Raw genomic sequence first — 107,062 nt, forward strand, 5'->3', positions numbered from 1 at the left:
CACCAGACTCGGGTTAGTGACTCAAATACTCTTAAACTGTAAAAAATCCTGACTGGGCGACTGGTTTGGACTATCACCCAAGAGTATCTAGAATGTCATTTTGAAGTTGCCTCTAAAACACTTTTACGAGTGTTACCTAGACACCAACTATCTAAAGAAAAGCTTGAAATTTTCCAGTAATAAAGCACTGATTGTTTCGTTTATCATGGAAAATGAGAGGCTGTAGCTTCTTCCTTGCTCCTTGCTCCTTGCTCCCTCGGGTTCACAAAGCTTGTGTCAAAACCTTTTTGTGTTTTTTTGTGATTTAGGAGAGTAAAGCTTAGGTATAACACAAATCCTGTCTTCAGTAGACTTCCTTGCCGCCCAGTTGCATTACATCCTTCCGGACAATTAAGTAGATTTTTTTTTCCATGTTATAAGATATTTATGTGGTTTCTTATCCATTATATTTTCAACATTTTCAGGAAAGTTCTCATATCACCAAGTGAAGCAGTTGGTCGTCGCAGGACAGCTTTGCGTTTTGTGTCTAGTAGGTTGTGCTTCAAATGGCAGTTCCATATAGATGTGATCTATATATCTTTTCACTGTATCTTTCCTTTTCCCGGCAGGTGGAAGTTTTGATCGTTTCCTTTTAATCTATGTATTGTGTCATTTGTTCGTCAGATCCTTCTCTGTCTCTCTCTCTCTTGAACAATTATGGCGCATGATCAGTAGAAATCTAGGCCTTTAAGTCGGCTTATAAAATGGTGCTGCTCGATGCTGAGCCTGCAGTTAGTTGAGGTGACATGATGTAATGAATGACTTGATTAATGCATGTGTGGACAAAACATATACTGAAACTCACAATGTCCAATCAGGATATTTTCATGTATCGGAACTATTCGTCAATGCGCATTACTCCAATGCTCCGGAATCTTGTATGATAATATTCCAGATAGAAGGTGTCACCCTAACTCCTATCATGAATGAGGAAGGGGGAGATGTTCGAAACGATGCTTCTTCTTCCTTATAAAATGAGGGGAAGACAGAGAGGGAGGGAGAAAGAAAGAGAGAGAGAGAGTTGAGTGGAATGGAGATAAAAGGGAGAGAAAGACTAGTACCCACTTCTCTATTGACGCTGATGAGAATCGAACACAGCCCTACGACCCACCCACCCCGCCCTTCCCCGGATTGCGGCAGTGCCCCCAACTTATTTTCTACTCAAGATCAACCCTCCAAGGAGAGTAATGCCCATAGGAATCGAACTCCCGCCTTAAGTAATATACACTCTTCCCCATACCTCGGTCTCGTACCTGCTTCACTTGTACTCATACCCATCTAAGTCTGATGAGAACACAAAAATGAGAGGCTTTTTTTGAGGATTATACTAAAACTGAGTACCTAATTTGAATTTCCCATATCTATTATATTGCATGTGAATGGAGTCAACTATATACTTTATATGTAACATTCAATTCGGCTCTCCAAGGATATTTCTAATGGCGGGGTCACCTTGCTTAATCGTGCATTCTTTATTAGTAAAAGTCTGATTTTGGTGGAATATCTAGGAGAACATTTTCAATTCTTTTGAGAACCCTATCAAACGGTTTACATGGCTCGAACACTTTTAATTGCTGTCATACTTAGTGATGTCAATGGATCATATTCAAATTGGATACGCCCTTACATGTATCTGTTGCCAGATACTCACGTATTTGCATTCAAACTGGGATTCAAAGACGTAGAAAGAAAAGTTATATATGAATCTAAATCCAAAATTCGATTTCACAATTTGGAACTGGTTTGAATCTGATTTTTACATTCATGTATGAATCTGAATTTTAAACCGAGACCAATTTGAATATACGACCACTAGCACATAGGGCTGCACACAAGCTGAGTCGAGCCCGAGCTTGGCTAGCACGAGCTCAACTCGGCTCAAAAAAGTTGAGCTTGAGCTCGGCTCAAGCTCCTTATAACAAGCTTGAGCTTGACTCGACTGCACAAAATCTAGCTTGAACTCAATTCGTTTAACCCATTTAACTCGTTTAGGCGTTAACTCGTTTAGCTTTGACTCGTGTAGCTCGTTTAATTCATTTAACTTGTGTAACTTGTGAAACCGGTTTTGGCAATAGTATATAGAGTACTGGCTTGCGAGTCGAGTAGAGTATAAACATGTCGAGTTTCTGAATTGAGCATGAATCGAGTTTTTTCGAGCGAGTTCAGGTCGAGCCCAAGTTCGCTCGGCTCATTGTGCAGCCCTACTAGCACATGACCATATGAGGTAGTAATGTTTCCAGACACAATGCCAAGGTTTTGACTGAATCTAGTTGTTTTTATTTCACCCTCTTTAGTTTGATTCCACAGGTGGCCTCACTCATGATCATGAAAGGGTTCCATTTGATCTTCCTCTTTATGAGTATTTGATGTCCGTTTAAGTGTCTCTTTGGAAACATTCGAAAAAATTAGAACAATACAAAGCAGATTAACAAGCACGAACGTATTTAAAGAGGAGGAATGCCCTTCTAGGTATAATCATCAATCACCTTGGAGTAGAAACGTGCATTGCACTCCCACCAAGTGGAAAATCTTGTTAATGGTTGTTGAGAAAGCCAAGGTGTTTAGTGGGCAGCATGTTTACCTCCTAGGTCGTACAAACAAATGAACTTAATAGCTGTTGATGGGGAAGTATTTACAACTGAGTCTGATAAAAATAGCGACTAATGGAGTAGCGTTCAGATAGGATTCGTGATTTACTCTGTTTGAAGTGTTTAGTGAATTCTACCTTTTTTTTTTTGTTGTTGTAAGATACAATAAGAAGTGATGGTCTGATCTTTTGACATTTAGACAAGTAATGTTTTTGCATGTTGCTATCTCAACTTTGCATTTGAACTTTGTGTTTTCTTTTTCCTACGGTTGGCCTTTATCTTTGTTTGCATATTCTTGAAAGAAAGAAAAGCTGCATTTTTTAGTGGTAACTGGTAAGATGCTAAGTTGCAAATGTTTTGCTATATTAAGTTTGGAAAAGTTATTTTCCCACTAATTGCCTTTCCTGTTTGAGGATTATATGTTTAACGCAGTGAAATAATTATAGGTTGTTGTGATAGTGAATGAAGTGTTATTATACGGAAAGAGGAAAAAGAAATTGTCCTTCGTCATTGAACAAGTGTTTTTCATTCATTGGAAGTGGTTCATATCATCCTTGTTCCCTTTTTATGCAGCAACATTGACAGTGAAGCAGGAGGAGGAAACATCCTGCACTCAATATTAGAATCAGACCAATGTTTTTAAGTTAAAATGCATATCTATGTGAGTTCATCACAATCCATGTTCCGATTTTCAGTTCAGTTATAATTGATAAACCATTTTGCCATATAATTGATAATTAGTGATTCGTTATCTATCTCTTATAATCAACAGTAACATTGGAGTTGTAATGTTTCATATGTGAGGAGAGCTTGAGAATTGCCATATATATACAAGACCTTGGCAAATCTTGAGAGTCTTATATGTTTATACCTCAAATTACCTTGTCTCCAAGTTCATGACCCTTTTCGAGAGGCAAATTAATGCAAGTTGTTAGAAGAGGTGCACTAAATTATGTTAGACAGGGTTCTCAAGTCATTATTGGGCTAGTGGTACTCCATTCTTAGCAGGCCATTTTATATATAATCTCAAAAAACATTGTGTAATCACACCAAAATTTTCCAACTTCGATATTTGGTATTTTTTGAATATTTTATGATGAATTTATAATAAATTTAAAGGATTTTAACCTCAAGCCCTTTATTTGATTATCAACTGTATTTGGGAGTTATTTGGATCTAATTATAGACTTTGGACACAAAGCTTAACCTCAATTTAGACTTATTTTATAATTCAAACCTGGATCTAGTACAAAAGCTCTTACAAAATAATGAAACAAATCTCTAGATCCAAATCCATGTTCAAATCCTAGCTTCAAGTTTAAGAAAGACCCCTGGAGCTAAATCCAGATCCAAATCCCTGCCCCATACCCAAAACAGAAACCTAGATCCAGATTTAGATCCAATTTCAGCTTTAAACCCAAAAAAGACCCCTGGATATCTAGATCAAGATCTCAGCATCATATCCAAAAGAGATACCAAAACCCAGATCCATATACAATTTACAGCTCTAGATCTAAACTGGTTGCTAGATCCAAAAGAGATCCAAATTACAGCTCTAGATCCAAAAAAGACCCCCAGATCCATATTCAGATCCAAATTCTAAATCCACATCCAAAACAGAATTTCAAATCGGATCTGGATCAAAATCTCAATTCTGGACTCATTTGATCCAACTTGGAGCCTTGGATCCAATTTCGATTTAATCCATATCCAAGATAAAAAATCCTTGTTTGGTTTCAAATTCTTAATCTAGATCCAAGTCCATGGTTCTATCTCAATCCAGATCCAAATTTGAGATTCAGATCCAAATATTTATCGTAAATCCAAATAAGTTATTTCAGATCCATTCTAAGCTTTTGATACAGATCTTGCTCCAAATCTGAGAATGGATCCATTTTCAAGTCCAAATTCATGTTTGAGGTCCAAATTTATTCTTACATCAATCTCCCCTTTAAAAATTCTAAATTTGACTTGCCTTGGTATTTGGAACTGGTTTCGATTCTAAATCCATGTTATTAATGTTTTTAGGCATATTTTAACCATTAATTAATGGCCAATGATAATGACCATAATACCCTTGAACCTCTTCAATCTACAAATACCCCTTCATTTCTACCTTGGAAGACATATTTTCAAGCCTTTGAGCATTCTCTCTCTTCTTCCAGACTTCTTCTTCCCTCTTTCAATTTCATTCTCTTCTTCTTCAGTTTTTTCTTGTTTTTCCCTCCTCATCACTTCATCATCATCAGTTATGTTGCTTTCTTCTATTTTAGTTTTTTCTTGTTTCTACTTTCCATTGCAAGCCAACGAAAGCCTAAGGATCTCTCGGATCCACGGATTTTTCTTAATGCTATGGAAGCATGACCGAGGCAAGTATAGCTTTTTAATATCTATTTTCCTATGTTTTTATCATGGTTTTATCTTTTATCTTTTTTTTTTTAAATATTGTTCTCTCTCCTCTTAATCTATCTTCTTCTTTCTCTCTTCTTATATCTATTTCTCTATTTTTCTCTCTCTACCTCTCTCTTTTAAACTTGTTTTTCTCACGTTTTAACTTCGCTCTCTCATTTTAACTTCTATTTCTCTCATTTTAACATCTCCGTTTCTATTTCTTTCACTCTTAATTTCTCATTTTATTCATCTCATTTCATTTCTCTCTCTTTTTATTTCTTTCTCTTTCATATATATATATATATACCTTCGTTTCTCTTTTAAAATATCTCTCTTTCTCTCCTTCTTCTTGTGTATTTATCTTTTCCTTTCTATTTCGGCTTTCATTCTTTCTATTTTGATGTTCGATGGCCTATGGATGTTTCTTTCTTCATTCTTCTTGTATATTAATCTTTTCCTTTCTCATTCGGCTTTTTTCTTTCTATTTTGATGTTTGATAGCTTGTGGATGTGTAGTTCGATGTGAGGGTTTGAAGTGGGACATTTTTCTATTTCTATTATTTAAGAAACACTCATTATGCTTGATGCACATATTAATTTTCATTAGGCATATCGTTTTCGATTATACAAATCACAAATTTATCATCCATTATTTCTCAATCCTTAATTTCTTTCTAGCTTCCACATGGCCTACTTATATTTGCAAGACAAACCCTTAAGTGATTTACTAGATGAGAGTTTATCTCTTGATACAGATAATTATCCAATTTGTTTTCGTTCATAAGAATGTTTTTATTTTAATATTTTCTACCCACTTTATATAGATATGCTTGAGCATGCATATGCACACACTCTCACATCACAAACATGAATGTGATTTGATGCACTTTTCATTGAATCTTAAAGAAGGTAAGACTAAACCCTATCTAGGTAGGAACCGAAATATGGTAAATTCTTAACCATTCCTTAGAATTTGATGAAAATACTTTATCAAATTATGATATTTTCCCTCTCTTTTCAAACCCTAGATCTTCAATATAAATTCCTTTTAAACCTCTGTAATATTTTAAAACTCATTTCTTTTTTTCCCTATGATGGACAAGAATGATGGTCATTGTCTCTCTAATTGAAAATATTATTTTCGAAATAAAATTTAAAAGGTTTGCTTTTACATAACATGATAAGTTGAAGTCATGTTTTGCAAAACAAGTAATTTATAAATATGTTTCCAATCATACTTCTTCAAATAAGTTGAAAACTATGATTTTCAAAACTATCTTTAAGCGTCAATTACCTTTTACAATTGAATTCTAGGGACAATATTCAGAGAGCTCAACTGATTTTAAAAGTATGTCTTCGAACAATTATTTATAAACTATTTATACATTTCAATCTTCACTTTTCAAAGTTGTAATCATTTGGGGTTCACTAAATGCCCCTAAGACCAAAGTTCTAAACCTGAGGGCCATATATTTTAAACCAAATCATTTTTAAATCTCTTCAACATTTCTATCAATTTTTGCAAAGTTTGGTCAACTTAAGCAGACATGTATATTCGTTCTTCGGACAACACTTTAAATATTAGAATGTGCAAAGCAAATGACTAGTTTTTGGTGAGTTACCATCAATAAAGGCTTTGGGAATGGCCGGACCTTATACCGATGGGCGCATCTGTTTCTTTTTCTTTTCAAAACAAAACCCCATTTTTCTGACGCACTTTGAAAACCAGAAACAATTTTTGAGATGCAAACACATTGTCGTAGAATTTGTTAACATGAACATTTCAAAATGAGACGAGATAGTTCTATTCACTATTCCCTCATTCACAATCTTTACTGCACTTCAATCTACGACATTGTTCACTTTTTGAAAGTACTCAATTTTAATATAGTTCACTTTCCTCCAAATTTCATATTTGCTTTTGTTTATGTTATGAAGCCATTCACTTGTGTAAACAACTTGCTAAGCAAATTCTCTTGTATAAACCTACTACCACTTGTGAAAATGGTCAACTAAATTTTAAATTAGTTTTTGTATTCTTATCCATAAAAAAACTAGTAAAGAATTTTCTGAAAATATTTGCTAGATCGATGTGCAATGAGTTTCACCATCTTAGTAGCGATATTGAGTAGAGCCAATGAAGGAATTTTTAGCTCCGAGGGGCCGAGCCAATAGTGAAGCAACATGGAGGTTGGTGTGGTGTAGGCAGGTCTAGTGTTGGGTTGGTGTTGTGTTCTGATGAATTGCCAGTGTAGACATTTAGAACTTGTCAACCCCATTAGACAATTGACATTCTTATTTGTTATACTAATGTCTATGACTCTAAAGTTTAATGGAGTTTACGACATGCATTAATTAATAAAGAAAAACAAGTATCTTTTTAGAACTATGACCATACCTTGATTAGGCTATCATGTGGAGGACAAGTAAATGGAGAGAGTCTAAGTTGCTTAACATAATTTCTGCATGCTTTCTGCCTTCTACTTTGCTTATCTTCATTCATTCTCCCTGTAGCTTAACTATACATAATTTTATGACTATTATAGCTGCATCAACAACTTGAAACTGAACAAATAGTCAATGCCTTGGTGCTATTTTCAGGCCCTAATAAAGGGCATCATGATTACATAACTTGAAACCACAACATTCAATTTAATGTAAAAGAATATTTTATCAAAGTAATTAATTTTTGATATTTTTTGTCATTAGTTCATCAAAATAGTCCATAACAATATTTCACATAGAAGCTAAATAATTTTCAGTAAGAGAATTCTTAAAAGACATGCCAATATCATAGAGTATTAGTTTTTGTAAAAACTAAACTATATGTATATTAAGAGGTTATAATTATGTAAACTAACTTACTCTCACTTAATGACTTTGATGTTTAATTTCAAGAATTGAAACACCTAGCAAAGGCATTGCACCACCTTTTCCCCGAGGGCATAGTGGGTGATCGGGCTAACCACTTAGGGTCCGTTTGAATGCATGAAACTTTACTATAGATCTAGAACTTTCATTCAAATTATGTGGTTTCCTGCTACAGACAAACACATAGCCTTAGCACTTGAAGTTTCAGATCCATTATGTAACTTTAGTACCAGCAATAAAATTCCACCTAAACACCTAAATTGGTAGAAATTTAATGCTAGGAGAAAATTTTTGTCTCTTTAACTTTTTTTGTGCCCAAAACAAAAGTTCCATGAAATCAAACAAATGAGGTAAAGGAAAGGTGGATAAAAAATACACAAAAAAAGTGTCCAATACTAAATGCATAGTAGGTTTAAGCCCAAGTATTTAGTTCCATGTATTCAAAAGGACTACGCGTATGTTTAACTCTCACAACGTTTTGTGTGAGGGTATTTTAGTCATTTTTTAGAAAATGAAGGGTCATTTAAAAAAAATATTTTTCTCCCCTCCCTTCTAATTATGTACTTGGATAACCTCCTTCTTAAAGCACATAAGTATTTTGATCATTTCATGGTAAGAACACACTTCCCATTGTTTTTCATTTCTTCAATGCCTTTCAAAAATAATGGTATGGTTAATACAACAGGTCATGAAAGTGGCACCAAAATTCATTTTGTATTTTAGCAATGACTTTTTTTTTTTTTTCTTACGAGTGATTGATTATTTTTCCACCACCTTGAAGAGAGACTGTCAGGCTCCTGTGCCATCACCACCAGGTTTTACGAAGCATGTTTTGTGACTTTTATGGAGCAGAGGAATAGTGCACTAGGTCATGACAACGATCACAGCCTTTACAACATTACAAGTAATGTTTCTTTGGAGGTATCCAATAAAAATTGAAATGGTACGAATAACATATATGCAACCATTTGCCCTTGGTAAAGTCCATAGATATTTTTTGAATGGCCTTTTATTTGTTTCTCTCTCAAGCCAAATAATTTTTTTATTTGTACTCTTAAAGAGAAAAAGATTTTCCATGTGCCACTGATATTTTTGTTATAGTGTAATAGATCAGAGGAGGAATTGCTTTGTTTTGATGACAATCAATTTTTCAAGTTTGTTCATTGCTTGAGTTGGGAGAGAGAGCCGAAAAATTGAGTTTAAAGTTACAAAAGATTTTCACTTCCAAAGGGAGATACCCCAAAGAGGTGGAAGCCCACTGCTCTAAGACTTGGGTTGGGACCAAGATATCAACAACTAGGCATTGTGTACCCACCATTTGCAGTTTAGAGGAGTATCACCCATAGAAATCAAACTGACAGACAAACTTTCACTGATCCACCAGTTCGACCAACACATTATAACCCTCGTTGCTCTCCAATGGGAAGTCAAAGGGGAAGAACAACCTGATCAAGCGATTGGGAGATACATAGATCACCACACAAAAGAAACATAAAAAAAACTTACAATCCCACACCAGAAAGAAAACAGCTAAGAGAACTTACAATCAACAAAAGTGCCCAGCCACCCGAACACCAAGCAACAAAAAGCATAAATCCAACGAGAGAGAGAGAGAGAGGGAAATAGAGAGGTTTTTACATGAAATGCAAGTAAAAAGCTTGTACCATTCATGAATGAAGCCCATAAAGTTTCTCCCTTGTAAGGTATGTCATAAAGAAACTAAAAGGACTTGTGTCATGGAAAAGTTCAACATTGCCATGAAGATGTTGTGTCATATGTGTTGGTTATGTACAGTTGCATTAGATTGGCATTTATTGGCGCCATTGGCATCACTCAAAAACTAGTCTCTCCTTTTCCCTTTGGCTGGACAGAAGAGTTCATTCCATTGTTGTCCAAGGGATCGGGCTGGGCTTGGCTGGGCGGGTGGATTGAGCCTAAGCCAAACTCAAGCCAGTTCTGGAAAAACTTTGAGCCGTGATTATGTACTTTTATGAACCCATGGAGATACAAGCTGGCATCATTAAGAGGGAGGGCTATTCAATTTTTTTTTTCACAAAACATGCTTAAGATTTGGTGGAATATGCTTAAGTTTTTGTTTCATCCATTTAACGATGTTTCAAAACATAAATTTGAACTCTTTTCCATAAAAAGTTCATTTAGAAACCTTTTATCTCAAAGGCCTGCTATAAAAGTTGATGTGATTGGATTTATAACAAGAACTTTTCCATTTAGCAATGCTGAAAACATGTTACAAATAATTTCAGTAACTCAATTCCAACATCATGGAGTGTGTTACTGTATATTGCATAGCCATATATTGACGCAGGTGCTCCCTGTTCTTTTAGGGGTTGCTACAGGATCAACTTGTTATAGAGCATTTGGCAACATGAAAATCGTGTTTTCTAGAATACAATGTTCTATGAATGTGAACATTATGTTCCAGAGGAGCAACATTCCTGTTGTTAATGATAAGATTCAAAGACAGCCGTTCTAGAGAGATTCAAGGAAAGAATCCCAGCAAGATCAATCAAAATTAATGATAAAAGAAAAGAAAAATCTTTTCACAAAAATCAGATTTAATTTCTCATGCTTATCGTTGCCAAGATTATAGGAATTTCACCTTTTTAAGCTCTTTCTATATTTTGTGTAATCAAGGCTCGTGATGGCCTTCCATGGTGAAAAACCATGCATGTCTAATGAAAATAATTTTTTCATTGCATTTGCTTGTTTACTTTGCTTCTTTTATATTTGTATCAGAGCATGATGCTTGATGAGAAAGAATGAAGCTCATAGATGACCTGCAGACGACCAAATGCATCGATGCCTTCTTCACCAAAGCGAGGACCGATCCTGTGAAGAAAATATTGAGGAATCAAACCTAGGATTTTTGAATCGCTGCCAAAGCATGATCTGCCTTCACAACAATTTCATGAAGCAAATTTGGGCTCACAATCAACTTTTTACAAGTTCTGTAGTAAACTTGGACTTTTAGATCCATCGTCCAGTTTGAAGGAGGATCTTAATGATAAGGTTGAAAGGCAACCATTCTAAAGAGATTAAGGAAAGAATCCCAGTAAGATCAATCAAAATTACTGATAAAGGAAAAATAAAATCTTTCCACAAAAATCAGATTTAGTTTCTCATGCTTATCGTTGCCAAGCCAAGAATATAAGAATTTCACCGATTTAACCTCTTTTCTAGGTTTTGTGTGATCAATAATGGCCTTCCATGGTGAAAAACGATGCATGTTTAATGAAAACAATATTTTCATTGTATTTACTTGTTTACTTTGCTTCTTTTGTATTTTCAACATGGTATTATCAACACCTGTTAGCAAAAATTTTTAGCATCTTGAGCCAATATGAATTGTTGTGTTTATATGTGAGAGAGAGATGCCTGATACCTAGATGAGGAAGACCTGCTTCTTCAACAAACAATAAAGCTAAACCCCATGCAGGGATTGTTTTGCTGACACATAAGAAGCCAAACGATTTTCAATAATTGGGCAAGTGAATTGCCTAAAAATCATCTCTTTTTTACTTGGAGAATTTGAGCAAGGCATGCTATTTGTTATGTCATTCGACCGTCTCAGGCAGAATGCGCAAAACAACTAATGACAAGTGGCAAGCTTGTTCATTTTACTTGCAAGATTGGAATAGCAAAACACCGAAAGAATTCTCAAATTTGAGAACATAGAAATAGACTCAAATATCACTCTCAATTTATTTTCATCTTTCGGATATTATCTTCCAAGATCTTTTTTCTTTTCCAAGTCAAATGCATTTTAATTTGTGGTTGGTGGGAGATTGGCAAATGCAAGCCCCAGTCATATTCAACTTCAACAGTGACAGATTTTTTTTTGTTTGGGTAGTTAAATGCATTTTAATTTGTGGTGGTTGGAAGTTGGCAAATCCCAATTACTTTGGTAGGTAAAAGCCAGTTGGAATACTCTTTTTTGCCTGCTCTTATTCATGCAGTTTCTCTTTTGGAAGCAAAAAAAAAAGCAAGAAATGCATGAGCTTTATGTTTCACTTTTCCTTCATTTCTAAGCATATAAATATATCATGGTGCATCATTTCATCTGCCGACATTTTTTCCTCCATGAAAAAGTTACCTAAAGTGAAAAAAAAAGGTTACTGTGAACGAAATAAAGGGACAAAGGGAAAATATGTTTTCTCATATGCACCAAAACGAAATCTTGGAAATATATTATGACTTTTTGCATTAATTGCAACTGTTTATGAATTTGAGTTTTCATTTTTAGTTCCCCCAAATTAAACTACTATCTTTATGCTTAATTCCTTTAAAAGTCATCACAAGAAGGAGTAAATGCCACTGTATAGAGTGTGGGAAGATAAAGCGGGTTCCAGACCTCATGAAGGAACATTTTGGAAGTGTTCGGTGGCAAGTCGATTGATTAATTAATTTTGCAGCTGATTTACTTAAGAATGCCGTGTGTCAATTTTAACTATTTTTAAAAATATTTTGAGATTTTTTTTTAATTTTTTGTTCTACATTTTTTCATTTGTTTTCTTAAGTGGCTCATTGTTAATATTTTTAGCTGATTCACAACTGATTCATGAATCGATTCTCCAAACTGGCAGCACTGATGGAAAGACAGATTATTCGATTTTAATTTATATCTTTTTGGTAGCGGGGAGGTTAATTTACATCTGATCGACAAGCAAAGGGACGCTCAGACATAAACATGCATGCTTGTTATTCTTATCTTTCATGAAAACAAAAGAAAATACGTTTGCTTCAAGAACTCTGTGATAGAATTCTGTTAAGAAACAAAATTGAACAATTTCTTATGCAAATCATTTTTTTCCTTTCATGAAAAGAAGCGACTAGAAAAACCACTGGTTAGAGGGGAAAATGGATACCACATTTTGAGTAGTAGTAAACGTTTGATTTCCTGGTAACTTTCTTCAGGTGGATTAATTAACCCTAAACAAAAATTCCGAATTTGGCAATGCGACTGAACATCTCGGCCTTTTGGCTAAGATCAAGTCTAGGAGAAAGGCATACTGTGCCTTGAACTAATTGGAGAACATGATATTCGGGATTAATGCATGGTTTCTAGACATACTGGTATGTAACTGTTTCATGAGTATGATTCAAAGATTGTAGCAGGTCTATCAAACACCTTAAAGAATGTTCTATAAATCTACCTCAATTTTTGTGGCAAATTCATGGAACATTACAAGCTGTCTCATTTGCCAAATGGGCCCTTCATAACTATTTAAAGTATAGACTCTTCATCTAAAGTATAGGCTCACCATGAGGATGGGAGAGAAATAGTTACCCAATTCTTGTAATTGCTCTCCCTTATGATAGTGGGAACTCTACACCGATGTGTGCGCAGGAATGCCAATAATAGTTTTCACTGACATTTTCTTCACTATCGGCTGCCTAGGATGTCGGTAAAACTTTTACCGATGTGTCACATGTTTGACTGATGTTTTTCAGTCATCGGTAAATCCTCATTACCTTTGTAGTGGAAATACCATATATAATGAAATAGTGTTTCAGACATTGCCATTTGATTCAGATATACTTTAGAATAATGGAAATACTCAAGAATTCTTTTTGACACGACAATGATAGTGAAATCCTATGGAATGATTAAGTGTTGGACTTTAGATGTATTAATTGTTCGAAATGTTGGAATAATCCAACAGTAGGAATGGATTCCATACTAGGTAATTCACCACTGTCACTGCCAAATTATGTATACGAGTGTCTGTGTGCATGGGGGAATTCAAATATGTTGGACATCGAATGTTATAAACGATTAAAAATTAAAATCTGTCACTAGAAAATAGTTACCACATGAGCTTTAGTTACATTTATAGTGCAACAACAGTTTATGATGCTTTGAGCAACAGTTTATAATACTGCTTTATGGATAACAACAGTTTATGATGCTTTTAGCAACAGTTTATAGTACTGCCTTATGGATGGATTTTTGTTTTTTGTCCATCTGACAACCTCCGACACCCGTCAGATTTAAATCCTCCTCCCCATCACCTTCTGTTCTATTGTTTGTGCTCATCAATGGCCTACGGATATCCAAGAAATTATACGTCCCACCGTTGCTGACAGCCACAGGCATTCTGTTGCAGCCTCCTCTTCAAGTACGACCCTCTTTTCCTATGTCGGTTCTCTGCATCCTCCTACATGAAGCTATTGTCTAGAATGTTCAGTCCTTTAACAACAGTAACATATCGTTATTGTCTAAGGAATCTACTCTGAAAACGTAGAGCGAATTCATGAAATACTTGTTATAGTATCCCATGAATCATGAGAAAGTAACAAAGTGTAATTGTTACAGAAAAGCTCCTTAGAAGAACGTTCTTATTGGGTCAATTGTATGTACTTCACTTGCCTTTCCTGATTTTTATGATGTGAAGGAAGTTTATTGCATTGTTATTCCCTTTCTGATTTTTCCTTTGATTCATGATTAATTTGAGACAAGCCTGTCTCAACTTTACCGATGAGAAATTCCTCATTTTGTTTTTTGTTCATTATGATAGCGAAGTTCTAACATCTAACTAAGTGGAAAGCATGGACTAGGTGGGACGAGACAGATTATTGAAGGTGCGAAGATAATAGTGACAGGAATAAGTGATTTAAGACAACCTTTTATAAATATTATCACATCAATATGAATTCTGCTTATGGTACTGCTACCTTTTTCCCCGTTGTGAAAATCGGGACTCTGCCTTTGAGATAATGAGTCAATTATGATTAAGTACTTTGGGTTTCTTTAATTTTGGTTGCTTTGGGGTCCATTTTTTTATTAAGGTGTATTATTATCCTCCCCCATTTTTTGGCTGTATATTAATGAAGGAGGGTTCCTTAACCCAGCAAGTTCTAGCATTTGAAAAAAAAAAAACAAAGAAGAGAAAAGCAGCTAATAGCTTACTATAAATTGGAAAAAAAAAACTTATTTACTGTTTCAACTTGATCAATTCTCAAATGTCAAGAAAAAAATGTGAAGGGTTCGTGCAATTAGGAGTAGTTCATTATTCACGAGACGGCCAAACACCCTTCTCTTGTTTGTGCTTAATATGGAGATCCTAATGTATGTCAGCTGGTATAATGGCCTCACCCTATCCCGATAAAGGGATTGCTCCATGCCATTCAAAACAGTGGCCGGCTACCTACAAATTATTTGCCCGACTAGAGAAATAATACTTGAGAGGTAGAAATTTAACTTAGATGACAGTAGAGAAACATGTAAAGGATTTGTGCATGGTTAGGAGGAGTATCCAACCACTAAATGACAGCCGAATGCACTTTCCTGAGTTTGTGCAATTTGCGGAGCTCATAATGCATGGAAGCCAGTACACTGGTTTTACCCTGTTCACACAAAGGGGTTGACATCCAAGTCATTGAAACCAGTGACCTGCTACCTACCAAGTACTTTTCCAATAGGCTTTGTGTAGCTGGTCGAGCTGGTAAAAATTCGGCTGTCAATTGAATTTTCATGGGTACTATTCCTTTGGACTGAAAAAGTAGGTATGCTACACCTTAGTTGTTGAATTTCCTTCTTTCCATTCAGGATCCAAAGCAGCCTTGTACCTCAGGGGCGGGAAGAGACGCTTCAACCTTTTGGAGGTACCTCTGTACATACCAGTCATTTGACCGAGCATGTGTGCTAAACCCTCTAGATGCATAATACTTGAGAGCTAGAAATTTAACTTGGAGGACAGTAAAGCTAGCAGGGCAGGATTTAATGGGTTCCCAAAACACTTGAACCTGACCCTCTCAGCAATGCCAAGAAATCTACCCCCTTGCTTCCTGAATTTTGCAAAGCTTAGCATTGCGGTTCTGAATCTTGGTGTTGGGATTGCCTTCATGACAGAAAAGCTTTTGCCTGTGATGTCTGTCCCTTGTTTCTTCCCTTAGCAGGTGTATGACTTTGAACTATTACTTTTCAATCTCCAAGGAGAAATCACATCCATTGTTAAGGCTTTTTGGCACCCTGATCTTACCTCTAACTTAACTCATCATTTCGTATCTGATTTATTGTATGTTTTACATCCATTGCTCTTGCATGTGTTTCGTTGAAATGAATTAGTTTTCGGCTCTTCTTCTCCCTCTCTCTAACATTTATGCGTTTAACTAAAGCTGCACCTAGCACTGGTGTTTTCTCTGGTTTTGATATAAAGAAGAGAACAATAAGCCAGTAGGATAGAACCACAAAGCAGTAGGACACATATTAATATCTCTCTGGCTCTATCTCTGTGTGTCTCTTGGCACGTGGGTTGTTGGATCGCAGAGGATAAATGTGTCAGGCATAGCATGAGTAGACCAGCACAGCAACACTGTTGGAACTTAAACTGATCACAGTATCATATCTTCTATGACAAGATAGCAAAAAGCATGCAAAGTTTTAAGAGTCATCATCCTCCTACATCTTCTGGATATATACATATATGAACTGGAAGATAGGAAATCAAAAAGAAAAATCAAAGAAGGTGGTCATTTTTCTACAGTCATCATCCTCCTGCTCTTTTCAAGATCAACTAAATCGGAACAGCGGAGTGGGAGAAAGAAGGGAAACAAGTTTCTTTTACTCCCTTGTGCAGAAACTCGAGGGTAATACTTCTCATAAACAGCGCAGGCAACTTGTATAAGCACCAACAGGATCATAGTTTCTGGAGTTCAAACAGATCAGAGCTCGAATCACTCTCAAATCCGTCCTCCATCTCTTCTTTAACCTTCCTTACCGCCTCCTCTTCTGAGCACTCGTCGAGCCATTTCATTTCCTTCTTCCTCTGGTCAGTCCTCTCCTCTTCACAGGCAACATTATTCCTCCGTGCTTTCTCAATATTTCCACCTTTCTTCATGAATCCATCAATGAGATCACCATCTTTACCGCCACCCTTCTCCTTCTGCAAGTACCCATCTTTGTTCTTGACCGAGTAATCGAAGTTCTCGTAAACAGCATCACTGAATAAGAATTCCTGATCTAACCAGGCAATATTTATGCACCTCCTTTCATACAAGGGCGAGGATGGAGGGAACTGACTGACAGATTTCGCCTTCGAGTTCGACAAGCAATCGACCTCCTTCCAGATCATTGGATTCAAAGAGGGAGAGTGCGGAGAGTGAAAACCATAAGCAGAAACGACGGACCTAGCAGCGCCGTCGCTTCCGCTCTGCAGGTAGCTCATGCTGCTTCTCCTCTTCAGCCTCCCATAATTCTCTTCCCCATCTTTCGCGGACGCAGTACCGCTCTGGTTCGGCTTCGGCTTCTTCTTACCGCCGGCCATTGGCGTGAAGAGGGAATTCAAGAAGGTGGCCAGCTTGCCTCCTGGAGAACCGGGATTGCTGGGCTTGCTCCTTCTGCTGCCCTTCTTATCACCTTCCTCTGTTTGACACGGAGAAGGAGGCATGGTGCTGACGGTGTCGTCCAACCTCTTGCAGCCGCCGCCGCCGCCACCGAAAGGACAGCGCTCCTCGCCCGCAATCTTCTGTGAGAGTCTGCCAGTATTGAGCGGATCAGCATGGCAGTGCATTTCCTCGCCGGAAAAGTAGCTCGTGGCGTCGAAGACATCGAGCTCGCCGGAGTCGCTTCTCCGGTGCCGTCGGTAGAGGTTTCTGTACGGCAGATCCGATTCTGCATTAAGGGTAGCCATTGCTGCAACTAGCTCGCCGGAGGAGAGTTGCCCTGAGCTCAACTCCACAGCAGCAGAAACAGAGCAAGGCTGGTGTGTAAGGAAGTAGTACTGGGGAGATCACCCAGGAAGGCATCATCTTAAATCCCTTCCAGTGGGAGGCTTAATTATAATCCAATTTGAAAAGATTAGATTAAATTCATCGTTTTCTTATTAATCTTTGTGTTCTTAGCTATTTTATTAATATTACAGCTACTGTTTTATTAATATTACTGCATTTATGTTATTACTGTAATGTTATTACCATGGTCCACGTTATCCTTGGCGACATGTTGTTAAATGAGACAAAGAAGTTCTCTTTTCAATTCCACTTTTCCTGGTTCGGCTGCCTTTTGACTTAACATGTTCAAGCTGTCAAATCTGAATGCATCACTTCCATGCCTCGTGTGAGCAAGCCCGTTTTTTTGTACTTAAAAGGCTAACATTACTTTCAATGATTAATTTCAAAACTGATTCAATCCCAGGCAATGAGAATTAAGTACATATTAAGTGCCAAAAGGTGAAAATCTATGTCCATGGTAAAATCTACGATCAAATTGTAACAACTCGACTTACTCTTGGGCTTGAGCTTATGGTTCAGCAGATCTCAACTCATTTCTTAGCAATTTTGGCTTCAATCCAAAAAAGACTAAGAATCGGACAATCATTTATTTAATAACTCTCTTTATAGGCCCTTAAAAATCTCATTACACTAATAATCATACATGAATCCTAAGATCTATACTTTAGATACTTATTTTGCTACTTTGCATGGAGAAAATATCGAATTTAAGATCAAAGGGAGAGAGAGTCTAGAGCATGATCTTCTCAAATTCTAAGAATCTCAAATCCGATGTTATCAAACACGCCCTAAAGATTTGGCATAATTGATAGTCAAATCAATGGTTGGTTGGTGGGGAGTCACTAGACAATGGGCGCCAACTACCCTATGATAGGAAGGCAATGCAACATTAAACCTTAAGGCTACTTGTCCGGCTTTACCATTCAATTACGACATTGCAGAGTAGATGCGGGCCTTCCTAAATGTGCACAGTAATTTTGATGAGGAGAGACATGTACACAAATACTCGGTTGTAGTACTTGGATCTTGTCTAGCGTCAGATGGTTTCAAAGATACGTAGGTCTGAACATTATAGCGGGTGTGGGACTAGAATATGTCATTTCATTGAGATTTTTAAATTTAACTTGCAAAAGATTGTTCTAAATGAATATAACTCAACTACATGAGTCCAAATGTTTAGGATGGCATTGTGATTGGCTTGTCATCCAAGTATAGGCCTTGTCTAATCCTGCAAATGCATGGGTAAAACATCTCTCTCTCACACCCACACAATATATATATATATATATATATATATATATATATATATATATATATATATGATTAGTCGATACCAAACCACTTAGGTAAGAGATAAAAAGCACACATCTTAAATTCGTGTTAAAAAATGTTTTAAACAAAATGTGAACCTTTATAAACACTAAGTTAATATAAATCATGTTTTAACTTAAGTCATTTTTTTATTAAAAAAAAAGATCTTTATACTATCAAAGTTTTTATTTTATAAGAACCGTTCATTTTAACTTTATTTAAGTAAGAAAATGACTAAGTTAATACATGTTTCTCACCAAACTCTCTTAAGATCATATCTATAAGGTTAAATTGCCCAAAAAAATAATAGTTTTGATAGGTTCATCTTTGTTTCTTACCAAATTTCACACACACACACACATATATAATTTGATCCTGTTTGATAAAAAGGTTCTCAAAACTGCCGTACACACACTATTTCAATTTACCATAATAAATGCTGCCAGCTCAAACATTTTTATGCATTCAATGCTTGCATTTATAGGTATATATGTGCTGCATACATAAACTCCTCTCATGACTGACCTACTCATTTACTATGGGCAAAATAACTCAAGAGTTTTATTAAATTTAATTAGTTGTGCATTGTGTGTTCATTTGTCACCAGACTTGTGCATTGCTTGTTCATTTTTCTGCAGCCCAGGATGATTCTGGTTGTATTACTACATATCAGAGACTAGAAAATGTGCTTGCGATGGATTGTTAGCATTATCTTCTCTTCTTATGTCTCAAGAAGCCTCAGTATGAAAAGCAGAAGCATATGCTTCAGTTGCTATACAAATTTAAGGCGGCCCGTATCCGCTTAGAATCAGCTAGTATACTGCCTCGCATATTTTGCCTGATCTACAAATAAAATACGATTAATTTTATCTTATTTTTTAAAAAATGCATTTAAATTGGCCGTTACGTATCGGCAAAATGCTGCATTAATTGGATCCCCTAAATATTACTCAAACCAGCGTTTGTTTACCGCGTTGATCCAAATATTAACCTAAATGGAGTTTGAATTTCATGAAGAGGCTGAAATAAAGTTTCTAAATTTTGACAGGAGCCGAACAAAATTTTGGTTTAGAACAAGTAAAATTTTCTAAAATTTACATGTAAATTTAATTTTTTTTTTAGGTAGGGCCACAGCCTATGCGGGCCCCCCTACGTCTCTAGCTCTATGGGTGTCAACTCTTTATGAAGGATAGAACATGCACAAAGAGAACATCTTCAACGGGCGTCCGACGGGCGGCTGCGCCAGCAGATCCCGCCTACTCTGTCCCCAGATCTGAGCACAAAATTCAAATCAGTTGCGGTTTGATGTTGCTGGATGGATAAATATTTAAAAGTTGTTCACCGAAAACATCATAAATCATTGTTAAAAAGATCATAAACCATTGTTAAATGTGATAAACCATTGCTAATAGATATTTTATCCTCCAAAAGCATTCGACAACCGGCTAATTTCAATTGCTCATATGTCAAATGCACATCTCTTTTAATTAAATTAACAGTTTATATGTGTTATTCTATTATTAAAAGACTTCACAGTGTGCCATTACTAAATAAACTAAACAAATTGTTACTTTTCTATAAATTTAATCCAAAAATTGCGATAGATTCATAAAACATTGTGTTATACTGTTTTATAAATCTGTCACAATTTTTCGTGTAGAGTTCGGCTAGGCAAGCTAAAGCCGACATACACCTGGACGGCAGGATATTGTCGTAGTCCACGTGTTCTTCTACGATTGGCGCACACACGAGGGCAAATCAAGTTAACGGCCATCTAAATTTGATATCTGATCTTTTCTGACTTGGGGTTTTGGTTTTGGTCCCTGCCAGTTCACCACTATCCATACTTTTAAAATTTCTCAGCCTTTGCTTGGGCCCAGCCCATTTGTATCAGCACCTTTTCTCCTTTTTTACCAAGAAAATACCAAAGAAGATGTGTACATACAGGGGCGGAGGCAAGGGTGGCCGACAAGGGCCTTGGCTACTCTTCAGATTCTGAAAAATTCAAAAATGTATATGTAATGTTTAAAAATTTTAGTTTAATGCATACAAAAAAAAAATTAAAAAATCTATTTCAACTGCTGTTAAAATTTTGAAATTATAGTTTGACTCCTACATCGAAAAAATCTCTAACTCCACCCGTGTTCATAACTTTCCCTGTTGTTTAAAGCCCTCTTTCTACCTTCCTTCAAATGTCACAGTATAAAAAAATAAATAAAAGAAAAAAAAGCGAAGCGTTGATAAAATATTCATATGGCCACACCCTGCACCCGCTTTCCCCTTCAAAAAACGACATTTTTGCCTCATGCTTCTTTGGACTAAGGAAAGCTGAAGTAAAATAATGGAAGGGTCGACAGTGTACTCCAAAGTTGGCCGCCTGTTTATACAGAAAAGAAGAAGACGAAGAGCTCAAAGTATTTAAGGCAGCAGATCGAGCTCTAAAAGTTAGTAGGGCTAGGTGCATGTGCATGGTTCAGTTCAGATCATGCCCACTGCCCACATCTGTATACATTTCTGCGAGGCCCACCAGCACATGAAAAAGTTAAAAGAAAACGCCCCCATTCTTTTTTATATCCATGCAGCAGTCAATCCACATAATGTCATTAAAGGAGTCAAGTCCTATTCCCACACGCTGCAACCAATTGTACCCACTGCTCCCTCATCATACCCATTATTGGGTCTGCAAGACGTCTCCATCTTATATATATATATTACCAATAACTTAGCCACTGCTTTTATTAAATGAATGCATCTTTTGCAACAGTTTTTAACAAAATAAAATAAAATAAACAGTCATATGGCTGTTGAAGTATCTTGCTTATATATATATATATAAGCTATTGAGAGAGAGAGTGTGTGTGTTTTGGTAAAAACCAAATCACTTGGGTAAGCAATAAAAATCAGACCCATTAATTTTTTTTTTTCGTTTTTTTGCAATCTAACTGTATAAATATAATCTTAAGAGTGATTTAGTGAGAAACATATACTAAGTTAGTTGTTTTTTAGCTTAAATAATATTTTTTCATAATAAAAAAAGTGAACAGATCTTGTAACATCAAAATTTTGATGGTAAAAAGATACCTAAACTAAAGCATGATTTATAATAAGTTAGTGTTTATAAGCACATCATAAGTCTCACATTTTGTTTAAAATACTTTTAAACATGAGGTCTGGTTTTTCTCCCTTACCCAAATGGTCTGATATTATCAATCACTTACTACAAAATAGTCGCCATATTAACAGTGGCTTATAATACAAGGTTTATTGTGCTTCTATCAATGATTAAAGTTTTTTCTTAATGTTTTTTTATTTTTAGTCATCCAATAACATCAAATTCCTATAAATTCCTATAGGCAATTATTAATATTCTCAAATGGTTGTTGTGATCATTAAATGATTGGGAGGGAGATAAAACTAAAAGTCAAGTTATTATGGATAGTTGGAATATATATATATATATATATATATACATAAAAGGCCCACGTACCCGTCTCGGTATATGGGTACGCCGACATGTGGGCACGACAGGGTATGGCTGTATTCTAAAACTTAAAATTTTATCCTTTCAAACTTAATTTTTGCGTTGATTTTTTCCTTCCCTTTTATTTTCCATCTATCTAGCTTTTGTAACTTCCTCCTGACTTTAATTTTGATTTTTTGTGAATTATTATATATATAATGTGTGTGTATACATATACACACTGCCCGTACATTCATGCCCATAATTTTCATGACATGCCTGCACCTGCACCACTGTACTTCTTGTAAATCTGTACCCATGCCCATGTGACACAGGCTAGAATGTTCTCTAGCCGACGCACTTAGTGGATGATCAATACCAAAAAAATAAAAAAATAAAACCTAATGTTGGAATTAGATTTTATTAATACCAAATTTTTGATAACTTAAAATAATATAAAATGATTTACTTAAGATTCACATAAAATTCAATTCTTGGATCGGATTTAGATATTTGATTTTACCTATATATATAACTTATTGGATTCTTTTGGTCATCTGTTCATCCAGATGTCTATATATATATATATATATATATATATATATATATATATATATATATATATATATATATATATATATATATATATATATATATATATATATATATAACTTATTAGATTCTTTTGGTCATCTGTCCATCCAAATGTCTCTCATGCTATATATATATATATATATATATATATATATTCACACGCGCAAAAACCTAGCTAACATCGTACATTGTATCCCTTTAAATACTTATTATTGGATACCAGATGAGGACATAAATAGATATAATTTTCATGCTCCGAGAATTGACAGTCTAATTTTCTGAGTTTAATTGTATGGGTCCACATGACATTTGATAGTCCTAGAACTGATATCTAAAGTGTTTTGAGATCATTGGAAATCTGCATGGATAATTGAATTATACAAGAAAGAGAGAGAGAGAGAGAGTTCTGTTCAAGTGGTTACTCCTTTTGTTCTTTGACCTGGAGAAACCACTCCGAGCATGGAGACTTCCTCTGTCACTCGGGATATAGGCAGAGATGCATAATGAGAGCTGAGCTCAAGATAAGCCAGCTCTAACTCGACTTGACTCAATATAGTTTGTGTCTCTAAATATATATTGTATGTTCAAAATTTTCTCATTTTTATGTAAACCAATTTAAGTTTTCGAAATTACAAAACTAATTAAGTTTTCGAAATTACAAAACTAATAGTGGTAAACGAGTCTGATCGAGTTTGACCGAGTCGAGTTCATCCAACTCGAACTCGTCAATGAAGCTTAATCGATTGAGTTCAAGTTCAGTTCTAGTTGACTTGGCTCATTGAACATTTCTAGGGTATAATACCCTCAATATTGCGATTCTTTTAACCTCACTCCTAGCCTGCACCAGCTTTTCACAAAGAATAAATGCATTTGAGATTTAAATCAGTGACTGGCTGCCTACTAATCAATGATTTAATTACCAATTGGGCTGCACTCCTTGGGTCAACCTTTAGATGGTACTTGTTGTGTATATTCATAAGTTTAAAATGATATTATTTACAAGTGGTCCGATGGTTTTTTTCGTTAAAAACAGTTGCAAAATGTACATTGACGATGACACGTGGGAAAATACACTTTTTACAACAAAATTTGGCGAGAAAATACACTTTTTACAACAATTTTTAACGACACCAAGTTTAAAAAAGAAACTCATTTGACCATAGATGTAGTCGGCTGTTTTTAGTTTTTCAAAGAGTGTGTGTAAACACATATATAAAGACAAAGCAATACTTGTAGATGGCTATAAACTTCACTAATATGAAATATAATAATTTTTTCTAATAGCATCCGGCAGAATTGAATTATATGTATATAAAAGAGAGAGAGAGAGAGAGAGAGAGAAGAACTTATCTCTCCTTTTTTCTGAAAATATCTTTTGCTGGTCTTTTCTGCTGGCCAAGCAAGCAAAATATTTAAGATATATATCCTGGTACCTGAGTGCTCTTATAATTATAAACATTGCTTCTCATACATGTACATTTTCTGCTTCCGTTGCCGCACGGCCTATACATGCATACACAGGTGGCGGGACTGTAGCCACAAGGATGCTTCAGGAAAAATGAAAGCCAAGGCATTTTATAAGAGGATTTTGTGCACAACCACTTGAACGTATGGTCGACGGAGTTCGAGTGAAGACGAGAAGAATGATGAGGGGATGTCGACAGTACGTGTCTTTTTGGGGTCATGTCCAGCAAGGGAGAAGCAACAAGTTGGGGCTTCCGGTCGTGTCCCGTGAATGCCCGACCAGAGAAGGTGTGGCTGAGAACGAGACACATTAGGGAGCCAGGAATGGACGGGAAGTGGTGGCCGGAGTGGGCCACCGGTGAGCTGTTCATGCCGCTGCTCCTCTTGTTCTTGTGTGCTTTTCTTTCTGATCTCTCAGACCACACATGCCAACTCATGGCAGTCTCTTGTTTTCTGTTGTTCAAACAGCCCACCGGAAAACCAGGGGCTGATTCCTCCTGCTGTATTCGAAGCTTTGGTTTTACTTTATATATGTTCTGAATCATTGAATCAATTGAAGAAAATACAATGTACCTGGAAGTACTGTATACTCTCGTCAAGTCTCATATTCAACGCATTATAGAATTGAAATTGACACATTGATATCTACGTATAAATAAATTTTCGTATATTTTAAACTGACAATTGGATCCTATTTTATTGTTTTCACTTTTATGGGTGTATATCCGGTTCCCATGTGATGTCGAAAATTGTTAATGACCCTTAGAACACCAACACATGTTTTTTTCTTCTTCTTCTTCTTGAGAAACTGCACCCTGGTCACGAAGCTTTGTTGCTCGTTTAGAAAGAGAAATTGACAGGTACTGGACTCTTAGGTGATAGAACTTTAAAGGACATTTAGTTATTTTAGATTTGAAATCTATGGATTCGATGTGGGATTGATGTGGCATACTTTTGCTAATGTCGCAAAAGATCTATAGTAAAAATTCATGGTTCATCAAACTAAAGATCCACTTAAACACTTATTTTATTTATTTTACATTAAAAAAAAATTCACTCTTAAATCCACAATCTTAAATCATGAGGATAATCTGAGTCTATCAAACGCTCCCCTTAGGGAATCATCTTGGTTGCTGATTCTTTTTAAGATAGATGGGTGAGAGAAAAATAAGTAGAAAACTTGTTAAATAAGTACTGGATGACTAATATATCATAGACGAACTTGTTTATTGCTTCATAAGGTTTCACATAAAAAGTTACTTTGTATGGTAGATATATTAGTTCTATAAATTTACTTGTTGCATTTTGTAAACCATCATTCAAGTTAACCAGATCACAAGGTGAAGAAAACATACACAGAAAGTAAATCATAACTTTTATTTGAACGTAAAAATGTTGTTCTATATATGTCGACTTCTAAATTATCTCTTAAATGCGTTAGACAGGTTATAGTTTTGTATGTTGGGACTGAAAATGGTAGCGGCTTGGAAATGGTAGCAGCCGTTACTTTCGAGTTGAAAGGAATAATCATAAGTTCATATTGAAACACAATCATGGACCCCGAGGATGCTACTTGGCTACTATTGGTTTAGCAAATTGCATTGAACCTCACCAAAATATGAGTGTTGATTATTGGTCACAAGGGCCCATAATTTCCCAAGATCTCACGTCAGGAACAGGGTTCTATATCATGCTGACTTGAGTTGCTTCACACTTGCATGGTTCAGGGGCGACCGAAAAGGATACATGGAGACTTGATGATGAATATTTTTCAAACCTGTAGTTGTCATCTTATAAAGAAAAATCGGTCCATTCGTTGATTTGGTAGGATGATCTTCATGATCGGATGTCTATCTTCGTCCGTGTACTTGCGAGCGACGTGGCTCTTCCCATTACACACACACTGCGCTTACCCCAAAAGCAAGATTCAAGTAAATATTAGGAGTCAAATGACAAAAAAAATTATGAATATAGAAAAAGAAAATGGAGTGTTTCTGTAACACCCAAAGAGTTCGATGTTAAAATTACGTGGCTGTTTACTTGGGCTGCAAATTAAATGTTGGTAAGCGTGACACTATATACATCATATCATATGTCATATATACATGATGGTATATATATATACATAATAACATATCATATAGTAACATATACAACTATATACAATATATATGTTATACATATATAACATATATAGTATATACTATATACAAGTATAACATATATATACTATACATGTTATATGTAGTATATCCGTACTTACAATATATACATGTTACTATACGTGTTGATATGTAATATATATTATGACATAAGAACATATATATGTACTTAAATATGAACGTATACATATTATACATTATATGTTAATGTATACTATATATGTATCTATAGCATTATACTATATATATATATATATATATATATATATATATATATTGAGGGATATACCACAGGTTCATCAACGCCTCAGAGCGTTTTATGTCGAAAAGAGTTTTAAAAAACAAATAAATAAATTATTTTTGTAACATGGGTGAAAAATACTCTTCAATAAAACAAACCAAAACAAAAATTACCTCCAACGAGGGAAAAAAAAAAAACCCCACGTGTGTTCAGGCTGACATGTTTACTCCAAAATTGATGAAAGTTGCTGCCTAAATGTTGATATTAATTTACCTGCACGCTTAGGTAGTTATTTCACACTATAGCTATAGCGTCTGTTCCAATAGTCAGTTGTTTGAATTAAGTCCCAAATTAGTTTATCACTTTTTAAGAAGCACAGTAAACTTTAGTAATATAATCGAACAATAGTAAATTCTATATAACAAGCTAATACATGTCAATCATGTACAACATGAAATACATATTCAGTTTGTGCAATATGTACATGATCTTACATATATAAGTATGTATAAGAGAGGAATACGTACTACGAATACCAATTCAGACCAAAAATGTCAAAGTCAATTAGTAATTTGATAGAAGTATCTCATGGTTTTCATCAAATATTCAAGTAGATATCAGATTTGTATGACATTTGAATCCTATTGCATGTAAAAGCTCAGATATTAATGTTTTGTTTTTTATATCCAAATATGGTCCTGATTGAGTCAAATTAAGCAAAATTGGAATGGTTATACATGTACAGTAATGCCAATTAATCCCAAACTTAATCTAATACAATATTGGCATGCTCATTATGAACAAAAGATATGTATTACATACGAACAAGCCTTTGCGACCCAATTAAGCGGATGGAGTGAAGCAGTCCTAGTCATACTAAGGAAGTCAAAATATCCGATTTGGATTAGATATTCAACTGAACTGTTCTAGAAAAATAATATGTGGAGAAATTAACACCTGATTAAGAGATCGCATCGATCCGGATTTAAGAGATGACATCTGATTATATTTAATTTGGATATATATATATATATATATATATATATCCCCTATCAGATTCAGATTTGGATTGGATTTAGTTTTAAACAAATATCATATATCCTATGCTCTTACATGTTGAAAATCAAATTCAGATTCAGATGTAAATGTAAAAATCAGATATGGATGGGATTCAAATTATGATATCGAATTTCAGATTCAAATTCAGATACAACTTTTCCTGATTCATATTTAAATTCGAACATGTAAACACCTGAAACAGTGAATATGGTTAGGAGTATATCGGATTCGAACACGATCCATTGACATCCCCTCTTCATACTCATGCTGGTCAAACATGAAATTAGAATGAATTTTGCTTGGTGAGCTGCTTTTTACTGGTTACAAATGACCACTGGAAGAGCAAAGCTTGAGAAGTTAGCTCGGCTCGGCTAATTTCCAAACCCTCGAGCTCACTTATCGATTCAACTTCCCTATAAGATGACTTAAAGTAGTGACTTAAGACCACGAGTGATGTTTGTAAGTTGGTTTCCCCTTTATGTAGAATCCCGTTTTAGCTCCTGAAGCCCAAACTACTCTTTTTCATCAATTATTTGCTCCACTTCCATTAATTTTGGGCCCTACATGTCTCTTGGCCTACCCATGTCTTGCCTTTTTCACTCATTGAATGGGGAACAAGAAAGAACTATTTCTTGATTCCACTTCTTATCCATCACGCTTCAATCTTAATCGATGTTATAATTCAGTCCAAGCAGGTTGGCTTGTGATTGCTAATCGCTATCCTTGAGTCAGACTCCCACTACAACCATCTCTTTCGAGATTAGATTTGGCTCTAATAGGTTTTATTGTCCAATGGGGACAAATTTACATGTGTCTTGTTGGATCTTTACGGAATATCAGCCCCGAGGATTGTAGCGCGACCGGCTCGGGTCAGCAGCCATGCACTAGGCAGCTGGTCCCTGGTTCGAATCGCAATTAGGGCGGTACTCTCCTCATGTGCCATGGGTAAGGGTACGCAGCAATGTACAACTTAAAGTACGGTGCGGGTGCATACACCTGGCATTGACACAGCTCTAGAACTTTAGGTGGATAAAAGAAAGGGGCTTTGGTCTTCCCTCGGGTGTTAGAATTAGCCTCCCGCTCACCTGATCTTTGGAGAATATCGCACCTTGGTTCGGTTATACAAGAATGTACTGAAGAAAGCATGAGCCAGACCCGGAAAAAACCATGCCGCTTCTTAAAGAATCATGGACCTCTTAATCTGAACTTGAACTGGATTCAGATTTTCAATTGGATCACTTTAGAAGAATCATGCCCCGCACTTCGATGTCGAATCCATGACAGGACTCTAAATCTCTTTCCATGCTAAGATCAGATCTTATCCAATTGGCAAAGCTTTTAGGAATCTATCCAGAGAGTTCGCTTTCAATAATTGTTTGATCTGCTTTAGTTAATTACCTTTTATTTTTCTAAAGAATCTTGTGGGTAGTGCAATCTTATACCAGAACAGTTTGCTCCAGTTCTTTCTTCATTCCCTGTCCACAACTTCAACTAAAATCATGAAGGGAAACAAAATTTACATTAATGTTTTTAATCAGGAAAACATAAAAATATTGTCAAAGTGTTATGGAACATTTTCGGTCCCTATTCTCTAAAAAAAAAAAACACTAAATCTAATTTGTTTACGTCTCTTTTGATGGTCTAATAATTTCCACTTTTTTATGGAAAATTTTAAGGAGAATGTAGCCAGTTTTGTTTTCGGGGTCCAAAATCCAAAAGGGCAAAAAATGGGGTCTTCATCTTTATTTGATCTTTTGTAATGATGAGCCAGAGGGCCATAGCATAACGGTGAAGCTCGGCCGCCAGTTTGATTCTTATGAATGCTATTTTTCTGAACTGCAAAAAGTAGCATGCATTACTCTTAAGTTGAAGGTAATAACTGTAAGTTCATTCAGGTCCCAAAGCACCTCTAGATCGAGTGACAAGAGAAAGGAGAGATGACTTTGGCTTCTTCAAGATATCCCCTGCTTGCTTTCTAGTACCAGAATTCAACATCTTCTCAAAGAATACCTACGCTATCAAAGACTTACTCAGCTTATGATGCCAAGTCCCAAGGTCCTATAAATGGAAAAATAACCAAACTATCCAAAGATCTTCCTTTCGCAAATTAATTTTTAAAAATATCAAATGTAATTTTTTTTTTTGGGAAAAGTTTAACTAAATATCATTTAAGAGTTCAAATTCCATTCTTGATACATAATGGAAATACCTTGAAGAGACCAAAGCCCTTTTTCCTTTAGAGGGTCAGACAACAAGAGAGATTAAAGATGAATATTGTTAGTTCCCTGAGTGGGGTTCTCAGGACTGTTTTAGATAACACTGGCTCCAGCACCAGCTTTCTATGAGTGATCCTCCAATTTAACGGCCCTAGCAAGGACTGCTTTAAATATTATCCATGATGGGGTTAGGTCGGTCAGGACAAGGGCAGAACAAATGGTGGCCGGAGATTTGCCTCCCAAACACATGATGTATACAATGATCACTGTCATTGCATCATGCACCAATGTGGGTCCAATTAACTTTAAAGCTGTTTATATATTAAAAAAAAAAATTTAACCATGTCTGGAAATGTTAAAAAAATGCAGGCTTGTTTGTTTCATTCAAAAAGCCGAGCTTGGTGCCTAAAGGGGCACAACTTAACTGGTTGGGTTAGAGGCTTGTAAAAGGTATGTCTCTAGTTCAATTCTCGTGGACGCTATGTTTCTGTGTCTTAAGGTGGTATTGCGCGGCATCCAAGTTGAACGGTGTCCCGTTTTATCACTGACACCGACGCAACTCAAGACCCCGAAAGCAAGAAAAATGAAGGGGCTTTCGGGCTTCGCTTCGGTCCGTAGAATTGACCCTCTCACTCACCCGAAAAGCAAAGCTTAGTTATCCGATGCAAGGGAACCCTCGTCTTGGCCAATTCGATATATGAAACTGATCATGCAATCTCCTGACTGCCGAATCGGTTGAGCAACAAATATACATCCGATGGGGGGCATTTTTGTAATTTTGTATAAAGGAGCGTACGTTTTATACATTTTAAATTTTTTTACAATCCTTCCTTATCCTTTAAGAAAAAAAGGAAAAAAAAAACTTCTTTTGATTATTTTAATGAGGGTATAAACTTAGGAATGTGGATTGGATTTGAATTGTATATCAAGTACAATCCGGCCCGATGATAAGGCCGGAGGCGCAGTCTAATTAAGATAAAAGATATATTTTTTAATACAATTTAATGTATAAATATTAATTCATTATAACAAAATATATAGAATTATATCATTTATAAATAAAATAATAATTAAAAATATGCTATTAAAGCCGAGTAGTATATTCACAATTTTTAGAGGGGCCAAACAGTGTGCTTTTCAAAATGTTTAGGAGTGCCAAACTAAAGACTTTCAAAATATTAGGTGGTAAATTTTAGTTTTTCAAAAAATGAAAGAGAGAAGCATGGCCCCTGCCGCCCCTCTAACTCCATCCCTGTACATCTGACCAAGTTGAATGACGGGCTCAGATGAGCAATTGCTTCAAAAAGTCAGATTAGAAAAGATTTAACTAATCAGATTGATTTCGGATTTGGTTCTAGATAAACATTATCTCCAATTTAGATTTGAATTCAGTTTTAAATGAATATATTATATCCAATATCCAGACATTTTACAGTTTTAAATTCTCTTCTCAATGTATCATACTGTGGTTTGGGTAGACATTAATGAAAAGGCAGATTCAAATTTGGATATGAATTTGAAAGTTTGATTCAAACCAGATTCAGGTCACGAATATGAATAAACAAATTTGGATATGTAAATTTTGTATTTATTTATATTCGAATCCAAATATGTGAAAATATTGATAAATTGGATATGGTAAAAGATAAACCTTATTGGAATCTAATCTAATAGGTTACCTTGGGAAGTTCTCTTACATCTCGCGTGTTTATGAAAGCATCATTGAGAGACTTTGAATTTGCATCAAAAACCAGTTGTCTCACCACGCATGCATGCACATGCATTATGGAAGTGCAAGTACGCACGTGCATTGATGGGTGTCTTTCCCAACAAGTTCTATCTAGATCTTAATCAGGAAAGGAGAAACAAAGAAACAAATTTGGATTTCGGATTTGAAATTGAAATCCATTGGCTATAATTTGCGCTTGGAGAAGGATATAAACAGTTATTCAAATTTCAGTGTTAACTTTTGCATCTAGATACACATGAGTTTGATTTTAAAGAATGTGTGTGTTTTTTACTTTGGTTTAAATTGGAGTGAATAATTTAAATTTGGGTTTTTCCAGGTCCATCTGAGTATGAATCTAAACACAATGATAGGAGCACTATGTGAATAGACTATAAAAGGGTCGTTTGGCAATAGAAACAGTACAATACTCTTCTAGCCTCTACTTATGTGTAGTGGGACTCAACTTTAGTGGTTGGTCTTCTAGACCTCGTACCACATTAGGGAGTCCATAGTACGCACCCACCTACCAGTATAGGGAGTCCATAGTACGCACCCACCTACCAGTATAGGGAGTCCATAGTACGCACCCACCTACCAGTATAGTAGCACAAGTAGCTTTCGTATTAGGCACCAGATTAGCTGTCATGCCTAAATCCTACCCAAAGATTAAGGTAGATCTATAAAACATTTTGTTATAATGTTTGCTGAATTTATCTAAACTTTGGAGCAGATTCATGAAACAATAACATTCATAAAACAATAACAAGTTGTTACTGTTGTCAAATCGCCCCAAACATATTGTGTTTGTTTACCACAAAACATTTAGGATCATCAAACAAATCAAGAGGCTACTAGTAGAATTCATTGTTTGTTGTTGTAGTATGCATGTGTGTGTACAGATTTGAGCTATGATTTTTTTCTTGGGCCAAATTAAAATTTTCGAACTTTTAATGTATAAAATTTGATTTTTCGAAATCTCAAGGGTGCCATGGCAGCATTGTGCCCCCTGGCTCCGCCCCTGTATATATGCATGTACACATGTACAACCGTAGCCCTACTTGTCTTGTTGATTCATGGTGTCTTTGAGACATTTCAACCACTTAGTCCATATGCTAGGTATTATAGAAAGCCCCGCTGCAGACAAAATCGCAAAAGATATAAGTTCACGTGTCACCACCGTGGAGAAGTTAGAAGCCAAGGTATCCAAAGCTGAAGAATAGAAGAAAAGAAGATAGCAACCATGCATGGAAAGTTCTCGTCAAGAAAGACAGGAAGGAAGCGACATAGAATTAGAATCAGCATCTCTCATTCAATTAGTGGAGGCCCTTCAACCACTTAATAAAGCAAAATCACTCCATCGGTGGAGCTGCCATCTCCACCTTGTCTTTGAGATTTCTTGGATCCGGCTATTTTCCATATGAGTCCTAGTGAAAATTCTGTCTGCAATTATTATCGCGTTAGTTTATATCCCTCCTGTGTTTCTATGGCAGATGAAACGTACCTTGGCTTAATTCAAAACCTCACCACGAACTTCCAAAGGATTATTGAAAATCAAGTTTTAAAGTTCCTACCATTAAGGGGCATGTAAAAAGACATGTTTTTACTTTGACTCCCCTAGGTAGGTATCAGTAAGGTGCGGTACCCAAGTTGGATGGTACACTATTATTGTAATACCTGAAAAAATTTAGTCTCGTGTGCAGTACCCAAGTTGGACGGTACATCATTAGTGTAACACCAAAAATCTAGTCTCATGCTGAAGATTTTGAGAGATCTTCAAGAGCTTATAAAGGAGGTTGTTAAAGTAGTTGATTATCTTGATTTATAGTCTTTTTTAAGCTGAAACCATAACTGTTAGGGTGCAGGTTGTGATTCGTTGGCCCAAGGACCCAAGCCTGAGAGTGGGTCTGGTCGTTACAATGATATCAAAGCTAGATTCAAACACTTGGACCTGAGGTCCCACATGCGTGTGTCTTAAGCGAGGTAAATTGTAACGCCTCAAAAGTTTAGTTTGATATTGAACATTTTGAGATATCTTGACATATAAAGGGGGTTTGTTAAAGTAGTTTGTTGTCCTGGTTTTTAACATTTTTTGAGCTGAAACAAAAACTGCTAGGGGGTATATTGGGATCCGCCAGATTAAGGGTCTGAGTTGGGTCAAGTCATTAAAGTTGCCAACACTGACACCGATGCAACCCAAAACCTTGGAGACAGGAGAAATTGAGGGGTTCTTAGGGTCTCTTTTTCAAGTGACTTCTATTAGTAGCTAATTACTAAACCCAGGTGTAATTTTACCTTCTTATCTAGAGTTTATCTTATATAGGATTGTTAGTTCTGTAAATTAATTAAATAAGATTGTAGAATACTGTATGGACTTTATGGATCTATCCAAAAAAAAAATCATAACCTTGTACAAAAAAAAATACATTGTTTACCTTTGGCCCAAAAAGTTACACAGCATTTATCCATTTGTTGAAAATCATAATAGAAATATCTGAATGTAATTGGTGTATATAAAATTTATGAGAATGAGAACTCTTCTCTAAGAGATTTTTCAAATTGGTGCACTTGGTTTGGCTGTATCTAGAGATGAACTCTCATACTTTGTGGGTGACTAACTATTATTTTTGCATATAGTTTCTTTTATTCAAATTTGAAGTATTTGAACATTTTAAAGAGCTCAATAGTCACTACAATATCATTAGCTCCAAAAAAAAGTCAGTAAAAGGGAGGGGGTGCCAGGGCCACCAAAATTCGGGCATTTGATTGCCCTGGATCTAAAATACTTGGAGTTCAAAACTCATGAATTTAAGATCAAAACCCCCTTCTCCCTCCCTCTTCCCGGATCTTAAGTGTTCGACCTTTTTTTCAATGTAACAATGTATGGCTCCTAAGCGGAACATAAAATCTTTTGTTTGATAAATCTTAAATTTTGACATGCATCTTTTGTCACATGAACAAAAACATGTTACCCAAAGGATTTTACTGCTTTGACATCGTGAAAATTGCCAATAATGGTGGTACAGCTAATACTTTAATAGCGGAATGTGCGCTTTCCCCTTCACCGGCATGAAAAATAAGTCGGAAATTTTTTTTTTTCAAAAAAAATCACAGAAAATAGAACCAATGACTTTATAAACAAGCGACAGTAAGTGGGGCGAAATACGTATCAATCAAGAATCACACAAATAATGCATCAGTGAAGATCCTGAACAGAGCACGGTGCATTCTTCATGTCAGAGAAATACTTCATCAACTTTGAATGGCACGCCAGGATTGCGCCGCTATTAGTCAATATTCGTTGGTGCTTTTGTTGCGTATTTGAAATATTCAATAATGCAGTAAAAGCATCACAGAACAAGTAGATGCAATGAATAAGAAACAATCTCAGTTTTTTTTTTTTTAATTCAGTTCAGCAGTTAATAAAATAAAAAGAAAAAGTGTAAACTAATATTAGATTATCTTTTTTTAACTGGTTTTTCTCTCATCCGTCAATCTGAAAAAGATAAAGAGCAGAGATTGTCATTTGTCAATCTAACATTTAAGTATCTAACACCTGAATTTTTCTCTTTTCTTTCTCTTTATCTATATAATATGTATGTATGTATGTATATTCCATTGTCAATTTGCTTTGATCATTCAAATTTCAAGCATTAACATTAGCAAAGCTTCTGGCGCTTAACCAACATGTGTGTGTGTATATATATATATATATATATGTGTGTGATGCACTAGCACGAGTAGTATATTCAATCTATTCTTGTTGCCCTCAAATTGGCACATACATAAAACATGGCATTTCAAGGTCACCGACAATGACTAATTGAACTTGGCAGCTAAAGAATGACAACTCTCTCTCTCTCTCTCTCTCTCTCTTTCACACACACAGACATACGCACATGAATCCTTGGTGAGTACCATGGCCAAATGGCAACTGGCATATAGTAGCAAAAGAATATGATTGTTCATTGGAAGCAAGGGAACATAGATAGTCTCTGTACCTAACATCGAAAGAGGCTCCCAATTATTCAAGCTAAGTTTGATGGTGCTACGTTGCTTTCAATCTCTTTCGACTTCCATGTTTTGAGTCCTCGAGGAGCGACCGACCGAAAAGAATGCATGATCACTCGATGGTTGCCTCAAAGAATAGAGAGCTTTCGTGGGCAACGTGGCTCTTCCTATTACACTTACTGTGCTCCCCAATGAAACCTTTGGAAATTGATGAAAATGATCCACTTTATGGTTGCATGTAGGCTTATAGGCTGCTGAGATTTCCATCAATGTCACTTACTAGCCCAATAATATCATCTAGATGAGTTTTCGTTGTTGATGTTAGTATATCTTTTGACGGAGCAAGTTCGTCCATTAACATGCCTATCATCCGCCACCTACATGTGAGCGATGTGGCTCTTCCTATTACACTTACTATGCTCCCTGTTTTCGATGAGTAGAAGAAATATCTCATCACCTTCTTCCCCTCCCTCTCATCCTTGCCTCTAAGGGCCAGGCTTGGGTCAGAGTCCCTTGGAACAGGGCGCAGCAGAGGGTGAGCCCCATCGTGCCCATACACTAAGCAACGACTGGGCCTAAGTCCCCCGGAACAGGGCGCCGGGACTCCGAGAGGGTGAGACCCGTTGTGCCTGAACACCTGAGCGACGGACTGGGTCCGAGTCCCGCGGAGCAGGGTGCCAGAGAGGGTGAAAGCCCTGTCATGTAAAATCGTCATTTTCAGCACTGAAAGTAAACATTTTCATGATTTCTTAGCTTTTGGCCTTGGGCCTACATGTTTCATGTGATACCCATGTCTTGCGCTTTTCACTCACCTAGTGGGAAACAAGAAAGAACTGTTTCTTGATTGCACTTCTTAACCGATTTCCAGCTTGGTGTTAGATTCAGATCCAGCAGCTTGGTTCTTGATTGTTCGGCTAGAACCTAACTCACATGGGTCCAAGTACACGTATGAAGATAATGATGTGGGTACGGCAGTTTTTGAATATATATATATATGCCCACACTCATACATACATATGCTAAGTACCACAAAAAAAAGAAATTTAGAATATAAGTAACATTTAAATAAACAAGTAATATAAGTATATATATATATATATACATACACACACACACTCATACATACATATGCTAAGTACCACAAAAATATATATATATATATATAAGTAACATTTAAATAAACAAGTAATATAAGTAAAAAAAGTACATGTTAGTGACCAATAACATAGAAAAAACATAATGAAAATTAAGTTGGAAATAAGGTAAATCAAGTAAAAATGAGCAGTTTAGATTAATTTCAATCCAAAAAGTGCTTAGGTGTGTCGAAGTGTCTGCTTTGTTGTGTCGATACAGTGACACAGATGCAGGGACTTTATTGAAGTACCAGCGTGACTTTGGATGGAACCCTGTACCTCTGGATCCGGATTTGGATTTAACAGGTATTAATGTCAGATAGGGAAACATGTGTGCATGTCCTATCAGATCTTGTATACAATATCAAATCTGGATCTGATCATATAGAGATCTGATCACAATACAAGTTTTCATGGTTTCTTTACGTTGATTCATATTGGACTTGCCCTAGGTTCAGATTTTCTGTGGAGTTTCTAATAATCATGCCTAGCTAGTAGTTCTTCACCAAATATGATCAGCCATTATAGGTCCAGGTTCTTACATAACTGTTCATGCTAAGATCAGATCTCATCAGATCCAATGCAATGTGTTCTATCCGGTTTGGTTGGCAATGCTTTCTTCTCATAGAAAGTAAGGCGTTGTTCCTTGGGCTGCACATGGGCCAAGTCAAGCTCGAGTTGCACCGGCTCTATCTCAACTCGATGCAGAAAGCTAGAGTGGAGCTCGACAGAACAAGCTCGAACTCGACTGGACAATAAAATGTCAAGTTCAAACTCGACTGGTTTAATTCATTTACATTAAGGATGTCTCCTTTCGCTTAACTCGTTTAACTTGATTAACTCATGTAGTTGCTACTTGTTTAGTTATTTTCTTATTATAATTTAATATTCATTGTTTAGTTGAGCTGATTTGAGTTCTTACAACTCGAACTTGATTCGTTTAACATTTCAAGCATATATTTGAACTCAATCTTGACTCATTTATAAATGAGTCAAGTTTTAACAAGCGAGTACAATCGAGTTCGAGTCTAATTTTAAACAAGCGAGTTCAGTCGAGCTCGAGCTGGCTCGACAAGTTGTGCAGCACTAGTTGTCCCCTGTCTCAGTCTCTTTTTGCCTTTCTAGGTCCATCCAGAGGTCGCCCACTACAATCATGCATCATATTTCTGTAATATATTGATGTAGTTCAAACAAGCATCAAATCCAATCTCATAAAATGGGTTAATTTGCATGATTTATGTACCTAAGGAGTTGGATAATTGCAATTGAGACAATTTCTGATATCATTAATAAAAATTAGCGCGGAATTTTATCACGACATAATGTGTGAGACAACCTCAAATATTCCTACTACTTCATCCATTCATTCTTTTCAATATATGAAAAAGTTGTTAGCACATGATTATGAACGTGAACAAGACTTTGTTAACATTGACCATAACTATTTAAATTTTTCTATTTAGTGGTCTAATTCCCAAAGTTCCAATTTTTTCCAAATAAAACGATGATTGTGAAAGAAGCCTTCATACATAATCTTTCTGTGAAATTATCAAGATCAATACTTATAAAATTGTGGAAATAGTTATCAAAAAAAAAATTGTTGAATTTACTAACCATATAGAAAACCAAAAAATGAATATGGAATGGTGATTTTTCAAAATAAATGTGCTTAGCTTCTACCTGCAGCAACGGTTGCTTGTATGTTTCTTAACTAATTGATCGCTTAATATTTCAGATTTTCACACAGCTGGTTGGACTGACTTTCTAGTGAAAGTACAAAGTCAGTTCTATTCTCATGGGTGCTACTCGGCTACTCCTCTAGACTACAAATGAAAGATATATGACACTGCAGATAGGGGAAAATGAGGAGCGGCTTTGAGCACTTCAAGATATCTCCCCCCAGTGTATTTACCAGATCAAAAAGGGACAAAAAAACAAAAATGCAACATGTCCAAAGACTATTGAAAATGTTTTATATATATATATATATATATATACACTTATTTATTTGTTTGTTTATTTATTATTTATTTATTTATTTATTTATTTGGCTAGGTGGGGTTAGACAGAACTGTTTTAGATAAGATTGGAGATAAACAGGGTCCAGCACCAACTTCTTATTAGTCCTCTAAAATTCGACCGGAATGCCCATTTAATGGGCCCTAGGGCTGCTTGGCTTGTTTATAACTAGGTCACATGGATTAACATTGGTGGATAGACTTTTCCTTTTGAAGACATATAACATGATACCGATTAATATTCATTAATGTCGTTGGTTGATGTAACAATATTAATCATCAGTTCAAACTTGAGGCCCCTTACGTACAACCTCACCTACAAACAGTAAGCATGTCCGGAAAATAATTATGAAACTTGTTTGATTATGATAAAAAATAACCATGGTTAGGTCTCCGACCAATGAAGCTGGTTCCGCGAAACCCGGGATTATGTCAAATTGGATCTTATAATTAGCCTGCATGCATCTGCTCGCTACCAATTTCATTGGTGAAGAAAAAAGATCTAGGAATTGAACCGAGTATCAAGTACTTTCTTTTCTGCTATAAAAGCACACTATGTCTGGTGGGCCTTACAATACCTTAAGACTGAGCATCAAGCCGAGTACCCGACAAAATTTCAGGACTGTCAGGCACCTGGCCCGAGTTGGGCTGGGCCCGGGCTGTGAAAAATGGCATCGAGCCGGCCAGATAACATCTCGGGCTGGGACCTCTCCATTTGAGAAGTAATTATAGAAATGATGGAACCCACTATTGAGCCAATCCAATTAGTGTAACCTCTTTCAAGAATGTATGAATGAAGGAGACTCACTCAAAGAACCTAAACACTTCTTCACTTAGTTTAGGAAAATGCTTCAAATCTAACGAGTGAACTTCCATACTCTGTCCAAGCATGTTTTTGGAACAACATACTACTGAAAAGCTTCCCTAATATTTCAAATGTAGTTTAGTTGTTGGAGTTTCATTTTCATGATACCCTTCAAGAAGGAATGACTGAATGAGAAGGCCTGCACAACGAGTCAAGCCAGCTCGAGCTCGACTCACACTCGCTTGTCTAAACTCAACTCCTACTTGAGTCCTTCATAAACAAGTTGAGTTAGAGTTCAAATGTATGATCAAAATGTTAAACGAGTCGAGTTCGAGTCGTAAGAATAAGAACTCAACTTGCTTAAACTCGATGCGACTCAACTACATAATAAATGTTGAATTATAATGAGAAAATAGTTAAGTGAATAGCAATTAAGCGAGTTAATTGAGTTAAACAAGGTAACAAGTTAAACAAGTCAAAAGAAATGAGCTATGCTTAACATAAACAAGTTAAATGAGTTGAGTTCGAGCTTGGCATTGTATTGTCGAATCGAGCTCGAGCTTGTTCTAACAAACTTGAGTTTTTTTTAGTTAAGTCGAGCTCGAGCTTGTTCTAACAAACTTGAGTTTTTTTTAGTTAAGTCGAGCTCGAAGTGGCCCAACTTAAGCTCGACTCACCTCATGCGCATCCCTACTGATGGACCCTAACATCTAAGCCTTACAAGAACAACACTACGAGAATGTTCAATTTGCGTGATGGCAGTTTTGGGACCTGATTCATGGTCTACTACTTGACACCTTTCAAATATAGCTTGCTCTATTGGCGTAGCAAAAAATCTTGGTCAGGAGGGCACATAAGTGATTAGTTGAGAGGCGACATGGGGGAGGCAAATGAAGGCTTATGTAGGCATGTGTGGGCAATTGCCCACACAATCCTATGTAATTGACTTATGTATATGTTAATATATACCTCATAGTTAGTTATGTATTTACTTATTGGATAAGTTACATTGATTTCAAGTATAAGTGCCCCTCATTCAAAAGTTCCTAGCTCAAAGAGATCTTGGGGTATGGATCTGAATTCTACAGTTCTCAAATTCCTCACATACTTTTGGTGAATCCCTGTGAAGCCAAGCCATTTTCAACTGCGACTGATGATAATTTCTCATGGTTACAATTCCTGAGAAGATTAGGAAGTGGTTCTCTCATTTGATGTCTAAATTTACCTGGGAATTCATTTCCTAGAAATCTTGGACCCACAGTACCTTGCATGTCTCGACTTATGGAAGCATTCATTGGCAGGAAGTTTCCTCAAGGGAAATATTTGTGCATTGTTCAATGGCTCGGCACACATGCATGCTCAAGCCTTATGCACGTACAAGCTACACGAACGTACATTGGGTGGGGGCTTTCATTCTCAACGATATCCATTTAGATCCTAGTTTACCAAGAAACGATAACACTTTTGTTGATTTAGAGTACCTTGGATCCATTTGCAGAGCTCAGGACTACAATTTTCCTGGTTGGAAAGAGATACCAACTAGTGGGGGAGCCATTATTTTCAAGTGCGGAGTAACTAGAGATTTCAATAAATCCAATTTGAATCTCATACCCGACTGAAACATTTCGAATAAATCGGATATGGAAAAATATCCGATTTCACCTATGGACGAATATGCAAGCACTAGCAATGAGATTCCCCAAAATCTTCCTAAGAATAGCTAGGACTGTGAGAAGTTAACATCCTATTAAGAAATTACATTAGTTTGGATATAAAAAACGATATCCGATCACATTCTGATTTACATAAATATCCAATTGGATTCGGATTTGGATCGGATTTAGTTTTAAATAAATATCCTATATTCAGTATCCTTGATTTTGTAAGTCGGTTCTTAGCATATGATAATGTGGTTTAAGTTTGGTTTAAAATTTGGATTCGGGGTCCGATGTCAATTTGGATTGTAAAAATCGGATTTAGATTTGTACCTGGGTATGACTTTACTTCGTTCGTATTGGAATCCGAATATATGAGTATCAAAAAAACCGGATGTAGTTAAGGGTACATCTGATTCAAATCCGATTTATTGACATCGTTAGGTGAAACCTATATGTAGTTCAATTTAAGAGATGTTGCAATGGGGGGTTTAAACCCATCTTACCTCTTTCGACCAAAAGTCACAATTTCCATGGAGCCCATTTTCCCAATTAGACGTATTGTTTCCCCTGCAAATGAAATGGTCGGGCTGGATGCCTGAATGACCAAAATACCCTTACAGGCAAAAAAAATGAAGGGCACCCTTATAAGCCCAAAATGGGAAAATGATAAAAAAAATTATTTTCAAAAAGGATGAAAATGTCATTGTGAGGAGCATTGATCGATGCTAAGCACCCCCACAGTGCTCTACATTGCTTCAACCTTGGAGCAAAGTATGTGCTCAATTGAGGGTGTCAATATATCAATTTTGAATCGAATTTGACAAAACTGATCCAAAAACACTGGATATGGAAAAAAAATTAATATATGATTAAAAAATTGGATCAAATTTGGACTTAAGAAATGACATTCGCTCGTATTCAAATTCAGATTTGAACATATAAGTCGGATTCGGATATGGATTTGGATCGAATTTATCCTTAGACAAATAGCCTATATCTAATGCTCTTACATTTTGAAAATTGACAAAATTTGGATTTAGATATGAATATAAAAATCAGATTCGGATTGTGAAATCGAATTTTAGTTTTGGATTTGGATATGACTTTTCTTTATTTGTATTAAAATTTGAATATGTGAATATCCGAAAAAAGAGGATATGATTAAGGGCACTGATCCATTCACATCCCTATGCTCAATTCATCAATACTAAAAGCCCCAAGTTCAGTTGTGTCTAAAGTTGGAATGCAAACTCTAGCTGCTCATTACCAGCTGCCTCTCAGCCTTTGATTGGCTCCAATTTAACTATGTTCATTTTGTAGCATTCAAATTAAGGTGATTAGGCAAACATGCCAGCCACAAACTTGATGTATTGGCCTTGGTAAGGGGAGCTAGCTTATGTGTGTGTTTGGTACTGTGTAGTCTTCAAGTGTTATGAAATAATTTAGTCTAGATAAGTGGCTGGAGGTTTTTTGGCTTCAAAGGTCTGAATGTTTGAACCTGAATTTGATAATTTACCAAAGCAAAATCAATCGATTAGCCATATTTTGAAGCACGGGGAGGTTTGGAAAAATAATCAATTAAATTCAGATTATTAATGTTGACTAATTCCAATACTGTTTGGCCTGAACTTAGTCATGAATAAGAACTTGAATTTAGATACAATAAAAAGTCATTTAGCAGTAAGAATACTTTGTGAGTGTTTCAGATTCTTGAATTTAGATACAATAAAAAGTCATTTAGCAGTAGGAATACTTTGTGAGTGTTTCATGAATCTGAAAGACATTTGTTGTGGTATTCATCAATAAATTCATGTAATACTTATTCTAATACTTTATGAATATGTCTCAATCTTTAACTTTCATAGTAATACACTTTCATAGCATTATTGCTGCCAAATAACCTCTAAGTATTAAATTTATAATGGACCAGATTCAGATTCGGTTTCAATTTGACCATTTAAGAACCAAATTAGCAAATCTTCTTTTCAAAACAAGCCAATCTTCTTTTCAAAACAAGATTTGTGAAGAAACAACTCAGTTTTCATATCATCAAAGCACACCCTAAACCGGGTTTTATAGGTAAAGTTTCGAAGCTGCCACACAAACCCTCTTAAAAGGAAGTTAGGGTGTGCGTTTTAAATCGGGCCGACTTGATTCGGCAGGAACAGTTGGATTCGCCATATCGTTCTGCACAAGGAATAAAAATGGCGCGAAAATCAGAAGATATTTATGGGGCAAGGTTCTGGATAAAGGTCTGGGGGGAGAGGGCTTCCGTTCCGCCACAGAGAGGGGAGAGGTATTACCAACGAGTGATGGAGGGCATGACGGAGAGCGAGGTAGCAGGGCTGGGTGTCGGCGCCCTTCTATTTCTGGCCACCATGGCCGCTCCCAAGGTCGACGCCTTCATCGCGTCTTCCCAGAGGAGGTAGAACCTTCATCTTCAATCATTTTCTTCTCCTTTTTGTTTTACCTGGTTGTTGGGAAAATGATGTTTCGAATTTTAAAATTTCAGATGAACATAAACGGTCTCGCCTCTCAATTCTCTTGTTTGAATCCACTTTGAGAGTTCAAATCGTCTTGTCTCAAATTGTTTTGGTTTTTGTTACTTAAAATTGAAACATCCGACGAATTCACTGTCTAAAATTTTCCACCTCCGCCTCTCTAGGTAGGAGGTCTAATTCTGGGGACCTCCTACGATAGTGGGGAACTCTAATTATAGGTGGCAACTATCGAGGGTCCCCTTCTATCCTTTTTTTTCTTCCTTCCTTACCTCTTGTCCTCATTCTTGTTTCCTCGCTTCCTCTTGTCCTGCCTCTCTCCTCCTCCTCTAGCTTATGCGTTATAGAAGGACTTTCTCTGATGATGTCAGTTATATGGCTTCTGTACCAGTGGTGCCACATTGAAGTTGTTTTCTTGGCTTAACATATTATGTGGTTTTTGCTTTGTTACTTGAGTTTAAGGAACCTTCTTGACGCTACTGGAGATGTAGGCCAAGTCAGGGCCATATTCATTGTGTAAAATGAATTTAACTGGGACACGTGTATAAGTCATATGTATGGAGCTTGAATCGGCGCGTTCAACTTGTAATTTCTGTGTGAGGTGAACTTGGGATTAAGCATGCTGATAAGGCGAAATTCGCCAACACTAGACGGCTTGTCTTGGATATCAGAATATAAGTCTTCTTGAATCAGTATGACATGTTGAGATTGGCTTCCCTTCTCTAAACATTTAGACTATTTGGTATGTGATCTAGGAGAAGGTACTTGACATTATTTGGGAATGTAGAACATCTAGCCAGGACCATCTGGTAGAAAACCTTTTGTCAAGTATGAAATATAATATGTGTGATACCCTTGAAGTTTGCATAGTTTCAAATTAGACTTGAATCAATTTTTTGGGCAAGTATGAAACCATCAGATCTTGCCATGTGGCGGTCCAATATATCCTATTGTTCAAGAAAGATTAGAACTGCCTAGTCGAGCATTGTTTCTATTTCTTAGCGAGCCGCACTTACGGTCAAAATTCCACTTCAAATTTTTGCTAGAAATTTGACCAAAGATGACTTTGCATGCAATACTTCATACACATTTTGGTTGCTGGGTATAACTCTCTTGTCTTGATAGAATCAAATTGCATATGAATTCTTCAAGGACGTTGATTGCACACTGGGCAAATTTGATGCCTTCAAAGAATGAATCTTCACTCGATGGGCATGTATAAAGAACTCAAAAAGGTTATATAACGGATAGCTTGAAAAAAGTGGTAATTTTCCTATACCAAGTGACAAGTTTGGGCCACTTCTGATATTTGAAGTAGTTGCCATATCTGATGCAGGTAGAGCTTAGTAGACTTTCATTAGATCATTTTTGTGTGAGTATCATACCAGTTTGGTGTTAGCATGTATGCTTGCGAATTGACTCTAGAACATTTTGAGTTGATCCCTTCTGCCTAAATGAGTATTGCTTTCTTTGGAGCCAAAGCATATTTAGAATGTTTAACCGCTACCATTCGATGGTAACAGTGGTGCTAAAATCTCTACCCATATATTATGATGAGTATTCCTCTAAAAGAATGGATGCATATGAAACCAGAAGCTTCATCAATACAAAAAAATATGCTATTTTGACCTTTTATGCTGGTTAGAAAATTGAGTTGAATCAGAAAAGAGAAAAAAGTTCATACTGACATCCTGAGCCTTGCCGCCTTATCGTGTCAGTATACAAAATGAGCAAATTAAGTTCTATTTTAACACCATCAGGATTCTTCTTGACCACAAAGTAGTGAAAGCTGAAGGATACTCTATCATTCAGCAACTATGTAGTCAAAAGCATGCATAGGTGGCTGAGAGGCCACTTTCTGGACTAGGATGTAGTACCTAAGCATCCAATTTTAGAGGTTTAAAGAAGTTTCTTTTCTCCTTTCTTCTTCTTCTTCTTCTTCTTCTTCTTCTTCTTCTTCTTCTTCTTCTTCTTCTTCTTCTCTTTATTTCTTCCTTTTACTGTTTTTGACCTTCCTAGGCATCACCTAATTCCTCTGGAAGGTCCATGGCCTAGCCCAACCTAGCGGTTTTGACTACATAATTCCGCAAGAGCTCCCAGTTTTGCTTTTCCATATCAGCACACCTGAGTGCTTAGTGACTGAATGACACATGATGCATCAGAGATTCATGTTTTTGCTTCAGTTTCATGGGAATGAAGGCAACAAAAAATAGTTCCAGATATTGATCCTTGCTTCATGCTATGTGCAGCTCTTTAGGTATGTGCACGAGATGTGGTGATCTTAAAGTAATTGCATGTTCAACATGTAGAGGACAGGGTTTGGTTCAGGCAGGGTCCTTCAGTATGGTCAATGATATCTTAGGACCACTTGGAAATACAGCCTCAGAATCAAAGCCTTGTCCTGGTTGTTCAGCCAGAGGTCATCTACCTTGCCCTAATTGTTCAAAGAACATTTGACATTCATCAGATTATGTTAATATTTATAGTAAGATGTACATTAACATCGGTCTTCAACTTTAAGAAGCGCATAAAATGCGTCTGGAATTTGTGCACTACGATAGCTTATTACTAGTGTGGTGCTGCTTCCAATGGTCTTTGATGTTCACCGTGCTCTTAATGGGTTTTCTTGAAAGAAATATGAGGAACGGATTCATCTTCTCTCCAACTTGAATATCTCAAAAGAATTGAGTTTCTGATAATATTGTGAAATGAACACATTAAATGTACATGGTTTGATCACCATCCATGACTGATAGGCAAGGTGAACAAGGCCATAGACAGACGCCAAGTCAATTTTTAATCTCTCTCTCTCTCACTCTCACTAACACACACGCCACGCGTATGCTTTATTAAGTTGACCAGCATATTTTTACAGGTTGATATTGTAATCTGTACTCAATATGAGACACAGTCGTGGTGACCCAGCCCTCAATGGAAGTGCTGAATGGTTCAGATGCTATTCCTATATGGTTGGTTGAGCGGCTGACAAACTAACACTCTTTTATATGGCTTCTGTATGTCTCATATTGTTATTTATTTCTCAGTGATGTTCAGAACTTACTCTCTATCTAGAGCTTTGAGGCGAGAAATAAATCCTATTGTACAAAATTAAGGATGCCGTGTTGTTTAATAATATATTTCATTGTTCGTGATAAGCCTAGCTACATTCCGTGTAGACGGGTCATCTTTTGTGGTTTAAAGTTTTCCCGATTTGTGTGTTTGTAATTTTGCATACGATTCCTTCAAAATCTACATACTTGAACTTTTGGATTTAACTCTATAAAATCAGGGGAGCCATGTTTATCCTGGCAAATCTACAAATATGTTAACCACTACCAGGCTAACAACCTTCCCCGCTGGTATATGTTAGCCAGTGGGTTTGAAACTATCGTCTTGTTCGATTTATTCTATTCATATGCCAGATGATGCAGTTTGACATCTTTTCTAATATGAATAACAAACTAAAACCAATTTTAATCCAGCTATTCCCTCCGACTATGATAAACTGAAAAAATCATTCCCCTCGTAGAACTTTCACTATTAAGCAGTATCTAAATCATGTTGATTGCCATATATATAAAATATACGTGGAGAGAGAGAGAGAGAGAGAGAGAGAGAGAGAGAGTTTGTTTCCAAGGCTCTTTTCAGAGATGAAGACAAGAAATTCAAAAATTCTTTGCATGATTTTGGAATTTCATTATCAAGGTCCAACGGACCAGGTATAAAATTGCAGCCAGTTCTGGACCTAATTCAGGTGCTAGTCGGACAACATCATAGGCCCCATAAACAACATTGAAAATCTTAGTACCAAGGGTATTCTTTTTCCTCTTTTGACTGAGAAAGTTGGGCTAGACTACCAAAATATGGTTTTTAGCTGTTGAACACCTAAACAAAAAACGCCAGTCACTATTGCAATGTTGAACACTATGACAATATTGTAATGCTGTTACCCACACGGAGGAAGTGAAATCCTTATCTACCATGAAAAGGAGGTTCTGAGATACTACTGTTCTAAAACACTTTTAAAACAATCGCCGCAGCTAATGAAGACCAGGTCTTATCCTGGTGTTGTTTGCAGTAATTACTCTCTTAACGTAACAGAATTATGGAGAACAGTCTCCATGATTATGACTTCTGAAATTCCCATGGTAGGGACACTTTATATGACACGGTCATCAGAGGACTGGTAAGGAAAAACCCTCTTAATTTCCTTCTCCCAGAGACAAAAACTTTCAAGTCTTCACTAACCTATTGATTCTGACTTGAGTACTCTCTCGTTATTTGCACTAACTCTTGTTGGGGAAGATGGTTTAGTGGGGTAGTAACCGACACTTCCTCTTCATGCTAAAGAATTGTACGACTATTTAGCAGGTAAGGATGGGGAATCGGTTTGTCTCAAAAGTAACAAGTGGTTTAGTATTTTGTAATTTCGGAAGAAGTGACTGCCTTGAGTTAATATAGAATGATGTTTCTCATAACCATGGGAGGAAATTCACAAGGCTCTGTTAACACCCTTAACTGGTGATTCTCCTGAGTTTGTTTATGAGCTAACAAACTAAGAAGGGGCGCATACCCCAGCAAGCATTCATCAAGAAAGCAGAATTCAGATGGAAATCGAGCAAGTAATTTCTCATCATACCATGATGCTGTCTCGGAAATGCAGATGGAAGTTCTTGCAGTATGCCTATGGTTTTCATACCCTTAAGAAATCCAATACAAATTATTTCCTAAGCAACCACATGAATTTTTCCCTTCATCCAAACCACCAGCAAACTTACAGGCAGTGATCACTTCCCCTTGGGAAAAAGAGAAAAGGACAAAAAGAGAAGAATCAGCGCCAACTAATGAAAGTTCACCTGTTAGAGACAACGGGAAGAAGAGGAAGTAATCCTTGGATGCGGAGGAAGAAAGAGCAGATTCTCCTATCAATGTCATAAAGTAACTATTTAGATTGTCAAACCTTTTTGTGTCATGTATGGAAGAAAAGTTTAGGGTGCATTTTTTACAATAAGCAGACTTGACTTTCAGAATTTTTATTATTTCAAAAAGCTAAGGCAGTTACAAAAGCTCCCACAAACGAATAAATACTGTTTTTCCTAATGGAACGCGTGCAGCAGTGGAGATTAAAGCATCAAGCTCATGGCTATGACACATGGGCGTGGATGTGGCTGTATGTGGGGACATGAGTTCAGATGCAGACATGGGTGCAAAGCATTTTCATAAAAAACTTGGTGTGAGGACAGAAATCCACTTAGGTCAGGGATAAAACAACGGACCCCTTAAAATTGATTTTCAATGTAGTTTTTGCATAATCTACCCTTACAGATATGATCTTAAGAGTGATTTGAGGAGAAACATATATTAAGTCAATCATTTTTTACTTTAATGATGTTCTTTGAATAACAAAAAAAAAATAAGAGCTCTTATAACATCAAAATTTTGGTAGTAAAAAAATCAATATTTTTAACAAAAACAACTGAGATGAGAACATCCTCTATTTTAACTCAGAGTTTATAAACATATTAGAATGTTCATATTCTGCTTAAAATATTTTTAGCAAAAATTTAGGAGGTCTGGTTCTTCTCTCTGGCCTAATCTCTCTCCCTCTTTATCTCTACACACACATATATATCCCTCAAGTCAGAAGAATTTTCATGATTGGCAGGATACGGTTAATCCAGGGTCCACAGAGAACAATATTTAGCTAACAGAGTGCAGTTTTCCTCCAAATTTTGAACAATATGATCCATCAATCCTCATTATTTGGTGAATCTTGCTTTCTGGTGCTAGGACTGTATATGATAATGGCAGTGTTTTATTATTTCAATATGTCATTTCAAGATTACAGTATTTATAATATGATGATATTTCCAAAATAATAATGTTAATGGAAGCAAATTTAGAGTGCTAACCTAAGATCCAACGAGTGAATAGGTAAGTTTGTCGTATGCCTATATATTTGTAAATTTCATCATAATAATGTTACTGCAGGGGAAGTGATTTGGAATGCAGGTCATAGATCAGTGAATAAATGGCTACAGTAATCTCATACCAAACCAACCATCTGAAAAAGAGACCCTTATAAGTGAGTGTGTGTGTGTTCAACAAGGTGGAACCAACACGCTCACCACTCACTTTCTGTTCATAAAGAGTGTGCCATTCTCTACTTGACACCTCAATGTATAATACAGTCAATCACTCTGTCAGCACCTTGGACTGTTGAATTGATAATCTGAGAGATGAAATAATAGATCAAAAGTAAAATGACCAAAATTGGGCAAATTAATAGAACGAAAAATAATCAATAGATGGTAAAGAGCGTTCAATCAGCCTACATCCCATAAGAAGAAAAGCAAATAGGTACAAGGTGAACAGAATTGAACGTGACTTAATATGGTGTTTGATAAGAAGAACATGGTCTAGCACATGTTTCAATAACACCATGTGCTTGTTGCAAGGAACATAGTGTGGGTTCATGAATGTTGTTTCTAGATCTGACAATCAAACACTGCACATGATCACACCATGTTCCCTGGAACAAGAATATGGTATTTTTTGAGAATGAGTCCCACAGAAAACTCAAGACCATGGAGACCTACAGGCTACAGCAGAGATGGTGCCTCAGCAGGGATTATCTAATTTCAGCATCCATGGCCAAGCTGACCGGGTGACTTTCCTCAATCTGATTGAGCACAGTAAGATGCAAGGAGGGGAGCTCTGTGTTAATGGCGACCTCAGTGACACAGATACAGCAAGATGGCCATTGTACCCATGTCGACACGCGGACACAAGTACAGTGACCCACTTGGACATGACTTTTAAAAAAGCATTGCAATTTTTGCATTTTTCATATGAATTTTGGGTTTTGCATGTTAATTATCTAAAATGTATTTTTCACCTGTTTTGCATTTTTCTCACCCATTTTGTATTGATTTGCATAATTTTGGTAGATTTTGCACACACACACACACACACATATATATATATATATACACCTTGCCATATCAACGTACCACAATATTTAAAATTGCCGTGTCCGTACCCACTCCCCCATACCCATCTCAGTATCTGTGTGACTTAGATGACAACACAAACTCCTGTAAAAATGCACGAGAGGCCCTTGCTTCTCCTTTGTAAAGGCCTCCCTCATCGTACCTTTTCTAGCAACATGTTCTCTCTGCTAATACTCATCCAGAAGAAAAGAGTTGCCAAGAAATAGTCCAGAAATATAGTATCTTTAGAGCTGGTTAGAACGAAAGAAGGAAAGGAAGGAATGAGAAAACTCATTAAACATGGAAAGGGGGGCTGCAACTACCAACTAGCAATAAATGACAGTATGACACTGCCACTAGCATGAACTCATTCAAATCAGATAAACATGAGGTGCACCAAGTTCATCAATGTAAAGCAGGATATACGACACCAGACATACTAAAACAATCAGTAGTTGCGATGGAGCTAATAAGGTTTTGGGGAAGGGAAAGCAGGTACCTGTAACAAATTGTTCATCAGACCAATTGCAGAACAAGACGTCACACCCAGCAACCATAATTCCTGTAATGTTTTCTGATCTCCTAGGTCATGCAAGTCATTGAGGCCTTTGTGACCTCTCATGAATAATTTATGTGAAGCCTTTAAGCAGGACCTAGACCGAGATCTGATATTTCCTCATCAACGTCCCTTCAAGAGAAACGCTTTTTAGGCCTGTTAATTCCTCTATCTGTTTTGGCAAAACTGAAAATCTCTCGCAGTTCGAAAGATTGAGGATTTCTAGGGACCGAAGCCTTCCAATGGACTCTGGTATAGCTACCAATGACGTCTTTTGAAGCAAAAGCTGTTTCAAGGATTTCAAGTGCCCTATCTGCTCTGGCAAAGACTGTACTTGATTACAGCTAGAAACGTCCAGAATTTCTAGAGATTGAAGCCCTCCAATGGAATCAGGTATATCCGCTAATGATGTCATTCCAAGCCAAAGTTGTTTCAGGGATTTCAAGTCTCCAATCTGTTTTGGCAAAGACGAAATTTTCAGGCAGAAAGAAAGATCAAGAAATTCTAGACGCTGAAGCCCTCCTATAGAATCTGGTATACATGATATGGATGACTCCCTAAAGTTAAGTTGGATTAGCGATTTCAGTTCCCCTATCTGTTTTGGCACAACTGACATTTCCTTGCAGCCACCAAGATCAAGGATTTCTAGAGACTGAAGTCCTCCAATGGACTCTGGTATAACTACCAATGATGTCCTTCCAAGGAAAAGCTTTTTCAAGGATTTCAAGTGCCCTATCTGCTGTGGCACAGACTGTATTTTATTACATGTAGAAACATCGAGAATTTCTAGAGACTGAAGCCCTCCAATGGAATCAGGTATATCTGCTAACGATGTCTTCGAAAGCCAAAGTTGCTTCAGGGATTTCAAGTCTCCAGTCTGTTCTGGCAAAGACGAAATTTTCAGGCAGGCAGAAAGATCGAGAAATTCTAGATGCTGAAGCCCTCCAATAGAATCTGGTATACATGATATAGATGACTCCTTAAAATTAAGTTGGATTAGCGATTTCAGGTCCCCTATCTGTTTTGCCACAACTGAAATTTCCTTGCAGCCAGAAAGATCAAGGATTTCTAGAAACTCAAGTCCTCCAATGGACTCTGGTACATCTATCAAAGAGGTCCTTCCAAGAAAAAGTCTTTTCAAGGATTTCAACTTCTGCATTTGTTTTGGCAAAGACTTTATTTGCTTACAGCCAGAAACATCAAGAATTTCCAGAGACCGAAGCCCTCCAATGGAGTCTGGGATATCAGCTAATGATGTCTTCGGAAGCCAAAGTTGATTTAGGGATTTCAATAATCCAATCTGTTGCGGCAAAGACGAAATTTTTGGGCAGGAAGAAAGATCCAGAAATTCTAGATGCTGAAGCCCTCCAATAGAATTCGGTAACCATGATATGGATGACTCTTTGAAGCTAAGTCGGGTTAGGGACTTCAGTTTCCCTATCTGTTCTGGCACAACTGAAATGTTCTTGCAGCTAGAAAGATCAAGGATTTGTAGAAACTTAAGTCCTCCAATGGAATCTGGTATATCTACTAATGATGTCTTTGCAAGAAAAAGTTGCTTTAGGGATTTCAAATCTCCAATCTGTTGTGGCAAAGACGAAATGTTCCGGCAGGAAGAAAGATCGAGAAGTTCTAGACGCTGAAGCCCTCCAATGGAATCTGGTATACATGATATTGATGACTCTTTAAAGCTAAGCTTGGTTAGGGATTTCAGTTCCCCTATCTTTTCTGGTACAACTGAAAGTGCCTCGCAGCCAGTCATATCTTTCAATTTTCTTGCAGAAAGACAGGTCGAGGTATTCAAGTGACCCCAACCCCCAAATACCTGCAGGCAGTTGTTTTAGTTCCTGTCAACTTTTCATGCTAAGGAAAACCAACGCCTTAAGTTGCCCAATCGACTCGTCCAGTTCAACCAATGAATGACAGTCGAGATGAGTGAACTCAGGAGTCCGGATGAGAGAGGAACAATGGCTGAGGTCGAGGGCCTTCAGCATTGGAAAAGCCTGCAACAAGAAAAAAAAACATCAAAGGGCATTTGATTCAAGGGGAAGAGGCTGTTTTTGGTTACCTTAAGGGGATCATCTCCACCATATATTCCACCATCAGACACTCCCAAGTTTCTCGGAAAAAATTCTCTCTTTTATCATGCACCTATGCAGCTTGCTTTGACATTTTTCGTCCCCCATAAGAACTTTCTACTTTTATCAACGAAAATGTTCTGTCCAATCTTTTCACCCTATTTAGCATGACAAAGAACATGCCTCGCCATTGAAGGCACTCTCGGTGTTCTACCGATTGCTAACAATTAAGTGTTTTGCACATTCCACATGCGACGGTGTCACCTGTTGTTAGGGTTTTGTGTATTCTACTTTTATGATGGTAGAATAGCATAATACATAATATGCCTCGCTATTTGTAAGATGTTAAAATTTTCCACACAGATGCATTGTGATTCTAATTCCTGCGTAACCCAAGATAGAGTGTCTTTAACACTTAGGTGAGTAACAGTAATTTTAGTATGATTGTAACTGTATTAGTTTCATCACTTATTACACCACAACATTTTTAGGAAGCATTTGGTAAGAACATTGCTTTGTAAAAGGACTATAATGCTTGTAATGGCCAAATTATTTTTGGCTAAGTTTGGAAATGTAGTAATCAAGTAGTCGTGTCAAAAGTTAGCTTTCGAGTTACTCAATTTAGAAACTCACTCTTTGAGGTTTTTATCCTTTTTTATGACCTGAAAAATGACGAAATTTAACTATTACCATTAGTATTAATCATAATCAGTGAAGTGAAGGTATTACAAAATCAAACAAATGTAAGGGAAGCTGGGAGAGGTGGAGACTCACCATGTTAAGTGATTCCAAGCGCCGAAACTGACCGTATTGGAGGTCGAGGACGAGGAGGTGCTCGTGCCGGCCGTTGTGGAAGGTGAGTGTCTTACGGCGACACCACCTCCAACAGAGCAATTTTGTGCTCTTTGGCAGCCGCATCTCTTCCCCTTCGGATGCCTCTTCATTATCAGATGTTCCGCCATCTCCATATTCTCCTTGAGATGCATCTTCTTGATTTTCGGTTCTCGTATCTACTGCACCAGCTATGATCGTCCGGAGACTCGGCATCGCCTCCATCGCTTCCCACCTCAAACGCTTTATATCATCTCCCGACCAATGTAAGCCCTGGATATTGTTATCCCTCAACATTGAAACCTAAACGTTCACCAAAACAAAGAGATCATCATCTAAGGTTGCTTTCAACTTTCTCATCACATTAGTTGCTCCTCTTCCTAGACAAAAGAAAAGGGGTGGAAATTGTCATGCTGCTCTACTGAAATTAAGAAGTGAAATTCCAACCGAAGAACTTACGTGGCCCCTTGCATGTTAATACTAATAAGAAAAGCAGGGCAGAAATCAGTTTTGACAATACCTCTGCGTACTCCAATACCTTCGATACGTCCTCTGCAATCCACAGCCTGCTGTACTTCAGAGGTTCGTTGCTGCCTTCTTCTTGAACTATCATTCTCCCCATGTCTCGGATTTGGTCGTGCATTTCAAGGAAGCCGCCCTCGTTGATCTTAATAAGAGATCTGTGTTGAAGAACTTTAAGTGTGGTATTCGGAGCATAACCGCAACCCTCCCACATATAAACCGGATGTTCTTTATGCCATCCAATGAAGAAACATGCTATGTCTAAAAAGACGCACTTTTCCCTGTGATTATGTAGCCCATCGTAGCTTATTCTCAATCTTTTAAGGATGTCCTCATGCTGATCTCTTTTCAATATTTCCAACTTATCTTCCCATTCGCGCTTGTCTTTTATGTCGTAAAAGAATGAGCCAAATACTATAAGTGCTAGTGGCAGCCCACCTGCTACCTTCACAACCTTCCGGGATAGCTCATCGAATTCTGCCGACGGTTGGTGGCTGCTAAATGCATGGCGACAAAATAGTTGTAGTGAGTGCTTTATGCCCAATCCTTCAGGGTAATAAATATCTTCCTCATTGATTCCATGTTGAAGGAGCACTTCTTTGTTCCTTGTTGTCACAATAATCTTACTCCCCGGCATAAACCACTCCTCATTTTTCCGGCGGTTAGCTGTAAAAGCCTCGAGTTGACGGGCATGATCCACATCATCCAAAATCAAGAAAACTTTATTGCTTCCAAGCCTTTTCTTCATCAGGTTAATGCCATTATCCTTATTCATCGGCTCACTTCCTCCGAAAATTTTGCTCATGAATTTGCCCTGCAAAGAAGCAAGGCCCACCAGCTTTTCATTTTCCCTGATATCTGAGAGGAAGCAACACCTACCTTCAAAGTTTTGAGATAGCTCATTATAGAGGGCCATCGCCAGTGTGGATTTCCCAATTCCACCTTGACCACATATTCCGATCATGCAAACTTCGTCATCTTTTGAATTATCTGTTCCTTCCAACATTTGTTTCAGAGTATTTATGCTTGAAGCTATCCCAAGAGGTTTTATGTCAAACGAGTCCGTGTCTAGTAGACTACAGATACGTTTGCCTATGACACTGATTACTTCTGCCTCGTACCTGCAGTGAAACAATGAGCGGACAAGGCCTACAATGATGAAAAAGAGTTCAAGTAGAGGTTCATTTTCATTAGGCTCACACGCAAAAGCACATACATTCTGACAGAGAGAAAGAGACAGAGTATATAAAACATCTTTCAAAGTGGTTCCATCATCTTGTTGGAATCATAGTCATAAATATGTTAACTGGTTCAAATGTTTTTCTAGGGTATTTTTTGGGCAAAGCTGAACATCTTGAAAAATTTTGGAAAAATCTAGCATAATTTTTTAAAAATATTATTAAAATTAGAAAAAGGTAAAATAAATGAAAAATGTAACAGATAACTTGATAAAATGATAAAAATGATGTTTTACTAATGACAGAAATGAATATAAATGATTTAACTTAGGTTGTAAACTTTAAAGCACAAGTAATGTGAAAAGAATGAGAAAAAAATGTGTAAATCCGTGAAAAATTCATTGTGGAGTTTATTGAAAAAAAGGAAAAATACAGGTCTTTTTCTTTTTCATTATTTTTAATGTTTTTATACTGTCTTGGGTAAAAAGGACGGGCTTTTAGTGACTATGATTGGAACAAACACACACACACACACACACACACACACACACACAGAGAGAGAGAGAGAGAGAGAGAGAGATACTCTTCGTTTTTGGAAAGATTGTATCCAGAAAGATTTCCTGCTTCTGTTAGGGCGCCCTTCCACTATTTGATCTGCTCCTCGTCCAATTCCTTGTTGTCTAGATGCTTCTTTAAAGCCTTTCCAAACGATGCCGTGGAATACTTGAGGTCAGAAGGATTAACATCATAGAATATGGGAATTATGGGCCTCTTTGCCCCTTCCTTTTTGTTGATCTCCACCATCTTAGTTATCTCCTCAAGACACCATTTGGAGTATGCATAGTTTTCGGAGAAGACCGGCACAAATATATTCGACCCTTCTATGTGCTTGAACAGATCGCTGATTTTTTTCCCCTGTTTCAAGCCTACATTGTCAATGAAGATGTGTACGCCACGACGTTCCAGTTCCTTGTACAGATGGCTGGTGAAGCCTTTTCGGGTATCTTCACCCCTAAAACTAATGAACCCGTCGAATTCAAAGCAGCTCCGTTTTGGTGGCGCCGATGAGAGCTCTACTTCGTCCTGAAAATGAGAATAATGGCTGAAGGACAGGAGGCATGTACCAATTGGAAGAGCACCACCACTCTTAAGCAAAACAACTAGATATATAGAGGTTAAGCACAAGACATTAATGGCAACACATATTAATGATAGAAGTTTGTACCAGAATGAAGGCTTCCAGTGTCCTTTAATTTAGGTTTGCAGAACATTTCTCCTTTGGCCATATAAGGGCAGAAAAAATTATGATCTTGTTGCCGCCATCATGCTAAAACAATGCTAATTTCTCTTTAAGATGAATACAGTACTTTGAAATTCAATCACTGCATACACATAATTTATTATTTTTCTATAAACAGGTATTCGATAAATTCAATCACTAATATATATGCATTATTATGCATTTTATAATGCTAAGTTTTTTTCATATTTCTCTGATTTCCATTGCCGCGTGCGTATGGATGTTTATCATGATTCATGCATGCTATAACATGATATTCACATGCTCTATATGTTAATTAAGGCATCACCAGGTGTTTACACATGTTTTTCATCACGATATATATTATATGTTTCACATTATGACTTCATAAATTTTTTATCACGATACTTGCACTCAAATGCTGTATATGTCTAATTTATAAGGCACCACAATGTGTTTATACTTCATACATGCATGCCTTTTCCCGTCATCATTTATATCATGCATTTTATGTAACAATAAAAAATTTTGGTTATGATATAAATATTGAAATGACAAATAAATCTCATGGACTTACCAACCAAATCAAGCTATGCGTGATAGGTTTATTAGCATCCATGGAGAACCAGTAGCTTGCTAGATCAAACAACGAGAAAGCTGTTTCAGGAAAGCTCACCTCTGTTGCATTCGGCCTTTTTTCATCCACTTTTAACGCCTTGAATCTCCCGTTGGGGTTCTGCTTGACTGCGGTCTTGGATCTCTGTTTCACCGCTGGTTTGCGTTTGACGAGATTGACATGGGCCCCTCCGTCCTTCGGAGTATCCTCATCCTCCTCCTCCTCCTTCCTGCACGCCCCGTTTTCGTGGGAAGTTGCTCCGCAGGCCCTGCAGAAGAGGATCGTGCCCTCATACTCTATCGACTGTTCTACCCTGACCCCACTCTGTTACATCAACTCCACCGATGGAAGAGGATCAAAATCCAGAGGAACATCAATGAGGATTCTGGCAAACCCCTTGTAGTCGAAACCCCTCGTGAAGGCGTCCGCCATGATAAATCTTGCCCCCAACATTGTCGCGATGCCTGAGAAAACCTTGCCGTTCCGAAGACCCAGCGGGAGCTCGGGAAGTCGCATCCACAGCTGCACTCGACTAGATGGCTCCATCTTATATGGTTGGCCCGGTTTCCAGCGGTTAGCAACGAGCACTTTGCGGCCTATCCACCACGCCCCTGGGGTCAACACCTTCTGCAAATCCTCCTCGCAGGAAAGCCTCACGAGGAATGTACCCTCTCCAACGGCGGTGAACCGAACTTGCCTGATATCAGACGCAAACCACTGCTTCCTGAGAGAAGCAAAAATGGATGCATAGTCCATTTTGAACCGAGGGTTACCGCCCAAAAGGGTCGCAATTGCCGTCCATTCGAACGGTTGAAGCATACGCCCGTGGGCTTCCCCTGATATGAACAAGGCCTTCCTTCCGTCCTGTTCCACGATAGGCAGGTCCGGGAGATCCGCTAGATCGTCGTCCTCTTCTACTTTTTCTGCAATTTTGGCCCAACCGGGCCTGCACCCATCCACAACTGAATCCCCAGCCCCAGGCATTTCTCCATCGACTACTAACTGATTCTCCGATGGAGGCACCGTCGGATCATCTCCGAGCGTTGGTTGAACGATCGTCTTTTCAGGCAGCACATGAGAGCCACGGCCCGATCTAATTCCTAACTCCATCTCCGAATCCATCGGACCTCGAGCACGAACTACAAGGACACAACCGCGCTCACCAAGAGTGTAACGACCAATCCCCAATAATTGTATTCATCTGTTCTACATAGCTTTTCAAAATTTTTGAGGCTCAGAATTTTTTTGCATGAACATGTTCTGAGAAAGAAATAGAACTGATCAATTTGCCCCACCTGTACCAACGAACGGGTAAAATAAAATGATAGCAAAGGGAATGTGTGTTTGATATTTGAGGGATGATGAGAAAGACGGTTATAAATAACCAATTATTTGTGTCTCTAATAAGAGGTGTACATTTTAATTGCATGTTATTGCATGTTGCGCTCTACCACCTTAAGACAAAGGAATATAATGTTATAAAATTAAAAATAAAATGCAAGCATGAATAAAAAAATAGCATCGATAATAGGGATCACTCTTATTCTTATTGCAAGAGATACTCTAGAATATAATTAAGAATTACTCTAGAATATAATTAAGAATTAAGATACGAATGTAAACTAAAAAATGTTACCTTCCCAATTTAACTGGGAATTTAAAAATGCCACCTAACAAGGCATCTTTCTTGTCCTCAATGTCTCTTTCTCAATTAATGCTGCTTTGGAGGGACGGTTACGACATCAATTGTGTGCATGGATCTGAGTATTTTTTATGTTTTTGTTTGGATAATGATCGAGAGTGGTTATTGTAAGTTAGAAACTGTTTTTTTCTCTTATCATTGCAATTTGTTTTTGTTTTTTTTTTTTGTGAAATTCAGTAATATTTGATTGTTGATTGTTGTCCAATATTTTTTGTACTTCCTTTTATATATTCGATTTTTTTTTTGAGGTTGTAACATATAAATACTAGTAAATAAATTCTCGATGACAAGCTACCATCATGTTGTTTCAATATTATTTTTATAATATTTGTATCATAATTTCTTTTATTGGATTTTTAAATTACTTGGTAGAGTGAATCCAACGATCTTTCAATTCTAAAATTGTGAAATTTCATTTAAATCACATTTTAATTCTGAAATCGAAGATTCCAAGTTATCAAACACAGGTAAGAATTAGGATTGGATGAAATTGGAATGAAAATTTTAGTTTCATTTTCAATTGAAATTTTGATTTGAGAATTGTGCACCAGAATATGTAATGACCAAAATGTCCTTAGTCAGTAAAAAGAAGAAACTTTTGAATCAAAAGCATTTTTTTTTATTTTTCAAAAAAAGATCACGGCTTCCAAAATTTTTGGGGAAGCTAAAAGGACCTACCACACTTATCCATCTCTCATTTACTTTGATTTGGATTTGATTATCCAATTCAAATTACATATTAGTATAAAATATCCAAAAATAGCAATTTAATCTCATCAACATTGACTTCCTTCAAAAGGTCAAATCTTCATCCTCCACGATGGCCCAATCTCTTCACAAGGGAGATAATGTCACCACTAGATGGATCTTTGGATAATAACGTCAAAGAATTGTTTACACCCTTCAAATTATAATTATATATATATATATATATATATATATATATATATATATATATATATATATATATATATATATATTTATTTATTTATTTATTTATTTATTTATTTATTTATTTATTTATTTATTTATTTATATATATAATTTGAAGCTGAGTCTTATCTTTGATAAGGAGAAAAAAACAAAAGGGTGCTTAATAGTTTAGCAATCACAGCTCAAATGTAGAAAAGTTAAAAAATAGGGGGCACTTGAGTTTTAAAAGAGACTCAAAGAGCCGCTTGGTGAACAACACATTCTTTTCTATTTTTATATTAAGTGGCAAAAGTACCTTTCCTAAGAACAGCTTTTCCATTGATTGATTAAAAGATTTTGCCTTCTAAAGGGGTACAATTGTCATTTTACGTCAAAACTTAATATTTTCTTCAATAAGCAGGTTTGTGAAAATTTTCTATCAAAACTTGAATGCGTGTTTGTTAAATTTTAAAAGTGGAGGGGTTATTTATTATTTACTAATTTTTTTTATAATATGACCATATTTTAAAACGAGCCGACCTGTTTACCGGAGAAACGGTTGGCTTCGCCGTGTCGTTCCGCTCAATGAATAAACTGCATCTGTTAAGGCGCGAAAATCAGGGGCAAGGTTTTGGATAAAGGTCTGGGAGCAGAGGTCGCCCGCCACAGAGAGGGAAGGGAAACCAGTGATGGAGGGCACAACGGCAAGCGAGGCAGCCGGGCTGGGTGTCGGTGCCCTTCTGTTTCTGGCCACCATGGCCGCTCCTAAGATTGACGCCTTCATTGCGTCTTCGCAGAGGGGGTAGAACCTCCACCTTCAATCACTTTGTTCTGTGTTTTGGTTCTTCTACTTGTTATGGATTGGTGTTTTGCGTTTAAGAATTTCAGAGGGCCAGTATTCGAACTGTCTTGGCTCTCAAATTCTTGCCATGTGAAACCATGGTGGTCCAAGATATCCTATTCTTCAAGAAGGATTGGAACTAGTTAATCGAGAATGTTTTCTATTCGTTAGCTAGCAGTACTTGTGGTCAAAATTCCATTTCAAATTCTTACCAGTTGTTAAGATGATTTTGCATGTAATGCTTCATGCGCGTTTTCGTCGCTTAGTGTAGTTCTCCTGTCTTAACAGAATCAAATTACATACAGATTTCTTCAAGGACATTGATTATACAGGTTGTTAAAACTCTGCTCAAAAGGGTTCTATCATGAGTAGCATGAAGAAAGTGGTAATTTGCTTAGACCAAGTGACAAGTTTGAGCTGCTTGTGGAATTTGAAGTAGCTGTCGTACCTGACGTAGGTAGAGCTTTGTGGACTTTCATTAGACTAATTTTGTGTTAAGTATCATGTTTTACCAGTTTGGGAGTTAGCATATATGCTGTCGAATTGGCTACAGAACATTTTCAGTTCGTGCCCTTTGCCTAAAGGAGTATTGCTTTTTTGGAACCAGAGCATGTTCAGAATGTTTTACTGCAACTATCCGATGGTAACAGTAGTGCTAAAATCTCTACCCATACAATATGATGAGTATTCCTTTGAAAGAATGGATGCATATGGGATTAGAAGCTTCATCAATACCAAAAATGTTCTACTCAGACCTTTCATGGTGGTTAGCAAATTGGGTTGATCAGAAAAGAGAAAAAAGTTCATACTGACATTCTAAGCCTTGACGCCTTATTGTGCAAGTATGAAAAATGACAAATTAATTTCTATTTTAAATAGTTCTTTTGGAAGGTCCACTGCCTAGGCCCACCTAGCGCTGTATATAGTTCCAGAAGAACCTCTCATTTTTTGCTTTCCATACCAGTCCACCTGTGTGTAGTGACTGAACGACACATAACACTACAGATGCTACAAAAGTTGTGTTTTTACCCTCGAAGGTATTGTTGTGGTAAATTTAGAAGCCGTGAAGACAGATGGTGGCCAAAGGATTTTGTTCACCTCATTACAGTATCTAATTCCTTTTAAGTGAATCATTCTGCACCTCTCTTTGGTCTACGGACTATAGTATTCTTTAAGCAATAGCCTCCTTAGTAGAAAATGTTATATATTTATCATATACTGTCTCCTCCTTTTATTAGCAAATAGCAATAACTGAACACCGTAGAGACACCTCACGTTCATGTTGCTTCTGTTTCATTGGAATGAAGGCAACTAACTATGGTTCCATATGTTAATGTTTGCTTCATGCTATGTGCAGCTCTTTAGGTATGTGCACGAGATGCGGTGATCTTAAAGTAATTGCATGTTCAAAATGTAGAGGACAGGGTGTAATCCAGGCAGTGTCCTTCAGTATGGTCAATGATATCTTAGTACCACTTGGAAATACAGCGTCAAGTTCAAAACCTTGTCCTGGTTGTTCAGCCAAAGGTCATCTGTCTTGCCCTAATTGTTCAATGAAGATTTGACATTTATCAGGTTATGTTTATATCAATATTAAGATGTATATTAACATTGTTGTTTAACTTTAAGAAGAGCATAAAATGTGTCTGGAATTTTGGACACTATGAGAGCTCAGTACTAGTGTGGTGCTGCTTATGTAATGGTCTTTGATATTCACCGTGTTCTTAATGGATTTTGTTGAACAAAATATTGAGAAATGGATTCATTACCTCTCCAACTTGAATATCTCAAAAGAATTAAGTTGCTGATAATATCGTGAAATCAACACATTAAATGCCGTTGTTTGATTGCTGTCCATGACTGACAGGTGGGGTGAAGAAGATCATAGGAAAACAATAGGTCATTTTTTATTCTGTTTTTTTCACATATGCCCTATTGTGTTCACCAGCATTTTCTTACATGCCGATATTGTAATTGCTTAAAATACTCATGCACAGTTTTGGGGAGTCCTGTTTATCGCGGCTGCTTTAACTAGTACCAAGAAAACAACCTTCCCTCCTGGTACATGTTAGCCAGGCAAGAGGGTGGGGGAGGAATAAAGAGAGAGAGAGAGAGAGAGAGTTTGTTTTTAAGGCTCTCTGTTCTTTGGTAACTAGCTTGGGAAAGTTCACCACGTTGGATGGTGAAGACAGGTTTGAAACATGGAAGGTATGTCTCCTGCAGCAAGGTCAAAGTTGCATGTAGTTCCAAGGTTGCGGGGACGTCGAGAAAACAGCTTTCATTTGGAAATTAACATCAGGAACTAATTTGCAATATCTAAGTAGAAGTCAAGGCTGAATACGTCAGTTGCTTACAAGTAATGGTTGTATTTTGGGAAAAACAAAACTTTGAATTTATCATGCCACAAGATTTTGATTTCTTGAAGATCTTATAAAAGATACGGTTGATGTCAGAATCATGTATTGGAAATTTTGTTAGGTGCCCAATAAGTAGCTTCGTATGTGCAGGCTTGATCAACGAAAGAATCGGAACACACACACTCTCTCTCTCCCCCTCCCCCTGTGGATCTCATGTTAGGGCCCCTGCTATTAATAAAAGGTGGATGCTAATATGGAGACCGTGACCTTTTACGGATTGGTGGAAATTATGAGACACCCGCAACATCTTCTATAAAAATGGAGCATTGCACCTTCCAACTTTGGCTCATTTAATCCTATAACTGATTTACGTATGTGCCTGGAGATAAAGTTCTCTGGTCCTCAATGAACAGAAGCTTCTTGATCAACTCTCACATGACTAACATGTAAGCCCGTTTGGATGTATATTTTTGTACGGTGTTCATCTTGCCCTCACATCTTTCTCGCATCGCTTTAATGCGTAACGACAGTGTAGGGACAAAGAAATTTGTCTTTCTTCCTGTCCTTCAAATAGTGAATTACCAAACCGTTGTCATGGCAGGCTTTGATACAGGAAAATCAAATGTGTAAGCATGGAACGGGAGCATGTCGTGAAAAGCAACCCCAACATCTGGCGTGTCCATACAGTGTTCGATCCATGCCATCTATGAATAGATTCCCGTAGTTTGTGAATCCCATTTCACATTTCTTTGCAATCATTGCAAACACAGTTCATCAAACAATTGGAAAAAAATTACATTAGCAGAGACAATGAGATCAGAGACTAGGTGTGAAGCCTGTGGCGAGAAAATGTGGAGCAAATCTTAGAATGAAAGTGGTTTTCTTGGTAACTATATTCCTAATTTTATACCTCTTGAAACACGTGGTTGCCCTATAATAACTATTTGGCTAGAGAACATTATTAGACAAATCGATGACCGGAAAAGGAACCAGCAACAACGATATAACGTCCAAACGAGCAAAGAACCGAGTGGTCTCATATATTATGTGAAGCGCATAAACTCCAAACGGTCAAAAGTTTAACTTCAAGATACTAGAATCTATTAGATGAAGAAAACTGGTTTCGACCAATTACCTCCAATCTCCCCAAAACAAAAGCGAAGAACCAACAGAGGAGACAAAAATGCAGAGTACTGGTCTCTATCTGTAGGAAAATACATCACATATGTGCCACAAATTACATGTCCATTTAAGCTCAATCTGTGGGAGATACAACATGCCATGTGACCATCAGTATTTGTGTTAGTCAGCAATAGGAGACCATTTAGTTTGGAAATAGAAGATCAATTAGCACAAAACATGCCACAGATGCTATTTGGCTTCAGTCGGTGAGAATGTTAGTACGATCCCACAGAAGAGGAAACAAGCAGCATATACATCAGTGTCATCACATGATCCTGAAATCAATCTCTCCATCTGTGACCACAGTTTGGATTGCAACAGACAAAAAATAAGGTCATTCCTTCCTCTCCTCTTGCAGCCGCCTGAAAGAAGACATTAATCAAAATACTAATAATATAGGAATTTATCAAAGACTTACAGATAAATGTGAAAAATAAACCAATAATGGAACTTATCTATACTAAAAGATCTATGATAATTGCACAATAAAAACTTCTGTTATGTTTATCCCCACACTCTTGTAAAAATAAAAAATGTAACCATCCTATGGACTCATTGTGAATGGCTTCCTCGTAAGAAAATTATTGTATGCATAAGCTTCGGCATTAAAAGGATGTAGTTCTTGCCATCGTAGCAGTTGCCAGTGCCAATTTTGTGTAATTCACTAATTTGACAATCATTGCCTCACAAAAAGGGTTGCCCATTTGCTTCATGGAGAAATCTGTGTAATTCACTAATTTGACAATCATTGCCTCACCTTGCCCATTTGCTTCGTGGAGAAATAGCATTGAGGACAGACAAATGTCACGGCAAATATATGAATATAGAAACTCGTAGAATCTAGAACTTATATTCTTGAACCTAAGGTACCACATATGGTTGCAACTACTAATCATTTTGCAGTTCATTCACTAGATTCCCACCCGCCCAAACTATTAACAGTTACAAATCAGTTGCATGACTAATGAATTTGTATTAGCAAGACTTTTGAATACCAGTACTTGAGTTTCACTGACATTATCACAAGGATTCATGAGTTATTACTTTTACATACTTAGAAAACAAGTACAACTTTCATATCCATCATGGTACAAGTTACAGAATAAAAAGAAAATCAGTTTTTTATTCCTTATTTGTCTTTTAATATTTCCCTCCTTGTTTGGAGTTTCAGAAAAGCAAGATCCTAGCAACTTCTCAAGTTTTATGGATTGAACAGGATGGTTGGATCATGGATGGTTAGTCTTGATAGCAGTCAAAGTCTATGGTGGTATACTTGCACAACTATTTCTGTCTGAAAGCAAAGACTTCACAATGATTTCAAATGCAAGTTCCAGCTACACACTTACATGATGTGTGAAGATTATTGTTCATACCATTCTGCAACAATAAGATGATTACTAATAGGCAGTAAAGCTATGATCTCAAAAAGGATACCCTAACGCCTTTAAACTTTTATAATTTTCATGTATCTAATCCTGTCTGTTCCCCTAGATCTTGTGCATGACCCCTAGATCTTGTGCATGACAGCATCACACATATACAATTTTGGCGACCAGATGTTGCTCACAATTCATTGAATCATTCCATAACAAAATTACTTCATTCTGAAGTTGAATACACTAATTAGAGGTTCTATATTTTGTTTTAGAGAAATATTTCATAGACTAACATGGAAAACCGAAAGTTCCACCATTAAAAGAAACTTTCCGAAATGACAAAAAATGACCTAAAAAACTTCACGGATCTCACACATGGCAGTCCCTATAAAAAATAAACTGTAGAAGCTCATGCAAATAAATGCCGACTTTTTCACAAAAAAAACATGTTATAGAAGTTGTTGCATAAATTAGTATCAAGATTAATTTGTTCTGTAATATATTATAAAGCAAACACAACGGCAAGAAACTGAACCTGGAAGAAGACAGCCTCTCCATGATTGCAGACAGTACATCGAACAGTTCTAGTCCTAGGAAGAGTTGGATCAGCAGCTACATCTTGTAATACTTGAGTACGCTCACCAACAGAGTGATGTATTTCGTTTCTATAGACACAGTTGTTATCAGCTACTTCCTGCAAACCAGAAAGTAATTTAGGACTTCACACCATTAGATGTTCATATTAGAATGTAAAGGCAACTGTAAAACACAAGAAATAAAAAAATTGTTGTCTATAATTGTTCGCTAACCAAAAAAAATCCATAAAATAAGCCATTTCCTAGGAGCACCTGTCATGAAACAATACTTCAAAAAGTGTATACAAGTACATCAATATTTAGCATTTTAATTAGACTTCAGAAAATTATCATACTTCCAATCTCGGCTACAGTTTCAAATTGAACTTACAAGTTCAGAACATGCAACAACTGACATATTTAGTACATGTTGTGAAACAATACTTCAAAAAGAGCATACAAGTACGTCAATATTTAGTATTTAATTAGACATCAGAAAATTATCATCCTTCAAATGTCGGCTACAGTTTCAAATGTGACAAGTTGAGAACATGCAATGACTGACATATTTGGTGTTTGCCTCCAACATGGTCCTTTATCCAGGAAATATCATATTTCATATTTTCATCCAACATCTACAACTGGATGCTGATTAGACCACCTAGCTTTCAAGACAACCGCTGGTCCTGCCTAATGTCTTTCAGAGATTTGCTGTAGAAAAACTGCCTGGTGCTCCAGAGTCCCAGACTACTTGGTTGATAATTCATATAATTTTTGTGCTATTTTTTGTTTGTGGTTTTTGAGAAAAAAATTGTAAACTTATGCCTGTAATTTGATTTCCTCGATGTTTACAAGGAAAGGAAGCTGCAATTTGCAACAACAATTTCTTATGGAGATAGACACTTCATGTAATTCAGATTGTTGCTTTTAGAGATGATTTATATATCTCATGCAAAATGGGGATCCTATCAGAACCTTGTTGTATGAGTAGTGGGAAACCCATTCACTCTACAGTAATATAACTGGACATGTCCGCTAGCCACAAACATGTATCATGAATCATGATATGATATACAACTTATCCCAAAATGTTTTTGGTGTGCGTTAGAATGTCATGTCAAAGGCGCATACAGGACCTAGTAGGATATATTGACAAACTAGAGACATTGAAGCATGATGCAGAAACTGCCTACCCCACATTTTTAAATCAATGTTTTCAACTTTCAAGTGACCTATTCCTAAAGCCACGTTCCAGACAGATGATATTAAGTATGTAAGCTAGCTAAAAGTAATTCAGAAGATGCCTTATTCAAAGGTCAAAAGGTAAGCAAGACTGAGAGTACACAGGTCTACAATCTATTTGTAACAATGGTAACAACAATAAAATGACAACGCTTTCTGCCTGAGATTGGAACTTACAAATTGAGGTGTCCAACAAGAAATATAATGAATCTTTAGGGAAACGCTAACCTGATGGTCGCAATTCCTGCAAGCATAAAGAAGAACCTTCTGCTCTCTGTCTTCTTTTGGGTACAATATGTTATTGCTGCAATTCACATATGTTCATTGAAATGGTTAACAAGCACCAGCATATCTGGAGTCTAAATATCCATGAAATTCTAGCTAACAGTATTGCTATAACCTGAAAGGTACCAGTTGAAAATCCAAATAAAACAAAAAGAATTTTACCATTCGCGGCAGAATTTCATGGTACTCATGGCTGCTCCAGCAAATTGGTCTCGACCTCACTAAACAAACAAAGAACATGCCATCATCCAAAACTCAGTCAGGGTTCCAAAAGTATCAAAATTCTAACGCCCTTTTCCGATAAAGTTCGGTATGGACTTTCTCAAGCACTTGAACAAAAATCTCAAGCCCCAGATTACCATTTTCACAAATTTTCCCACAGAGCCAAGATAGAAAGCGACAAAAAAATATAATACAAAAAATCACCACCACAATATGAAAAGTTCCTAATACAATCATCTATCACAAACTACCACCAACAAAGAGGTGCAGAAAAAGGACCCAGTTTAAATGCATATAAGAGACAGAACCCCGCAGAAGGAACTCAGAAAACCACCGAGAGAGAAAGAGAGAGAGACTGTTTACCTGACTGAAGATTGACGAGGTTACGCCCTTGCTTCTCTGCCGTCCGGATTCCGGCGAAGGGACAACGGAAGAGCAGCTTGGGCAGCGGCAGCACACTGCGGGCAGAAGCGGAGGGCAGATTGTAGGGGGGAAACCATTTTTTGAGGGGTGGCAATTAAGTTATACGGGTCGGGTACACAGACCATCGACCCGGTCAGGATCTCGACCCTTCCAGGGTTTTCCAATTCCAAGCGGGTGAAGGACAAAGACGGTTGGGTCGAAAACAGGAGCTCGGTTTGTTTGAAGGTGAATTTTCTCAAAGTCTGCATATATGAAAAAAAATTACATTAATTCACCTGACTATTTTTTTTTTTTTAAGTTAGTTGGGACTGTGTTCATTAAATAGAATCAGATAAATATTAGATAAATGATTTGGCCCATAACTGGTTTGATGTGTTCTCAGTTTGATTCTTGTGGATGTTATTTTTTTACATTGCAAATGGTTGCATGCGCGATACCTAAGTTGAAAAGTCATATGACCACCTAAGCCCGCACCAGTCTTTAACCTTGAAAGCAGGAGGAAAATGGGAATGGCTTCATCTCTCGCAACCCGCTAGTTCGAGGGCAGGACTGTGTTCAAACTTTTAGAGGATATTTGGTAATTAGAACATTACGTTCTTTGGAATGCAGTGTTTCCTGAATATAATTTTAAAAGAATACATAATTAAAATTGCATCTTAGAAAAATGCACATTACTATCATCAAACGCCCTCTTATAGGTCTTCAAAAGTTGGCTATCGAGGTGTCTGCCGATGGCCTGCCAAAATTTTGTTATGCTTGGCAAGCTCCTCTAACAGGACTGCAAGAGACTTAGAAAATGATTTTTTTAGCTTACAATTATTATAATTTTTAAAAGGAAATCATCTTTTACAATTCATTTAACAAATGCCATGTTTCACATAAAATTTGTCAAATAAAAGTTTAGTTCTATTAGTATGTGCGTTAGATATATAAGAAGATACTTTAAAGATCGTGGGCAATTGTTGGAGACAAAAAAAAAAAGGTGACCTTTTTAGTTTCTCAAGTTCACCGACTTTCAATTCAAGTATTTACTTGAGAGGCTTGTATCATTTTCATTAACCAAGTTGGTAGACGGCTGTTCGTTTTGAATCCCCAAAACATGCAAAAAAAAAAAAAAAAAAAAAAAAAAAAATCAAAGGTATAATGGGCATAAGGCTGGCCCGGCCCAGCCGGAGAGCTGGGTTCAGGCCAACCCGATGCCCGAAACTCAAGCTTTGACTCGAGCCTGATACTCGAAACCTAAGCTCGAGACCAGCTTAAATACAATAAAAAATGTTTTTTAAATATAAACTATTTTTTGAATATAAAATATATTTTTAATAATAAAATATATTTTTTAATAAAATAAAAAAAATATTGTTATCGGGCCAACCCGAGCTAGCCCGATACAGTTTTTTCGAACTCGAGCCAGCCGGCTATCGAGTGCCCATTGGGTACTTCGGCCCAATGCCGAAGTCTAACAGTAGGAGAACATCTCAATATACCAAAAGTATACTCTCCGTGCCCTAGGCCGAGGTAACTTTTCTCTGGCAATATATCTCCCCCTACTTTTGAAGGTTTGACTGCTCATTGTCAGTCTCGATTCCTCCCTTGCACCACATAAATAAACACTCTTGCATTGCACCTTGATTAAAATAGGCCGCGTGTATTTTGCTATTCAACAAGGAAATTTAGCTAGTCAGTGGTCCATAATACTGCTCCGAGGTCTGTCCTGACAGGTGCCCTTTGTTATTTATTTGAGTGTGGGATAAAGCTACAGTCAGCGACAGAACCAGAATCACTGACCCTTGTCTATTCTATCCACCGCATGTGGCATGGCTAGACTAATCAAAAATTGTCGATGAGCTGGTGTGACAATTAGCTCAGCTGCTGGCTACAGCCCATAGATCTTAGAAACTAGCAAGATCCAATCAAACGAGGCCAAGTAGGCCTCGAGTCGAGCCAGCTCAAGTTTGACTTGAACTTGCTCGTCCTCAACTCAAACTCGACTACATAATACATGTTGAATTATGATGATTCAGAGGAGTAACAACTAAACAAGTTAATCGAGTTAAATGTACTAAAAAACGAGACATGCTTAACATAAATGAGATCAAAGGAATTGAGTTCAAACTCAACGTCGAACTGTCAAGTCGGGGTGAAGTCGAGCCCGAGCTTTTTCTATCAAGCTCAACTTGAGTTTGAGTCCAGTTCAAACTCCAGTTTTATGAGTCTAGCCGAGGACACAACTCAAACTCAACTCGTGAGTATCTCTCTCTCTCTCTCCCCTCGATTAGTGCGAACAAGTCATGAAATCGTAATGTTATAACCACCTTTAATATTGAGGATTTGGGCCAAAACCAACCATTTATATGGGCATCATGATGCACATAAGGTAATTTATGTGAATCTAACAAGCAGAGTAAGAAGGATTGAGTGGTCGCATACATGCGTGATCCATAGGAAGGTCCCAAGAAGTGGATGCTACCATTCCTAAACATGAAGAAGAATTGTGGAATTACGGAAATATTTTTTCCACTAAAGTTTCGATTGACTGTAATATGACCAAAAGGACTAAAGAATTTTTTATTTTCAGGCGCACCTTCTAACGAAAATTCTCTAAAAGGAGACCATCTTTACGCTTTTCAGAAAAAAAACATCAGACAAAAAGCCTGGAACAGGCTTCCCAATAGCTATAACTTTTTTCTGAATTTGACCCTTTATTAAAAAAGGTCAAGAGTGAATAGTAATAATGTACTTTGATGAAACTGTTAATATTGAGGAAACGTCTTACCTTTGTTTGACAGTTTTTCCGAAAAGCGTGGTCCTTGCCCCAAAAAATAGTCACTTTTGAGGCCTGAAAATGAAAATTCCCAGAGATGGAAATAAGAAAAAGCTCATATCCCTTTCCCTGATAATGTTAAGTTGTTATGCACGTAGGTCCATCCATAATGTATGCATACCGCATTACAGACATGACCATTTTATTACTTTAATCTGAAGCAATTTTTCAGGCTTCCACGAGAATCACGTTGTCTGCACTACATGGTGAACTTTAGTTAACCTTCAGTTTGAAAACATAGTTCTAAGTTAATGTAGGAAGATGCTACAACAAATATATCAGCATTTACACGATATAAAATAATTCAATAGAAGGCTTCTGTACATTTTAACCAGCATCCTCCTCTTCACAATTACATGTTTTGTTGCTAAGCAAATGTTCCCTGCACGACAATTCAAAAAAGGTCCAATATGTGATAAATGCTTAAGCTAGTATCAACACAGTTGCTCAAGATAGGGATGTACAATTATCATCGTCAGAAGAAACTCATTTTGAAGTAGCAATCAACAGAAAACATCAGAAGTGGCATATTCTAAGCCTTATAACAAAAATGAGAATTTTATCACATACCAAATTCAAGGAAGATGACTGTTAGAAAAAATCTACAGCTTATAGTGACAACAGTTGGAACTGATTCACCCAAGATAGTAGATCATGACTTCAATGTGTTCCAAGAACCAGTCAAAAGCAAAAGGAAAAGAGTTCAATATCTTCCAATATTAATAAATAATAAGCATATGAGAAATAGCATCTTACCTGGATTTTTCAGAAATAAAAAATCGTAAGCCATAGACCAACCTACATGTATGAAAGATATTCCGAGTGTTTGGACCAGACTAAAGACAAGCCAACTTCGAAAGCAAGCTTTCTTTACTAAAAAGGATAGAGATCTTAAAGCTTTTATATCTCTGAAGCCTTTATATCTGTAAAATAATAAATCAAGAAGAAGAAAGCTCCCAAAATATGCTTCCTTGACAGTCAAATCAGTGACTCTGTATGATGGCAGAAGTTGCAACAGACCAACACTAGTGATGCTCAAATCTACATTTCTCAATAGAACACACCAGAGAAGGAATTAAAGCTGCTCATAAGCTGCCTATGAAATCCAAAACCTCGGCAGTCTTATATTAGTAGAGATGAGGGCTTACAGAAAATAAGGTCAACACAAACCCAAGTTATTTGCGTTCAAAAGGAAAAATTTGGAAGGATGCTTTTCAAAATAGAGAACTGCATTATTCATGTTACCAAAAAACAATGACATGCATTTGAAAGAGAGTTGCTAATTCATCTTTTCCATCTTTTCCAAAAAATATTAATTAAGACCTGAAGTTTATTTCGTACTTGCATGAAAATGAACTGAAGATACACTTTTAGCTTTCGCCATCTTGCAACCCATATTGATTGGGTTTGAAACAAGATACGTAACATATCATAAAAGTTGTAATTTTTGTTAAAAATATTTTAAAGACAAAAACATAGAAAAGGAATATTAATTTCGATGCAAATCTGCTGTGAGATGTTCTCCCTACCCTTTTATTAAGAAAGAATAAAACATGTCAAAGAACCATACAAACATCCGACCTGAAAATCACCTCCTGAACACTTAACACTGAAAAAAGTACATTAATTTCAAAAATACATTAACTTCAAGACAAAACTTCAATTTTACATCTAAATGGCCATGAACTGCAAAAGGCATTAGTAGTAGAGAATGTGTTACAAGCAGCATGAATGGTCTTATTATTAAAAATTTAAAACTTAACAGCTTAAATTACTTTAAATACAAATGGACATCAAATAAGGAAGTCCTAGCATATGACATTACTCCTTAAAATCTTGAACAACTCGATGGCCATAAAACTTCAATTTTTTTTAGTTCTAAAAAGCAGAAAATACACCCTTAAAAAACAAAATTAATATCCCTAATTTTGGTGCACGAAATCAGCCTTAACTTTTTATTTTTTCACTTAGAACGTCTAATACTACCTCTCACTAAACACTTAGTAATCAGCCTTGAGAAATGTATGTAACTTCAAATAAAATTTGCCATTTTCCTATGTTTGAAGGTGTAAGTGGCATAAGGTACATCTCGTACCATACCATGAGATGACATATGAGTGTGAAATTACATATGATACAACTGGAGTTAGTCTTCCATGTCTAAATGAAGCCTTTGAAAGTGGAAGGTATGGGTTCTTTTATGTCCCCAGAAGGGCAACATTATCAAGATGGGTCGCTACAGTAGACAAAACTCTAGATTCCCATCTGAGTAACCTTATGCATTGTACTATTATGATATGTAACATAATTATATGGATTTTCATTACGGTAGACCTGTCTAGCTCGTTACAAGAGTGTTATTACTTTTACTTGTATGTCACTGTGTTATAAAAAGGATGTACGATATGGTGTGATTCAAATAGTATCATATGACATAGTGTCTGCAATAATTAAAGGGGACCTGAAACCCCTTTATTTTGGGTTTAAAAACCCTTTCTCCATTGGACATATGCAACTCTTAGGAGTTGCATGTGAGTGAATTTTTGACCAAAACCATTGATTTGAAGCCCGATTTATGGTGAGAGATATCATGCTCGAACAAAGGACTTTCACTAGCATCATGTGTAGAAAGAATTTTTGGGACCACCTAAATAAAGACAGACCATGGAATCTCTTGCTTTTATGTTGCCCATCAAAGTTGATTTAGTTGGGGCTGAAATAGGAATAGATTTACAGTTTAAACCAGATAAGGTCATGACATCCCAAACCTGAAATTCCCTTTTTATGATATCCAGATTATGAGATCAGAAGCACTGTTTTAGGTTTATGGGAAAATGTGTAAATTTGTCCCTTGAAAGATACCAAGATCGATTTCCTTGAAAATTATACTATGAAGTGTGAAGAGATTTGGAATTGGTGCTCACTTGTTTTATGTATGTATGTTTGTATGTATGTTTGTGTGTATGTATGTCTGTCTCTATATGTGTCTATAGAGTATAGACACTGAAAGGGAGAGAGAGCTGTAATTTCACTAAATTTTGGATCTGGTTAAATTCAGACTTCAAATCCAGGTTTTGTGTTAACTGGCTGAAACCATCTACTAACGACTCACGAACAGGTCTAATCTGGTATCCCCCAAAATGGCAGGACTCAACCCTCAAGGATTACAAGATCCGAGAATCCCAATCTTAAATACAAGGCATCCTCAAAAGAGTATTTAGCAAACCCGTGAACTGGACTCAGATTGGCTGGCTATTGGTCATGGGTCAGCAAGTTGACTTGGCAGCTTGCCAGGTGAGGTCATCAATTTTCCAGTGTACTTTTTTTCTAAGATGATAAAAAAGTTGGATATATCAATATAACAAATCATAAATATAATCATATAGCTATAGTTTAAGAATATATTTACAAAATAATAACTACTAATAAGCAACATGAATTAGACAACTTAGATTAGACTATTTCCAATAAACAGCTATAGACTATTTCCTAGTGAAAGGGCAATAGTTAGATGCTGAATAAAACAGTCAGGGTCAGGCAATCCCGAGCCAATATAACTGATTCAGCCGATCTAGATCTAGGTCTTCTAGGATTTGGTTGAATTTGTGTGAATACTTGATGAAAGCCTATCCACAACATTAGCAAGTAATTTATTAAGCAAACTATGTCCACATAACATGATATGTAGAAGGGGCCAACAATGTCAGGCCTAGAACAAGCTGGAATGAAATTTGTGATATAAAGAATGTGCCCAATCCACTGCCAGTCAACATCTTGGCACAGTTGCAGAGTGTATAAAGTATTGTATCAAATATTAGAATGCCAGTGGATAAGTAGAGAAATAAAATTGCCTAAATAAACATATAACTAAGAAATTATATATAGTATAACTTCTCAATCAGAAATTCACAGGGCACCATATGAATTCACCGGAAATTTTCCTCAAACAAACGTTCTACAAAATTCAGGAACCTGAAATATAATCAGTCTGAGAAGTTCATAACCATTGGAAAAAAGCCAAACCAGACTTGGGGGAGAAACAGAGCAGATCACTACCTCAATCGTTCACAAAGGCGTGCCAAAGCATCCGAGCCAGTTCTAGAAGCAACATCCTCAATCTCATTTGCATTTGACAAAGTAACACTATCTGCAAGCTTGAATTCACAAAGCTCTTTCAAAGAATATGCATCAGTTAACACAGCTGAATGACCACCACCAGCTGCCAGTTTCCGCACTACTCCAACACACCTATCAAGCACAGTCAAACTTGAGCTTCACAAGTCCACAGTGTGTAAATAAGGGAAACTGTTCATGCATTTCCTAAACAGAATTGAACCACAAATAGGAAAAAACTGACATGGATCCCTCACCAATCTACAGGCGATGGGTGCCAAGCATATGTTGATTTTTTGTTTGCCGCTTGACCGTAGCTATTATAGCCCCATCCATGAATACTCCCATCTTTCATGGCAACCAATGTATGTGAATGCCCACATGTAACAAGCTGCACGCCTGATGGCACTACCAGAACTGGAATATTGCGTAGATATGCCTCTGTCTCATTTGGAAGACAAGAAAAGAATCCATTCTGAGGACCAAGTCCTAGTTGACCTTCCCGACCACCACCCCAGGCATATAGAGCTCCTTTCTCCGTCAAAGCACAAGTATGTACACCCCCACATGCTACATCCTTCACCACAATCCTTTCAAGGGAAACTACTCTTCGAGGTAGCAGTTCTTTATCCCCATACTGCAAAGAACAGTGTCCAAGCTGTCCCGCATTACCAAGACCCCATGTATATCTGCAACAAATAGAAAAAGTGTTGCAGCCAAGGTGACATTTCCAGAAAAATAGCATGAGCATTGAGCGTACAAAAAGGAGATTCTTGTGAAAGAACATTTCAATGGGAATGGAACATGACTCAAGTACAGTACATGAACAAATCTGGGTACTGATTAAATAACACAAAGAATCCAATTTATTCTAATGAAATTCCTGTCTTCCTCTTCTCAATGCATCTCATTCTAATAAGTGCAACAGGTACCCATATTACAATTGTATCACGTAAAAATTTATAAGCTGAAGGAGAAACTAGGCATTTGAGCAGATAGCAGATTAATGGCCCAAAAAGGTATACAATCGAGAGGAGACAAGACAACCACAAAATTCAAGAATAAGAATGGATAGAAAAGAAAATTAGTTAGCACAGTCTAAAGTAGCATTTTTTTTATGGTATATATCACACAAATTCACCTGGATGGCACCAAACCCAAGTCAAATTGGCCAGACATAGGTGCAACCATGCAAGTATGGGACACAACTGGACACTGCAAACTGACATATTTTTTTGCATACTTGATATCCTTTATTTTGCTTAAATCTTGTTGTGTGTGTGCGTACACATGACAGCTGTGTCCCCTAACTCGAGCTTTTGAAATTGGTCTGTATCCATACCCACACCATGTAACATAGACGGTAATAGACAGTCAATTATTCTGTTTTATGATGTTGGATATGCTTTTTATGCAGGCTCAGTTTCATTTCAGCTTCATATAATTCAGGAAAAATAATAATGCAAGTGGTGACATTATCTGTTTTGTTAGTATTTGTAAGCTGTCCTCCCACTTACAGATAAGATTATTTACGTAGGAAAACTTCCACGGTAAGAAAATCAGGCTAGTCTTATGTGGGAAGAACCAATCATCCTAAAAACATTTCATTTTAGTGTGACAAGTTTATCTCCAATTGCTAACATCTTCTCAGATAACTTACACCTCACCGTCCTCTGATATAGCAGCTGTATGATATTCCCCACATGATACATGGATAATCTTCACAAATTCAGGGGCCTCATCAAGAAACCTCAGGAAAGCATTTACAACCCGAGCCCCCTGCAATCCTTCACAAGTAAAACCTCTGCCAAGCTGTCCATACTCATTGTAGCCTGGTGTATCAGAACATAATACAATTCTGATTAAAGAATGCAAGATCAACTGTCAAGCAACTAACATAAGCAGCAATAAACAAGAACATGAAGTTCAGATTTTCATTGAACAGACAAAACCATGCATTTCTCTAAATGACATGAGGAAACTTGACAAGAAAACGAAGTACTTTGAGGAAGTGAAATTGACTATTACCCCATGCCTGCAGCAAGCCATCTTCTGACAGAGCCACCGCATGAACTGCTCCACAAGAAACTTGGCGCACAGCCTGCCAATGAATGCATAGGTCTAGATATTATTTATAAGCCAATCTGACTTTGCTAGAAAATCAAACTACAGTTGTTTAGGTTAGCAATCTGATCAACGTGATTCACATGCTAGAACAAAAGGTTTAAGAAAATCAATAGCCATTAGATAAACCTAGATCATTATCATAAATAATACCATCTAACTCCCCTTTGATTCTTAACAAACCACACCTCAGCAAACTGGACTAGAAATATAATAACTACATTACATGGGTGCATCTTAACAGCTGCCGAACCTGTATCGATGCTGGTGCTGGTGTTGATGCTGTTCTGACACAGCACGTCCATTGCGGTCAGCTGAACCGGACTAAAACTGACCATTTTAAATGCACATCTGACTAAACTTGCCTTATTTCAAAAAGTTTACAATGACTAAAATATAAATACAAATAAGTAAGGTTATTAAACAGTTAACTAATTATACAACTACATAACTATATATATATATATATATATACATATCATTGCACCCACGCCTTGTTTTTTTTTGAAATTTGTCTTACCTGCACCCACACCATGCACCCATGCAACATAGTATAATAATTTATCTAGTAGTTTCAAGTGAAATAACACCCTGCTACTTTATTTGCACACAATTTGCAATGTGTAAACAAGAAACGGAAACACAAAAGATACATTTGAGGTATCGCTTGATTTGCTTTACCATCATGCATAAAACATTCAATTGGAGGACTTTGAAATGTTCAGTAACAGGCAGTACAGAGAATTTATTGAGTAATTTTGGCCATGTCATGATGAGGTGATTCACTTAAAAGTTAAAACTAAATCTGACCACGATAAAGACAATATTCATTCAAAAAGCACATTAAGAAAAACAGAAATGATTATAGGCAAATAGGCAATGCATCTCCAGCATAATAAAGTTAATTTCTTGCTTCTGTTTAACATGGTATAGTCAACAACCAGATTAGAACAAATTCAGAAAAAAGTTCGCATACAGTAGTTGGAGTAAAAGCTCCCCAATACAAGCGTGGATAATTTGATCCCTGTGAAAGAAAAAGATTTACTGTTACAAGGAGTAAAAATAACTTAAAATCTGTGAAGAGGCAAGGAGATGACACCTAACCTGATTTTGTCCCCAAACCCACAACTTCCCTTTAGGTTGTGTCCCATCATTTTCACGAGGTTCAGCAATTGCAGCTGTACAATGGGCCCCACATGAGACAGACTTAACAATTTCTGTCTGCAAAAGCTTCACCCTTTTTGGACGATCGCTTCTTTCCTCGGTCCCATCTCCAAGCTGGCCAAAGTCATTTGATCCTAAAATAGTTTGCTTACAAAAAAGTCAATCCAGTGCTATGCCACAGGACATGACACGACAGAGATCATAAGTAGGAGAGACAAACAAATTGGCATTATCATACATTAATTAGGTGTTTATTTATGTGTACATGGATTTCAATACGTTCATCAAAGTTCTTAATTCAAAGGTACTACACATGATTATCACAAACAGCAACTAAAATTGCTAATCAGAAATATCAAATAGAAAAATCCAATTGCATTTAAATCAACATAATTGACGAAAAATTTTCAAGCAAAAGGGAAAAAATGCAGGAGACATAAAGTCATAAACTAAGTAAACAATAACAGGAAATGGATAAAGTTAAGGACACACTGTTGACTGAGCCCGAAACTGGTATACTTGTGTCCATGAAGTCTTGTGGCATGTCATGCATGGATACAGGAGATGCTTACTGGGTGAAGTGCATTGTGAACCCTAGGGAAGTAAAAGATATAACACTGATTGGGATTATGGATGAGAAAAAATAAGAAAATTCTAAAAATTTTAAATAATAGACAGCTGAAAAGAAATCAACCTATGATCACATTAATGTTACCATGCCTACATCAGGAACACATTTAGCCTAGAGATTACATCTCAACAAATTGCAATTTCATTAATATTTTTCATATTGTCGCTAATTAAATCATCTGTAGCCACAACAATGTACAAACAACCACGCAGCTTAGACCCCTAATCTAAGAAAGTATGACTAATAAACAGTAAGCCAAATTAATAAGTAAAATCTCCCAAAAACAATTAGTAAAATTATTCGAACCTTCGAGGGGTGTCAAAGCATTGTTAGAGATATTGTCTGAGGCTTATCAGCGAGGTTTTCCTTGGTTATTAGTCGGGAAGTTCTTCCTCGCCGAGTTTTCTAATAATTGTGTTACAAAAACATTGTTTAAAATTCAAAATATTTAATAATCTGCTAGAAGAAACCTAAAAAACTTAAATATATTAAAAAATTTGGAAAAAAGGATGGGGAGAAGCCAAAGAACTTGATAAAAATGCATTTTTCAAACAGTCCAGGAACACATAAAGGCATGAATGCGGATTATAATAGCTCAAGCCAAATGATCCTCCAACAAACAATAACTTGCCAGATTCAAATCAGCAGAACTTAATCAAGAGGGTGCCATATTAACTTCTACGCAAGAAAACAATCTACCAATTTAAGAATTTTATTGTTCAGATAACATTTATTAGTCAGATCTCTAGAAACAACACCCAAAACTTTCCAAACATCTAATTTGCTCTCCGTCAAACAGAGATTTTTAACCCAAACTGCTGGACTTTCTAACTGATGTCATTAGTCAGCCAATGACTCGGTGCAGAAAACAAAGAAGACAGCCATAAAGAGGTACATGACTTCATAGATCCAAACTCGAAAAGTGGAGAAGATGTGGAAATTAAAAAACAAAAAAACAAAAAAAAAACAAACAAGGGAATGACAAGAAAAAAAGATACCAGAAAGTGTCGTAGCAATCATGAATAAAAAGTGAAGCATCAAAAAAGGAAGAAAATGATCAGCACCAAAGACACAAGTTTGGGGGCCTGAACTGCCCTTAATAGCACAATTTCTCATGAACTCTTAAATATTAATGCCTCATACAAGAAGAATGAAAAGAGAAACAAAAGAACAAATGTAAAAGGACGAGATAGGAAAAGAAGAGCTGATGGCAACATAAACTAACAAGAAGCGAAAAAAAGGACCAACCCCAAGTGAACAACGACCCATCTGAAGCCACAGCAGCAGTATGTCCACGACCACAAGCAACATCTAGCCAGCGTGCTGTTGGGCCTCCATTGCATTTGAATAATTTAGGAGAGAGCTTCTTTGGAATCCTCAGGTGGCATTCTTGACCCTTCCTACCAGTCTGGCCAGATTGGTTGTATCCCCAAACATATAAAGCACTCTTAGTAGGAAGGTTGAGAGTTTGAAAATCAAAGTAAACATCTTCAGAGTCCATCAGCAACCTCGAAATGTCCATCTGCAATTTAACATGAAAAAGAAATGTTAATGTCTGCAAGCATACATGTGAGTGTGGAGATAGAGAGCAACTAGGTCCAGTAAAAAGCACCTTAAAGGTGCACTTTTGGATCTCGATGCTTTAAGTTGATTTCGCCTAATTTCACAGTTCTACATGGCAGACTGACAAGAATCAAACCCCTCTGATGTGATCTTTTGATCCAAAACTGTGTTTTAGATCGCCACATTTTTGTGATCTGGTGGAGTATAAAATACCACGTACATATGAGCGATTCAGAAGTTGTCTTATCAAGATCAACCATACAGATCATGCCTTTGCAGTTGACTTTGAGTAAAACAACCTGTGAGTTTTTAGGATATGCTAAGTTGACAAGGCTGCAATGGGAAGCAACCATGAGTATATATACTCCTTTCTAAGAAAATTATTGTACAGGCAATAGGCAGTTTACCAATATCATACATTACATAACTAACTTCCCATATGATATGTAACCAACCTTACATATAAGCCACATAATACATCCCTGAAACTAGTTTCTTTCAGGATGTAATGCACCCACAACAGCCATATCATATGATACGTCCCCAACAGATTTATAGGAAAAGGCCTGAAGACTGAAACCACCCTTTTGAGTTTCCCTAAAAGCCACATACTAGTACTGAGCCTTAGACATTCCTAGATAGTAGGTACAGAAGGTTTTGTGCCCTTGAAGAGAAAAACAAAAGATTTGATGCTGGATTTGTGCATCGGAGATCTATCTCATGTTAGAGAACGAGGACTTTCCCTTGCTTTGTGTGTCGAAAAAGGGAATTTGTTTTCCTTCTGAAAGGTATGTAATCTTTTATGTTTAGTGTACATTTGTGTTGTTTTGAAGAGATATAGTTCAAATACAATCCTGCATGTACATTTCAGTTTAAAATAACTTTCAATTAAAAAAAATTCTTGATTGACCTCATCATTTGGAGTAGAACAACAATGCATTAAATTTGTTGTTAGTAATTCATATTTATAATTATTTTGCCTGTTACCAGTTCTTTCATGTTTTTTTTTTTTTGTCTAGATATGTGGTGGAATAGAAATTAGAGTATCTTTCAACAAATCTACACCAAGAAGAGGAACAACTTAAACATGGAATGCAACTTAGTGGAAAAAAAACTGGAGTATCTTTTAATAGATCACATGAAGATGAACAGATTAAGATTAGAAGATAAGTGATTGAATGACCTTGTTTATGTTTGACATAATACATGATTGAGACGAAGGTAATAAACTGATACAGACTTGTTTTATAGTTAACACACTAATATATCTTCATAATATATTTACTTGTTTAGGCAGCTATGTTCAGGCAATTAGAGGAAACATCACAGAGAAAGCATAAAAAACTTGCTATTATGTTTCAAGAGGAAGAAGTAGAATGGATCCACCTTGAAGGTGTTCAAGAAGATGATGATGAGTGTGTGTACACTGCCGATGACATAGACCTTGAAGACATGATGAATGATAATTGAACATTCATGTCTTGTAGTCCGAATATTTATTAGTTGATGTTTAAAGCTTTAAGTTCAACTGATGGATAATAAAATCATGGATGAGACAATTGATGATTGTTAGTTTGTTACCTGATTATGTTTATGAATGGGAGGATCTTTTTCTTGATTTTTCCTGATTTTAATTTATTTTTTGTTTTTTCTGAATTTCCTATTTTTCATATTATGTATTAAAAAATTATAATTTTCTATATGATCTTATGTATCCAGTTATTATTCTGATTGATACACATTAGATTGTGCACTTTACAACAGTAATAAATTAATAATAACTGCTTACCATTATGACTGATTGTGCAAATTTGCATGTTAAACATTTGAATGACACGGATATGTACTGTATAATTGGATTGATATGCTTCGGACCAGGGGCGGAACCAAGTGGGGGCCGGCAGGGGCACCCTGCCCCCCCCCCCCAAAATTTTTTTCTTTTTAAATTTACATCTAAATTTTAAAATATATATATATATACACTATATAAAAATTTTGAAAAGTTTTATTTCAGCCCCGTCAAAATTTTGAAGCTATAATTCGCCCCCTCCCCCACAAAAAAAAAAAAATCTGGCTCCAGCTCTGCCCCCGTTTCAGACATAATATTTAATCATCAACAAAAATATCTCAAGCAATTCCAAAAATGTCTAATTATTATCAACGTTTCAGACATTACCATATCCGAGAGGCATTGCCTAGAAAATGGAAGACCCCCCCCCCTAAAGGACATGCCTTAATAATATCATGATAACGTGGCCTGTTTTAAATAAAGTTCCTTTTATACATTTTCATTTTTAAGTACATGGTTGCCTTTTTTATTGTTTATTTTATATTTTAAAGAACTTCAAGTTTGTAAAAGATTAGAAATATACTTTTTCAAATATTAGAAATTCCACGATTCTCCAAGAATTTGACGAGAAAAAACACATCTGGAACAAGAAAAGGATCTCCAGAGAGAACTTGCTGAGAAATTACGGAGGATGAACAGGCAGATATAGTTCCAATGCCATCATGAAGTATGGTAGGTTTCTGTTGAGAAGAAGTAAAATAGCATAACTAGCATGCTGATTCATAAAAACCACTTGGTTACCAGGTTGCTAATTGTATGTTCATTACCTCTTATTTAATTTTTTTTTCTTTCTTGGTTACAAAATCAGCAAACTGACACAATGAAGAGATAAGCACGCGTTTTTTGAATGTCATGCTTATTGAATGTAATCCACAACGGTACATGCTCTATCTTTCTTTAGCTCTAACAGAAACTATAATGCAAACCTGGAAAGAAGTCGGTTCAATGTACCCCATCTCTGAGGGGTGTGCCAACGAACAGCATTCCCACTGTAAAATAACCAGAGAAATCGATTCGCAAATGGCATTCCGAACAAAGATACCACAAAAACAAACACAGATCACAAACCCGAAGACCGTCGTAGCGCAACTACATATGACCTTCATTCCTCGGCTCCACGAACCATGAAAACAAAGAGGCACACGTACAGCTTCCTTAACGGCCCTTCGGATAAGTGGCGGAGCCACATATAGGCAGGTGTGGGCTGTTGTCCACACCAGCCTCACAAAAAGACATTATTTTCATATTGGTGGCATAAAAAGTTAGCTCATTTACATATAGTGGTGCCCCTTAAGATCTGAAGCTTTTTTAGTTAGTGCCCCTCAGACCAAAATTCCTAGCTACGCTACGCCTAACGCCACTACTTCCGATGTTAGGGTTTCTAGGAATCGTCCACTAGGAATCATCGCCACGCACCCAAAGTCCGGCATTGAAAGGCGAAATCAAAATGCTAAGATACTTCATCGAAAAGATGAGCAAGAAGAGAGTTCTCCAATGCATAAAGCCATTGAAACGTGAAGAACGAAGACCCTCGACCACGAAGAAAAGACACCAGTAGCGTCTAACCTTCCAGATACATACGGACGGCCACAGATTCCTTCAGAACCGACAAGGGAACAAAAAAAAAAGGAAAAAGCTGCCAAAGAAGACGAGGAAAGAGCAACGATGGTGGCGAAGGATCAATTAGAAGAACGAATTTGATCGAAGGAATTTGGACGCACCTGAGAGCAATTGTCCTAGAAAGCAATGAATTCGGGGAGATTCAACGGTTGGACGCTCCTGTTCCACGGCCCCCTTATACAGGGGGCTTGCCACGTTCGAGACTCTTCCGCCATTCCCGGAGAGCTGGAGAGACCCCACGTTGTCGTTCTGGATCTGTGTGTGGATCCTATCCGATCCAACCAAGAAAATGAGGCGAAAGTGAGACGAGCCATCGCTCTCACTAATTAGGTTGGTATTTTAAATGATTTTTTTTTATTTATTTGGAGTGAATTAGTTCATTCCACCATCACTTTTCTAGAGCTTGCTTTTAACTTATTATTGATCAAACGCCTCAAAATAACGCAATTATGCAAACATATAATAGTAACGATGTCTAAAACATGCACACTTCGTTCCTTATTTCTTTTGGTTTTTTTTCCCTTGCTATGTCACCAGATGCAGGTGCCTATGTCACCAGGTGCCGGTGCCGATGCTAGTGTTGATGCGGGTGTGGGTGCTGACACATTCTAAAAAAAATTTAGGTATCGCGGTACAATGAGGGTATTTTATTATTATTTTTTTTTAATTTATTATATGTATAATAGAATATATTTATATATATATTTTTTTTATTATCACAATTTAGTTATTAATATATATAACATACTTGAATAATTGTATTGTATCATAACAGCATATATTATACAAGTAATTTAGTAATATGACATTTTAACTAGGCTCAAGTGTGAGTCGGAATAGGACCCATGTCTGAAATGCTATTAGGGTGTGGCAGTAAAATAAAAGAGTATGATGACTTAGCCTGAAAGGTGTTTGAAAGGGAGTCAAATATCACCAACTATTTGTTTACTGTTGAATCAACTCCCATTCGATGTTGTGCCGAGGTATTTTTTGAAGTGTTGAGTTTTGAGGGACATAATGTAGTTGGTCAATTAGCATATCGATAAAAGACCGAGAGGCAGAGGGAAAGGAGGAGAGGCTTCGGCCTCTTATGAGTATTCTCTTCCTCAAAACACTAAAATGTGTCTCGTGTTTGTTTCATTATGCCCACCTGAATTAACAAAGGTCCAGTTACCTACTTCATGGGGATTCAAACACCCTCCTTTCATGGGGATTCAAACACCCTCCTGATGGGCCAAGAACGGAGAGAGTGTTTGGAGGCTACAATATATTAAAACCCACTAAAAGAGGGCCCTTATACTGTTGTATGTGTGTGAAGGCAAGATGAGAAATATTGCATAAAAAGACAAAATTTAAAAAAAAAACACTACATATATGTTGTTAAAGTGCTCATTCTAGGTACTATTTTGCAATATTTTGGTCATCATGACATTGTTTTAGTGAATCTTATACACTAATTTAACATTCTAGAATATTCACCTAAAGTTTATCTTGGCATCATATTTCAAATTGCCTACTTCAAAAAACAAATTCACATCTTATACACACAAACAGGGGCAGAGCTGTAATTTCTAACTTGGCAGGCCGAATGGTCGAGGAACATATTGTTAATATATTTTTTGAAAATTCTTATGGGTGGAAAATTAAATTTATTGAAAAATATGAATCTGTAAATTTAAATTATAAAAAAAAAACTTTTTTTTTTTTGGGTGGGCGCCATGGTCGGTTTACAAGTCTGTTGAAGGAATTAAAATCAGTCGGCAACTGGTACAGCCAACAAATTTATGGTTGAGGGGCATTAATTTTTTGAGTTTTAAACTTTAAGGGCACTTGTATATAAATAAACAAAACCAAGGAGGTAATGTACAAACAAAGCAAAGTGCTCTATATGGTCTGATCGAATCTTTGTTTTTTATTTTATATCGTTAAAAACCAATATAAATTGTGCATTGACATTACCATTTGTTTGGCCACAAAATTTTCAGTAACAAAATGTATCTTCTGCAACAGTTTTTAGATAAAATAAAAAAAAACATATGGTATTGTATTCAATATAGTTAAATGCTTACGTTTCTAAAACCATATCGGTTTTTACGAAATTTTGTGGTTTTAGAAAGTTGTTGCTTGTTCTCTTAAATTATCTCGGTATAAACTGAAAGATCAAATACTAGTTAGTGTTCACAATACTTCATTTTAAGTTAGTTTCTAAGTTGTATGCTCTCATAAGAAAAATATAACATTCTTTTAGCGGTTCTTTTGTGCTAGCACATTATGTTTTATATATTCCTTTTGCAGTTTATTTAAATGCTGTTCAGATAAGCAGTTTCTTCATAAAATTATCACCATTTTATCCCGAATAACAAATAAAAATTGCTGCAAGTAATGTCTGAAACTTGGATAGCTGAATAAGGAAAATGCACAATATAATATAATATTGTGCAAAACACAAAAGAACTGCTAAAAAATGTTACATTTTTTTTTGGAAAGTATACAATTGCAAAACTAATTTAAAAGGTGTATTGTGAGGATGCTAACTAGCATTTGCTCTTCTATTTTATGCTGGGATATTTTAAAAGAATTTGGCTGTTTTGAGGTCGCTTGCTAATATATATATATATATATATATATACTTAACGGAAACAAAATAAATTGTCATAAGTTGCATTTGAATATTGAAATAGATCAACTTCAGATAAGAATTACATTTCATGCGATAAAACTAGAAACTTGCTACTAACATGCGCTTAACTCAACCAACTATGTTCGGTGCTACAAACAGAATTAAATAAAATAAGTTCAAGTTTATTTTCGTAGTTGAAATAAACTTGAACATAGTTTTGCAGAAAGTTCTAAAAATAAAAGTTGTGATTATGAGGCTTAGTGAAAGGGTTTAACTTATAGAGTTGAAAAATGCTTTGCATATGGGACACGACGCCTGCTTTGTCAGGAGAAAAAGGATCGACCGTTGACATTACCGCAATCGGTGCAGTTGTGCACCTACCTACCCATTTGGCACACAATCCACCAACTGCCCTTGTAGAGTTGCAGTCCGGCTTCCGTTCCGTCAAAATGGATTGAGTGGCCCCAACCTACCAGAAATTGGAGAGTACCTTTTCTTTAACTTTTGCAAATTTTGAGGCTTTGCACCATCTTTTGAATCTTCAAGCTCCAGATTCTGGGTTCTCCAGGTTAGAAAGGTGGCTACCAACTTCTCCCAATTTTAAGTTTCTTTCCTCCCAATGTTTCTTTCTGCTTCTGAAATTGTTGGCATCGAGTACTCGATCGGCGTATTGGCTTCCGTATGCTTAGGATTGCTCGGTAGCTGTTTATTTGTTTGGTTTCAATCAGTAAATTAGTGGGTGTTCATTATTTTCGATGGTGCTGCTTGGAATTGCTGAGAGAACTGCTGCGAACCACTGTGGCTTCAGGAACCTCTGTGTTCTTCTGATTATGCAAACGCTGAGTGTGTTACTTTTTCTTTTCACAATAGTTTTTTTTGTATTTAGATTGCAGAGATACCAAACTTGTACAGTTTTGAGTTTTCCATTACATTTGAAATTCTTAAATTTGGGTGCAGTTATAAACCATAATTTGGTTCATTTCATGATACTTGATCATTTCTCACTTCATTTTGCAGATTTTACGAGTTCGAACCAGATTTATTTTACGCTAACTTAGAAAATTAGTAATTGAGTTTTGCTCTTTAAATTGTTGTGAGGAGGAAAATAGTTTGAGCCAGTGGTTCACTTGTTGAAAAATTTTGAATACAGCATTATATTGAGCATATCTTCAAACCAACAAAGACAAAGCTTCAAAGGCCTAAGCATCATAGAAGTGCACAGTTGCAGATATCCTGTTAGACACGCAACCCCTAAAACTGCTCTTCATTATTGGAGTGATATTCCTATGTGTATTATCCTCGATATGGTGTAGTTGTTAAACAGATCCTCTCTGTCTGCCTCTCTTTTGGTATCCTTAATTAGTATTTGGCGATGCAACAAATTATAGAGAAGTGAAATGGATGAGAACTATACTGTTAGTGTTAGGTGTTCATAAGGACCAGGTTAGCCACCCAATGCTCAGGAACAGAGGATTTCGTAAATAAGTTGATCTTGAAGACCCGCCAAATGCAAAAGGGTTCCTAATAGTTAGGAATTGGATTGTGAAAAAAAGGCAGTGGTCTCAAAGCCTCAAACTATTGTCACAAATATCGTTCTCGGGTTTTTTATCAAGGTTTTTCTTAGGCATTAATTGGTAAGTTTGTTTTCCTTGGGAAATTCTGGCAATTCAAAATTTTTAAAAATATAAAATAATTGGGAAATATGAAAAATTGATTTTTTTAAACTGGTTTTCTCATGAAAAACATTTGTAAACGTCAAACAATTAAAATATATTTAAGATAATTTTTTGGAAAGCAATAACTTCATTTTGACGTTTTCTTAAAAATATTCAATTTCCCTTTTTTGTTCACTTTTTTCCTTTTTCTCTACTTCCTTTTTTTTGGGAAAGAATGTCAATATTTGTGATGGATCAAACCTCATCCTCAGAAAGTGAACATCTCTTCTTTTTTCTAATAAATAAGTCTGGTTGCTTAAATAGTCTGAACCTGTTCATTTTGAGCAGTTAATGTTATTGGAAGGGAAAAGAGTCACCACTTTAAGTGTCTCAGTTTGAGGTCATGCGCTCATGCGAATGTGCAGGCTCAGATCTTCAACCTCATTTTGCCCTTTACATATACCTGAGACACTCATTTAAAGCCCTAAGGACTGTAGCATGTAGGGACTTTATTTGATTTCCCCCTGGAAAAAAGGAACACTATTTGATTGCGGAAAATTCATTATCTCTTGCTGATATCCTGACCTTAATCACACACACACATATATATATATATATATATATATATATATATATAAACCTGATTCTGTTGTGCTATTACGATGAAGAGTAAAGAATCATAAACTTAGTACCATTAGATGAAGGTTCTTGACAGCATCCTGGACGTTGAGCATCTCAAACAACTGCCTGAATGGATGGCAGATCATGAATTTCATTGAGTGGTGACTACAATCAGATGCTTTTGCATGCTCACCTGATCATCCAGATTAGACATTTTTGTCTACACCAATTGACCTCACAAAGCAATCAAGTCTGTCTTCTGATATAAAAAATTACTGTCTCAAACTTATTCAGTTCTTCTCTTTGTTATTTTCCAATGAGTAATTTATTTTGTTTCTGAACGATCCTAATACTAACAGTAGCAGAAGTAGCAAGCTTCTAAGTGGGGTCTGCTGGGTCAAGTTTATGTTACTGTCTTAATTCTAAAAGCATGTGAATTAAATACGATCAAATCTGTTAAGTCTTTCTGACCTGCAGATATATCAAATCCAGAGCATGGCTCATTTGGGCATCTCAAACTCAGTGAAGAAGCTCATCCGAGTGGACATTGTTTCTGATACAGTATGTCCTTGGTGCTTTGTGGGCAAGAAAAACCTAGAGAAGGCCATGAATGCATCAAAGGATCTGTATGCTTTTGAGGTATCCGACTTTCTCTTGAGTTCATAAACCACATCATGACTCTGTTGTGCCCACTCCCAAAACAGCAAAATCTGTGATTTCAGGTTCAGTGGCATCCATATCTCTTGAATCCATCTGCACCCAAAGAAGGTGTTACAAAGATAGAGTACTACAAGATGAAGTTTGGGGAAGAACAATCAAAGCAGATACTATCTCGCATGACCAAGGTTGATTGCAAACCATATTTCTTGTGTAATACATTTATATGAGCTCACAGGCCATGGATAGTTGACAGAACCGATACATATTTTGTGCAGGTATTTCAGGGTCTTGGATTTGATTATGATACTTCTGGGCTTACGTGAGTTCGCAACCTTTCTGGTTTCTACTTTTTTCTTTTGCAATTGTTTGGACTTCCTACAGCATATATACTTATTATGATTGCAGTGGGAGTACGCTCGACAGTCACAGGTTGATAGAGTTTGCTGGGCATCAGGGTCTTGATAAGCAGAACATGCTTGTGGAAACCTTGTTTCTTAGCTATTTCTGTGAGGGAAAATTTATTGGTGACAGGTAGCTGTAATTTCTAATCTGTTTACATGTCAGTCATAGCTATTAATTAGAAAATTGTCTATTTACACTATTTAGTTTCTGTTGGCATCCCTAATAATGTGGATAATTGCTATGTTTTATAGTAGAAAAGAGTGCATGTTTGCTGAGATGTGCATGTGAAGATGGGTACACAAATTTATGATCAAGGACAAGGTCACAAACAAATATAAGAGAAACTAATAGATACAGAATGTCTTGTTAAGATGGTCTAAACATGCATAAAAGATCTGTGACACCTATGATAAAGGTTGAATTTGAAAAAGAGAGGTCACAGAATTGGGACAAGGCAGTGAATGATGCTTTAGAAAATTGTATGCCGACTTAGGCTGTTTAACTCAGGAAATAGGGGAATAGGGTTCATAACACAATCTTTATTAATTTAGGTTAGTCTTCATTATCATCATCATCATCTCATGATGGTCTTTCTGTAAATTTTAGAAGATACTTGGTTCTACATGGAAGTTGGAACCTGTGTATGTTGGTCACAAATTTCTGATGCAGTTATTATCAAAAATTACCCTTTGCCTTTTCACAAGTTTTAAGCGTGTCATTCTTGAAATTTTCATTGGGATGAAACATTTGAACTTTGAATATATGATATGATATCACTTGTAAGCTTTATAGTGCTTTTGCAATTATTGTAAATGGATACCGGGACCAAAGGGGGACCGGCATAAAATAAAAAAAGTTTACATGCAAATCTTAAAAAAAATTATTTATCTTATATAAAAATTTTGAGAAATGATGTTTCGGCCCTTGGCAAAATTTTGAAACTATAATTGGCCCCCCTTCATGAAAAATTCCTGGCTCCACTCCTGGATAGTTTTATTATATCATGGAGACTAGATAATTTATCAAGTCATAATTTGTGCCTTTGTCTATCACATAACTGATGGTGTGGTTATGCTTGTAGTTTTGTTATCATTTGTACTCTAATTGGGCTTGGACTGATGCAATAAAAAGAGGCTTTTCTCCAAGAATTTATTCAGTTTGTGTTTCGTTTTCTGAACGCCTTCCATTATTTGATTGGCATAATTATCTTGAATTTATCATGACATTAGCATAGGTAGTCTCATCTGCACTTTAGGGGCTATTTACCTAGCCTAGATGTTTAAAATCCACACTTAGGATGTCAAAATTTTATGGATTTATGACCTTAGGATGCATAGAATTTACAGCTTCAGGATGTGCAAATTTACATATTTGCAAGTTTTCATGCCCAGAATTTAGGGAAAAAAAAAAACTTTGGCGGTGTTGAGAAGAAGTGATTATATATCCCACTTGTCAAAGCTGATAAAATACGTGTGCAATCAAATCTGGATTTTTTTTTTCATTTTTCAGTTTGCACATTGAATGCTTCCACCTGATGCTGTTTATTGAATCTTTTTAAATTGGTATTGTCATTGGTTTGTTATATATCTTGTTTTATTTCAAAAAACAAGAGAAGGAAGGATAATATAGATGGGAATAACGCATAGGTCCTAGGGATGATGAGAACTTTTATATATCAACATTCTCACCGCTAAGCATTTTGCTAGATGTTGCTGCCACTAAGTTTCTTTTTGGGTCTATTGCCTGTCTGTTCATTTGATAGGTAGATTTGGCCTTTGTTGATGGATGATTCTAAGGAGCATGTTTTTCAATCCTTCTTGTAGAAACACGAACACAAAGAAAAAGAATACGAAGAACACGATGTAACGTGGAAAAACCCTCAACAAGAGGAAAAAAACCACGGGTGAGGAGGAGCTAGTTGCCCACTAGCCGCCAGACTCTCTCTCTCTTAAGATTTCATTACACATAAGGATTAGGGTTACACGACTTAAGTAATGCCCAACAAGGGCTACAAGATGGATTGGGTATGGATCCGGACCTGGTCCCGAGACCCGTCTAACATACTTCAACACTTCTCATACAAAGAACCTCACTGATTCAAGATATAGGGGCTTCTTCACAAAGATGAAAAAGTGGCACAAGGGATTTATGTTAAACAATGCTTGGTCTGACCCATTCCCCTGGAAAACAGCTTTTGTAGAGTCATCTCTTTTCAAGCAAGAGCTGGTCCTTCTTTTCTATTTGAAATGTATGCATCCTTAAATGTCTAAGCACATAGTTTTCAGTGATCGACAACCCAAATTAGAACATGATATCTTTGTCCTTGTTTTACCTTCTAGAAGAAGCCATCCAAATGGGCCAACACATTTTTGTAAGGTACTATAGTTGCACATTCTGAAACAATGCAAAGAAGAAATCTTTGATTCGAGTTGCATAACTTCAGCTAATGCCTGTTTGCATATCGATATAGGCTAATAGGTCAATATCCTTACTTTCATTTGTTCTTGAGAATAAATTGTGATTATTACATATTCATTTTGGCACTTTGGAGATATCCTTTGCTTCGGTCATTATGCAGGCAAGTTCTTCTGGAGGCTGCTAATAAGGTTGGGATCACAGGAGCAGAAGAGTTACTCAATGATCCAAACAAAGGCCTTGCTGAGGTTCTTTTCTAAGAAAAGTTCCATCATTGTTATCTCTTCATTTAATTGTTTGATATCATTGTTTCTTTTTTATCTTAATCTTTTGGCTGATTTTGATTGAAATGCTCGTCTATACTTGGTGTCGAAAAGGTTGAAGAGGAGGTCAGGAAGAACTCCACCTTTGTTAGGGGAGTCCCACACTTTACAGTGAGTCACCATGTTCACTTTGCAAAGGATACTCTAGCATTTTAACGTTTGCACAATCCTAAACTTGATACAATTTCCTTTGTAGATTAATGGCAAGCACAAGCTAAGTGGTGCCCAACCTCCTGAGGTATTTCTTAATGCTTTCCAAGCTGTTGCCAATGAAAATTCGCAATCTTAGATGAATATATCTACACGATACTTGTTAAATAAACTGCTGAAAATGGTGATTCAGAATCTTAGATTTTAAAACGTGGGTGTGAAGCTTATATGTTTGTTCAAAATAAGCTCCTGCTATTGCTAATGACAACCTCCAATCTTAGATTGTCAAATTAGCTGTGATTTCTATTAGTTGAACTTTCATTAGATCATGTTCTCCAATTTCTGGAATGAATTTGTGCCATGCTTCCGGTTGAGCTTCGTTTGCCTATAAAACATGTAAAAGAAACAAAACCAGATTGTGGGTAAAAATGGTGGCAGTATTCCATTTCTCAGTTTAGGACCTACATTCGACGTGATTATGCTTTTGAGAAAAAGCTTAATGGCGATTTTTATGTGGTTGAAGCAGCGTTATGATCATAGACCTGTATTAATACAAATCAACCTTCTGATTTTTAGCACAAGCTTGCTCACTTGTTCAAAATGGCAGTACCAGAAATTCATCAATGCCGATTGCATCTGTATTTTCAGCCTTATCAAGAAAATGCAATTTTGAGATCAGGAAAAATAATTTATGCGGATTAATCCCTGTTCCGGGCCGGTAGGATCATCTTCAGAACCTGCTTACAGTCTTTCAATGCCAATGGTCCAGTACCCACAAACTAATCCGTGCAGATGGTATCTAGTTCTCCTACAGGCTCAGCTTTATCCCCAAAAAAAAAAAAAACAGAGACATTCAATTAAAATAATAAAAATAACACCAACAACTGCTTTTGAAATTCAAAAAAAAAAAAGAAAACTTTCTTATTACTTCAACAAACACGTAAGATGTAATCGTAAAAGTTCACTCTAAAAAGAAAATGTGTAATCTGCAACACAAGGCTTACATTCTCATGAGCATGAAGGCTTCACCTCAAGTGCACAAAGGCTCTAACAAAAGGGTGAAACTTGAACCGTATATTATTGACAATACTTTGTACATGCATGAGGTTGAATAGGGGATCCATCGACCTAACTTTCACCATCTGATCACCTTGGAATTGACGGCCTAAATAGTTTCCATCAAGTTTTAGCATTCGTGGGTCTAATAGTTACCTACCTATATATATGTATATACATTGGTAGGTCCAGACCACTAGGTCATTGAGAAAAACTAGACCGCTTAAACTCAATCATTGAAATGTTTTTTTTTTTTTTTGCAATCTAAGCTTACTGATATGATCTTCAAAGTAAATTGATGGGAAACATATATTAGGGTAATCATTTTTTTAATGTAATTATATTTTATCATAAGTAAATCTAGACGGTTCATATAACTCAAAATTTTGATAGTGGAAAAATCCCTATGTTTCGTAAAAACAACTCAAGTTAAAGCATATTTTATAACGAATTAGTTTTTATAGACATATTAGGATGTTTTATATTTTTAGCAAAATAAAGGATCTGGTTTTTATCCCTGACCTACCAATTTTTTAGCTAAAGACAAGTAAATAAACCCCTTTGTAAAATCTGAACTACGGAACATTTTCCCACTTCCCGTTTTCAGTCGCACTGTTTTAAACATTTCGAGCGCATGTGAATGGTTGAAGTCATTTGAAGGCAGCTAATTGAAAAAGCCCACAAATATCTGTGAACATCTTATTAAGTCACTTGAAGATTGAAAATAGTTTGGAGAATAGATTACAACGGAGCCACATATGATTTTGGTAATCTACAAACCACCGGCCAATTTTTGAAAAGCTTACGAATTGGCGTCACCATTTGATAGTAATTTACAAGTGGCTGCTTCCACTAAGTTCTCAACCTAACCGTGGTCTAACGAGGGTTAGCATCAAAATCTGGCAAAGTGGCTAGGTGGTTCTCAACCAAAATAAATAAATAAATAAATAAATAAACAAATAAATAAATAAATCTGATTTTGAGTCCACACTTTTTAAGTTAAAGTGTAGACTTGAAATCCACGTAGGGGATAGAAGCTGAAATCTACAGTTTGATACAATTATAGATTTCGGCTATCATGAATTTGAGATTGATTCATGGGGAATCAAACACAACCTAAGATCTTATTTTTGCCACCAGAAGCACCACTAGGAGAATGCACCGCTGTTGATTTTGTTGTTTGCAAGAGTGGTTCTGAGAATCCGACTCAAACGCGGAACGGAAGACGTCTGCTCGGTCTATTTGGGTGGAACGTTGCACCTGATGCATTCACAACACGTAGAGCGCTCTATTCCGTGTGTTCTTTCATCCATCAGTTGGTCTTACGCATAGTTGGCAAACCCGTGATCGGACTCGAATTGGCTGATGATCAGGTCACCAGGTCACCGAGTTTACTCATCGACTCAGTGAGTTGACTCGTTGACTCTGATTAAGTTTTAAAATAACCTGAATTGAGTCAGGCTGAGTCGGGCCAAGTCGAGGGTGAGACTGGTCAACCTCGACTCGTTGCCAGGTTTTCTAGCGATCTTAGTTGACTCATGATTCCCTAGCCAACTCAATGAGTCAGCTAACTATGGTCTTGCATGCCAGTTCCACCATTCAAGGAAACGCCCTTGTTCCTACAACGACGTGTTCCGTGCAATTAAATAAGGTGTGCTTGCTCGGAAGGGAGGATAACTCATCCATGGCAGCCTTAGTCGCTCAGGAACCGACTTGTTAGTCGCTTATGGCTTTGTCGTTGTTTGATATCGCAGAGACATTTTTTCTCTCTCATTATCAGGGGTCCAATGTCCCCGTCTAATGTTCCAATTTTATCGGATGTCTCGAAAGAGGACAGCATTTCCCTGCCTATCAAACATTAGCATAGGTTTCTCTTCCTGTATGTTCGATATAGCATGGATAAATTATCTTAGAAGTAGTAGTCTTGTAGTCAGACAGTATAGGCGCCTATATATAAGATAAGATCATAAGCCCTATGTCGACATGACGCGAAGACAATACAAGCTTATCATTTTATACAGTGCTGAAACTCTTACTTGTGGCATTGCAATTTGCAAAGTAGACCTGTATAAGTCGACAAGAGGGACCTTCATATAACTTTGCCAGATAAAAAGTTGTACCATAAAACTAATGTTCGTCTGATTGGTATCGTGGATGAATGAATTTGTAAAATGTTATTGGAAAACCAAATTATATTAATCACATCTAAGATGGCATATGAATGGCAAACTCGAAAAAAAAAAGTCGTTTTATAACAAGTTTTATCCGGAGTTGATAGCATTCTTGCTACCCATTTTTGCATATTACAAACCGTCGATGGAATCTGTGCATATGCTTTTAAAAATTGTGTCAAAGGAACGTCCGAAGTGATGAAATGCCTTGAATGCATTTCAGACTTCACCTGTTTTCCTGTTTCTAACAACTAAAGCCGATCGGGACGAGGAAGATGTCCACGACAGACCAGAAATGGAGAGACTAAGTTTGATTCAAAAATGGTATGAGATATGATCAATATATCATAAAATGGGACTCGTGAAGTTATATCCAATGAGGTCCCACGGGAGAAAAGAAAAGAAAATACGAGTTTTGAATGGACTTCTCCTGACTGTAAGCTCTGGACAGAGAACTTCTTGATAATACACAATACAAAACTAGTTCTAAGTTTCTAACAGTTTAGCTTTTAGTTCCATCAAAGGATTAGTAGACAAAACGTCAATTCTTCTGCACCCCTATACTCCCAAATCTCAACCTGCAAGGCCTTTAAGAGAGAACAGAAGAGTACCAACGGTGGACAACTCCTAGAAAAATAAATCCCATTGTGTGCAAAATATATACAACAATGCATGTCATTGGTCCCCAACAAGAGTTTAAGAGTTCATTCAACGAAGTATGACTTGTATCGAAGAGATTTCCTATATATATGTATACATATTCCAGAGGGAGAAGACATGCTATCCATCTCCTCAACAGGAAACATCCAACTTCCTGTATTAACTCATGTAGTAAAACTGTACCGGTGAACATAGCGAAAAAGCAAATTATTTGTGTTACTTACAAGGACATTCACAGTTTAGAAACAGAAAAGGTTGGAACATTACCAAGTTATGCACAGATGTTTTCCGGCTTCTTAACACCATGTGATGAATGATAATAACTGAAGAATTCATCATGGACTTTCACTAAAAACCATTTCCTGAAAGGACAACAAAGGAACAAAGCACTCTAGTAAGAAGGGAGCCAAAAACATTCAATATTCCAAATTATCTGAACTGCCTCAATGTGCAGTATGTTTGATACTTGATATTTGCATCCTCCAGCACAATGTCAACGCTGTTTCATGTAGACATTTAACAGCTTCAAATCATTGCCACAAATATTATTCTTGGGTTTCTATCGGCAAGTTTTTTCTTGGGTATTAATTGGGAAGTTTGTTTTTCTCAAAAAGATATAGGGATTCCAGAAAACTTAATATAAAAAAAATAGGAAAACAAATTTGGGTTTTCTACTAATTTCTTACAGCATTGATAAAAAAACACAAAATCTATGATAACACGCTAAATGAAACCTAAGAACAAATTTTTTTTGGAAAATTTCATGATTTTTTCCATTTTCTTCATTTTGCTTTATATTCCATGTTGCTGACGGCAATGTTGTCTCTTCGGGAGAGGCAAAACATTCTCCAATACTTCTTGGTGACAATAGTATGGGTTTGTGTCATCCTTGCAGCAAGTGTGGATGAGAGTGCGTCACCTATTCTAGTAACCAGCATCTCTATCTTGGCAACACAAATAACCATCACTCAATTGCTCAAGCACCATCTAACAAAGCCAAGATGTCTCTAAATTGGTCGATCAGAAAAGCCACTACAGTGATTTTCCCAATTTCGATCTATTATTTATATCAAAACTCCTCATGTAAGAACCTTTCACAAATCTATCTTCTATTTTGTGACTGTGCAAGACAGTTTACAATTGCATCATGAAGCCACTGCAAACCAGATGCTGCAGCAGCAGTGCTTGCTGAAAGAAAATAACAACCATGAGAAAGACAAGAACCTAAAAAGCCTCCACATCTTCGAGATGAATAAAAATAGGAAAAAAGAAAGAAACATGGAAGTGAAAAGCAAGTACCTTTCCACAAACAGGACAATTATCACTTCTTTCCATCCATTCATATATACAACCAAGGTGGAAATGGTGAGAGCATTGTGTCATTATCTTAGGGTCTTCAGGAGTATATTCTGCAAGACATGACAATCATCAACTGCAAAACTTGTTCCTAAGAGAATGGGTAAATTATAGCATTTTCTACTGTCCAAAACAGAAGGCCCCAACCAAATCTCATTCTGAGAATCACCACCTCACAGTTGATACATGATAGAACCAACAACCAGTATCAATAAGAGACAAAATCATTGATAAAACAAAAAACAAACATTTTGAGATCCATCAACAGTGAAACCAAATAAAGTTGACAAAGTGTGTCCTCCAAGTAGCATATGCTGCAAATGTCGTTTCATATCTCGTAATGTTCTTAAACAGATGATAATAACTGAATAAGCTTGTCTTTAATTTATTACTATACTTCAAATGTATCTCCAAACCATTTCAATCAAGAACTTTTAAAGATAATCCAATTTCCACTAGGATCAAGGCAGGAGCCAAAATTCAATCATAGCAGTCAGCTACGATGCATACTTAAAAATTAATTTGGATACAAGGAAAAAGAATCCAAGAGTTGATGTTCACTAGATCTCAGAGATACTATTACAGAAATCAAAAATTGAGAACTGAAGATCTTGATCTATAAATCTACAGTAACAAAGTCTCTGCAAAGTGGAGTATCATTAAGCCGAAAAGAAATTGGAACTGAACAAATGATAATGGAAACAGCTTTTCTATGAAGTTGCAATTTCACATGAGAATCATTATAAGAACAAATGCAAGAGATGGACAAAAGCAATAGATGGTTGAACGAATTCATGACGGTTATTTCTAGACACCAGACACATGAGCCATGGGTGCTCTGTGCACTAAGTTCCTAAACGATAAATCAAACTATCAGCAGCAGGTCCAAGAATGCCTGCTTTTGGTAACAAAGGATTCATCAGGTGTTGCAGCTGATTGCTTGATTCCAGGCTTTGCTACTATAAGAAATTATGTAAGTGTACAGATATACATACATATATATATATATATATATATATATATATATATATATATATATGGCCAATAAGCAAAAACTAGGAACATAAATGTGCACTGTCATCCACCCACTTTGAGCTTACCTTCGAGGCATGTAGGGCAGACATCCTCGTCTTCAGATGATGGAAACATATATGTTACTCCACTTGCAACTTTTGCCAATAAATGCCTCCCAGATGAATCAGAACAAACTATTTTTGAATGTCCTTCATAATCTGCCCCATTTCTCTTCTCTTGTATGGATTCAACAGCACCACTACTACTACTTCTGAGAGGCTCGGATTCCTCATGAAAATGGCTAGAAGCTTTTTCACGCCTTGACACCAGCCCATCACGTTGTAGACGAGCATATCTGGAGTCAGCATCATATGGCAATGGCCTTGGTGGAGAGCGGTAGATACCAGACAAAGAATTGTCAACGGAAGCTGAGACAAGTCCAGCTGCTGCTAAAGGGGTTGCTCCTTGATTAGGTGAAGCAACCCGGTTCTCTCCATGTTGAAATAATGAAGTGTACTGAACAAAAATTGGACAGTTAGGATGCGTTACTCTTCATTTCTAAAAGGTGCTAGTGGGGAAGGAATTCAAGAAGAGTCCCTTAGAAACCAGAACTCACGGCACTGGATTGATAAACTTGAAAAAAAACGAAGGTTGTTCCAAGACACCAATTCACATGCACAGTCTATGTCGAACATGAAAGTGTGAAACTGATGCACCTTTTTACGTTTTCATTTGAGAGAAGCGAAAACCTTACATGGGGAATTCACATCTCAGAACAATGCCTGGACTGGACACAAGATAGAGCAATGTAATCAGAATGTACGTATGAGTAAAGTATGATGTTATAAAGCCAGGTGGTTCAAGAAGTAAGGCATCTCACGTTTCTTGGGACCCATAAAGAGAACAAAGTTACAAAAAAAGACAACTGGGAAAAGAACTGAAAGTAAAGAAACATTCATATTAGAACTGAAAATGAAATTGAGTAGAAATGGAACAGAATGCAAACCAAAAGGAAAATAAAATTGGAAAAGAAAATGGAATTATATAGGAAAGAGACATTATGCTTCTTTCAGTAAATAAAAACGTTATTTGTGCTACAATGAATATGATATGAAATTAAAAAAGGTCATGACATAAAAATTTAACAAGAAATAGCATTTGCAGTTTATAATACTGTAGAGCACTATCTTTTGATTTTCAAATTGAAATCACAGATAAGTGTGTGTGCCCCCATTAGGAAAAGCTGATCCTAGAAAAGCTTAATCATCTTATTAGGTGAAAAATTAGTGCTAACACCGATGATACATTTTTACTTGAAGTAGTAACTCAAAAAAAAAAAGAAACTAACTCAAAATAGTGATACTCTCTCTCTTTCTCAATAATTTAGCTAACTTTCAGTTTAAAACTACCATCTGGCTCATCCCAGAAATACATTCTGACAACTTGGTAGTAAAATAAAAAAACATTTATTCCTAAAAATACCATTTCGTGCAGAAGAAAGGTTTCTTATTGAAATAAAAATATGCATGGACATGTAAAAAATATGAAATGCCAATATCTTAGGCAACTTTCTATTTAGAATTAGCAGCTGGCCCATTTGAAAAATACATTCTAACAATTTGATAGAAAACTAAAAAGGCATTATTCTTAAAAAAATACTATTTCATGCAGGAGAAAGGTTTCTAATTTCCAAGAATATACCTAGATACCAATAGCTCACATTCTCAACTGGCACTGCCACGTTAGAATTCTCATAACTTGGTGGAAAAATCTTGACCCTTGTCTCAGATCCCCACATCAACACATGGGAACTCCAGAGGGCCTCGATAATTAATTTCAATCTAATATTCTCAATCAAGTACCGTAACAAATCTGTGAGAATCCTTCACATCAATTGTTTTTTATTATATGAAGATTCTTAACAATTTATTCAAACACAGCCTAAATGGAATACTTTCCTCTCTAAAAGGGTTTCCAATGTCTTGGGCTTCTGAAGCAACCATTCCTATGTCTATATAACACTTCCACAGACTATAGAAAAACACAATAGATTTAAATCTACTAGTTAAAACTTCTAAAGGAATGCTACTTTATAAGAATTAGTTGAAAATTTTGTGACATTCCAACTACAAGCTTCTTCTACTGTGTTACAAATGATCGTTAGAGACTTTCAAGATGCCCAAGTCACACGTCTTCTGATAACTTACTCTACAAAGAGCAGTGTATTCTTTACGGTTCCCAGTCAGTGGTGGAGCTTCGTTGTAACTGGTGTGGGCAATTGCCACACCAGTACACAAAATTTACTTTATTTGAATATAGAAACTTCATTAATTTTAGTATTTTTACATATGAGTGCCCCTTAAAGATTGAAATTTAAACTTAGGATGCCCCTGAGCCAGAAATTTCTGGCTCTGCCACTGTTCCCAGTTGGCACAAACTCTTTTTTTCTTTCAAGCTGTTTTCATAGAGAATATCTAAAAGTCTTTAATATGGAGAACTTGGTAAAGAGCACAAAAGGATACAAGGACTTGTAGAACTTTCAGTATCTTTTAACAAATATATAAATTAAAAAAAAAAATACTTGAAAAATATCACAATAGACTGCAGGACTATGTCTAAGACAAAGTAGATATTGCTTCACACTTTCTCAAGTATGGCAACAAAAATGCTGATTTCAGATATGCCAGGATATTGATGTTGCCATTGACAGTCCATTTTTTGTGACCAAATATTGGCTTATGATTGCCACAGACATACCAAGAGTTTCAAACACAATACTCTCTGTCATGCATGTATTTTCCGCTGATCCTCCCCATGCCTACACATGTGCACCCAAAGTCACCAAAGCAGGCCCCTTCATGGATTTCAGATATGTCAGAATATTGATGGTGCCAGACTATAATGACAGTCCATTTTTTGTGAGCAATATTGGTTTATGATTACCACAGACATGCCAAGAGTTTCAAACGCAATACTCTGTGTCATGCATGTATGCTCGCTGATCCTCTCCCATGCCTACACATGTGCACCCAAAGTCACCAAAGTAGGGCCCTTCATGTGTGCACGATGTAAGCATTTTTTCATGCAACAAGGATGAACCTATTTCTGTAAGAGCCAGCCCCAACTATTAACCAGACCCATTTCAACAATTTCATCATTCTAACAATTTTAGAAAACTGAACATGAGAGCAACAAATAAATGCCATCCGCACAGGACATGAATATCCATGCTTTCTGTTGGAACCATACCGCATGCAAAAGCTGTTGAATGAAGCATCTCAGGCAGATGCAATGTCTGTACATAGATCCATTAGAGTATGCCAACTCCTCAAACTCCTCTGGGCGCAAGCAGCAACATGCCGAACCCATATCGCTGCTTTCTTCACAAAGCTGTAGATAAGATTGACGCTTATAAATTTTCTTTAAGCACAACCTCCCAAAGGCGTCTTCTATCTAGAAACCACAAGACCAGAGTATATTTTGCGGAATGGCTTTTGACTAAAAATAGCCAGAATTTTCCCGAGAGAGCACTGTCTGTGAGACTAAACGCCAGCTTTTACAGACGGCCACTCTCTCCTCCAGTATGTAAGTCACAAATTGAATCCCATCTCGCAAACGACGCCAGATTTAGCACCCATAAAATCAAATTTTAGAGCTATCCGTGCTCCAACTTGACCAACTTGACCTAGCCCAATTAAAAGGAAAAACATAAGATCAGTTGCCGCTTATTATGATTCATATGGCAAACATAAAGAAAGATTCTGCAAGACGTCGTTAAAACGCCAAAAACAAGGCGGACTAATCCGATCACGAATTCAAATATAAGAGTTGACCTTCTATTGTCAAAAGAAAAGGAGACAATTTACGCCATTAAAATCGGCCTTGAATAACAATAATCATAGACCACCTCTACGCATAAACGACAGCTACAGAATTCCACGTAATAAACCAAAAAAATAATAATAAGAATAAGAATAAAAGGAAAAACTCATCGCCGACAGCCCCAGAAGGGAACGTTCAAGAGAATGCCGTCCACAACAAATAAAATAGACCAAATTTTCAGCTCAAGTGCCAACCCCGAATTTCAACAGACAAACACACTGAAGAGATGGGAAAGACAATAAAACACTCATATGGGGCATGCCAACGGCAAAAAATCAAAAATCGACATACTTGATCATCAATTCAGGCGTAAAGAACGACCAATAACAGATAGAGTACTCTGAAATCATAGATTTTCTTACCTTCTGGGCATCAGCGATCTTAAACCCAAAAGAAAAACTTGATCAGGAAGCATTTATAGATCTGCAGACAGCCGATGTGTTCCTCCCGACGGAGTCATCAGTACCTCCCGTCGGCGGAGCTGACAAGGAGGAAGCTCCCCGAATGCGGAGGGTTTTGGGGAGGTGTAAATTGGTGAGCTCCCAATTGCAGACAAATGTGATGATCATTAGTATAGGAAAAATACTTGTAGATTTGGTGGGAACAACGCTAAATGTGAGAGAGGGAGGGTGGGGGGGGGGGGGAAGAGAGAGAGAGAGTCGATATTCATATGGCATGGAAAAATTTTAATAAATAAATGAAGCACCTAACATTTGGTCGTAAAAATACTCTAAGGGGGCGTTTGTTTGCCTGGTGAAATAATGTAATTAGAGTGACAAACTTTATGTCCTTCTGTGGTACTTTTGCTTTTAGAATAATGTTTTAAGGGGCATGAGATAATTAGTCCGAGCAGGAGTTGTATAGATGTTTCGAATAAGTGACTGATTATAAAGAAACTTCCAACAAATCAAAATCAAACCATATAAGTGTGATTGACTCCGGATAACAAATCACTAAATCTGAGGCAAATGAAAATGTGACTTTAGGAGGAGGCCAGCAAATAGAAGAAAGCATATCTAATTCCCTCCTTCTATCCAACCTTGGCTCATTCAACAAAGAAGTGTCTCCAATTGACAAGGTCAAGTCTTTTTTGTGAAATCAACAGCAGACCATTCTTAGTCAGCAGTCCAGAGCATGAAATATATTTGTTTTGATTCTCGTAGATGTTACTCTTAAGCACCCTGTTAGCAGTAAGAGGCGCTATATTGAATTGAAAGTTGTTCATTGTCTACCCAAGTTTCAATGCAACTAAAAAACAATGAGACTGGAAGGGCCATCCAGCCTCCTATTAGTAAGCGTGGGCATTGGGCCACCCTGGCCCGACAACGAGTCGGACTCCGGTCAGCCCAACATCCAAAAACCGGGTTTCGGCCTAGCCCGACTCGGAAAACCTGCCTTTTTCCCGGGCTCGAACCCGAGTCGAGCTGGGTACCGAGCACCCAGCGGTAGCTCGGCCCCGTGCCCTGCCTTACATATGAGCAGTGCATAACCCCACTCACCCTGAATGATTGTCAAACTAGTTTTGTAAAAAGATGCACCTTCAACTGTGGTCCTTTTAAAGTAGTGTGTTTTGTGTTTGATTAAAAGTTACTGTAAACAATGACATTCATGACACTTAAGTTATGTACAGTAAAATTATGAGAGAAAATATGGTAGTTTCGCCTCCATATACAAAAAACAATACTCTATTTTTATTATAGCTTCTCTTTATTTTTATTTTTAGAGGGCATTGTGTTCGTCATATAATTCAAGTGAAGAAACCAAAACTGCTTTTTTTTTTTTGTAAAAAGTTATATTTTTAAAATGTCGTCAAAATACAACAATTTTGTTTAACTATAAACGAAATATGTCTAATTTCAATTCAGAAGTCTAATTTCATTACGCGTTGAGTTTGAGCTCGACTGATTAAGGCTCGACAAACTCGTAAACTTGTTTGAATACATCGACTTGATTAAGGCTCAACAAACTCGATTAAGGTTCGAGCTCAACTCGGCAGTTACGTGTTGAGCTCGAACTTAACTCGATTATTTAAACGAGTCGACTCATGAACTCGACCTCTACTCGTTAAGCAAAGACTTGGCTCGAACAGGTTCACGAGTCGAGATCGAGTAGCTAGACTCGTTATACAGCCGTAGTTTTTTAAGCTTTTTTCGTAGACAGATGGGTATCGTTGATTTAAAATTGCAAGTGGAGACGATGATGTATCTTGACTTGGTAAATGAAGGCGCACATACTAATAGAAAAGCCCATGTCGGCATCTTCTCTTCTCCTTCATGGGCACGCAATTCCACAACCTAGCAACCATTACTTTTCACAACTTTCACATTGTGTCCATCTTTTATATACGTAGGACGATTTAAATGCGCCGGACGTTGAATAGTTGCCTAATGATTAAATTTTGATTTTTTTTTTATAAAAAAAACTTAACCTAAAACACTATAAAAAGTTGTTATAAGCATTATTAAACTGATTCTGCATTATAAACCCTACTTAATGTTCATGTGACTATTGTGACGATTGATGTCTGGTGACAAATTTTTTAAAATTTTATCATTTTTGCAATGTTACATTTGGTATATATATATATATAATCACCCAACTATCTAATCAAAGCCATTCATATAAACAAAATGAATGGTTGAAAAAAATAAGGAAAAAACTATGAAACAATACTAGATTATTAAAATACCCATCACATTTTTCACATCTTTTTTTCTTAATCATCTATTATTATAGATCAACTCTAATTGGATGGCTGAATGACTCTGAAAAGCTCTACTCTTCATTCAATTTTCTTATAAATATAAATAAATAAATAAATAAATAATATATATATATATATATATATATGTTATTGCACTGTCATCAAAACTCTTATGGTTCATATGTACATATATGACTCTCTATCACTCTCAAATTTTCTCTTTTATTTCAGTTCACAATAACCAATTCATTAGAGATAATTGCATTAGGGCAGTGGTGGAGGGAGGGGGGTCCGCCTAGGTCATGACCCCATCCAAGCTAATTGAAAAAAAAAATACATT

At 36.6% G+C, this 107,062-nt stretch overlaps 9 protein-coding genes and 1 long non-coding RNA gene across 24 annotated transcripts in view; 4 read left to right on the forward strand and 6 right to left on the reverse strand.

The window, feature by feature from the left end:
- The window catches only part of LOC116257789 (protein DROOPING LEAF), a 4,206-nt gene extending 3,544 nt beyond the window's left edge, over positions 1 to 662 (forward strand). For both annotated transcript variants that reach the window (XM_050078838.1, XM_031634777.2), the window contains exon 7: positions 465 to 662. In XM_050078838.1, the coding sequence (XP_049934795.1) occupies positions 465 to 488 (24 nt within the window). In that variant the 3' untranslated portion in view covers positions 489 to 662. The remainder of the gene's footprint in view (positions 1 to 464) is intronic.
- A 15,628-nt stretch (positions 663 to 16,290) lies between these two features.
- Positions 16,291 to 17,665, reverse strand: LOC116257848 (protein BIG GRAIN 1-like E). The gene has a single exon (XM_031634846.2). It carries the CDS (start codon positions 17,539 to 17,541, stop codon positions 16,549 to 16,551), a length of 993 nt encoding a protein of 330 aa, XP_031490706.1. The 5' UTR covers positions 17,542 to 17,665; the 3' UTR covers positions 16,291 to 16,548.
- A 26,015-nt stretch (positions 17,666 to 43,680) lies between these two features.
- LOC116257329 (uncharacterized) lies at positions 43,681 to 47,152 on the forward strand. 2 transcript variants are annotated; one of them, XM_031633945.2, is made up of 3 exons: positions 43,681 to 43,924; positions 46,247 to 46,416; positions 46,873 to 47,152. In XM_031633945.2, exons 1-3 carry the CDS (start codon positions 43,704 to 43,706, stop codon positions 46,875 to 46,877), a joined length of 396 nt encoding a protein of 131 aa, XP_031489805.1. In that variant the 5' UTR covers positions 43,681 to 43,703; the 3' UTR covers positions 46,878 to 47,152. The 2 variants fall into 2 exon arrangements, with proteins under 2 accessions (XP_031489805.1, XP_049934686.1); XM_050078729.1 differs by lacking the exon at positions 46,873 to 47,152 and having other exon boundaries at positions 43,683 to 43,924; positions 46,247 to 46,552.
- A 1,119-nt stretch (positions 47,153 to 48,271) lies between these two features.
- LOC116257603 (disease resistance protein RPV1-like) lies at positions 48,272 to 53,307 on the reverse strand. 3 transcript variants are annotated; one of them, XM_050078726.1, is made up of 3 exons: positions 51,489 to 53,307; positions 50,133 to 50,229; positions 48,272 to 48,919 (listed from the first exon to the last, which is right to left on the reverse strand). In XM_050078726.1, the coding sequence occupies exon 1, from the start codon at positions 53,305 to 53,307 to the stop codon at positions 51,643 to 51,645; it is 1,665 nt and encodes a 554-aa protein (XP_049934683.1). In that variant the 3' UTR covers positions 48,272 to 48,919; positions 50,133 to 50,229; positions 51,489 to 51,642. The 3 variants fall into 3 exon arrangements, with proteins under 3 accessions (XP_049934683.1, XP_049934682.1, XP_049934684.1); XM_050078725.1 differs by lacking the exon at positions 48,272 to 48,919 and having other exon boundaries at positions 48,944 to 50,229; XM_050078727.1 differs by lacking the exons at positions 48,272 to 48,919; positions 50,133 to 50,229 and adding an exon at positions 50,236 to 51,240.
- Positions 52,519 to 56,382, reverse strand: LOC126409181 (disease resistance protein L6-like). 3 transcript variants are annotated; one of them, XM_031634525.2, is made up of 3 exons: positions 54,993 to 56,376; positions 54,398 to 54,757; positions 52,519 to 53,548 (listed from the first exon to the last, which is right to left on the reverse strand). In XM_031634525.2, exons 1-3 carry the CDS (start codon positions 55,980 to 55,982, stop codon positions 53,396 to 53,398), a joined length of 1,503 nt encoding a protein of 500 aa, XP_031490385.1. In that variant the 5' UTR covers positions 55,983 to 56,376; the 3' UTR covers positions 52,519 to 53,395. The 3 variants fall into 3 exon arrangements, with proteins under 3 accessions (XP_031490385.1, XP_031490384.1, XP_049934685.1); XM_031634524.2 differs by having other exon boundaries at positions 54,975 to 56,007; XM_050078728.1 differs by lacking the exon at positions 52,519 to 53,548 and adding an exon at positions 54,238 to 54,285 and having other exon boundaries at positions 54,975 to 56,382.
- A 4,832-nt stretch (positions 56,383 to 61,214) lies between these two features.
- Positions 61,215 to 63,202, forward strand: LOC126410219 (uncharacterized). Its single transcript, XR_007573834.1, has 2 exons — positions 61,215 to 61,447; positions 62,844 to 63,202. It is a non-coding gene; the product is annotated as an uncharacterized LOC126410219 (long non-coding RNA).
- A 1,867-nt stretch (positions 63,203 to 65,069) lies between these two features.
- Positions 65,070 to 69,283, reverse strand: LOC116257448 (DNA-directed RNA polymerases II, IV and V subunit 9A). Its single transcript, XM_031634215.2, has 5 exons — positions 69,089 to 69,283; positions 68,666 to 68,724; positions 68,447 to 68,522; positions 66,937 to 67,095; positions 65,070 to 65,387 (listed from the first exon to the last, which is right to left on the reverse strand). The coding sequence occupies exons 2-5, from the start codon at positions 68,692 to 68,694 to the stop codon at positions 65,307 to 65,309; spliced, it is 345 nt and encodes a 114-aa protein (XP_031490075.1). The 5' UTR covers positions 68,695 to 68,724; positions 69,089 to 69,283; the 3' UTR covers positions 65,070 to 65,306.
- Positions 69,284 to 72,094: 2,811 nt separating this feature from the next.
- On the reverse strand, positions 72,095 to 85,291 carry LOC116257447 (ultraviolet-B receptor UVR8). 5 transcript variants are annotated; one of them, XM_031634209.2, is made up of 10 exons: positions 85,135 to 85,252; positions 84,340 to 84,402; positions 81,250 to 81,523; positions 79,311 to 79,504; positions 79,183 to 79,230; positions 78,111 to 78,183; positions 77,743 to 77,914; positions 76,340 to 76,771; positions 76,026 to 76,217; positions 72,095 to 72,351 (listed from the first exon to the last, which is right to left on the reverse strand). In XM_031634209.2, the coding sequence occupies exons 2-10, from the start codon at positions 84,367 to 84,369 to the stop codon at positions 72,297 to 72,299; spliced, it is 1,470 nt and encodes a 489-aa protein (XP_031490069.1). In that variant the 5' UTR covers positions 84,370 to 84,402; positions 85,135 to 85,252; the 3' UTR covers positions 72,095 to 72,296. The 5 variants fall into 5 exon arrangements, with proteins under 5 accessions (XP_031490069.1, XP_031490070.1, XP_031490071.1 ...); XM_031634210.2 differs by lacking the exon at positions 85,135 to 85,252 and adding an exon at positions 84,482 to 84,943; XM_031634211.2 differs by lacking the exon at positions 84,340 to 84,402 and having other exon boundaries at positions 85,135 to 85,291.
- A 2,680-nt stretch (positions 85,292 to 87,971) lies between these two features.
- On the forward strand, positions 87,972 to 94,253 carry LOC116257298 (uncharacterized). 5 transcript variants are annotated; one of them, XM_031633914.2, is made up of 8 exons: positions 87,972 to 88,230; positions 90,422 to 90,568; positions 90,652 to 90,774; positions 90,865 to 90,908; positions 90,995 to 91,120; positions 93,570 to 93,654; positions 93,784 to 93,840; positions 93,926 to 94,253. In XM_031633914.2, the coding sequence occupies exons 2-8, from the start codon at positions 90,425 to 90,427 to the stop codon at positions 94,016 to 94,018; spliced, it is 672 nt and encodes a 223-aa protein (XP_031489774.1). In that variant the 5' UTR covers positions 87,972 to 88,230; positions 90,422 to 90,424; the 3' UTR covers positions 94,019 to 94,253. The 5 variants fall into 5 exon arrangements, with proteins under 5 accessions (XP_031489774.1, XP_049934568.1, XP_031489771.1 ...); XM_050078611.1 differs by having other exon boundaries at positions 87,972 to 88,221; XM_031633911.2 differs by having other exon boundaries at positions 87,973 to 88,230; positions 90,407 to 90,568.
- A 3,512-nt stretch (positions 94,254 to 97,765) lies between these two features.
- LOC116257615 (E3 ubiquitin-protein ligase At3g02290-like) lies at positions 97,766 to 104,649 on the reverse strand. The gene is made up of 5 exons (XM_031634551.2): positions 104,381 to 104,649; positions 103,386 to 103,821; positions 100,223 to 100,652; positions 99,066 to 99,175; positions 97,766 to 98,128 (listed from the first exon to the last, which is right to left on the reverse strand). The coding sequence occupies exons 2-5, from the start codon at positions 103,503 to 103,505 to the stop codon at positions 98,102 to 98,104; spliced, it is 687 nt and encodes a 228-aa protein (XP_031490411.1). The 5' UTR covers positions 103,506 to 103,821; positions 104,381 to 104,649; the 3' UTR covers positions 97,766 to 98,101.
- Positions 104,650 to 107,062: the final 2,413 nt, after the last annotated feature.

This window comes from Nymphaea colorata, chromosome 7, assembly GCF_008831285.2.
Source record: "Nymphaea colorata isolate Beijing-Zhang1983 chromosome 7, ASM883128v2, whole genome shotgun sequence".
NCBI lineage: Eukaryota > Viridiplantae > Streptophyta > Magnoliopsida > Nymphaeales > Nymphaeaceae > Nymphaea > Nymphaea colorata.

Coding starts and splice junctions, on each gene's coding strand:
- LOC116257848 (XM_031634846.2), bottom strand. CDS start 17,541: ATGGCTACCCTTAATGCAGAATCGGATCTGCCGTACAGAAACCTCTAC.
- LOC116257447 (XM_031634209.2), bottom strand. CDS start 84,369: ATGGGGTACATTGAACCGACTTCTTTCCAG. Junction 79,505..81,249: donor TGGGTCGTTGTTCACTTGGG/GTTGGTCCTTTT, acceptor AAACTATTTTAG/GATCAAATGACTTTGGCCAG. Junction 76,218..76,339: donor CACCCATCGCCTGTAGATTG/GTGAGGGATCCA, acceptor TGTGCTTGATAG/GTGTGTTGGAGTAGTGCGGA.
- LOC116257448 (XM_031634215.2), bottom strand. CDS start 68,694: ATGAGTACCATGAAATTCTGCCGCGAATG. Junction 68,523..68,665: donor ATGAAATTCTGCCGCGAATG/GTAAAATTCTTT, acceptor TGTGAATTGCAG/CAATAACATATTGTACCCAA. Junction 67,096..68,446: donor GCAGGAATTGCGACCATCAG/GTTAGCGTTTCC, acceptor TCTGGTTTGCAG/GAAGTAGCTGATAACAACTG.
- LOC126409181 (XM_031634524.2), bottom strand. CDS start 55,982: ATGTTGGAAGGAACAGATAATTCAAAAGATGACGAAGTTTGCATGATC. Junction 54,758..54,974: donor AGGTATTGGAGTACGCAGAG/GTATTGTCAAAA, acceptor GTGAACGTTTAG/GTTTCAATGTTGAGGGATAA. Junction 53,549..54,397: donor GCTTGGAATCACTTAACATG/GTGAGTCTCCAC, acceptor TTCTTGTTGCAG/GCTTTTCCAATGCTGAAGGC.
- LOC116257298 (XM_031633910.2), top strand. Junction 90,775..90,864: donor TACTATCTCGCATGACCAAG/GTTGATTGCAAA, acceptor TATTTTGTGCAG/GTATTTCAGGGTCTTGGATT. Junction 91,121..93,569: donor GGAAAATTTATTGGTGACAG/GTAGCTGTAATT, acceptor GTCATTATGCAG/GCAAGTTCTTCTGGAGGCTG.
- LOC116257615 (XM_031634551.2), bottom strand. CDS start 103,505: ATGGGTTCGGCATGTTGCTGCTTGCGCCCAGAGGAGTTTGAGGAGTTG. Junction 100,653..103,385: donor TTCAACAGCTTTTGCATGCG/GTATGGTTCCAA, acceptor ATTTTTGTTCAG/TACACTTCATTATTTCAACA. Junction 99,176..100,222: donor CTGCCCTACATGCCTCGAAG/GTAAGCTCAAAG, acceptor CATGTCTTGCAG/AATATACTCCTGAAGACCCT.
- LOC116257603 (XM_050078726.1), bottom strand. CDS start 53,307: ATGACTGGCTGCGAGGCACTTTCAGTTGTACCAGAAAAGATAGGGGAA.
- LOC116257329 (XM_050078729.1), top strand. CDS start 43,704: ATGGCGCGAAAATCAGAAGATATTTATGGGGCAAGGTTCTGGATAAAG. Junction 43,925..46,246: donor ATCGCGTCTTCCCAGAGGAG/GTAGAACCTTCA, acceptor TGCTATGTGCAG/CTCTTTAGGTATGTGCACGA.